We start from the raw sequence: 144,179 nt of genomic DNA, 5'->3' as shown, positions 1-144,179 counted from the left end.
TTAACTTTTACTTTTTTTTTCTTTTCTTAAGTTAGACCTTAATTTGTTGTCTTCCGCCAGTTTAACATTACTCTCAGTAGTTTTGTCTGCCACGGTAGTTTACATACTGTTTATCTTTTCTTCAAGCTTATTAATGAAGTTATTAAAACAAGAGACAACTTCATACCTTGCAGTAGACCCACTGCCCACCTCCCCACAACTTAGTGCAATATGCTGCCATTTCTCATCAGCCAGTGTTTGTGGTCCTTCAACTTCCTTTCAATTTACATGACAGTGCTTACATCTGAAGCAATTTGAATTAATTTTGGGAGACTTAGTAAGACACTGTATTAAATCCTTTATTAAAATCATGCTGTGTATTTTTCATCCAGGATTTTTGCAGTTCTATCAAAAAAGCAATCATATTTCCTTGGCATGACATGCTCCTTATGAACCCAGGCTGCTTATTGCTTATCATGCCATTATGCTTTGAATGTTTAGAGTTGTGTTTTGGCGTTGTGGTTGTTTTGGTTTTTTTCTGTTTATTTTCTTTTTTTCCCTCAGCAATTGTTCTGTTCTTTCTCGTTACAGAACATGCTTGAAATTAAACTCCTTGTTTAATAAACCACACTTCTTCCCTTTATTGATGTTTAAGGCTATATTTGCTATGCTGTATGACTTTTCAGAAATAATTTTGAGGACTTAGCATTTTCAGTGTGTACTCGAGGATGCCTATAACCTGGGCTAACTGACTGGATACAACTGTTTTTCTTACTTATTTGCTATCAACAGCAATTTTTTTGGTTTTGTTGTGCTGATTTTGGCTGGGATAGAGTTAATTTTCTTTCTAGTAGCTGGTGTATTGCTGTGTTTTGGATTTAGTAGGAGAAGAATGTTTTTAACACATTGATGTTTTAATTGTTGCTAAGTAGTGCTTACCGTAAGTCAAGGACTTTTCATTGTCTCATGCTCTGCCAGTGAGGAGCTGCACAAGAAGCTGGGAAGGAGCATGGTCAGGACTGCTGAACCGAACTGCCCAAAGGGATATTCCATACCAAAGAACACCATGCCCCGTGTATAAACTAGGAAAAGTTGCCAGGGAGCCACCAATTGCTGCTTGAGGATGGGCTGGGTGTTGGTCAGTGCGTGGTGAGCAGTTGTCTTGTGCATAACTTGTTTCTCTTGGGTTTTATTCCTCTCGTTTTTATATAATTATTATTACTGTTATTATATTATATATTTTACTTTATTTCAATTATTAAAATGTTCTTATCTCAACCCGCAGGTTTTACCTCTTTCTGATTCTCTTTCCCATCCCACAAGGGAAACTGGGCTGGGAAGTGAGTGAGGGGCTGAATGGTACTTAGTTGCTAGCTGGGGTTAAACTGTGAAACTTGTTTTCTGTCAAACCTGCTTTCAATAGGAACAAATAATAAATACATGTCTGTGGGAATCATGAGTTTTGCCCACCTTTCTCCCACTAAAGTAGCCATACATTTGGAAGATGTTTGTATTTATTTTATATCTTTTAACAATTCCCTTTGGTATCACGTTCTTGGCTTTATCTTGAAAGCCACTGAACATTTCAGCTGTGGTCTAATGAAATGCTAAGAATATATTTACTTTTCATTCCTGAAGTCATCATGCAGCGTTTTTGGGAATATTCATACATTCAGGTTGAGCACAAGTTTTTATGCTTTGCTTTTGCTCATACAAGTTACCTTCTACAGTTAATCCTTTTCCTAAATACTAGCCCAGTCTGTATATTTTGTCTTCACAAGTAAACACAACACTCTGGGGAGAAGATTTACTTAAAACTGCATTAAAAATATCATAAACATTCTCCCTTTCATGTCTTCTTCTCAGTTAAGGACAGATCCAGGGTGTGTTAAAGTTGGTGGCAACATTCTATTCACTGCAGCGAATTTGACTCACACCATTACTTATCAAATATCATTTTTTTTTTTTCATTTGGGGTCTCCTTTTCTGTTTTTTATTTTGTTTTGCGGGGGATTGTTTGTTGGGGTTTGTTTGGGATTTTGTTTGGGTTTTTTTGTTTGTTTGTTTTAGTTTTCTTTCTATTGTATTTCTTTTTCCTCTCTCCCACATCTGTATCCCCTGATAAATTGATAGCTTCTGAAGGATAACAATGAATAGGGAGATCAGCTAACTGCATCTCAGCAGCTGGTAGGTTATTTTTTGTGCATTTTTTTGTTATGACCTTGTGAGGGACATATCTGTTACCCCTTTTAGATTTCAATATTAGCATAATTTCCATATTTGTTTTAAAGACTGAAATCCTTGCCTTCTATAGCACTGTTCCAATTTGCCAGTATCTCTTAATGAGGACACAGTGTAAAGTCACCAGCAGTGTCAGCAGGTCATCGAGAAGAAGAAGCAGACAGGAATGCCAGCTCTTCTGTCTCTGGTCTTATGAATCACAGATGTCCTGGATCACACAGGTCTTCTGAGGGTGTTGGTAAAAGCTGCCTGTGGTGATGTTAAATTAGGCTGTGCTTTTTCTACCTAAATAGCATCAGCACTTATGCCTGTTTAGGTGGAAACCTTCAGTTTGCTGCATGAGCTAGTATATTCTTCCCTTGAAATCATTGGTGAACACCCATTTAAGCAAGGACTATTGTTAACAGAATGTGTCTGTCAAATAAAATATCATTAGGAGGCACTTGTTATCCATGCCCACTAATAAATTCCAGGATGCTGAAAATATCTTGACATTGAGAGTGTGGTCATTTCCTGCAGCAGAAATGTCTTCACTTGAGTGGTAAGTGAATGACTTCTACAGTGGGACACATTTTTGGCTGTTCTTTGCTAATCAGGCCAGCAAAGATACAGGGATGGAGTTAAAGTAAATTGCCTTTTAGCTAGTTTAATTCTAAAGCTTCTAAAAACTGCTTTGAGATTCAGGAATGCTCACAGAAATAGTGCTCTGTACTGTTATCTGCAGCCCTCTTTCCTCCTGAAGGATGTCACAAAGCCATCCTAGATAGTATTTGGCAATCAGCAACTTTCTCAAATCAGGAAAATCTCACTTGCCTTGTTTTAGCTTTTTTTTAATGTGTGTAGTTCATAGCACAAGGACACCAGAAAAAAAAGGTCAAGGATTCAGTTTGATCACTGTAAAGAGCTTTAGAAATGTGTTACTGACCTCCCAAAGAACTTAATTCCGGGGAAGCCTGAAAGCAGAGAAAGCCATATGTCTTCTGGAAGAAAAATATATTACTGGCTGGAAGAGATTATTAAAATTGTTTAAAAAATAATAATTCAAATTCCCAAGTAAAATAATCTCAAATCCCCTTTGAAATATTTATGGTTTGAAAGAAAGCTAATGACAATTATTTTTCTCTGTACTTTTAATTCCAGTCTCAAAGTTAAGATTATTATAGTCTAATGATGAAATTAATGATATCTGTTTTGATAATGCTTTTTTTTTTTTCTTAAGAGCCACCGTGAAACTGTATTTCATTTGCATGCTGGCAAAATGTTAGCTTACTGTATAGTGAAACACATGTGGATTTCATGTGAAATGTGTATGGTATAGCCTGAACCTGGTTGAATTGTACCTTGAATTGTACTGTGGCTTCTGCCACGTCCCTGCCAACATTACAAAGGTAAGGGACAGCAGGAGTGATCTATGCAAAGAATTTAAAAAATTTATTTCATTAATATTTTAAATACAAAAGGGCTGTGCTATTATGTTTGTGAAGATCCTTTCTTCTGTTTTGAGACTGAGCTGCTCTGAAAAGCGCTTGTCGTTCAGCTCAAGTCACTCACTGGAACATTGCTTAAAATGAAGGGCTGCTCTTTCTAACCTCTTGCAAGGAAGGCTTTAGCTGGAGCCAGGAAACAGAGCACAACCCAAGCTGCCAGCTTGTTAGCGTGAGAGTCCCGCCTTCATGGAAGTCTTTGGGTTAATGACTTCAGACAGACAGATGTGAGATTCGTAGGCCATGTGTGGGGGAAGGGGCTTCCTGTCAGAGGGCCCTGGAGTGTTCTTGGTGATGAGAGTAGCTTTATTCCCTGAAAAATACAGCGTGGTGACTGAGCAACTTTGAAGGAAAGCTGGCGAATGGAAGGAAAAATATAAATATTGCAGCTATCTTTTTGCCAGGAAGTAATGCTCAGCAGCTGCTCTAAGTCTGTCCAAGAAAACACCCTGCTTTCTCTATGTTCACTGTATAAATCTTAAGCTAAAATGAGTTCCCAACATCTGAATACAGTATTGTTACCAATGCATCGTTGCTAATGGAAGTGATCCGAATTTCCCATGAACCATCACTGCAGGAGAACTGATTTCTTTGGGGTAGAAGATTTTGTAAGCACCAGATCTGTCATAGCAAATCCATCAAGGTTATCCCCTGTACACTAGCCTTCCTGCTATGCTATCAAAAATAAATAATACCAAATGAAATCTAAACATCTTCATCAAGCACTTATAAATTAGGGGATACCCTGTAGGGCACAAGTCTCTATGTGTGCATTGTACAATAAAATATTTACGTATTATGTGACATCTGTAGAGTACAAGAGTGTATAGTCTTGAATACCATTTGGAATGCAATTGTGCTCATAAAAGAGCAAATAGAAAAGTTCCACAGTATTTTATGGTGTGCTTATAAAATTATAATGGGGATATAAAAATGTAAACTACTGATATCCTGAAATAGATTTCTGTACATAGTGCATAGTCCAATTTAATATTAGTTACATTTTTGTAACATTGTATGTTGTTAATGGACATATGTACAGGTACTGTTCCACACAAACACGTGCTTTGTCATAACCTTACTAAAGTGTGTATGTCACATTTTCTATTTTGCATTGAATGTTAATGTCAAAACCAAGAAAATAGAGGTATATTTTCAGTCTAAATTCATAAGACTGGAAATGGGTAAATGAGAATAGATGTGATGTAGAAGGAATTTTAGTCTGGAGGGCTGTCATAACAGAATTAAGCTACCCAGCTGACTTCATATTCAGTGGTAGATACTTTCAACAGTGGGTGGTGTATGAGCAGAATCACACCATTTTAGAGCTCAGCAAGTATTTCTTAAATATAGCCAAAGTAAAGCCTGGTGAAAGATTTAAAAATAATAAGCGGCAGCTGAAGCAAAAAAAAACCCCAAAACTTGCTGGATGGACATATGTGTCACAATAACCCATCACATTGAGATAATGTACAGCTGCAATGATGTCAGCTGCCCTGTTGAGAGTCCTATGATGGAGTCTTGGAATGATGCAACCGAATAAAATAATAAAAAAGGCTCTGTTAGTATATGCAGTGTGGCAATAGGCTGGAGACTTCTGAGTACACTCTTGAGGTGTGTGACCTCTGCCAAGGACACAGATCTTCTCAGGTCTGGGAATACATACTTCTGATGCATTCATTTAACTGTGTCTTTCAAAAGTTCCCATGGACCAGACTCTGCAGCTACAAGGCCAGGGTAACATATTGTGCATCTTCAGCATAATGGTAAGACTCTGTCCTGTGTTCAGTAATGATTTCACCAAGAGACTTTGTATTTACAGCATGGGAGATGGGAAAGGAAAAGAGCCTTGAAGCACGCCACATTTCAAATTCCTTTACTCTGACATATAATTACCCAGCAGAGCCAGTTACCTCCCATTTTGTAGACAGTTGGAACATGAAGGATGCTCTTATGAAGAAGACCTTGGGAGATACAAGCCCAATAGCTGGCTCTGAGAGAGCTCTTTTAGTGTGCCGTTGAGTAAGTGCTTCAACTGGTCGCTATTTGGTACTTCTTATTTACAAGAGGATCACTCTTTCTGGTCTTCTAATTGTCTTTTATTTCTAGGCCCACGGGTTGCAGCAAGACACCTATAAAGTATCGAACACATGATCTTCCAATGCTATTTGAACCTGCATGCACTTCCAAGCTGCAAATAATGAACAGTGAATAAGAGTGCTGGAGAATATCTTTAGAAACATCAGTCAATTCCTCTGTCTGCTAAAAGGAAATATTACAAATTGGAAATTTTTTTTTATTTAAGAATCTCAGGGAAAACTAAGCAATACTAAACTTCTTTAGGGACAGAACAGGTAATGACAACTATATTTAATGCTTCCCTTAAATTTAATTCCAGAGTTTTCCCATTTTTTTAGAAATTTGTAAAACTGAGTAGGATTATTTGCTGAATTTTTAGACCATTTTCTTTAAAAGTTTCTGGGTAGAGCATTAAGAAAATGATATATTGTTTTGATCACTATGAAACGCTGATACCTATTTCCTTTGGAAGCTCTCAAGCAGAAGCTTGAAATGTATTGCAAAAGGGCAGAGAAAGAAGAGGTTCCCTTTTATTGTTTCTCTGAAATGTTATTTCACTTGAGCTATTTTTTCTCTCTGCAAGTTACAAGCTGTGCCCTTCGTTCTTCATGGTGTAAGGGCAGGACCTTGAGGCACTGTAGGCTCATGACAGGATTGCATTTGGAGTTCTCCCCTCACACACACACAGACACACACAAGGACACATTTGTCTTGGACATCCTGCCTCTGACATATCCTGTCAGAAAATTACTCTGCTAGTAATGATAGCAATTGTTAGTCATCAAAGATAGAGGAGGAGGGAATGCAGGTGAAGTTAGAAGAGGTGATGCTGGTCAGTGCTGCAGTGCTGGTATGTGTGGGCTGTTCTGTGTACCCTGCTGGAACTGCAAAGGCTCCATTAGCAGCTTCCCCCAAAGGACTGACAACTCCTCTAATGCTGTACCTGTTTCCTACAGCAAATACACACTGGAATGGCTTGTAAGTCATGTGAAATACAAGATCTTGCCCCTTCTGAGCAAAATACCTCTCCATCTCAGCCATATATGCTGCTAATGGTCTTTTTCTTGAGTCTCTATGATTGATATTCATGAAGTGAAAGAGAGGGGAGTGGCTTGCCTGTCATCATAAAGGAGAAACAGCAGGACCTTTGGCTGCAGTGAGAAATGTTTAAAAATCTGAATGCTAACATCTCCAACAGCGCTTCCCTGAAACAACATGCTGGATAAAATAATGAGAGCCTTGCTAAAATTTTATGGACTGGCCTGTTAAATGAGTGACCACATTTTCAATCTAATACATTGTTGTTTCTGACTACCACTTTTTGATGTATTTCTATCCACTTGTTCTGAAGTGCCTTTTATATCAGACTGACATGGACTAATAACTTGGTAGATTGTCAGGGCAAGTAGAAAACAATTGAGAAAATTATTGGTGCCTATTAGTACAAGAATGCTATTATGTTATTTATGTATTCACAAAAGAGCCAGAGGGCAAATATATGGTGTCTTCATATAACAATGTTTCAGCTGATGCTATTACTGATTACATTTGAATTCATACTTTTCAGAACACTTGTACTTTTCTACTTATGTGGTCTCTAGGAAATTTCTAAAATTATATTTGGTGATACATCCTGGTACCAACTGTGCAGGGTCTGCAGTAATTTGTTTTCCTAGAGAGTCATTGTCAAGTTAGACAAGCCAGCTCAGAGTGGCAGGACTTTTAGGAATGGTAATGCCATTTCATTAATATGTACCCTACTGCTTTACTTTTAAGGACACTGCTTATCACATACAAATACACATACAAAATTATGAATGCTGCATTTCCTCTGTAAAAATATGTCTATTATATTTCTGCTGTGACATGTTATGTCACTCATGGGTGCTGGTTCATGGTTCTCTGCAACTGAGACAACAAGTTTCTAATTTTTCCTGCTGGTTTCCCCTGCCACATATAATCACAAGAAGTGTAGGAGCAGCTATTTTTTTTCTCTCCTGTTACCAGGATATTGCTATTTCTGACATCTTAATATCTAGACATTATGAGGGAAGACTAGACAAAGCAGTCTTTCTTAAACTACCATGGTGGGATAACACAGTATTATCCTCTTCTCTAGATCTGGAAACTGGAGAAACACCTTTGAAAAAACCTTATCCTCTAGCAATACTGTGAGGTAAGTAACGACTGTCTCCAGCAGATACTTGTGTAGCATGTTTATGAAATTCTCCAGCAAAGATCTCCCAGCTTCTCTGGGAACAGCCTCAGAAAACAGGAGTTTTGCTTTATATTGAGATGTCAAAACAATCTGTTCTGGATTGCTTAAAGGTAATGACCAAGACATGAGAGCAATCCTGAGAGAACAAAATACACCCACAGAAAAGTCTTTCCACCCTGCCTGTGGTTTTTTTCCTGAGGCTACAATAAGTTGAAAAGAGATAACCTCTCTCTTAACAAGCAATCAAGGATGTTTGAAGGCTACTGTAAGATGCTCCTACTTGCTGATCATGCTGTTGAATTTTTCGCTTGACATGTTTTGGCATGATTGAAAAAAGAACCAAGGAAAAGAAATCTGATGTAAAATTGCTAATAACATGTGAAAGGAGGAGCAACATGTTCTTCTCTTTCCCTGGGATCAGAGCAATGCACAAGGGCTTTTTAATTACCACAGCAGCTAAGTCAGAATAAGAGTGAGAGGATTTAGCCTTTTCTGCTGAGATGTGCTTTAAGAGAGAAATGTTTCATGGGATACTTTGTCTGTTCTAAAAAATATACTCACCTCATTGCAAGACCGATGAAGTTTGAGTACCATTAGCAATAACCATCTCTGAAAATCCTCTAAGGATGCTGCTGTTACTGCCATTGAAAACTCAGCAATCCTGCTGTAACAGCATAAAAATTAAACTGATGAGCTGCAACTTAAGTATTTAACAATAAGATATCAAGCGAGCTATTCGAATATGCTGCAGTGCAGCAGTTCATAGCTGTAACTAATGGAGAATGCAACAACAGGTATTTGAGAGATTACTGAGAAGCATGCAGTGTGAATGCTGGGGTGGCTATAATGGATGGCTGAAGAAATGAAGCAGCAAAGGGAGGTAATTATTGAAGGGACAAGAGGTTTTAGTAGCTCTGAAATTGACAGGTAGCAGCGCATTAAATGTCTCATCCAAACCGATTTAAGTTGGTGATACTGTAGCAGTAGCAGACAATTTTTCTATTATATTCTAATGGTTAAAGTTCTTGGCTAGGAGGATGACTTTTCAGACAGCTTTTTTATTCCTTTGTGTAGTCAGAAATGTAGGAGTTTCAGGAACAAAAAAGAAGGATGAAATAGTGGCTCCAGAAATGAGGGCTTAGACACTCATCTCTTGAATAACAAGTTAGTGACTAGTAGTGTCCATGGGGAAATAACAAGCTACCTTCGGTTCCCTGTTTGGAGTCATTAAGACACCTATCTCCTGCCTACCTTGCATCCTAGGGCTAGGACTTTCCTGGGAAGCAAGTGCTTCCCATCTCTGTTCCCCAGGGCATTTCTGCATGTTAGATTACCTGCTCACTGAGGAGTGATCCTAAGCATCCAGGTGAAAACCTGTGCTCTAGAAATCTGCTGGTGATTGAGCAGTAGCTGAGCAGCTTGCTGCCTATCCATCCCTTTGGAGGAGGAAACCCTTCTTGAGCACTATTGGCGACATAAATCTCACTGTGGATGGAAAAGGAAAATTATTTGGGATGGAGTATGAGGTACTTTGACAGCTGCACTCCAAAATGGGGAGCTGTCATCCTGGCAGACCTGAAACCCTGAGAGTGATGGAGGTCTAATGAGCTCCTGGTGTTCTCCTGAAGGTCCATTCAAACGTTCAGGTATTTGTTTATAGCTCAAACTCAGTCCAGTACCCTTTTACTCTAAATAGGCATTTCCCAGAGCCAGAAAAACACATATGCAAAAAAGAAAAAGATTTGGCTGATCGGACATTTGATCTGATGTTTGTTTGTTGTTGATTTTAGGTTTCATTACCTCCAGGGTTTTTTTCCTGGTTTTGTTCAGGTATATAACCATGAGTGAAACCAGAGTCAAGCTGTTAAAATTGAGACAAAAGGATGGTGTTTGGCAATGATATTTAGTTATTAATCAATCTTGTGGAACCCCAAACCTGTCATATGCAGTGATTATTTATCCTATTGCTGTTATTGCTTCAATTGACAGGAGGGAACAAATAGACCCTCATCCCAATATCAAATGAAAAGGATCCAGGCATATGTATTAGATGGCTTTGAGGCTCCTGAAGCTCCTTTTTCTGAGCCAATAAAGACTATGATACAAAAATGAAATGCACAGGAGTTTGTTAAAGTATCTTTATCATGAAACTGAGTGAATTATAGCAATACTTGCAGAAAAATACTCTACCAAGAATGGCACATAAATATCACATTTAAAATCCAAATATTGATCCTGCATCTGTCTTTAAGAATATAACACTTTTTTCTTTTTCTCAGTAATGGCCTTAAAATGTAAGGCTACATGAAAATTATTTGTATATAGGTAATAAATAGTATTAGGTGGTGAACAACATTAGGTTCCAACGCAGAAGTAAGAGATTGCTATTTCTGTAGCCTAAAGAACCTCTCTGTGTAAAAATGAGCACAATTTTCATGTTTTTCTTCAACAACGTGTTCAGTATAGATGCAAACTGAGCTTTAAAGAGGATTTATACTGATGTTTGTAGCTGTTTTTGCAGGTGGAGAATTTGCACAGAAATAAAAAGTCCATTAGCATCTGTAAGTACAATTGCCCAAGAGAGAGAAAGGGCAGAGACAGGACAATGCTATTCAAAATTATGACAATCACTGTAGAACTTGTTCTCTCTTCATGTTCCATGACAACCATCAGTCTGTATGAAAGTGAATCTGTTCTTTATTACAATTCTTTTTCTCCAGTTAGTGTCCAAGTTGGCTGGCTGAGATAAACTGGTGGGTTCTGGCACTCACATTTTGCCTTTGGAAACTGAAGAGAAAATAAAAGGAGATTAATTTTAAAAATATGTAAAATTGTTTTAACATTACAGGGCAAAAATGAGAACAGAAGAAGTCACATTTCAGCCCTGCTAGTTTCAACAGTGTCTCCCTAATTTGAAGTTGCAGTGGTTCTATAAACTTGAGTCACGTTTGATTTTTTGCTTGACCTTTTGTACAAAGAAGCCGGTGTGAGGGAATAGTCAGTTCCCCATGTACATGTTATACTAATGAACACAGTCTTGGGAAGGGAAGGGTGGGGGTTTGCTATGAACGCCGAGAAGTTATTCTCCATTCCTCTGCCTCCCATTCAAAGGGTGTTCAGGGTTTTTCAGAAAGTGTTTAGCTGATACGATCTATCCTATTGTGATTTTCAATTTACAGTGCAAGTGATTGACTGATGTTGCTTGTTAATGTAGTGAATATGTTTCTGCATAGGTTTCTTCTGTGTGGTTTAAACTGTGTTGAAATCACATCGATTTGCGGTGTTAACTGTTATGCAGCATAAATAGGGCCTGCATGGAAATTTGAATTGGGAACTAAATGAACAGATGCAGAGATAATTCCAGTTGTCACTATTAATATTTCTTTTTTTTTTAATGCATCCTTCTCCAATTTTAAATATTAGTTTAAATACTATTTAAATACTATCCATACTACATATGAATAAAACAGGAAACCATTTTTACTCAGATTTTTCTCACCCAGGTACTACAGAGCCCAACAAACTGATGTACCCACAGAGCACAACCACTGGTGCCCACATTCTGACTTGCACAGAAGGCACTTCGTGTCTACCCTGCAAGAAACACCTGTCATTTGCCCAAAGAGCCTGCATGCTACTGATGCTACAGATAAAGACATTATCAGTTTACAAACAGCTTCTCCTTCAGCACTTTGTGACTTTCTAGCTCATTGTTTAAGGGCCCTTAGTGCAGCTTCCCTGTGGGGCCACATCAGCTAAGAGGGCACAAAGCTGGGATGGAAATCTTTTGCCAGACACCAACAAATAGCCAAGATTTGGTAGAAGAATTATATGTGGGTTTACACATTATATTTTGTTTATATAGGCAGAAAAAGAGTTTGGCATTAATGTCACCAAATGTGTGCGGACACATTTACCTGTGAACAGACCTGAATGCTCAGCTAAATATTCCTTTGTCCCTAGATGAGGTAAGGATATGGAAGCAAAGCAAGTGGCTGGAACATGATGTTAGGCTGAAGGTCTTCAGGAAAGACCATTTCTCCTGTTCTTATCATCTCATTTATCTGTTTTTATCATGGAGATAGGACAAAACAATGTATGTTTCACAGACACCACTAACCTATCCAGAGTAGCTGCACTTGCTGCATATTTTTTCTTAGCACACTGATTTTACGGATCCACATCCTAAAATATGTAGGGAATAGCTCCCTCCCCTGCAAAAGATGAGGTATTGCTGCAAGCCATAGAGGACCAATCCTGTTCTTTAAATGTCAAAGGGGTAATCAGCCTGTTTAATTGGATTGCAGTGGTAAATTGCACTTGCTGATGCATTTATACAGTATTTACTATGTTTAGAGCATGTAATTTGTGAATCATATTCAGACATCTAGGTTGTAAATTCATTTGCAAATATAATTAGACTCTTTAAGAAACACAATAGAAACAGCTCATTGAGGAAATATTTCCCAAGAAATAAACAAACAAACTTCTTATACCCTCCTATGGTTGGAGGTCTTATACAGTCTTTCAATAAAAAGAAGATAAAAGAAGCATCTGTTTCATAATCATCACTTAGACAGCATAATAGTGTCAGAATGCAAATACTACAGGAATTGCAGATGCTGGGTCAGTTCTCAAATACTTTGAGGACAGTGTAAGATTAACATATACAGAGAGCAATCTTTTCATTAAAAAAATACCCCAAAGCCCTTAAAACCCCACTTTCCTGCAGGATCAGGGCTTTAGTGTTCATTTCCATGAATTGTAATACGTCACGTGTTTACAAGAAAACACATGAAGTAGTTTAACAGATTATGAATGCTCTGTGAGAGGTCTGTCCTAAGAAGTAAATTAGTGGGTTTACAAAAGATGAAAAGTGGTTTCGATAATATTTTCTGCTTACATTTTCTTAACTGGTATTTAGGAATATCCAAACTGATTGAGACTCCTGGGTACAACAGCAATATAAATGATAAATATAATGTGAACATTGCTTAAAGTTACCCTCTTCCTCTAGTCCTAAGATTAGAAGTATGAAATTACAAGAAACATTAGAATGGATTTTTTTTAAAAAAAAATATCTATAGAAATGAACTTTTATGTTGTTATCCAGCAAATTTATAAAGGTATTTTAGTGCTCAGCCAAAGATGCTGAGGCAGATTCAAACCAGTAAGTGAGAGGAAATATTTCCAGAGGTCTGCCAGTCAGAATACGGCATTCTAGTTCTATCTGTCCCTTAGACCACAAAATATTTCTACATCTTTTTGAGGTCCATCTGATCTTGGACTCCTGCTGATGTTAACAGACAGAGTATTAAGAATCCATTTCTCCTCCTGCATACATTAATTACACCACAAGTAGCCCACAGCTAAATTGAAGTCCTCAGCAGGTGGTCTGTGGTGGCCAAGAAAGAATTTATAAGGTAATCGCCAACCATTTACCTAAAACTGTTCTAGTTCAGTTGTATTCTTCATCCAAGCTTAATCTCTCATATCAGAAGTCTTCCTGGAATTACAAAAGTAAATGAGAAGACTATAATCTTGAGCATACTCTATTAATATCTAGGGAAGTTTTGGCGTCAGCTTCAAATAACACCTGAGTGAAATCCTAAACAGCCAGAAGCCTGTTATAAATGAGCAGGTCCAGCTGTGTGGCATGAAAGCCTGCTCATCCCAGAATCAAAATGGTCCCCTTCTAGGGCAGAGTGAGCAGGAATGAGACACTTGGATTTTAAAACTGAACAAAGAAGTTTATATGTTGACCTTAGTTAGAAACTAATACATTACAATATATTGTCATCTTATGTATTTCGCAGGCCTAGAGTCACAGAACAAGCTATTAGTCTTGCTCTATAGCATCTACTGAAGAGTCCATTGTTTTTTCTCCCACTAATGTGTTTCTTTTGGTTCTGAGAGTATGATTTTCTTTACCTTGAGAAATTCTCACTCTTTCAACTGATAAAACATACACAGTTATGGAGAAGTTGTCAGAAGAAAATTGACTATTGGAAGAAAAATAAGTGATAAAATAACAGGCCCACTAAACCTCTCTCTCATTCCAGCCTCAGTAGGATGGGGAGGGAGAAAATAATACAGATAAAAACCTTGTGGATCAAGATAAAAGCAATTTACTAAAGTGAAAGTGAAGGTAGCACATGTGCAAGCAAAGGAAAGATCAAAAGAAAAATAAAAAGATTTTATTCTCTATTTCCCATCACCAGGCAATGTCCAGCCTCTTCCTGGGAAGCAAGGTTTCAGCACTCATAGTGGTTGCTCTGGAAGGCAAACACTGAAGTAATAAATACTCTCCCTTTCTCCTCCCCTCTTTCAGCTTTTATATCTGAGCAGATGTCATATGGTAAGAAATATCCCTTTGGTCAGTTTGGGTCAGCAGTTCTGATTATGTCCCCTCTCAAGATTTTGCCCACCTCCAGCCTACTGTTGGATCAGAGGAGTGTTGGAGAGAGAACACTGATGTTGTGCCAGCACTGCTCAGCAGTAGCCAGAACACTGGGGTGTTATCAACACCTTTCTAGCTCCCAATACAAAGCACAGCACTATGTGGGATGCTGGAGGGGAAATTACCTCTGTCTCAGCCAGACCCAATACACAGGTTACATGTACATTCTCATTTCATGAGAACTGGCTACTAGGCAGGGTACAGGATACAAAGCACTTAAGGTCTCCACCTGCCACTGCTGACATCTAACATTTGCTTTGCTTCCCAAAGAAGTACAGTCATTACCAAGTTATTCCTGGAATATGAGTAGTAAACCTGGCAAAATGAGTAACATGGGGTTCTCAATGTACTTTCCTTTGTATCCTTTTCCTTTTTTCATTCATGAAATATTTTAAAACCTGCAGTTACTTTTTGGTGTTGTTGGTACTGTTTTGTTGGATTGCACATCATACTCTGGAGTCTAATTTGTCAGTCACAATAAAGGGCATAACCTAACTGAGATTGATAATGCTGCTACAATTTCTTTGAAATGACACACTGGCCCACAGCTGAGGACAGTGCGCAAATATATAAATACACACATCGCTTCCAGTGCTGATCTTTCAAAGCTATCCCTTTAGCAAAGACAAAATAGTGAGGATAGTTATTGATATAAGAAGCCAAACACATGTTATAATACAAAGCAAGGCTTTTAAAATGAGATCGAATAGATGGATGGCCATTTAGTTTATTGACTGTAGAATAAATACATTATAGTGCTGTAAAAAAAAAAAAGACAGTAAAATCTCATTAATAATATTATCTTATTTTGCATTATAAAACCCAGTGGTAAACTATAATGCTGCACCTGACAAGGTGCAGCTGAGGTCACTTTCTTCAGCTTGCAGAAGGCTGAGGGGTGCCTCCTTGCAGTCTGCAACTTCCTCAAGGGCGGCAGTGGAGAGGGAGCTGCTGATCTCCCTCTGGGAACCAGCAATAGGACATGAGGAAATGGAATGAGGAAGTTTAGACTGGATATTAGGAAAGTGTCTCTCATCTGACAAAAGCTGAGGAAGAGTACAAGAAACAGCGCTGATGAATAATGTCCTTTGAAGTGGCTTAGTGTTTTAGGCATATGCTGTGCCAGAGAGTTCATATTTCTAATTAGTCAGGAATAGCCTTGAAGTAGGAACTGCTAAGCAATTAATTGTAGGTGTAGATCCCATCAGGAATTAAGCACAGGAAAGCTTTTGGTGAAATCCTGCTCACACGCCTATTGACTTCAGCAGCATCAGCAGCGCATTGACTGCATCATTTACCAGTTCACCAGCCATTTTGTCCTCGATCTGTTTGTTTTTCCCATCCTTAATGCATCCAGTGTCACTATCACCTCCCATTTCGTGCTAGAAAGGCTGTATGACCAGCAGCTTTTTCAATTCATAAGAGCAAAATATTGAGAGATTCAACTGATGGCCTAAAATCATGGCTAAATTGATTTCGTGTCTCCTGCAGTGAGGTGGTATGGTTGCAGTAGGGTAACACAAACTTTGTCAGCAAGGCAGTCTTCATTGCTTCTGGCCTTTGGACCTGAAAAAAATTAAAACAAAAGCAATAGGATGAACTTAACAATGATGTTACCTCTCATGCATTGCCTAAGAAATAATTCCCTGTGGCACTGCATAGAGTAAGGACCCAGTGCTGGGTATAAAAGGACAGGTGGGTTTGTGTCATGACTGCATTCAACTAAAAGGTGTTGTCTTCTAGTTGCTTTGTTGATGGTAGCATCCAGAAAATCTCTAAATGTTGAAAGGAAAAGTGAAATGTGTTATGGATTTTTCACAGCCTTTACAATAGGAAGAGTTATGTGCAACATTAAGCTTAAATTGATTTTCAGTGTTTGAGCAGTGGCCTGGGCAGTGGATTTAATTAGTGTCTGTAGTTTTTTTAAATAGCAGAATTGAATGTCTGGGTTGCAATATTTCCCATCTTGGTTTAGAATTATGTTTTGTTAAGAAAACTCTTCTTGTGGTTCTGTGACATGAACTTACTGGAGAAATTTAAAATAAAACAAAACTGGCTTTTGTTATTTTAGCTGGGATTGTTTTTCCTGAGTGCTCAGCTTAGAAACAAGCAATGAAAACAGAAGTTGAGCTACAGAAAAATCAGGCTGTCGTAATGCACATCTCATGGGAACCATAAATCTATGGAGGGCTTAAATTTGTCATGATCCTTTGCTAATACATTTGATGTTTTGGGGTCTTTTCCACCAGCTTTGTGCAAAGTAGGCAGAAAACTGGCCTGAGTAATACCTGTGGATCATCAGAAAATGCAAATCCATTATAGTCTAAATCATAACTCCTTTCTCCATCCACTGAAATGAAGGTATTTTGGGACAGAAAAAGTGCTAAGACAGGTTGTGGGAGGGCTGTGGGTCTCTACTTTTCTGTTCACCCAAGAAAACAGTCCCAAAGGAGCTGGCACATGTTAAATAGACCAGTTGAATCAGAGAAGAAAGACATCTGCCTCACCCTGTGTTGCAATCCCTAGCTACTAATTACATTTAGAAAAAAAATTGTGTGGTTATTTACATGTTCATTTCCTTTCAGAGTGAGAAAACACGATACCTTTGTAACTAAATATGTTTGACAGACTTCTCACCTAATTTTTCAGCTTCGGAATACTCCCAGTTCCCATCGAGGTCATGTGCAGCACAGGAGTGATAGCACCTTGCAAATATGTATAGGAAAGACTATTCAGGGGTTGCAATTTCAACAGAAGCAGCGACAGAGCTTTAGCAAAGGGATAACACCAGGGATATCACACATTTTCCTTATATAGTGGTTACATTCTGACTGAGTCATATTTAGGGTGTGGGGTTTTTTTTCTTTCCACAAACCATTATGGAATTATAATAGTAGAAAAGTGTGATTTTAGTCCCTATGCTTTGAGTGATGTTCCTCTAATTTGCAATCTCTTAATTAAGGTCTGACATGGCTCAGCTATTCTTTACTCTTATAGTGGCTGGCCATCTGGGCTTCGCTAATAAATAAGGACTTTAATGGTTGAACTACTTAATAGAGCTTCAGTGAGAGAAGAGGAAAATTAAGGAAATTCTTTCATTATGAAAATATGCTGTGCCATCTAATTGTTCAAAAGCAGATGTCACTCAAATTCAATTAAGCTGTTTAATGACCTGCATGCTTATTACTATCTTGATGGAAGGTTTGACATAGTTAAAGTAAATACAAATGGCTGGTAAGATTTTATTTTCTCATGTTTCTGCTTTTTGCTAATTTACCCTTCAATCTGTGTTTTCTTCTTATGATATATTATAAATTGCACTGTCTGATCTGAAATCAGAGTTTATGAAAATTGTTAACAAACATATTTTTCTTATTTTCACTTACAAATGTGCAGTTTTTGTCTCACAAAGAATGTGTCAAATTATTCAAATGTGAGGCAGTCATGAATGTTGTTGGTTAGATAGACAGCAAAGCTCCCCAAGCAAGATCTTTGCTAGTGACAGATTGGGAGAGATATTAAGGCTGCTTTTTCTCTGTAAACAATGTTTTAGAATATGCCAAGTTTTACAGCATGTTAATGAAATCTATATATAAGTTCCTCCCGGTCCATTAAGAAAAAGACATGCAATATTCATTGATTATTAAAATGTTACTCAGCACTTCAGATTTTATAATGCATTTCCCTCTTCCTTGTTTCCCTCCTCCTCCTCATGACATTTTTAATTAGCTAGTTATTGCTTATTACTTATTACTTACAAAATCAAGAACAGACTATCTTTGTTACAAACTTAAATCCATGTTGCAGACTTCATGGCCACACATGCATTATGAGCTGGCTCACACAGGCAAGTATTAGGAAGTAGGTATGTTTATTTCCCTATCCATGTACTAATAGCATTATTGGAAAAAAGTTACCTACACCATTTCTGTCACTTATTCTCACTCCTTCTTAGTTCTGATAACCCAGTTTTTCATGTGACTCTTTCCACAGCTGCATTTGTGGAATAAGGTAGACTAAGTGGTCACTTTCTAATATTTCTTTTTAAGGAAATTTTGTTTTGGGCCAGGACACTTAAAATTTGTTTGGAGAGCTGCTGTGCATCCAGAGGAGATGATAAACTTTTGGAGAGGGGATGTAGAACACAGCAGGGTACAAATGTAAATCTGGAAGCAGATTTGCTGTCAAGACAATAGCAGCTTGTATGGAGAGAAAGCTGATTCCTTCTAACTAGTAAGTTACTATACTTTAAAAATTTTAAATTCTCAGTTAAGCTCTTTTTATCATGTTTTGATGGTGAAATTCTCAAAGTTCAGAGAGGATTTGCAGAACAGGACAGTAAGGAACAGCTGCCAGCTTTTAATGACTTATGGAAGCAAAACATAATCCAACAAGTTCTATGTGAATAAACTCAAGACTTTCACACGTCTCCAGTGTCTACTGATAAATAGCACCAGGCAGACTGCTATAGTGTTTTCACGTGCCATTTGCAGGACTGTGCCTCTATGCCTTATGCACATCCACCACTCCAACTACTTCGAAAGAAACCCTCCAACTTTGATTGGAGTGGTTTTTTTTGTTTGGTTTTGTTTGATTGGTTTTGTGTTGTTTTCTTTTCCTTAGGGTTTTTTTGTTTGGGTTTTTTTGCTGTTGTTGTTTTTTGTGGTTTTGGTTTTTTTTTTTGTTTTTTTTTTGTTTTGTTTTTGTTTTTTTTTTTTTTTTTTTTTTTTTTGTTTTTTGGGGTTTTTTTGTTGCTGTTTTTTTGTTTGTTTGTTTTTTGGTTTTTGGTTTTTTTTAAATTTTAACAGTGTCGTGTGAGACAGGGGCAAACCACTTGTTCTTTCAGCCAGGACATTAATGTGGGAGTCAGGAAGCACTGGTCCATTCCTGGCTTGATGTAAATTTAAGAAAATACTACTAAGTCATAACATTGTTGAGACTAAGTTTCACTTACCTGCAGTGAGAATGCTGCATGTAGCCCATCCCCCTACTACAGGCTGCAATGAAATATGGTGGTGTACTGGGGTATTGGGGTACTGATAGAGAATATATCTATTACTACTGATCCTGTCTGCTACAACACCTAATTCTCTACGGTCTTCTTAAAAAATAAGCTTATCAACATTCAAAAAGTGCCAATTGGCAATTGTTTTTCTCTACTCCCTACACAAAGTTAGGAAATGTTATTTTTTTACCAGGAAAAATTGGATAAAAGTAATTTTTTCACCAAGAAGAAATTTCTTTTACAACAAAATAAACCCTGAAATTAGGCACAAATGGAAAAGGAGGAATTACTACAGTACAAACTGTCTCTATGCACACTCGTCTATATGTGTTTTGCAACTGTTTAGACACAGCTATTGTAAAGTGATTTAATGTGCTGCTTCTGTTTTAAACCTATCAGTGCTTTCCTTTTGGTCTAGACCAACTGCTGCATTTTTTAATATTCAACCTTTATGAATGAATTTGAGGACCAGCAGGAGAGTATTGATATGTGGTTTGAAAATCGATGGTGTTTTATACCAAGGAGGTGCCAGTTCTTTTGGGATCTCGATAACAAAGGCACAGACACTCAAAGCTGGATAGATGATTTACTAAGGATGGAAATTATAGAGGAGGTGACAGCAATGTGATGTCCCTCTTGAAGCTGGGAAGTGCAGCTGTTGCAGAGCCAGACGAGCTCCTTTTGGGTCATGGCATGCTACATGGTGTTCCAGTTGGGGCTGGGGTTTGCCAGTTTGTTCACTGGAATTCTTAGGTACAGATTCATCCATCACTGACAGCTGTCAGGTTTGGAATCTGGACTCAGCTTTGATGAGTCCCTTGGATAGTGCACTCCAATACACTTATCTCAATAAAGGTATGGTTCCCAGAGATGCATATATTATTTGCAGTGCACAAGATAAGACACTACACATATAATTATGGTTGAATACATACTGAATACATGCAAATTGGTTGTCTGTGAATTTGTTATATATATATCTCTAAGTTATGCTATGGTATGCAAAAGAAAAAAAGCACTTTTAAATACAGTGCCTCTTCTGGGGTCTCTGCTCTATTTGAGCAAGTAGTTTAATTGTGCTTTTCATCAGATGATGTTTTTATTTACTATCTGGTTTAAGGTTCAGACCAAGATTCTTTATCAAAGCTGAATTACCAAAAGCAGAATATACCACAGTCACATTTTTCCTTCTGTCAGTTTCAATTTGAATTGACTTCTAATTCTGATTTGCCTTGTTGCACATGTTCTTGACAGGAGTATTTGGTACAGTTCTATGCTTTCCTGACACATATTAGCCAATGACCTCAATATTTAAAATGAGGTTTGAGTACCTTGGCCAGAGCCACTAAGAAAGGAATTCAGGATGCCCTGCTCCATCACATCAGATCAGCTCCCTCTTTACCCAGACTGAAAAGTAGGCCAAAGATGTTCACATTTTTCCAGGCCTTACAGAAGAGCTAAATGAGCTTTGAAAACTACAGCTATTTTTACAATGCCTTGGTAAGCTTACTGTGAAAAGATACAGTTACATGGTATCATTGCGGAATATCATTCTTGCCAGAAAAAATGATTTGATGTGAGCTGGCCACGGCACTTGGTGAATGACAAATATTGTGATTTTGCCTTTTTTTTTTTCAGAGTATTTAAAGGAAAACCAAACTTTATCAGCTTGGATAAAACCAATTTCCAGTAAGTGGACTGAGAGGAATTTAACTTGTTTAGAAATATAATTGCGAATTACGCAAGTTAATCACAACAGATTGGAATAACATTCAAAAAGTTATTCATTATCAGATCATAAATATATCAAATCATACAGAGCATAGCAGTCAACAGATTGGCATCAGGATTTTCAAAGTACAACATCTGATTTATAGAAGTGCAATGTTACATATTTAAGGTTCATTCCTCAATCTGAACTGTTCTTTCACATATAACTTCTTACCTTTCTCATCCCTTCAAATGAAATTTTTCAAGTTTTTTCTGCTTCTTTTTCCTGCTGAAGGACCCAAGCCACAGCACATTGCTAACAAATGTAGGGGAAAAGCAATTCTTCACTTTCTCCTTACTTTTAAGGCTATTTGGTTTACTCTTGACAAAACAGCAAATGGAAGCTGCTGTTTCCCTTTAAGACAACTGCAGTTTTCTGGGCAGCGAGACCTTATGCACAGCACTACAGGTATGAGGGTACCTCTGCAGAAAGGAAGACCAAAGGGCAGCATCTCTAGATGATCTTTGACATCTCCTTATATTGTGGGCTTATGTCAAACTCAATCACTGCAACAGTTTAATTTTTATTAATAGCATTTCATATCTTTAGCCCAGTAAATGTATTAGGAAAATACATTTCCCCATGATGGAGCATCAAATGAATGTATTACAGAACAGCAGCACTAAAGACTGCTGTCTGGTTCAAGCCCCTTACCCACCCCCATTAAAAACAATAAAGAGCCCTTCTGGTAAATACACACCCTGCCAGTAACTGATCACATTTGTCATTTCAAACTTTGCTTCAGAGGGGCTTTGAGTTGCTTAATGGCTCATTTGTAGACAGAAGAAAGAAATAAAATCTGTAGTTAAATCTGTTCCAGCAGCAGATTTCAGTTTCAGTTTTGCTGCTCTTTTAGCCACAAAATTCAAGTAGCATTTATAAACTGGCATCATCCAGAGAATTCCTTTCAGTGAAGTAACAGCTCCATAAATCAGAGCTACCTGATAGCTGGCTTTTGAAATTACAACTTAATACACACTCAATTCTAAAAGTGCAGCTTGTACGTCACAAAACTGTATTCTTTTAACAGTGTCAGTTCACAGGTGTACACACACACAGTAAAAGGTATAGAACAAATTCGTGCTTAAAGCTTTGTGTTTAATAGAACAGTTAGGAGATTTAAAAAAAATAATTTTTTCCTCTCTGGTACATATTTCCACATCTAGCATATTTCTCCCAAGTTTAGTAGCAAAAATTCAAATTAAAACAAGTATCTACTAAATGTAGATTTATTCCTAGACTCTCAATCTGCTCAGTATATGCAGAGAAATGGTAATAGAACAGCAGTTTTAAGGAGATACCTCTGTAGGCATATATCAGAGTTGCAGCAGAAAACAAGAAGGAAAAACACATTGTAGCAGATTGTTCTGGGGTGAAGTCCATCCATAACTTTACTACAAATATGAATTACAGCCTAATTCTGCTCTATATTTTTCAAGCACTTTGGATCTGGTTATCCTTCATTAGATGTATATTTCCACAAACCATAGTTCTCACTGGGAATTTCATGTATAAGAAATGCTGTGAACAGGAGTGGCAGCAAATTGTCTCATAAAGACTCTCTACTACCTCTTTTTGCCTTTATTACAGTCTGTTCTTTCCTTCTCTCTTAATCTTCTGTTGAACAATTTTTTTTGTTTCCAATTCTTAACATTCACTGTTCAGTACAGTTTGAATAATGCTTATCTGAAGTAAATTCTTATTTGAAATTTTTTTCTCTCCTCTACTGAATAAAATTTTCTGCAGTGCTCCCATTCCACCTGAAGAACTTGAGCATGTATATTTGCTTAATTTTTTCACAATTCCATTTCAGTATTTGGCCTTGCCCCTTACTGCAGTACCCCAGTTCCTGCCAGTTTCACATTTGGTTTTGGCCAAAAAGTGACTTAATGTGCATAAATTTTTGTGATCTAAAACACTGTGGTATTGAAGAGCTAAGCACTCATCCCTGTTAAGACAATAAACTCTCTTCCTTCTGTTGCAAACCTCAGCTTGTAGCCTGTGGGCTCTACTGTTCTTGCAATCCTACTTCCTGCAGAAGCTGATGAGAAAGTTCAATCTTCTGAATAGCAGGTCACCTACCAGGAATGCCTCCTTGTTTCTGCAATCTCTTATTTATTTACATTCTGTCTTTTCAATTGGAGTTTCGAGAGCCTGACACATCCAGGAGCTGACTTTGGAGAGACTTCCAATCTCAAGCTTTTAAAAACCCCCTTAAAATACCGACTTTAAGGAGCCTAATTGCACAGGCACCCCTAAAAACACTATTCCAAATTATTTTTTCCTTTCTTTTCTGAAAATCCTTTTTCTTTTTTTAATTACATTTTATCAATTTCTCTGCACTTACCTGTGTAATTGGAACAGGGTATGGGTTAATGTTCCTTTATTGGTCTTTCAAATTTCTTTATTTTCCCTCCCAGCTTCTCGTTTACAATCAGATATTCTTCCCCCTTGCCTGTGATGAGTTTGCTGTGTGAGATAGACTTCATATTCCATGCATATTTGCCATTTCTAGTAAGAAGCTGACATTTTGATTCAGTTACCCTATATGCTGGGATCTTTGTGGAGGGAGAAAGATGAGAAACGAGGGACATATGCCTGGAGTTTTCACTGGACCTCAGTGTACCAGTATTAACCTGATCTATTCGACCAACTTTTGAGTGTCTTTAGAAACTGAAATCATACACCTGGTCCAGAAACTCACCAAAGGAAATGTGACTTTTTTTTTGTAATTTAGGAGATGGCTAGAAATGGCTAAAAGTCATTGCTGCCTGAGATGCTCAGCTTTCAAAACCGTAGCCTGTCGGTGCTGCAAATCTAGGACACAAGAATCTCAGGATTTCCACCCCTCAGTCAAATATTCACAGGTCTCAGTGCTGACCAGGATAGGGAACTAAGTCTGAGTCCCATCTCAGTGATTTCCATCGCTCCATACAAAGGCTACCAATGAGACACAGATCTTTTTCAATGTCTCTGCATTAATTCTTTTCTATACAGTGATCTTTAGTATTGCCAAATATATAATTTTCAATTGTTAATTAGAAAGAGAATGAAATGTGTACTTTTCAATCCAACAAACTATATAAACATTCATTTAGAGCATTTGGTTAGATGATGGCTACTGATGATAAAGTTTTCACAGTTACGAACTAGTAACTAAAAGTCAAGTACAAGAAAAGTTTAATATTTGGAGATATCTTTATTAAGCTTTTAATACAATACTCAACAGTAAAAAAAATCATGTGATGCATATGCAGAGTTTTCGGGCATGGATCTCAGACAAGGTACATGGTGATATTGATTTTACACTGAAATTCAAAACATATTCTCATTTATTACTTTACAAAGATTTATTTAGAAAAAATGTACAATACCAATATCTTTCAGAGTTAACAAAAATAGAAAAATAAAAATTCCTGTTTTCATACACTATATACAATAAAAGAAAAAAAAGATTGCCTTTAATTTAAACCCGTAGCTTCTGAAATTATCTGGATGTGGCCAGCGTCCAAAGTTTTATAATAACTTGCTGTCACTATTTTTGTTGATACATTTATTCAAATATTCAGGTGAACTTTCATAAGTCAGTAGACTCTTTGGTAAACTGTTTGTTCAAGTCCAAAGTTGTTTTATTTTTCAGAATTTTTAAAGGAGCTATCCACTAACCACTTTTAATATTGGTTCTGCCTATACACCAATCAGTAAGGAACAATCTCCTGGCTCACAACATATAAACCCAATATAATTTTTTAGAGAAAATTATCAGAAATCAGAAAATTATCAGAAAATATTTGATGAAATTTTAAATGACAAATTGCATAATCTACTAAACATCCCTGAAAAAGGAAAAAAAAAAGTCATCTACTATCAAAATAATAATCTACTTACAAGTAGATATTCCATCTTGCTCCTGAACTTCATTAAAAACAGCTGTTTAAATATTAAGTCATTTTGCTCTGATGGAAAGCACCTGATTTGACATTTTTCTCCATGGATTATTAATGTAGAAATCCATGCAGAAAAATGTCCCGAATTTGTTCTATGGACTTCTGAACGCAAAGGAAAACAACCAAGTCACTTTTCTAGTCCTGCAGAATTTTCAATCCATGATAGCACTCGATCAATTCTGTATCTCTAAATTTAGTCATACAATCTGATTACATAAGATGAAAAGGCAGATCTGGTAGTGCAATCTGACAGTACATTTAGCCAGACACATGAGAGTCTTTGAAAACACAGACCCAGCTAATAAGCATGTTACCAACTTTGGTACCCAACAGGATCACCCTAAGTCATTACCATCTACCAAATGTCAATATTCATTTAACAATTTTACACTACCTTACTTTCATGACTTGACTTTAATTTTAGTGATAATCATTACATGGTTATGCTCATAATCCCATCAGAATCTATAGTAACTGGTATAAGTAGCAGTTACCTCAGTATTTTTAAGAGGATGAGTTCTGTCTAAATGTACGCATCAGTGCAAAATCATAGAAGTCTCTGAACACCAACAAACTCCCTGTCAAACTGGTTGAGAACAGTAACATAGGCTTGCACAAAGTAGTCTGAAAGAGTTTACTGAAAAGCTCCTTCTATCTTTGCTGACATTATACAAAAATAACAAGAAGCATAATTCTGACTAGATTTTCTGAGTAAAACTCATCAGTTTACAGTAACCTCAAGACTGCCTTTTTGAAGGATAGATGAGTACTAGATTGCTTCCATCAACCTGAGCCAAGCAGCTTCCAGTGAAAAGCTTAGCACCTCCACTTGCCCTTGCATCACAAACCTGTATGTAAATACATCAAAGCATAATTCACATTCATACACAAACTAAAAATTCGTACACATAGCTTGAATTTCTGAGAAAGGAACAAAGATTTCTTTTAATACAGTCTGTGACCCCAACCACCCCCAAAAATTCCTTACTGGCTTACTTCTCATTAGCAACACATGACTATACAACATCTTCAGCAACTGTAGTGTCAAAAATTTGGTAACAAACTTGATGTTTCATCGCATCTCTGACGTTATAGGACTTGATGAAGCATTCCAGCCATGGCAAGTCACCTACCAACAAAACCCAAATTACTGTTCAATACTCATTTCTAACTTTTATAAGAGACAACTTGAGCAGGATCTTAACTATGATATATAAATGCATACAATAGTTAATAGAAAGAAAAATTAATTACTAATTTTGACATTCCTATTGGTATCTCCAAAGTTTCCAGCAATATCTGAAATGGTGTTCAGTGACAGTCTTTCACGACTTGTCCTCCCTGTCCCAGCAACTCCCAACACACTCGGACCCAGTAGTTGTACCACAGTATGTAATATATATGTAAAGACTTTTCAATAATAAAAATTAATCTCCCTGTGTCTCAGTGAGACAATTTCACTGGTCACAAAGGGAAAATCCTTTACAACCTTTACAACAGGGACACTTTTTATAAGTATGGTAAAGATTGCAGCATGGCTGCAGTGGTCACTGACAGCTGTGTACTGGGAGTACGCTCCGGAGGTCGGAGCTGCACCACATAACCAGCTACCTTGGACATGTGTAGTTTAGGCAGAGCCACTTTTTCTCACAACACAAACACTGCACAAAAAGCTCTGTGAATGGATTTGGATTAAGTATTTGCTCAATTTCCATGGATGTTTCCTGTAGTAAGGGATGGTCTAAATCAACATGTGCAGTGGAAAGCAGAATATCACCCAAAGCACATGCCATACATGAATTTCCTTTCAGCTTTCCCTAACACGCTGCGACATTCAGTATGAGGGTGTTCTAGTTACTTCCATATGATACAAATGACATGTTAGTGCCTGCACAGGCATGGACTGTATTCACACATCACTGCACACTACATGAGAATTTACTGACTCATTACTTTTCTTTCTCAAAGGGAAGTTCCAATATTAAAGAAATGTATCAGAACAAATTAACTGGAAACTCTGCTTACAGACTCCAGCATTTCTCTGTTCTGAGTTTGCCTGTGCATAAGTTGAATTCATAAGACTTCGCATATACAATAGCAGATTGAAGGATCCCCTCCCTTCCCACCCCACCTCCCTTTAAAAATAACGGTAAACTGACCTAATCTTCTTCCTGGAGGACAGAGCATATTCATGGTCATCTGCATCTTTTTCTGAAGAAAACTGTTAGTTAGGATTTCAGAGGCAGGAATTTGGAAAAACTTTTCCTGGAAGAGAACAGATAAGTATGAGGTGTTGAAAGAGGGGTCAGAAATCATTAGCCAGGACCTTGACTGTATGTTCTTTTAGCAGCTTAAAATTAGGTAATACAAGAATAATCTAATTTCAGAAACTGTTCAGATACAGAAAAAATTGAAAAAATTAATAGTCTGTATTTAAGTACAGAGTATTCAGGACTTACAGCCACCCTGACAGCACACATATAGGTGTCTATATATATCTCTGGTGGATATTTCTCATAAATCTCCATAATAGACAATGTTACAGCCAGAGAGGATGTCCAGTCCCCTCAAACAGTCCCTCACTGCAGTGAGTAGAACATATTCAGAGGACCAAAGTCCACTCGAAAACAAGGGCACTGCAACCTGGCTTCATACCAGTAGAGCTCCTCAGTGTGAGTTCCACTTTTGACAGTTTCAGAAACTACAAAGGAAGGCTTATACTGTGGGGAACCTTTCCGAATGGAGACATCAAATAAAGAATGGAACATTAAAACTTAAATAAACATTTTCTGTGTATTATTAAACACATGCAGTAAGTATGACTGACAAACTCCAATTTTATTCTTTCCAAGTTTGTCACCAGATTTTGTATCTCTAAAGGCTCATCATTTTATAAGTTCTCAGAGTGAGCTAGGTTTTGATGGCAATTTGTCGTTTTTGTTAAAAGATACAAATACAGAATAATTTTCCCTTGTATATTTTTGTATGATATGTTTAATGGCACTGATCAGAAGTTAGCAGATAACCGCAGCAGCAAAAACTGACCCAGACAACTGCTTTTTCCTTTCACTCTTCAATTCTTCTCACTACAAAACTTTTTATTTTTTCCTTCACTGACTTTTCCTATAAAGAGAGGAGGAAATAAAGAACTGAGTGTATTCCTACAGAAGTGCAACTGGAAGCTAGTGTACAGCTGCACTTCAAAGCAGCCCAGTTCCTTCTTAGGTGGTGCTAAGGACTGGAGTTTAGGCTTGGGAGGTATTGGCTTGTCTTTGAAGTCCTTTTCAGCAAGAATACGAGCAGCTGGCACTGCGGAGGAAACTGCGTTTTTTTCCTGCAGCTAAACTGTAGTTCTGAGAAGTATTTGATAAGAATGTGAGCCACCCTGAAGTAGAAATTTTTGAATTCTGCATCAAGAAATGGTTTAAAATCTTTCCCCCATCTTCCTTTTGCAGTTTAGTTTCTCAATATAAAAAGGAAAAGGTCAGTAGAAGGAAACAATGACTACCTGAAATGGTGATTGCAGTCTTTGACCTCCTTTGCTGTTAATACTTTGTGTATTTTAAAGAAACATGTTTATGTTTTCCCTGATATTACTTTTACTTACAGTCTTAAAATAACAAGGAAAAGTATTCTCTTCAAAGTCCCATTCAAAGTCATTTAGTATAATGGTGGAACATTAAACAGTATTGCAGTGCAGAAAAAAACCCCACTAAAGTCTTTTTCTGTCCCATTTTGTCACACCCAAATTGTAGTGTGTCCATTCTTCAGTGTCTCAGGTAGGAGGAATGGTCTTAAGTAGCTTCACAGAAAACTGAAGATAGGTTAATTCTAAGATTAATAAAGTAGTTGAATAAACTGCTTCTGAAATAAAAGACAAATATTCGTACAGATGTAGCCGAGTTCTGCCTAGGGAAGGAAGGCCCCTTTACCTCGTAGTCATATGAAACAAAAAAATCAAGCATTACTGAATGGAAAGATTCTACTGAGAGTTTAAAAAAGAGGTAATGAGATTTTAAACTAATCCAGAAGTTACCTGCATAAATCCTGAAACACTCTCATCATTCACACAGCATTCAGGCTGCATAATTTAACATTGCCAATAATAAAGAAACGTAGAAAAGTCTATGGAAATACCAAATAATCTATCAACAAGCTTCCATTTTGTCTTTATGCTTTAACAGTCTACATTCTGTACAGTATTATCAACATTACAGCATTGTTAACTGTCCCCAAAAAAACACTTCAGGTAACATATAATGAATATTTGTGTATGTACATTTGCTCTTTTAAAAACAAATCAAAACCAAACCCACATAATCTGTAGAGTCTACCTTTACCTAGATCTACTTACATAATCAAAAAGGTATGCATTTAGTGCTCCTGTTCCATCAACCAGAGTAAACTTCATAATAAACATACTGGAGAAGTTCAATACCTAAAACTGAAGAAAAAAATAATTTATGTTTCTTGGAGTGAATACGCAAGACAAACTATAACAACTCAAGTTAACAACATCCCTCCTTTATAGGTAACTGACTTTGAATATTCTTATTAAAAGTATAAATTGACAGACCAAAACATAGTGGCTGTGAACAGCAAAATGTCATTTGTATTTTAAGACCACATTGCAATTTGCCTGTAAACACTGTAACAGATGAGCCTATAAAAATGCATAAAGATTTTTAAGTACGTATTCTCATACTAGTAAACAAAAGCTAGTATTTGCTTGGATCTTAGATCCTACCTTTGTAGGATTCTCCTACTCCTGTTTTTTATCCAAGGGAGATTAAAAGAGAGGTGCTCTTAATTCAGTGATAATAAGAATGCATTCCACCTGAGAACTATCTTCTGAGGAAAAAAATTTGTTTCATATGATACTGGAAAAGCTACTAGGTGGTTTTATTCAGAAAAAAACTTTGCTGACAGTTCTGAAAGTATTCCAGCTTAGAGTAAATGATTATAGTCTCTCTCACTGGCAGCAGTAACTGTTATGCTGCAAACATAAAATAACTTAAACATACAGAGTTCCTACAACTCTGTATCAGTCTTTTCTGGGTACACCTATTTAAACTGGTAGTCATTTTATGTTCAACTGATCTGATATACTTGCAGGTTATAATTTAGTCTGAAAACACAAATGATAGAAGAATAATAGATATAAAAATAGTTTAAATGTCAGGAGGCATTAATCAATACTGGTTTCACTTTGAGAATTAAATGTCAATCACTGCCAGTTATATATTACTTTACATTTATATAATAGAATACAATTACAGCAGCTTATTTAACAGAATCACTTTATTGTTCAAATAATTTTTTTCTTTTATAAAATCTTTACCAAACTTACGTACCGCTAGATATTCTGACAATATGTTAGAACATGAATCAATAAACATAAAAACATTCTCTTTCCCTAATGTGTTGTAAAATTTTAAGCTCCACTTCCAGCTTTTTAACATGTTGACTGCATATAGTAACACAAGGAACACACAAAGCACGGAACACACATAAATGTTGTGGTATAGGGCCTTTCATTTGAATATTACTTCTTGCAGACTCTCTGGAATATGCTTTGCCTAAGGCTTACAGAAGATAAAAGTCTAACTTTTACGAGTCATTAACTAAGACTCTCTTTAGTTCAGATCAGAAAAACTGTATCTTTAAAAGGAAAAGCAAGACTAACTTCTAGGACTGCAAGCATATACACAGTTTAACAACCTGCAACCAAAAATTCATGACATCTGTACTACGATAGGTGTTACTACTGATACTTATGGTAAAAGAAATCAGTCAACAATAAAATCCTTTAATTCATACTGCAACAGTTTCAAAGTAAATATGTTATTTCCACTGGTAAAAGGTGAATAAGTTTTACAGCATTATATTCAATGTGACCATAAATTACATGCTTTCTGTAAAAAACTGCAGCCCAGAACTGCAAACAAAACTATTTCAAGTAAACACTTCAGAATCAAGGTATTCAGGACAGTATCATGTCAGCTGACCTTGTGCTATTTCAGTTGGGTCCCATGATGGTCGCTGTTCTGCTGCAATGGAACTCAGATTCTCGATAGGCTTTGGAGCTGAACACTGCTTGCACCTACCATTTAAAATAAGATATTGAGACTAAGCAAACACTTATCTATTTATACTAGAAGCTTTCTGCATAGAAAAAAAAAATTCTGATTTTCTTACACAGTGGGTGCAAAAGTATTTCTGTTGCTGCTTAAAAATATTTTTACCAGACACACCAGCTTTAGTCCACATCAAAACCCTTAATGCTGTTTCTGAAATATCCCTGATAAGAAATAAATCTGGAAAAGACCACCTCCATGAATAGACAGGAGTAAAACTGCACATCAAGGCTGAGAGAGCTGGGGTTGTTCAGCCTGGAAAATAGAAGGCTCCGGGAAAACCCTATTGTGGCCTTTCGATATATGAAGGGGCTTATAATAAAACAGAGAGAGACTTTTAACCAGGCCTATAGGGACAGGACAAGGAGCAACAGTTTTAAACTGAAAGAGGGTAAATTTAGATTGTATAGAAGGAAGAAATACTTTACAATGAGGGTGGTGAGGCACGGGGACAGGTTATCCAGAAACACTGTGGATGCCCCATCCCTGGAATTATTCAAGTCCAGGATAGATGGAGGTGAGAAACCATGTTTAGTAGAAGGTGTCCCTTCCCAGGGGGTGCCTGGATTAGATGATCTTCAAAGGTCCCTTCCAACCCCAACCATTCTATGATTCCAAGATCACTACATTGCTAAACATATATTCATATTCACTACTTCTCGCTTTGCAGAAGCAGGAATGAATCTGAACTTGTAGCACACTCTAAAACCACAACAGGGTTTGAGGAGAAATTTGGCTTTGCCTATGTTGAGAATAGTAACTATGAGTTATAAGAACAATCTATTTTATTACTGGTGTATTTACACCAATAATTATAAATTTTACACGTGTCATAGCAAACGCTGCAAGTGGACGAAAATATTGAAGAACTGTTTCCATTCCCCTCAAAGAATAAAATTATAAACCAACAATTCTTCCAAATAAGCTGCTCTGCTACTATATTACAGTTAGAACTTGAAATAAACATTTATTATCTTTTAGAATTATATGCAAAGCATGTAATAAAAATCAACAGAACTACTCGTGCTTCAGTAATATAAAGTCAAGCTCAGCTAAGTCACTTTTTTCCTTTAAAAAACCCACTCAAACTCCAATAAAGTAACTTAGCTGTGAATTTTGCAAGTGTGTCTATTTATATATATACACCTATGAATATACATGCTCATACACACACATATAAATTCATTCTACTATACAGAATCCTTTTTAGACTTTGCTAAGTATATGCCACTGATTAAAAAAGCACATGAAACATCATTCTGAAATGTCAGCATCCTTGTGAGGTTCCTTCCTAAATCCTATAAATAATCACAGAATATCTTATTTACTTTTACAATCCAGCCATTTGAAGAGAGAACATCATCTGAAGGTGAGTTGTGTGTAGCTGGGAAAATATGGATTACAAAAGTGCAAGGGGAAATACTTTGTATTGGTGAAGATCCTGTCCCAGTAGGAGTACCCACGTACTGCCTTTATTTAAAAAAGCTGAAGACAGCCATATCTGTAAAGGGGAAAACAATATATGACAAAGAGAAATAATAACCTGTATTCATTTTATGGATGGCCCTTATGGGAAGCTTTAGGGTTCACATGAAACATGCAATATTTCTCCACAGAAATTTTTTTACTGCCTACAGACCTGACGCAGTGCCCCACCGCACTGTGCTCTGCTTGAACTTACTAGGACTGCTGAGAGAGAGGACTCAATAGCTTGCATGAAGTAACTGGTATTTCTGAGCTCAGTAACTGCATGCTGCTGGGCACTACTGGGAGAACACACTGCTGCTGGCGCTCATTGAGCAGATCACAGATACCACACCGAGATGTATGTACTGTATTCCACAGCCTCAGAACTGTGGAATTCAGAAACCTGTTAAGTCGTCTCTAAAGTGAATGACATCCACAAATAGGTAAGGCACTTTGTGCTGAGGATCACAAAAAATGACAAATAGTAAGGATAGGCTGTCCAAAATCCCTTACTTCTTCCAAAACCCAAGCTTTCCCAACACTAAGAATGAGAGAGAATGAGATGTACATTGACAGCCTGAGATAATTTTCTGGGTCTCTATTTAAATATTATCTACTATATTGTTAATATATAAAAAAAAACCCCCAGCATACAGTTTTAAAAGCAACATGTGTTTTGACTTTAAGTGAGATGACAAAATGGAAGACCTGGACTAAAAGAGGTAGATTAAGGTACTTTAGGTACTAGGTACTGCACATCATGTTATGTATTTCACACCAAAGGATCTTTGGGTAAGTTATACCTTAAGCACTGCAGATTGAATTACTGAAGAAAATGGTATCTATTACTGCAACTATTGAAACATCAACAAATACTTTTAACCTACCCATAATATTTTACATTCCCTTGTAAAAGAAAAGGAGCTGAAAGATCTAATAATTCCAGATCAACTTCTGTGGATCTCACAGGAATAACACACTTAAACCTTTTTGTAAGCTTCCAGACTTCTTTCAGTGTTCCACCTATTAAATACAGAAAAACATGGTTTCTTAAACTGTAATCACAAATAAATCAAACAACTTGTATTTCTTGGCTGATTAGATACTGATTTCAGGATCTTCAATAATAATTGAGATCCATCACTGAAAACTCAAAAAACAGCCCAATACCTTCTCACTCTTACTCAACAACAGACTCAATAAAGAATCAAAGAATGACATTCATAAAAGCATGTCTTAATATCTTTGTCATAGCTATCACTGTAACCAAGAAGTTGTATTTAGTTAGCATCATTTTCATATATATTTCTCCTATGATTTTACTAGCAATTTTATAAAACAAGGTAGAAAATAGAAGGGGTTTTGTCATTGACCCCTATACAAAGGATCACCTGACTTACATTTGCTTATTCACACCATTACTTGAGCACAATCGAAGACTTTGTTTTAAATCTGAATGGGACTATGTGCAATTATTTATTATTTTTATTATACTAAAAAATTCCTCAATAGTATTCTTGCTAAATTGCTTTGTTTAAAAATCAGTGGGTATTTTGCTTCTCTGAGGAAGTCTGATAAAAACCACAACAAACCAAAAAAACTCACAGTGAGAGAAACTCTATTAATCTGAAACAACACTGACATCCAGAGGCTGACAAAGTTAATTGTAGGTTTGTATTACCAGAAGCCTTTCAAAACTTCTCTATGTCAATACTAAAACAGGTTTGTTTAGAAGACTTGGTGAGTTTTTAAATCAGAACTGAAAAAACAGTAAGTACAACTCAGAAACAAATAAATTCAGGTGTTAATTTTAGCATAACCAACAATAAACATATAGGTTTAGTTTTAAAATAGATAGAAGCATCTTACAAGACCTTCAAAGATTACCCTTTCTTATTTGCACAACAGTGACCTACAGTTCCAGGGAAGTTCTTCTTTTCTTTGAAGATGCCTTTAGGATCACCACTACTTACACAGAATACAACTTGAACATATCTTCACTTTGTACATCCTCAGAGCAGACACTGTGCCATAAGAACTGGTATATTTGCAACCTACCTTACCTTCTATCATAAGCAAGGTGTCTTCAGGCTGTCGAAGCATTTCATCATGCTTTACGAAATGGATAGCTATTTTCCTTTGCTTCGGGTCTTGTGTAGTCCACATTACAGAATCATACCAGGATGTTTGTGTGTAATTCTGGGTTTGGGGGAGTAGTGGCAGAGCGTTGTAAAATAAAGTCAAACACATCTCCATCTGGAACTTCTTGCCTAAAACATTTCCAAGGTGAGTAAGTAAATTCTAACAGTTTCTCCTTAGGCAATCTATCAACAAGGATAACACTACTCCAAATAAATATTAGAATACAGTCATGAGAGTTAAAGTACATACAGGAAAAATATCCTCATTGTTTTATCAGTTTAAACATTTAGAGTTGTATAGTATATAATGACTTTTCATGTTAATAAATACGCTAAATTATGTGCCAACTTACCTAGAAGCAGAGGTAGCCTAGTGGCTTCTTACACACACACACACACACATACATATATGTATCCACGGAAGAGCAAATAATATCAGCTTTATGTGATTTCAGCTGGGCCTTTTAAAAGGGCCACAGAACTGCATACCATTTCATCAGAGTGAAAAGGCCATATAAGCTTATATAATTTCAAGGTTTATGTTCTAGTCTATTTGACTTCGCATATATTGAGGGGGAAAAAGAAGAAAAAGGACAGGAGCAGAACAGCTTCACATAAGTACTGTAAAGGGAAAATCTGCAACTCTGCACCACAGTTTTCTTTCCTGTCCTGCTAGAGTGCACCATTCGTGCATTTCCACTCGTCATTCACAGAGAAGCAATAATGCAGGCCATTCACTTTTTACCAGTATTACTGAATCACACAATGAATAAGATTTGAAAAGACCTCTGAGATCATCAGGTCCCACTGATGACCCAACACCAGCACGTCAACTAGACCATGGCACCAAGTGCTATGTCCAGTCTTTCCTTAAACACATACAGAGACAGTGACTCCACCACCTCCCTGGGCAGCCCATTCCAGTATCTAATTACCCTTTCTGTGAGGAAATTCTTTAATGTCCAGCTTAAACCTCCCCATGTGCAACTTGAGGCCATTTCCTCTCATCCTTTCTCTAGCTGCCTGAGAGAAACCTTCACCTGGCTACAATGTCATTTCAGGTAGCTGTAGAGTGATAAGGTCTCTCCTAAGCCTCCTCTTCTCCAGGCTAAACAATCCCAGCTCCCTTAGCCACTCCTCATACGATCTGTGCTCCAGACAGGCCTGTAGTTCCATGGATCCTCCTTCCAGCCCTTGTTGGGGATGGGCGTCACTTTGTCCAACCTCCAAACATCTGGGACCTTCCCAGTTATCCAGGACTGGTGATAAAACATGGAGAGTGGCTTGGAGGACTGACCAATGACAGGCAAAAAGTCAGCAGTTGGCACACAAATTAAGCAGCACTAGAATGTTTTTCCTAAGCAAAACAGACCCGCTGGCTTCAGGTGGAATATAAACTGTGACAAAAAGGACAATAAAAAAAAGGCAAAATGGGCTATTTCATAAAACTGCAAGAAAGTAGGTGTCAAACTTTAGAGTGGAGCTAAAGAAAAAATGCCATCAACTCCTGCTTCTGCAGATTATTCTGATGATTTCACTTTCAAACGCAAGAGCATCTGCTTCCACCACTGAATAGAACAATTCTTTCCTGTGAAACCAAACTTTGGTATTCTTCTGCAATGACTGCAGAACTGGCAAACAAGAGATCTTCCCTAACCTGACTGACCATAGTGCTCTTCACACGAACTTTTCTTTCTGCCTGTGTTCCTGGATTACTAATTTAAACGTAAAGGCAATGGACCTAACATAGCAGTGTCGTAGTTTGACTCTCCAAAAATCTAATTTTCAAACTCTCCACTATGGAGAGTTCCAACATGGGGAATTACATCAAATTTATTACTAACACAATAAATCTCTATTAATATATATACAAGAACAAAAAAAAAAAAAAAAGAAAAAAAGAAAGAAAAACAATCCTAACTCTCTCTCTTATGGTAAAACATATATAGATCATCTCTCCTTCTCCATAAAAGTCCAGAAGGAAGAAGTCTTTTTCACTTTCAGGGTAGCATGATCTTTCCTCTTCAAAGCAGCAGTTCCAATTTGTCGTAGTTGGAAAAAAATCTCTCTTTCTCTTCATTACAACGCAGGGGTCTCTCTCTCATCCCTCTCAGCCCTTCGGCTCTAACCGAAGGTCTCACCCATGGACTGCCAAAGCAGGGACAAAACTCACCTTACCACAGTCATATCACGGAAGGCAAAGTGTTCTGTCAAAGTCCCTTTCCCCGGGGGGTCAAGTTCCCCTGGGTCAGAATGTTTTAGGGGCTTTCAGTTCAGTTCTTTCCCCAAGTGTTCTAGCAGAGCTCTTCTGCTCTGTCTCGGCTGCAAACGTGGGGGGGGAGGGGGCACTTTCCCTGCATTCTTTGGTTTGACCGTCCTGGTCTAGCTCGCAGGATGCCTCCGAGCTTTCGGCTCCTCTCTCTCTCTCTCTAGCTGCTGTTGCATTTCAGGACTCCCTACAAATTTGGAAGCCCACCCCTCCTTCCAAGGAGGTCTCAGGGTTTTGGGGATGTAATTCAGTCTTACCCCAAAACAGTCTCTGCTGAGCTTTCTCTGCTCTGTTGCCGGCTTTCTCTCTGCAGGACATCTCTGTGTCTCTTAGTCTGGCTCTGTGCCATACTGCTGCTCGCCAGCTATCTTCTTGGCTTTCAGTCACAGCTCTCTATTCAGTGCTGCCTCTGCCATCACTTCAGCATCTTCTGCTGCCCACTCGCAGTGGAGAAACTCCCTCCAGCCTTTGGCCACAGCACCCGGTCCAGTTTTAACACTACACTGGGTCTCCCGTGGTTCCGGCCAGGGGCTGGGGGCCTTGGTCCCCAGCGGGGCTCGCTGGCCCCTCAGCTCTAACACGTGGTGTCTCAAGCCATGGCTGCCTCTCCTTCCAGCTACGTACCCAGTCTTCTTTTTTCGGTCTGTGTAATATGTTAATTTTGCAGGGGCGCTGATTGGCTCAACACCAAGAACACCACCCCCGGGGTTAACTACTTTCCAACTCCAGGGGGAAAGACATTTTCAACCTATGACAGCAGGTCATCAGTCCAGACATACCTGTCCAGACAACTCTTCCAGGTTCTACAGCCTGTCTGAAGATTTCCCTCATAGGCAGGAATGAAATGAGTTGTTTTTGAACTAAGCTACACACAAGGGTTGAAAATTCTATAAAGTAGATACGTGAATAAAACTACATCCGTCTCTATCGGCATTTTGCTATTTACAAAGAGGCTTCCAGCCAAGGTCTAAAATCATTAAAAATACATCGCTCACGAGGATTTTATACCCTAAGCATATATACATCTTACTGGATAAAGTTTTAAAGGATCAAGCTTGCACTGAACTTTGTTCAGCCAGGCCCCTCAGCATACGCTAAAACATGAAACAACTTCTGCCACAGAAGAATATGTAAGAGAGAAGGATCATGTGTCCTTCTTGGGCCTCTTAATCTACTCAATCCAGGCTGAAGTACAGTCCCACTATATTTCACTGATTGCTTCCACCTGATGCACACAATTGAGAAGAGAAGCTAAATTTCTACAAAAGCACTGCAACTAGTTTTATCACAGCAGCAGGATGGTGGTAATAGTAAATATGCTTACTAAATCATCAGAAATCTATGTAGTTAAAAGTCTATCCTAATTCTGTGGCAAAGAGAAGGCAACAATATGTGGAACAGGAGATGATTAAAATGAACAGAAAGAACAAGTAAAGAATATAAAAAAAGACTATATTTATGGAAAGTTTTGATAAGGTTCATAAAGAAAAACAAAATTCTATCAGTTGTACCTGCTTATTACTATACAGATTTGACAAATATATAAACAAGTGACAAAAGTGGCAGACATAGTTATTATAGGTAATTATCTCCTTTTTATACTTGGCAATAAAGTCCATGTCCTTGTATGTTCTGAAGATGCTGAAGTACTTCTGTTAACATTATGAATATCTGATAAGGACCTGCCTGTTAAAGCTGCAGGCATACTTTGCATCCAAAAGCTGTAACAGAAGGACAGTAGGGCCATTTTCTTGTCTCAGTGATGTTTGCATCTGATAAATCTTGATTGTGCAAAAATTTAAAAAAGGTTAGGAGAATGCTAATGTGCCATCATTAAAGAAAGCAATAGTTTACATCAGTAATAATAAAGCTGTTTGTTTGGGACTGATGTTAAGTCAGGTAAAAAAATGATACAGGATTCAGATGATCATGGATAGCACTCCAATGCATACCACTCAACAGTTTAATCAAAAATACAATGACAAACAGCACTAAAGGGGAATACAATGGTCAGTGAAGTCACACAGGTCAGAAAAAAGGACAAAAATAACAAGGTGAATAGTGTGGATGTCCCAGCCCTGCAAGTGTTCAAGGACAGGCTGGATGGGACTCTGAGCAACCCAGTCTAGTGAAAGGTATACCTGCCCATGGCAGGGGTTTGGACCAAGATAATCTTTAAGAGCCCTTGCAATCCAAGCCATTCTATGATTTCTCTGATATTTCTGGATCCAGGAAAGATGCCTTGTCTGGGAGATGCACTTTAGTCAAAGATATTTTACTCATTCACTTGGAGACTATCATACTTCTTTGCATATCCTATTCTAAAACTACAAGTAAGAAATAGGTACTTAAATACAACTTTGGTATGGAAAAACTGCACTGCTGCATTTGAAAAAAAGAAAAGTCATTGTCTTGAGAGCACTCAAAGGATTCGTAAATGGAGCTCATCTGATGATTTAAAATTTTCCTCCCTATTATCAGTGAGCTTCAACTACATTCAGCTCATTTTACACAAAAAGGATGAAAATATGCTGAAAATCTAGGCATCCCAAAACATACAGAACATTTCCTAATTACTTATACTGCGTGAAACACTTACAAGGAGTTGCACTTTGAACAATGAAGTTTAACAGACTGATGGAGCTTCTGGGGTTTATAGGTTCTCAGCTTTGCTCTAATGCGATACTGTTGAGGAGCTGTGCTGTTCATAATGGTTTTCAGTTCTGTGTTATTCAAATCTTGATGATCTGTTAATACTGCAAAACAATACACACACACAAAAAAGCACCATGCATACCTATTAAACACCATAATATTTAGAATACAGGAAATGGCAATTGCAGGTTTGCATTTTTCCTTAATTTCCAACTTTTCTTTCCCTCCCAGTTGTAGCCTCAGTTTTATCAATACAACATGTTACTACAGTCTGTAAGATAAATTAAAACAGGTTGCAGGAGCATGATGTACTTCAGGGTCCAGAAATTCAACATGTAGAAAAACAAATGAAGTAGAATACACAAATATGCTGTTCCTTAAAAAGCCAAATAAAACCAATGTAACACAGATACACTTATACTCTTGGAATAGCTCTTCCTACAATAAGTAAAAGATTATTTCAGCCTTTGAGACAATATCTCAAAACTGTTTTTGTTCTTTAGCAAAATTCAAATTCACCTTAGGTCAAAATGTTACCTACCTGTAACAGGTAACTGCTGACATCTCTGTAAGTGCGATTCAAGATCTAAAATCAAGAAGAATTACCTAATTATTTTCCTTCCTTCTTTTCTTTTTATATTGGACACACAAAAACAGGTAGGTAGATAAGCAGATAGATATACACACAAACCCAAAAGCTGAACAGAGGAAAATGGAAATCCCAATAATGTATGAATAACAAGCAAAAGAAAAAGCAAAGTAAGCAGGAGGCAAACATTACATATCAAGAGTTAATATATTGAGTGGAAGTTAATGTATACATTAAATAGTAATGCTCATCAAATGAACACTTTTCAAAAGCATACTGTGAATGATCTGCTAACATAAACTGTTTTCATCCCCTGCAATCTTTTGGGACAAGAACATAAACATTATTCTAATGGACTGCCTGGTTCCTCCTCTGAACAACCTCTACTGCACACACAGAGTGCAGTAAATAAGAGCAAAATTCTTTCTAAATTTGCAGTTATGGACTGGACATGAAGTATTTATTTATTCTTGACTTTTACATTCTTTTAGAAATATCGAGTCACAGTACATTAATAATGGCTAAGTAACACAGGATTTTAAAAGCTTAGAAGCAAAGATAGAGGCTATGTCCAACCACCTTTAGAGTTTAATTCCCTTTTAGTTATTCTTATCCTGGGCTAAAAATGCCATTCAAAGAATAATATGGGATCTGTAAAACTGTCTGTAAGATGCTACTTTTCCATGGCACTGCACCTTACAGCTCTGCCACTGACACAACTTTCCATCCAATGACTTCAGGGCTCCACAACACACAGCTGCTCAGTAGTGTTTTCAGTGCTTGTCCCTGAAGAATCCTAGAGGAAGGTAGTTATATAACTCTGCTTTGTGATCTAATATAATATGATTAAGAACACCATCTGTGTTTAAGAATTTATTCACTACCTCCTATGAAAGTATCTTTCCATGTAATATGAAAGGCTGGGAGACAGAAAGATAGGGTAATGAAAATTTCCAGTCTAATAATCCAAAATAATTCTCTAAGGCTTTGCATGTGAAATTAACATTACATACTTAGAGAAGCAGTAACTGTGACCTTATCTTGACCATATATATCTGTTAGAAGAAAGACCAATTGCTCTTACCCGTAAAATCGCTAGAAGTGCCATCTAATTCCACTGAAGACATGTTTTCCATATTCTGACTGTCTGCCAGATCCACAGATTCTAAGAATCTAAAAATAAATGATTAAATATTTTATAATCTAGAGAAATCTTTCATATACCTACATACACACACCACACATATATATTAATGGGATTACACAGACACTTATATGACCTATTTATTATCAATACACAGGTATAATGTTCACTCATAAAGGTTCCAGCAGAGATATAAAACTCAGTTGAGCCAGAATTTGCAGGGAATTATATTAATGATGCAGATAAGATACTCCTTTCCAAATCACTTCTGGAACATTAAGCACAATAGAGTGCCAAAAAGAAACATGTACTACTGGAAACAGAATTTCTGATAAAGGAATATGGACTTTGGTGACTTAGCCTTTCCTAAGGAAAAAAAGAGTTTATAACCTTTGGAAGAAGGGGTAGACCACTCAGGAGTACTAAAGGATGTTATGCAGGTAGAAAATTAGAAGGGCCAAAGCCCAACTAGAACTTAATCTGGCTACTGCCATGAAAGACAACAAAATCAGTTTCTACAAATACATCATCAACAAAAGGAAGGCTATGGAAAATCTTCATCCTTTGTTGGATGTGGGGGGAAACAGCGACAAAGAATGAGGAAAAGGCTGAGGTACCTCACGCCTTCTTTGCCACAGTCTTTAATAGTAAGACCAGTTTTTCTCTGAGTACTCAGTCCCCTGAGCTGGAAGATACAGATGGGGAGCAGAATGAAGCACTCATAATCAAAGAGGAAATGATCAGTGATCTACTACACCACTTAGTCATACACAAGTCTGTGGGACTGGATGGGAGCCACCCAAGGGTACTGAGGAAGCTGGTGTAAGTGCTCACCAAGCCACTTTCCATCATTTATCAGCAGTCCTGCTAAGCAAGGAGATCCCTGTTGACCGGAAGTTACCAAATGTGATGACGTTCATCTACAAGAAGGGTCAGACGGGTGATCCAGGGAACTACCGGCCTGTCAGTTTAACCTTGGTACCAGGGAAGGTCATGGAGCAGGTCATATTGAGTGCCATCACGTGGCATGAGCAGGGCATCAGGCATGAGCAGGGCATCAGGCATAACCAGGGCATCAGGCCAGCCAGCATGGGTTTATCAAAGGCAGGTCCTGCTTGACCAATTTGATCTCCTTTCATGGCAAAGTGACCCACTCAGTGGATGAGTGAAGGGCTGTGGATGTAGATTACCTGGACCTTAGTAAAGCCTTTGACACTCACTTCCGTAGCATTCTCCCAGGGAAACTGGCTATTCATGGCTTGGACAGTTACATTAGCCTAGAGTTTTCAAGAATCACCTAGGGAAAAAACCCCAAAACACCCACACATAAAACTTACGTTTTTAGTTCCTTAACATCGGGGTTATTTTCTGGCAAGACTCCTATTCCTCGACCGTAACAGGTGCCACCATGAAGATGAAATTCTATATGCGAGACATCTCCATTATCAGCACTTGCTTGTTTCGCATGAATGCTGTAAATTCTCAGAAAACTTCCAATCTGAAAAAAAAAAACAACTTAGCACAAAGCTAGCTGTTTATGTGGAAAATTCTAGGCTTCTAGGCCTCATAAAGCTTCTTCCCTGTTTGAACTGAATCACATAACAGCTAAACTTGTCAGGGATCTCTGGAGATTGCCTCATTCAACCCCTGCGCCCAGAGCAGAGTCAACTAGAGCAGGCTTCTTAGGGTTGTCTCCAGTTGGGTTTTGAATATTTTCAAATGCAGAGACTGCAAAACCTCTTTGGGTGACCTGTTTATTTTGCTTTATCAGACAACACTACTGACAGCAAAGGGTGACTCAGAACCAGCATAAGCCTTCTTAATAAATCTAATTCTAATAAATTCTAAATCTAATAAATCTAGTTCAGAAGACAGATCAAATGAGTCTATACATTTCTTTTCTGAGGGCTTAATTTCCTTTCTATTTTCAGAACACAGTCCTCTGGGGACTGAAGTCCTGTGATTTGTCCATGTATGGCCACATACAGCAATTGACCTCATGTCCATCATCATGCACAGCTCTTTATCTCTTCAGGTGTACATACAAACACATCTGTTTACTCAGATTTCTTTATCTTTATTGTTACAGATAACATTTTTTTAGCACCAGGAGAAAAGGCAACACATATTAGAAACTGAAACATTTTGGCACTCTTCCTAACTTTGTTAGATCTTCTCCTCAGGCACACGGAGAATATGCTTCTTCTTTTGCTTAAAATTATTTTGTGTTTTCTGAAACAGTTTTGTTAAGTTACACAAATGGACTTAAGCTAACTTATACAAATACCTATTAAAAAATAAAATCATGCAGATCTGAACATTGAACACACCTTTATAACTCTGTTTTTATTTCAAAATATCATACCCATTATCCCCCCCCAAAAACCCCATACATCCAACCAAACAAATCAAATCAAACCCAAGGTTCTAAAGGCAGATAATCTGGAGACTTAACTATACAGTTACTAAAATATTTTTTTTAAATATGTAACCTAAGATCCACTTGATAGCTGGCAAGCTACACACATTCAACAACCTGGATTTATGTTCATTTTAAGTATTTTTTAAATAATCCTATATAAATGATAAATTATTTTAAATTTACTTCAATTAAAATTAATATTACGGCAGTCAAGTCAAACTTTAACCAATGGAAACCTAGATTGGATTGGCCAGGTCTTAGTAAAACATTTACAAATTTATGTATACATGCATAAAAGCAGATGGAGCAGCAACCTGTGCCTACATTCCTCCTCTGTATCAAGGAACAAACTGTGACTACATAATGCTGGTATCAAACTACTTTTAAACAATAATCACACACGAAAAAAGGCAGCATATTTCCAGTTCGGGCAGCAGGGACATAAAAACTGCATTCAGCCTGCACCTATTTTGCTTCTGGCTTGGAGCTCTTACCAGAGTTTTAATTGATCTGCACTGTTAGGGGGCTGCTCATTTTGTTCATTCAAAGCATTACCAGGACAGCTTGTGCATTTAGATGGCAGTTAAGAGGCTTATCCAGAAGTTTGCGGTTTTTTTCCTTTCCAGATACTGATTTCACTTAATTATATTGAACATCCAAAAATACAAGGGGCACTCATATTATAAAAGTAATCGAATGACTGTGACAAATGCCTTGGGAGAAAGTTTGTTTTTTTAAAAAGTTCTTAGCTAAGTTCTGTTATGAAACAACTTTAAGTTAATAAAACAGTGTCAAACTACTTCCTACCCCCAAGGTAATTTGCATATAAACAGGAAAAAGTTCATTATAATTGACAGATTTTTTCTTTTAAAAAGAATATTTTCTCTATGTACAAATATAAAAAATTAAACATGGGAGACAAGAGCTCAAAAGCCAAAAATACAAAGTACTGAGTCTGCCTGCTAAACCTGGTGCTGAAATTCACGCAAAAGTCAACTGAACTACACATTTTAGTGCAGTATTCACTTTGCACAGATTTGTCATCACTATAATCTTTCTACATTGCATTTATTAGATTATTTTCTGAAAATGTTATTATTTTATGTATTTTAAATTACTTATAACCAATAATAAAGAGAAGCATTACATCAGCATTGCCAATAATGAAAAAGTCCTTAGGGTTCTGATATCAAACCAGAGCTGCCTGTGCAAACAGGGTGCCATTTCCATGGATTCCTTCAGGCGGCAGCCTTGCTTACAGTTAAGAGCAGCGAGCAATTGTTATGGATAAAAATGTTACTGTGTTTCTTGTTGTTTACAGAATGCTGCAGACTGAGCACTTTATATATTTGACTGAGAAAAAATTATAATCTACATTAAACAACACGATTTACAGAGCCATCACTAAACATAGTACAAAAACCAGCTTTGACTTTACAGCAGTTCTGTTTAGGAACTACCTATTTCATTTAGAGCAAGTTCATTTAAAATGAATAAAGCAGAATAAAAACATTTTTTGCAGTAGTATAAAATATACTAATACCCTAGTTTTGCAGTCTAATTCAAATATGACTATTAAAAAATACATATTAAAGCTAGAGAGAATTAAAATGCAAGAGTCACATATGCAGTTCCCTATAACCAACCAACTAATAACTCTAGCATAGGAAATTCTCATGATTATTTCTCAAAACTTATAGGGTTGTGTTGACATTCACACTGTATGAATTCGGAACAGCCATTTGTCATGGCAGGTAAATATTCACGTTGGACCAGAAAGGCACCATGACATGAAGGTGTCTTTATCTGCAGGAATCACTTAACAAATTCATCTGTAGTCATTTGTTATACCTATTTTTATGGTTGATTATATTCAATGGGATTTCTTTGTCATCATTGTATCATATCAACAGTCTATTTTACTGAGTAAATGGTGCAAAACTTCTTGAAAATTAGAGGAAGTATATACACAGCATTTGGGCACAGTCCTTTGCAGTCAGAAATACCAACCTAAATCCATTTAAGAGTTTGAAAGACTCAGGGGTGGGATAGAGGTGTCATCTTTTCTTTTTTCCCCTTTTAATATGTAAAAAGACAGAGGTGCGGAGAATACCACCGCAGGTCAAAGGAATGCTACCTTAGTCTCAAAATATGAAGCTAGGTATTACAGCCCTGTAGTAACTCACTGAAGTTTCAGGTTGAAGATGTGACTCTGGCACTAGAAAGTCAGACTTCTTGGTCCATACTACTACCAAAAAAGAGATGACATTTTATATGGTGGGAGAGAAACAGTTGAAATATACAAATTCTACATCTTGAAGATATGTAACACAAAGTAAATGCTATGAAACTACAGACTAGGACTTATATATATGCTCAAGGTTAAGTGTTTTAATTGTACTATCCAGAAAATGCATGGCAACACAAACTTGATGGTTATCAAGCCATAAGAGGAAGCACAGCACCACGCATTCAGTTGAATGACAGAACATAAGGAAATCTCTAACCAGCTGAGGACAGCTGTACAACTATTGTGCATGACTGACCACTGATGCTCACTCACCTCGATGCTATGCAATCTAAGAAAAATGCTTAAGATGGAGAAACCCACATCACAGACCTATTCCCAAATCCTACGGCAGGGTCAGTGAATCCTGAGAACTTCTGAAAAACTGGCATAAGAAAGGCTGAAGAATACAAAAACTGCAATGTATGGTGGAGCAACTGCATTCCAACAGTTAGTTGTAGGCGGGGGTTCCTAGAGTAATGAAAAAAGCCTCATGCACACCAGGTAGCCAGAGGAAGAGGTAATTTTCAAGCAAAGCAGTGATATCATTTTCTTTGCTTTGTTGTAGTTCTTGCTTGTGTCTTTATACCCCAGGAAATAATCTACTTCAGAGATGAGATTTCTGAAAATTCTTTTTGTGTTCTGTCAAAGCACCAAATGCTGAAAAGCCACAATCTTACCCAGTAGGAAAGGGAGGCCAGTAAATACAGGGAACATATGGTATCAACAGCAACATCTTCAATGTTATTAAAGTTCTCCCATTGAAATTGTTAAGTATTATTTGAGTGCCTCGGAAAATGGATAAAATGCTCAAATCTTCAGTGTTCTCTGGACAGACGACCTAAACAAGGAGTTTTTAACAAACCCTCGCAGCAATATCCCTTACTCTGTGTTCCAGCATTTGCCAAAAATTCACTGTAGTACATCACCCACTTTCTCTAGTGTGTAGTGCTTACTCAGAGCTTCCTTGTCTGAACATGCGCCTACAGATACAATTTTAAAATATTTCAGGGTTTTTTTCAACCTGCCCTTCATGTTAACAAGGCTGTGTAAAAGGGATTGTACTTACATAAAATGTCATTTCTGAGCTGCAATTGTCACTGTAAACAGTACACAACAACCTAACAATTCCATAACAATTTACATAAAAAATGGCAATTCTAAGCTACTGGCAAATGCAGAAGACATGGTTGAAAACTAGCATACTTTTACTGTTTCTGCAACCATAAACTGGCAAAACATCTAATCACACTTGGGAAGGTGTACATGGATACACTAAACACTCTCCAGTTCCATACTTCTACATGGATGAATTTTTAAAAAAATCTTTGCATAACAAGACCCTGAACTAAATAAAACATTATACAGATTTCACTTTACTTTCTTATGATATGACATGATTTCCACTAGTATTTAAAACCCCTCCATTTTAGGGACAGTTCCCCCAAAATTTTATTATATTTATTTTATTCTGTGAAATAAAATTAATTCTACATGCTGCAACCTGAAATTAATAAATACTTCTTAAGTTAATTGTTACCATATCAGCCCCTTTTCTTCGATAACTTCACTAAGACAATCCACTAAAAACTGGTGTTCAAAAATGATCTAACTTTAAACTTCTACAGCTTTCATGACTGAAACCACTGCAACTTTGGACATAGCCAGGAGAAAAACAGCCTACATTGCTCAGAAGGACAAAGGAGGTTTTTTAGCAATTTCCTATGAAATTAGAGCTTCTACTACACAGTGCAGTATCCAGCAAAGGTACAAATGCTCTAGAAATAAGAAAGGGCAAACTTATAGGAAGTAAAAATATGAGAGAGCTGATGAAGACATCCCATGTATCACATATTCAACAGGAATTCCCGAACATAAAACGGTGAGAGCAATAAAAGAAGTATTATCAACTACTCAAGAAATTACGTTTTATTAGTATTAAAATATTTTCCCCTTAATTTTCAAAACATAATGCTTCACTGGAACATCAATTATTTATCAACAGATTACACCAGTTAGCAAGAGAAAAATTCTGAAAGAGAACTTGAATGAAATATGTCTGTCAGTTTTGTTATGAGTTCTTACACAAATCCTTACACTTATTTTGCTATCTGTCATTTACTTATGAATGGATGTTAATTTATCAAATTGATTTCATGTCTGCCAATAGCCCCAGCCTAACAAATGTTCATCACTTATCTTTATTTTCTAGTTAATGTTTTCTTAAAAACGATCTTGGGTATAGAGAGCAAGGCATGAAATGAAAGATGTATTCTTTGCTAATTTCCTGTATTCAGAAGCAAGATGGCAGTATTGCTGAAGATCAAATGTTTAATTATGTTGTTTTCTCTATCTAAGCATAATCAACATTACTGATCCACTAAATGAAGATTGCACTGCAAACTGCAGAAGTTTATAGAACAGAAAATCTTCTACTGACATTAGAATTAAGAGTTTTAAATAGGACTACGAGTTTAACCCCACTTTGTATCATTTAAAAATAATTCTAAAGCATAGAATACATTTCTCTGAGTTCATTATTTTCACAGGATTATATATTATATTACAGTGTCTGAAAGAACGGTTTAATTGGAAGAATTTTTTTCATCGTAATTTTTGAGTATGAGGCTGTTTACATATGTTGAAGGAGTTTTGCATTCAAATAAAAGGTACAGTGAAAGATAAAGAGGAACATGAAACTAATTACAGCAGAATTGAATTAATACATTCTCTGAAGTGACTTCTAAGCAGAAAATAGGCCACAAAAAGAGAGACAGAAATACCAAACTGTGCATTACCTTAAGTGTTTTTGCCAGTTGTACATGGTTATCATAGACTAGAATGTCCACCATTAGATTTCTCAGCTGATGAAGAGAACCTTTTCTCCTTCCCACGTCCTTTGCTTCCACAGGTACTCTCCATGTTGGATAGGGACATTTGTGCCATCCCATACCTGCAATGCAAATGAACTACTTCAATGTGCTCGAATACTTTAGATTCGATTTTAGCATACTTTTTTTAATTTTTTTTGTTTGATTAAAAATCAGTAACAATAAGAATCCCAATTGTAGTCGTTAGCCTAAAGTCCTTAAGAATACTTAAATGAGACCTTATGGGTTTTTTTAAATTATTATTCCTTACAGAGCATAAAATAACCTCTATCGAGAATATGATCAAGTGCTAAGACCTAGAATTGTTAATATTTAAAAAAAAAAATCAGGTCTAGCAAAACCTCAACTTTTATCCAGAAGTTACAACCATTAGAATCATCATATGCAGCACTGTCTATACTTAAATATTTTGATCATGGTATAGGGGCTTTTTAACCACTTCAGCTACTGTATGTGAAGACTTGAGTACAACAGTAGTATATTGATTTAATAACTGATGATCTCCTATATCCAGGATACACTACTAGTTATCTAGAGCATTTTAGAAGAACATCAGTACTTTAACATACACTTATTAACAAAGGTTCTAAAATTGTGTGCCTAAAGCTAAACCTTTAATATACTCCTAGTAGGTGAAATATCAGTAGAATGTTTCTGGCTATCAAAGTCATTGTGAAAAAGTAAGTTTACCAACGGCTTTGCACTTTTGGTACCAAAATCTTACTACTTAAATCAAATATCATTCTGTTAACTAGTTCCTGAGTTTCAGAGATATACTCTTCTCATAAACAACAAGAATAAGGTCTGAAATACTGGTACAGTAAAAGGAAAATCTAGAAGCATTTGGATCATTATTCTGAATGCTGTATTTAGAAATACATGCAGATAGGTTTCAACAGAAGCTGATATTCAGAGTTTGTGATACTAAGGCACTTTGTCCCTAAGTTAGGTACTCTGCAGAGGGCAAGAAAAAAAAGACACCAAGATTCAATTTTTAAAGAGTTTCTTACCCTTACGCTTAACTGCTTTGGCTCACCAGGACCCACGGGAAAGATCTAAGGATCAGCAACCTATGTATAAATACACTGTAAAGTAACTCATGGCTGGATACCCATCCAAAATCAAGAGAAAAAAGGGAATTTCGCTGTTGACAGTGAAAATGACCCATAACCATCAAATTAATATTGCCAAGTGTATCAGGGTTCAATTACACTGATACTTTTGGTCTGTGTTTGGCCCAGCCACCTGTAAAAGCTTTGCTCTTTCCCTGACAGTAATGAGAAACAAACACTGTAAATGGGAATTTCGTCCTTGAAAGGGAGAATCTTGTATAAATATATTTAGTTGGTGTTCTGTGATTGGCTAATCGCCTTTCAAGGTGCTTGAAGGAGAGATTGAGGAGGAAGAGGATGAAGTAACCCACCAACTCAATTAAGAAAGACGCCCCAGGTGCAGTACGCAGGTGTACGGAAAGCCATGAGTGAGCAGAAGAGATATTACTTGCATAACAGGGGGTGGGACTGAGCGCCTCTGGCTGGGCAGTGCTGACCACACCTGCCTAGGTTGAGGTCACTCAGTTTAATTGTATAAAGGTAGATAGCTCTTTTTTGGAGGGAGCAAGCTTCACCTCAAGGACGTTGCCTTTTGGCGGGATGCCTGCCAATTTGTGAACTTACTGACTCTCCAAGGATGCAGCTTCTGCTATGGGGTAATTATAGGCATGCTAGGTCAGTAAGATAATTTTATAAGCAACAGCTGGTGACTGGGGAAGTCATTCTGAGGGCTTATTTTTCTCCTCCTTCCTCTCTTTTCGATTGCTCATTTTGTGGCCACTTCTTGGTAATAAATATCAGTTTGTTGAGCTTTCCATGGTGTTATGGTTTTCAGCTTCAGTATGCTACGAACTCTCCCTAATACACCAAGTAAGAGCGTATTCTGAAGGACCAGATAATGAGATGGTATATGCTGCCACAGATTAAAAAAAGCCTATAATCTTCTGATCGTGCACCATGAAATACTTGAAACCACCTTTCAAAGAGAGGTTTCCTATTGCTTGAATTATCAAATCTTTTCCAGAACTGAGCTTGAGAAACAGATTTAGTGCATATCTAGTACGAATTTAGTCACTTTGACAAAATAAAGAACCTTAAATTGGTTGAGTTTTTCATTATTATTTCAGCTGGCTTTACTTGGGACACTTTGGTAGTTTAATTCTACACTGGAGAGACGGATTTGACAAATGGATTGAAATAACCTCTAGGCTCCCTTTTCAGATAAAGGCATGGTGACTTAGTTTTGAAATGTCCTTCACCAGAGGAACTAATGAGGCCAGCACCAGCACCTTTTGGAAGAATTCATAATATAATGTAAGCTTTCTCTACAAGAAAAAAAAAATCTTTGCAGAAGTAGTTGGTTTCTCTTTTTTTCTTGCACAAATATGAAAACAGATCAAGCTCTCTACCTCAGGAGTTTGGCAGCTTTGCTTTACTCAAATTATGGAAACATGAAAACATCCTGTTTCCAAACTGACCTGGTTTCAAAAATAAACACTGGATGAAAACCCAACACCGGTTAAATTAATTCTGGATGAGAAACAACAAATTTTTCTTTTACTAGTCATGAACAACCTGGAGCTAAGTTAATGATAACCTTTGATCACCATGGCTGGCAAAACAGCGAAATGAAAGAAACACAATGATACCTGTTTTTCTCTTCAGCAGAGTATGCTCATTGTATGACTTAATGTACATAATTTAACTGACAGGCAAAAGGGAAGAAAAGAATAACAGTAAAACTCTTATGAAAGGCATAAATGACAGAATAATTTCTGTTGTGAATTCTTTAGTCTCCATCAGTTTGAATAAGAAAATTCTCAGAAAATGGTAATAAATAATCAAGTCAGCGATACCATCTTTATGCCATATCCACATCAGCTGCTGTGCATGTAGCAATTAATTTATCAAGTGTAATTTAAATGTTATGCTATAGATGATGCACAAAATTGATGAAATTCATTTTAGTTGTCTTTGAAGCCATCCCCATTCATATACCTCAGTTTAATGCTTAAAATAATCATGATATTTCATACTATAAACAGCCACTACTATAACTGATGTACTTGGAATAACATGATAAATGTAAATGATTATTATAAAATGCATAACCAAAAGAATACAATAAAATAGTATTTAATGATCACTCCATGAGCTGGCATTGACTTGGTTGTTTTGTTTGATTTTTTTTGTTTAACAAATCAACAAAATAATCAGAGATCTGTCTAAAAGTTTTTAGAAAGGTTTCTATCATGGCCAATATTTGATGTAAGATATGGATTCTGCCATTGTTGAAAAATGGAGGGAATTACCAACAGCATATCAATGTTAATGTAGCATTTTTAAGCTGGTCTGCTGTATTTTAATATGGATGTAAGTATTTAATATTTTATAACGCTAAAAATATATACTGTCAGAGGAATTATGTATCAGAAAAATTCATCTATCATTATTTGACTTCAAACTTTTTACTTTCCTAAGTCTACCCTAAGATTTCCCTAAGTCATTACCTTTACTACACAAAAGTGACAAAATCGACTTTGAATCTTACAACACAGAAAAGTGTGTAGAGAAATATTAATAATTTAAGAAAGCACTTGTCTCTGTCATTGCAAAGGGACCTTCAATGCTGAAGATATACTTATCAATTACAACTTAATTACAGAACACAAAGTTCTGAAATTTTATTGGGTCTCACTTGATATGTCTTTTACAAGGGATAATTAAATGGAAATGTCTGTATCAGTTGCAGAGCATGTTATAGCATACACTTAAGGTTTGTTTCTGTGTAGTGCATGCATTGCTCTGTATTAGAAAAATCTTTGCTGCTTTAATGAAGGAATAATGCCACATGCTATTTCTAAAAACATTGTAACAATAGTTTAACACAGTAGAACAAATAAATAATTTTACGAAGTCATAAAGTGGAAAATAACAGCTTGATCATCACTCACATTTTAACAATCAACTTAAAAAATAAAGCAAAATAAAAGCAGAGGAGTTTCAGAATAACTTCAGACTGATACATCTGGAGTTGAACCCAGGAATATTATGGAGACCTCCCTTTTATTCAGGTAATGTTAAGGATCACCCTTGGATATTACTATCCTGTTGTGTGGCACTTGGCATTTTGTATTTTCAGTGAGCACTGATGCCCAAAGTGCTTACGTATAACTAAGAGAAACTACCTAGAATCCATCGTGACAGATAACCTAATACATTAATTCTTTTTTAGATAGTGCTACTTACTGCACTAATCATACCCAGCTGATCTAGAAAAACAAGCAGTAAATGCTAACTAAAAAACAAGAATGAAGTTTAAAACAAACATTTTTCAAGGTTAAGAAATCTTGCAATATTTATCTACAAATGTGAAATGATGACCCATACAATGCCATCTTACTAAACCTCTCTTAAAAAACAAATCAGGTGAACAACTTCAAAAAGTACTGTGATTTCTGTTTTGTTTTCATAGAAATAAAATGACCCAGGATCACAAATTTGCTTACAGTCAAAACATTTACATACATAACATTATTTCACATAATTTCACAGAACATTCTGCGTTGGAAGGGACCTACAAGAATCATCTTGAATGAATGGCCTGTACAGGGATTGAACCCACAACCTTAGTGTTATTAGCACCATGCTCTAAGTGAGCTAATCTCAGGGTATAAATTAATATGTCTGCCTTATCAAAAAATGTATCACAACATCTGAATACATAAATCCAACAAACTATTAAAAAAAAATAAGTCTACCTTTAGAAGAAAAGAAGATCCATCCACTTTTGCTTTTCCTACCAGCTGGCAAGTGAGATCAAAGAACAGCATTGGCTGAACACTAGACAATTTTGCCGCTGGTCCAGAGACGGAAATATTACTGGCTGCCCAAACACGTAATTCTTCTATTGTTTTATGTTCTTCATCCATGAAAGTGTACACTTTGCTAGAAGTTCGAGGAACTACTGGCGCTCCTACAGTTCCATCAAATGTCAAGGATGCAAATCCCCCACTGGTAATTCCCTGCATTTGTCCATTGTATTGCCTGATCTGTTACAAAATATGAATGAAAAAAAGGTTTGTACCGCATGGAAATAAAAATACATTTCTGCTTTATTGCATAAAGAAGGGACCATTGATCATTTTTGTTTCTGGTGCTATGCGGAGAACAGAGTCAAACAAAAAAACCAAAACAAAAAAATAAAATTAACATTAACATAAGAAAACAAAATAAGTAGGCAGAAAATATAACCTTACACAAAAAATTTTTGAAGAGGTAGATTAATGCCTGTAAATGCACAGCATCATTACAGAGTATTCACACACATCAAAATATCTGTGTGGGGGACACATCAGGATTGCTTTTACAAATGAGGAAACTGAGGCAAAAGAGAAATTCATTTTTACACAGCAGAGCAATGGCAGAGCAAAGTTATGGATTCCTGTTTTCTGCCTCTCACAACAGCCCTGTTCCCCAGTATTACAGAACTGAAACAGAAAATGTCAGTTCTAGGAGGTATTTTTTTTTCATAAAGCAAACAGTGACCAGCTTTCATTCCTTGAATTATGAATACAGCTTTCACAATTACTCAATGTCTACTGCCCTGAACATGGCAGATCCCCTGAATCCTGCTGATTTAGCTGTGTATCTGCTACCATGTAAAACACAATGTGTAAAGTCTGAAGCATTCCCTCAAGGATCTAAACTAGTCTGACTGCTCCCTGCACTTTTTATATATATATATATAAATACATACATATATATATCTCAAAGTACTGTATGACTCATTATTCAGAAATCTCAAACTGTTTTGATCCATCCCTTTTTAATTAATGTTTGCTGACCAAGTAAGTGATAATACTTATGAATATAACATTTGTGAGACAATCTAGTATAGGATTCCCAGTGCTCAATTTTCAAATGGTTGAAAATCCTAGTGATTTGAAAGTGCAGAATGTGAAATGTGTGTCAGAAGTTCTAAACAGCAACATTTTCTAGCAAAAGATCACCAATTACTTTGGCCTATATTCTATAAACACACTGAAATTTAAAAAGCACACAAATCAAGTATTCATTGACCTTGGAAATTCATAAGCAAAGCAATTCAATTTTGGTGACAGGAACTCCTTTAATCTCTGCTACTGTGACATAATGCATAAATGCATTAAAGGTCATCTCTAAGATAAACTTTGATTTACTTAAGCATTCTCCAGACCTGACCAATGGAGCACATCAATTCACAGTGTAGTTTTCCTTCAGTGAAACACTAGAAAGCTTTAATCTTTTAACCTTTATGTTTAAATACTGAAAATACATGAAAAGCCAACAGACCAATCAGGAAAATAAATAGTTTTATAATCAATTTGTGCCTCATTACCCACAACCTGGAAAAAAACATTCCACTGTAAGATGTTATCTAATATAAACACACAGATTTACTTTAGTTGCTGCCACTGGCATTATATTCCACAGCTTCTCTTAACAGGTAACATCCAGTGGGGAGGAAAATTCTTTCATCACTTTTACTCATTCATCCACTATCAAAATACACTTCAAGAGTATTTTTAGTACCTTATTTGACATGTCAAATTTTTTCAAAGTGTTTTAATTTGCAATTTACCTACTCATTTATTTTTTCACTTCTTGTTTTAAATCATCATAAAAATATTTTGACTTCTTTCTTACTAAAAATTCTGTCCTAGTCCTCTGTGAAGACTCCAAACTTTTCAGGAAATCATTTGTCTCCCTGGGTTTCCACTAATATTCCACCATAAGCTACGTTACCTTTTTCCCAAATCCTTTATGTCACGTTTTAAGCATCAAGGAGGTTCTCTTCAAATATACTGTACTTCTGACATCTCCCAGTATGCCCGTTTAGTGAATTTGAAATCAGCCATTATGTACGGAAAGGCAATTAAAAAATAACAAAAGAAATAAAATATATAAGAAAGTAAACCTCAACTGTCATGATGAGAATATTACCAATGATCTTGAAGGAAAATGAAATGTCCTTAGGCATAGGAAGGTAGAGAAGCCACTGAGTGCTCTCAAAGATAAACAGAAGCCAACAATATTATTTAGTGACCAACAGAGGAAACAGAAGAAGTAACTGTAGAATGGGTTACAGAAAAAAGTATTTCATAGCTGGAAAATTACTTATGTCAGACCCATAGAACAGATGGTGGTCAACAGAAATTCTCCAGACTTGTCCTTTAAAAACAAATCATTGCAAAAGTGATGAGGGATCACTGGAGTGTAAAATGAATAAAATCCATGGGAAAATGTTATTCCATTATGGCATTCTTAAGCAGATCTCAGATCAAGTTAAGCAATGATTCTGTACACGTGTTATATTTTCCACAAAAGAGATTTTGAAATTGAATTAAACTTATGGAAAAGAGCCAACCTCGGACTTTTGTATACGACAACAATTCCCCTTCAGTAGATTTTCTGTCATTTCAAGAGGCCTTGGGGATATTTTTTTTTAATTGGTGGGGGGAGTGTGTGTGTGGGAAAAACAGGGAAGTGGGGCAGATGGCTATCACTTTAAAAATTCTTGAGAATTTTAAATACTTTTAATAAATAATGGTTGCTAAATAAAAATATCCTCTAGGACAAAAATGGAGCAGATAAAATGCATTTGGCTTGTTCTAAGTAAACAAGTGAATTCCAATACATATTGAAGGAGTCTTTGCCATAGTTTCTGTAAACTAAAGAACAATAGGTGAAATGTCACCCTAACAAACTGTACAGACAATTAACTCTAATGATTTCTATGGGGTACAACTCTATCAAGAAGCTAATCTTGAAATAGTTATAAATAGATTTACAGCAACCTAAAACACCTGATTTTTTTTTTAACCGAAGCTCGTGTTATTCATCTCACTAAATGGAAAAATGTGATAGTAAATTGTGTATAAAGCTGGAATAATAGCATCTCCAAGGTAGTTTTCTATCAAAACTGTTAGATTGTAGAAGCAAAGGACTATTATAAAACCACTGCAGTCACAGATCATCTCAGAATATCAAAAAACATACACTAAGATAACGTACACGTTTTTATACTAAGAAGGAAGATTTTTTTTTTATGATTGTCACTGATGTTTGTATGACAAAAAGTTTCCTGTCAAAAAAAGCCCACCAAAATGCATTTGGTATATTTTGTTTATTTGCAAATGTTTTCTCATCTTAAGTAAATAGTCTAAACAAGTTTGCATAACACAATATACTGATTACATTTTCTTATATTTTAATAATGTAATCCTGGTGTACTTGTACCTCCAGCTATAAGAACAGAGAGGTAATAATGAAACAGAGAAGTCATTTGAAGTATAAATTAAGCCATTTTGAATATGTTTAAATATGAAAAGAAGAAAACAACTACAAAAACTCTCTGCAGGCACCTTGCAAAAGAAAGTTAACAATGATAGTCACATGGAAATAAAATGAATTTTTATGAAGACATGATAAATACACCTAGATATTAGGACCATAAATTACAGCTTATTCTCTACCATTCCTGAGAATTGCTATCTGCAAAATAAGATTATCAGAAACACCTGCAGCAAGGGAAATACAAATTAAAGAAGAAAATGAGCAAAACATTGTCGATTCCATTTACCTTTTCAATTCAATTCACCTGAACATATAACTATTTTTGGAAAAAAATTGTATGCAAAAAGCATATATACTTAAGCTGGCTGAAATAATTACTATTTTGACAATAACTTTAGAAAACAGATGGCATTGTGATACTGCTTTAGAAATACTCCTCAGAGAAAGTGGCATGGTAAATTTAAGAAAATTCTAGTAAACTAAAAAATTACTATTTTGGAATATTTCCTACATATTTAAAATATGATCAGGTAACTTGACCAAAAGTACTGAGATGAAAATTTCAGAAAACATATGTGCAAATTTTTAATACTTCAAATTACAGAGAAACTATCACTGCCTGCATTCAGTATTTCCTGATGTTATTTATTATAGGAAAAATACTTGGTTTTAATTTAAATTCCATTCAAAGAGTTTCATGCCTTACAGAATTTTTGAAGGGAAGCCAAAAGCAATAGTAATACTGGTATTTCTGAGAAAAATGTTGATTTCTCTGTATTTAAAAGAATCTAATTTACTGTTTAGTAAAAAGAAATTTAATTTCTTCCACTCTTAAGAGCAAGAATTTGGAAACAGGGCTGCAGTACAACAGACAACAATACGTTCTTTGACATCCTTTTTAGCAGAAAGTCTCAAACTTAACTTTGGCCAAGTTTATATATTTGGACCACATTTAGTCAGAAGACACTAAGAGCCTGAGAGCTAAATTCTGCCAAAGTTTAATGTTATATATCTAAGCTTCAGACTTTGATCCTTATCAACCTGACAGCTATGGCCAGAGCTACCCAGGAATAAGAAGTGAGCAAATACTTCCTCTGTGTCTTTCAGTGCCTTTTATATTGTATCAAATAGAAAGAAGGAAAAGAAATCAACTTTCATCGTACAAATTGGATTAAACTAAAGGAGTGAATACACAAAGACAAGGAAAACTGCTAGCAAAGTACAGAAGTAAGATTGCTCCTGGAAATACCAGCAGACTGGCTCAAAGATCAAAGTAGGTAACATAGTGGAACGAATGCTATGTTAAGTATTATGAGGTTTAGGAGAGTGATGGACAAGAAGAGAGACAAAACAGAAATAGAAAGGATAACAAAAAAGGGAGTGTGATACTTCTACATTGTTATGAAGCCACACTCCATATATTTGATATTCAGATTCCCACTTCTCTGTGGACAGGCAAACAGCTTAGAAACTCTAGCAAAACATAAGTCTTAGACTTTTCAACCTGTTGACCTGTGGAAGGAATAAGCATCTATATCATGGCTATGAAATCCTTTTGCTCAAAGAGGCAATGCATTTATATTGCAGATCAAATGAGTTTGAATCAGATGAATATAACTGATAGCATGCAAGGAACTTGTTTTTCCTGCTGTTTCTCTAAATATCTAGGATGCTGCACTGGGCATGGTGGTATTCAGTCAAAGGTTGGACTTGATCTTGGAGGTAATTTCCAACCTTCTCTGATTCTGATTCTCTGATTCTACAATCTGGTCACAAAAATAAAACAAGAAGATTATAATCCATAATTATTCCAAAGTTAGTAGATGACACAGTTACTGATGTCTGTGTAAACTCAGCTCAGATCATGGTGCATTTACATTATGATATCACATTCCATTACCCTATTTTTCTACAGGACATTTTCCTATGCAGTGCATGACTTGAGAAGTGCAGCAGTCATGACACAGTGCTGTGTAACAGGTGGACAACTTTAAGACTCTACTTCTTGTTACAGCAACTGGAGCCTATGTACAGAAGAAGTTAAGGCACAAAAATAGGAGAAGACAATAGTATCAAAAAGCTAGAGGATTAAGGCTTTGTAATTGGTACAGAGATTGCATTATGCCAAGTAAAGTTTATAATGAGAGGGCACTCCCTTGGTCTTCATTCTCCAAGTGTTTCATATGAGTCACACAGCTCTGCAATGCTGTGTATTCAGGAAAAAGAACCACCAGAACACATCCTGGACAGTGACTGTATTAAAGAACTAGATTACCCTGAACAAAATGAACACATAAATAAGAATGCACTTCATTTTTCTCCAATTCTCAAACATTAAAATGGAAATGAAATACCAATTCACTTCAATGCCAATTCACTTCACTGGAAGTGCCTCTTCTCTCTCTTTAACAGCGTAGCCATTACGTATTAATTCTAAGATATTAAGAGTGTCCACAGTGAACCACATCAAAAAAGTTCCAGGAAAAAGTCCACCTCAGGAAACTCCTCTTTTGCCATGAATGTAGAAGGATATAAGACAAACAGATCTCAGGCCTGGCTTTTAAACTGGTGGTTTAGGGGTTTGTCCCCCCACCCTAGCAATCTCTGAAGAGCACTGACTGTGGTTGAAGGTCCAAGTACAGTACTGCAAATCATTAAATTTTATAATTCATGAGAAATCATAATAAGATGAAATGCATAAAAATGTACTTCAAGAAATATTAACAGTAATGCAATCAAAACTAGGTAATTTTTCAGTTCTGTTACTAACACACTTAAAATTTTCCTTCTCCACAACAAATACTGAGCAAATAAAGTTGTTCTCTATGCAGAGTGACCCAAAAGAATCCTCTCCATTAAATTCTTATTAGGTCTGTCCACTGGACCTTGGTAACACCTCTACAAGTTAGTAGCTGAGAGTGTAACTGGGAGCAGCAATTTTTAAAACGTGTTCGCTATCAACGTCAACTTCTTGGAAGTCTCTCAAAAGCATATCTGGGACAGGCAAAATGTAAACCACATGCTGTAAGGACTATGTATATCTACCTGTCCTCATTGCTAAGCACAGCTCTGACAGACTATGGCCACTGCTACTCTTGAGAATAGAAGGTAATTAAGGTCTGAAGACAAAAGCAGAGGAGAGTGAACGAGGAAGTGTAATTAGAACTCCAGTCAGAGTTGATTTTTTTTTTTTTAAATTGAGAACTGCTGCACAGCAATCACACCTATTATGCTGGTTGTGGGTGAAAGAGAGGAAGAGGTCCTCTCCATCCCAGTTTATTCCCAGCAGTTGGCACCAGCCTTTTGTGTCAGATTTCTACCTGCACAGATTAGATATGAAAACTTCCAAAGTACCTGTTTGTTAGCCTGTTTGTCAGGGGTAGTCAAAACATTCCCATTCACAATTTAGTGACTCTAGATCATTCTAACTTAGAAAGTAATTAAACCAGCTGTCAGCTTGGATTGTGAGCAGCTGGATGTCAGTTAGGACTGGAAACAACTTACAACAGCTCAACTGTGATGAGAAAAAAAGTGTATATGGGGAAGGAATTAATAGACTCTAACTTTAAATACTGGAACATATCTTGGAGAATGGTGAAGTACCAATTGACAAGGATTCTAGAATGATCTCCTCAAAAAACTGATGCCAAATCAAGAGAATGGTGAGGTTCCTAACACATGCTATATCAGTAGGTTTCCTAAATAAGTTTGTGTTAAAAATAAATATTGGAACTGAGACAATATTATGTTTGCATAAAAGAGAGTGCATAGATAACTTCCCTGACAGTGGTCTTGTTTGTTTTTTTAATGTGTACTTCCCATACCTCAAAAAAATCCAATATTAACCTACCATACCCATGCAACTTTTCAATTCTTTTATTTTGACCAGACTCCTTTCTACTTTCTCCTTTTTCACTTAAGTATTATAAAGTATGTACTTTGTTTTCAGAAGCAATAAACAAGTTTTTATCTCCACTGAATTTCAGAAATGAGTGTATATGTGTAACTCTCACCATGATGGATTCAGAGAAAATATTAAAATTTAGCATAAGACTTTCCCATCTGAAGTTAAATTAATGAACTTCTAAGACTAACAACACATCTCAAGTAGTGATTAACAACAAAGGCTTCAAAATCTAAATACAGTCACATTCTGCTCTAATTATACATACAGATAACCTTAAGGAAGCTTTATACTAACCCAGAATAGGCTAGCTAACTTATCTCTCGATTGTAAATATTTGTGATATAAATGAATAACAGAAGACTGTTTCTGAATCTTAACAAGTTCTTTCTTAATAATCTTAGTGGTACAAAACTCAAACACTGGATAAATCTTACCACCGTTTACATTTTTTGTCATGGGGTTTTCTTCTTTGTTCTCCTGCTACAGCATATCAAAATGTACATACTTAGTACTACAGATCTTTATCCCTTTTATCATCCTTTCGTAAAATCTTAAACTTCCTAGATATCTCAAGAGTGTTCAAATATGCAAACTATTTTTTTCCACTGGCCTCTTTCATGACACTTATTCACTTCTGCTACAATTATTTTACATTAAAAGAAAGTATATAGTTATGTATGGTTTTGTTGCAAATTAATATGCAACATGGTAAAACATGTTTTTGGTCCTGTTCTGCACCTCTGTAAGTACGGTCCAGCATTACAAGACTTCTATTCAGTCCCTGTAGTAGTGTGGTTCCTCTTCCTTATACAATTGCAGTAGGCGTAAGAAAAACATCCAGCAGAAGCAGTATCAAAGCTAATAAAAACTCTGTTTCCTGCATGACCTTTGATATAGATGAATAGGGTGTAAGTCAGGAAAACAGAGAAGCAGCAGCTCGAGCATTCTGCACATTAACAACACCAGACAGATTCCTTTTACCAGAGTAACTCTACAGCTGACCTAAATTGCTCCACAACAGAAGCCTTAAATAAACTCCTTAATCCTATTAGTTTGAAGAATAAATTGTGCACATTTATGTCAGTTAAATTCTGTTCATCTAGAAGTATCATCACATGACTTCTGTCAAGTAGTTTAATAAATGTTGTTGAAAAAAATAATAGTTTACTTTCAGTTTTGGTCCATACCATAACCACAGCTGTTTTATCAATCAACTGCTTTATCCAATATCTCCAAGTGTTAATTTCAGTACATGTAAAATTAAATTATTCCTATGGTCCTGTCTGCAGAAAAACAAGTACATAAACCCTCAACATTGTAGTACATACCTTTATTCTATGAAATCGAGCAATATCTCCAACTTTGTAAATTTTTGGTAGGCAATCTGGATTTCCATTAAAAAGAGTGCATGTTAACTTCACATTTGATGGGTCCACAAGTGTTACAACTGAGCAATAATCTGTAAAATGAAAAAATGTCTGAATCAGTAACAGGCATTATGAAATTACTAACACACAAATATTAAATTTGGGATGAGCACCCATATGGCCAATTTTTTGTCTGCTATGATCTGTGTAACTCTTCCAAAGGTAATTTTTTTACAGTATCGTAACAACTGAAGTGTGGCCCATCTTGCCAATAATTAGCCCAAAAAACTGAAAATGAAATTTGTGATTAAGCACAGGTCTGTGAGCCAGGAATACACAAAACTTTTTCTTCTGTCTACAACAGGCATGCTTTTCTTTCAAGTTTCAATTACTTTCTCCATAAAATGAGGAGCATACATACAATCTTATGAAATTCTTTTCTAAGATTTATTTTTGCACTGCCTTCTGAAGAAGTAATGAGTTCTACAAGTTCTAAAAGCAAATTAAAACATAAATTACATATCTTTCACTTCAACAAAATATGCAGGAGATATATATATATACTGCAAGAATACAGTCACACAGCAGTAGTTAGAAAATAGAGCAAAAATCTGAAATATGCCCTTTTGAAGTTAAACTTCATAGAACTGCACTTCTGTTAATGGCTTTAAAAGTAAAATCAAAAAAAGATACAAATATGACAGTGCAAACCAGCCCAGAATAGAGCAGTATTTGCAGATGACATAAATGAAATCCGTATTTTCCATTTCAGCTTATAAAAGCAGAGTCAAAGCACACTTGCTGTTTCACAACATAGTAGCTGGTTCACTTGCCTGAAGAATGCTATGTACTGACCCCAATCTCCTGCATCACCCATTGTCCCTCCAAGAGACACAGTAACCTGCAACCACAGCAAGGGGAGTAGAGACTAGGAGGGGGGAGCAGTGTCTGGAGTGAAACTGAGCCTGGGAGAGGTGGAGGAAAGGTGTTTTCCCTAAGTGTTCAAATGTTTCTCTTTGTTTCTCAATTTCTGAATAAGTTATTAAATGTTTATGTTAACTGGCAATGAACTAAATTCCTCAAGTCAAATCTGTTTTGCCCTGACAGACACCTTTTCATCTCTCAAAAATAAAAATCCAAAGAGAAAAGCAAAAAAATCCAAATGATCGAAACCCCCACCTTCCTTTAGCTATAATTCTATGAGGCCGTCAGTGATAACAGTAAACCAGAGTTTACATATCTGGGAACTGAACGAAGGTGTCACAGTTCTAAAACAAAGTCAATAAAAGCTCCATCATGCATTTTTAAAAGATGTAGACATGTAAGTTGTTGCTAGACTGCTTTGAAAGAGAATGCTATCAGTCCACTAAAACGGACAGATTTGCCTTATATATAAAAGGTACAGGAAGGCAGTCAAAAGACAACAATTGTCATATGTAAACTCTGTGAACAGATTTCCCGAATATGAAGACAGATACGTTAGACTGGATTAAAATACCTGCTTGCATGTACACTGCTCATGCCTTCAAGAGAAATATTCTTCCATTTCCAGCACATACACCCTTAAATATTACAATCATTAAACTTAAAAGTATAAATTCCCTAATGATTTGAGTGAATCAAGTGCTGAAAGAAATCCAGTGAAGGCTTACCAGAAATAAAACTACTTTTCCTACAGATATAAAAACCTCCAATATTTCTACAGAACTACTACTCTTCTTCTTCCCCAAGATTTTTACACGGACTCAATAATGATAAATTACCATCTATTGCACTCAGAAGTTGCTAAGCATCACTCTTTTGCACACTCTAGCCAAAGGCAGAAGGTCCAGTGCCACACAGAGCCTATTTTGACATTCTGTACTAGGAATGTCATAAATAAAGTCCAGTCACAGACTGACAAAACTGCCAGTATTTACTACTGTAATCCAAAGACGGATTATTGTATTTCTTTGGGTATGAATTCTAGAGGTTAACTTAACAGGTCAGCTGCAAATACAAGCAAAATGAGCAATTAAAAAGAAAAATCTATGTTTCATAGAATTACAACCCTTTGAGGATACAGGGTAACATGCTACAGTTAGACTCCAGCATTGGAATCAAGAGTGAAGTAACAAAAATACTCCGCATTAAAATGGTGGTTACTCTCTGATGCTGTGATTATAGAACCTAGTCAGCTTCACACATGTGCAACTGCCTATTTAATAGCAGAAGTTAACACACTGCCTCAATTTTCTGCACAATTAGCACACTTATATAAGACTGATCATCCTAGTCAAAGCAGTATAAAATATTACACATGCTTTATGTATCTAGAAACATCATCTACATAACACAGATTCTCTGTCTGTGACTTTAGTCTTCCATTCCTAATCATCACCTCAAAACATCACTTCTACAGTAAACCTAATTACAGTAGAGGTATTTGAGAACAAAGCATAAAGACTGATTTTCTTTTAATGAAATCTTCATCCAGCAAGTCCTTTTTGAAGGTTAAAAATAAAAATCCACCTGTCTTTTCTTCTCCAGCTAAAACGTGAAAATTATTTTGTTTTCCACAGCATCATTATAGTTCAGTGACTGAATTCATTTTTCTGAAAAAAAACGATTCAAACTCTAAACAGAACTGTTGAATTTAAATAATGTCCTGGTGTTAAACAAAGCCATATAGTAAATGTCAATGGTCCAACTTTTGATTTTTCTCAAAACACTTTCCAACAAAGCAAAATCCCTTTGTTACCAAGTTAATAAATAAATAAATAAATAATGGAACTTTAAATATTGGAGTCAACTTTCCTTTACTAGAGAAATTTACTCCACTGATTAACTTTTCTTTAAAAAGAAAATTTTACCACTGACACATTTTACTTGTAATAATCTGTCTTAAAAATATGACACAACAAATGCACAGTTCAGTAAATTTATATACTATAAAAGAAAGCTTTTTACTTTCATACTAGATTGAGTCAGTAAAAGCACCAGATTTCAGCTGACACTACAGAGAACTCCAAACTGAAACCCTATTTTTTTAATATACTTAATTGTTATGAAGTGATATTCTCACTCAGGCTTATCATCATGTGAGGAACCACCAGCTATGGACAACTATCTGTAAGGATGCTACTTGTAGCACCCCAGAGTTGGTTTTTATGAAAACAAGGAGAGATAAGCAATGTTTAGTTTAAATGAAAGTACAGTGATGCATCTGTTTTACATGCTTTTTATATCCTTTCAGACCAGTCCTTACTGTTCTTTAAGAAAATAACTGCTTTAACTTGTTAATTAGTTTTTTATTTAATCTCATAAAAAACCCACAACTATTTGCTGATCAGTAGAAAGTTACACTATCTGCATGGAGAATGTTGATTTGACAAGCCTTTAGGTTCTGATTTTAAATAGTTCGAAATGCAGATGTTTTGTTGCCCTTGAAAAGCTAAAGTTTCCATTGAAAAGCTAAAGTTTCCTCCACTACCATGACAGTTCAGGGTCATTCTTCAGGTTATAGCTTTCCTTTCATAAATGCACTGAGTGTTACATCAGTCATCAGCATGCTCAGAAAGTCAGCATCTCTCCACAGTGTACAGATACATACAAACCAACAAACATATAAAAATCCCAAACCCCACAGCTTCACATAAAAATTTATTTTTTGGTCATTCTAAGAAAACCAGAATTGCTTTCCATATTAGTAGTTACTTATGTTGTAGGACTAACAAGTTGTTTAGTACTTACTGATTAAACATTTATTTTAGTTTTACTGAGGACTTCAGCAGTTCCTAACAAATATGTTTGTATTTATTTTTAAGAGGGAAAGCATTGATTACATTACAAATCCCCTTCTGGGCAATGACATATGTATTCTTGAATAATATTTAAGTGGAAAACCCACTGTCCTGAACTTGTTAACTTCCACTGCAGAGAGATAAAAAGGTTTTTTGGCAATGTCATTGGCAATTAGGGACTCTAAAGATTGCCTTCTGTTTCTTATATTTCAATACAGACAAAAAAGACAGAAATTTTTGTAGCAAATTCCCTCTTCATAACTAAATGAAACATTAATAATGTTTTCAAGAATTACTGAGGCCATTCAATACACAAATATCTGTACTAACACCAAGCAGTTGAACCGGCTAATTTACCCTACACATTCATCAAGACAAGAAGTAATATAAATATACGCACACTCCTATGCGTATGTATATTTATTTATATACAAATATATACTGCAGAAGCCCAAAACTAAACCTCTAAAGAACCAAACTGAAGATGCTTAACTAGAGCTTGTTACTTCTAACATGGTGATACCCTTTAGAAATACAAAAATTCAGTAACTACCAGAAACATCTGGCTTAACATCTGATAAGCATCTGTTTTAATGTCATCATTTGTAAATTGTAGATCTAAGTAACTTGAGATTGTCTTGAGATTTCTATTAACTATTTATTCAACTGTTTAATTATTTTCTCATTTCCTTTAATTTTTTTAATCTTTTATATTATATAATAAAACCCAGTGGTTATTTAAAAAAGAAATGCATACAAATCACTGTGAATAGAAGGGAACAGAACATTAACCTCTAGGGGTCGAGAAATGAAATCACTAACTTTACCTCTGCAACAGTTTTTATTCCATTCTGCAAAATTTAAATAAATGCTCAACATTTTGATTTGGAAAAAACCAAAATGGAATGTAATACTTTGAAGGAAAAACTACTGTAGATTTTGGGTTGCATTCTAAAGTTGGTTTGCTATTACTTACTAAAAGCTATTTTAATTGAAGTGGACCAACTGGTATAGTTCAGTAAATTCTTTCAGCTACATAGTTTTAAACAAATTCTAGCCTAAAAATGTTGGTGAACTTGGCACAAGATCAAATAAAAACCTGAAAATAAAAAAAGTAGGGCTTCAAAATACACTTAAGAATCTGATTTATGGTTCTTAAGCTGCATTTTGAGCATGTAGATTGCTGACCTGGAAGCGTTCAAGCTTTTTAGAAGTGTGTTTTCTGAAAATGCTACCCTTTATTGATTTTGATTCTAAGAAATATTTCATAAAAATAAAATAGCTACAATCCAAATGCATGTCTAGGTAGGATAAAATGAGATTTTAATTCAACATGTGACATATGAATATACTGCATGTATCTAAGAGAATAAGCTACATAGAGGTTTCCCCATGAAAATAGGACATTACTTCTATGACTTAGTGTTAACCAGCAGCAAGGATTATTCTTGCTATACTTCTTCCTTGCATTATGGAAAACACTAACAAATATCTACATGAAACAAAGAGTTGGGGAAGCAGTAATGTCATATTGTAATGTCCTAAAACTTTCATGGTCAAGTACATAATCTCTTTAATTGGACACTACAAAGACAGAAGCTCTTTTTCTCCTATATGGACTGTTTTTACGGTAAATCTCAAGGTTAAATACTTGAGATGTCCTTAGGATTAAGGAAGAGGAGAGAGGAGAAAATCACCTTTGTTAAAAATTTAAAGTATCTTAAGACTCTTAAACTGTTGGAGAAAAAAAGTTAGAATATAGTTTTGAACACTCGCAACAGATCTAGCAGACAAAATCCCATCTGTCTGTTGTACCAAGCAGGACTGGAAGTACTTCCTCAGACAGTTTTCAGAACACAAAGTTCTGTTTTAAAAGTCCATTTTAAACTACATGTCTTGAGCTGAAGCACGCTTAGTTAAAACAACTTTCTCTGGAATAAACGATTTATGCTCATACTGAAAATTCATTTCTTCATCAGTGTTTTAATATTCATCTAATGCAAAATTGTTAATAGAAATGATGAATATTTAATTATAGATTATATAAACTAATGAAGCTAAACTAGGTACCGCTAGGTACCACTCCAGTGGTACCCACTTTGTGAGAACACGGTGCAAAGCTTCAGTCTTAATATATGTAAGAAGGAGTAGTTAAATAAATAATCATTTTCCCTGTTAAGTTTCTACTACTTATGAAATGGAAGTGAGTAACTTTAACTCACTCACAAAAATCTGTCCTAGCTGTTTCAGAGACATGCTGTCTGGAAAGTCAGTGCATTTAACTTCATTGTTTTTACATATCTGGAAAAAATGGCTGTCCTACTGACTTCCAGCAACCAGTGCTCGTCTTCAGGATATTCAAAGTCCTCAGTTCTCTGAAGTCTTGCTAAAGTAGGCAGACAAATGACAAATCTCAACCATGTGATCCTTTAAGAACTGCCCTTCCATGATTTACTCAGAAAGTATAAATAGTACTTTCTATATTTGATTAATTCCCTTACTCTTTTTGATGTCAGCAATGTGAAAAAAGGAAATAAAACCTCTAAAAGATTTTGTAGGGTTTGTTTTGCCTGTTTATTTGCTTTTAAGTCTGAGTCTTAAACCTACAATATTTTTCAAGGGGAAAGAGCCTCCATTCATCACTGCTAATATCCTTGATTATTACAGATAAACCGCTTACCAGACACCATCACAAAATTAAGATTTTGAGAAGCTTGATACAGTGACAGACAGATGCTGTTTGGCAGCCTGTGCAAAACAGATCTATCAACCTTAAATACCAGATGACTGCTCTGTACAGATCAAGATTATACTTGCACCTTTACAATGAAGTATTTTACAGATTAATGGCACATCAAGCAGGAAGGAGTATCAGTGGTAAGATCTCACACACAAATAAAATATTTTGTTAATTTTTAAATTTGGTCCTTCTGTTTGAAAAAGCATAAAGACTGTGTTATAATTGTATTTATATTAATATTTAAATATTAACTGCAGCTAAAACATTTGCTATATTCACAGCCAACACGCACAGACTTTAATTTAGTATCTTATGAATATTTGCATTTCTATTTAGATGTCAGAACAAATTTTGTGCTTTCTAAGTCTAAATGCTTAGAGAAGGTACTTTCACTTACCAGTATTTCTCATTTACATCTAGGAATATCTGTTGTGTTGTAACTTTCTTAATGTAAAACAATTGGAATTTGTACTTCTCTGCTTTTACTGGGCTACAGTATTATCAAACACCAACTATTTTCTGAACTGTGACATCTGTCTTTTCCATACCTTTCTCTAACATCTATCATTTGCTTTTTTTCTATATAAACCAATCAAAATAATATTTCATCTTAAAAAATGCAATTTATAACTTTAATGTTTTCAATGACTATGTAGAATACGATAATAGTTGAACAGTCTCACAAGGAAAAAACCAAACACACACTATATTTGCTATAAAAACAGATGGACCATTACTGGCTCAGTTCCCAACTTAATGACTACATCTATTTTTAAATGTTAACATTTAAATTTGATTATCCCATATTCTTCAGACTTGGGGTTTTTTATGTTTCAGAGTTATTTCGTGGAACATTACTGCCTTCTCAACATTGTGTAAGAATGTGGAGCAGAAAGGTTTCCTAGGAGCAAGCCATGCCAACTGCTATAAGAAACAGTAATTGGAATACATTTCCACAACTAACTGTATGGGAAGCACAGCACTGCTGTCCTACAGAGAGCAGGGCACCAGGCCCTAGTGCTGTCCATACATTGGTTCTTCTGTTGACACAGTCAACACCATGCAAAAATGCTGATGAGTTCCCCAAAGTTATTCAGTTAATCTAATATATTCTTGAAAAATCCTATACTGCTCTGCATAACTTAAAAATGGCTGCTGACTGCCTTCACTGCAGCTGAGACTTGCTGAACAATGGCCCAGGGACCAGCACATGCACATCCTGGTCTTTTCTGTGAACAAGTGCTGGACCAAACTGCACCTACAAGTACAGTAAAGCCACACTTCACCTACAAGTGGAAGCAAGTACTTCCTGTCAATAAGGTCTTTCATACCAGTAGATCTTTTTAACTAGAAGAATATTATATGCCCCAAAAGGAAGTAATTAAGCATGCCCACAGCGCAGAGTATACTAGCAGAGTTCAGCTGAACATACTGAAGCTGGCAGACACAAATCTGTACAGACTCCCCAGATGTTCCTCCCGCTCAAACACTAAATTAATTCCAAATAAGGCTGAAGATTGCTTGGTCTTCAAAAAGTGAAGCCATTAGTTGAACCTTAGCTGGGACTGGAACTTTTTTCAGCTGTGCCACCATGTTTGTGCAGCTTTTAGCTGTTTTAAGCTACCTAACTGCAAGCAAACCTCCACTGCAGGTGGAGCAAGCATTGTGCTCTCTCTGCCTTGAGCACATCACCTTCAGTCTGTTGCTGGCAGGTTTTGAGCAAGATCAAACAGATCTGTTCGCAAAAGGCTTTGCAGACAAACCACTGACTCTTGGTTCTCAATTCTAAAATTTCTGTATTTAGAAACTAAATTCACGGCTAGTGACATTATTTAAGACCTGTATCTGTAATTAAGATCATAAAAATCAAAAACCACCATCATAATCTGGTTTTTTGTTTGTTTTATTAGAATTACATTTAGAAGGGGGAAAAAAACCAACTTCAAAATGCACAGTAACTTTAAAATAAGCAGAAAATATTTTGATTAATTCTGAATTAAGTACGAAATTCTACTGCTTATCCAAATTCAGCAGTGATGTCACCTAGTTGTGTACTTACTGAGTACCTAGTAAAAGGGCACAATCTTCTAGCAAAACTAGCACAATAAGTAATGAGTTCACCTGATAGGAAAAAAATATTCAGTTATTCCACAACTTTACAAGTAACGAATATACTGCTATATTTGTAGCACATCATAACACTTCTTGTCAAAACCTCAAGGAAAAATTGCACACAGCTACACAAGAATCCGTTCCCACAAGGACAGGTGCAGGGCTTTTGTAATTTTTTTTTTTTTTTGTACAGGTCCTTTTCCCTGTTTTGCTCTGATAGTACTAGCTTAATACTTTCTTCATTTGCTATCTCCACCACTCTGCCTAAACTGACTCAGATATCCCTTAACTATTTGTCGTTCTGTTTCATTGATATTAGTTGAGAACCATGGTCAAAAGATTATGTGGATTTGTTGTTCTGGTTGTATTTTAATGAACATAGTAAGAGATTTAAAATCTCTTGAATATAGTACATACCAGTGCCTTTGCTAACATATGGAGGCTTGAAGAATTTCACAACGCCATATAAATTCACTATAGTTCCATCTTTAAGTTGATTCAGGGGAGTATACACATATTTTGGAGCAATAGACTGGAAAAGTGCGAGAAAATGAGGAAACAGAAGAAAAATTATTCAAACATTCACACAGAATTTTGTATTTTAACATCATTCATCCTCAGACATGTCTTAAAAAAAATTACCTTTTCTTTATATTTATTCACTTTAGATTCAGAAAACACATAAGACATTTAATTTCTTTTTGTGATTGCACCTTCCTTACAGTCAATCAACCAGTTAGTTCAAGTAAGTTTCAATATATGAACCAGGTGAGTAAAAGTCATTATAATAAAGAACAATAAAAGACAATTTTTTACTGATCCATTTTAACATGTCCATTGAAAAGGCTTTTTAAAGCACATACATAAATAATTTTGTATTTCTTATTGGCAGTGTCATCACCCAGAATAATTGTCTTGGGCTGGGAGAGGGTTTATCTCTCACAGCCACGGTGCATATCTTCCAATTAAAATAGAACAACTGTTGGAGAATTAAAGACATTAAGGACTAGTTTCTACTGTTTAAGGACTATTCTCCTCCGTCTTAAGGTTGTAATACATGCTGGTTAGACTCTTTTAAAGCATGTAAGTTCTGTCAAAGTGATTGATAACTATGGTTTCCAATTACTATACTGAGAGAAAAAAATGCAACTCTAGTCTGATTTTAAATCAAAGGAAGATCCTTATTTCCTTTTTTAAAAGCACACGCATACAGTCTTATTTAGAACAATAATTACCAACATGCAGTCTGTTTGGAGATCGAGATGGGAACTCGAGTATAGAAAATGTACTACTTTTTCATATTTTATTTTGTGTTCCAGGTATATTATTTGCAAAATTAAAAGCAAAACAAGTGACTGCAGGGATAAGAGCATCGAAGTAAATTAAACAGGAACAAAAATGAATTCCACACATTCTTATTTACACAGTTAGTCTCATGTGATTTAAAAACATCCCAAATATAAACTCACCACAAATGCAGTTTCTGAAGCAGTAGCTGTTCTTGGTTTAGGGTAAATCTGATTACAAAATTGAAGGCACTGCAAATATAACAACATTTGATAACTCTAAAGCAAATATAACACTATAAGCAAATACAAAACAGCCCTACAGACAATTTTGCCATATGAATCACCTCTGAATCTAGTAAAATTTTATCCACAGAAGAAAAAAATATTTACTGCTGTTACAGCAGTAGACAAAAGGTACTTCAAAATAATACATACATTGTATGAGTTGAATATAAGTTAGGTCACATTAGCAGAATAGCATTTGCAAGTTGTAGGCCACAAATTTAAAACTGTACTTGCTTAACATAGAATGTAAATGGGTTTAAGTTTTGTACATGTCAGTGCTTAGAGCAATCTCTCTCAGTGACTTGTTATTCTCCTTTCGGGGAAAATAAAATAAAAAAAAAAAGGCAAAGCAAATTCATCAGAATGGGATAAATTCTATTTAAAGGTAGTTTCTAAGTTTTTCGAGCCATACTTATAAGCCAGATTTATGGTCAGTGTAAGGTCTTTTAAAGAACTAATCCTGGTGACTTGACAAACCCACTCACTCTGAGAAACACAGGGCTCAGCTACCATCCCGACACTACACCACAACCTGTCTGCTGGACACAGGGTCCCACGTCTCAGCTGTGCATTGCCCCAGCAGTGCAGACTCCTGCTAGGGAGGTTTTGCTCTCCACCCTCAGCTGCATTCCTGAAGCTAATATTACTTTCATTTTTTTTGTTTTAAACAGGTGAGGGAAAAATCACAGCTGAGAAAGTGAAGCACACAAAAAGTCTGATCTTTGGTATTAATGTTAAGCATCCAACAAATGTGTCAGTAAATTAAGTGCCACAAGCTCCATTCTGTGGTCAATGATGAGACAGACATCTCCTCAGCACAACCCAGGCATTCAGTGAGTGGCTCATAGTCCCTGGGATTAGACTGTATGTCCTGGGGTCTTGCTCAATCGAATGCCTCCTGTATTTCCTACAATTTAGGTACTTTTAGTCTAGATACACATGTTCAGATTCAGGTCACAGTTTTGCTATTTATTATCTTCAATGAAATATACTCTTTTTACCTATGTTTCATCACTGTCAACAGATAATTTCATGAAACAGTCTGCACTACCATTTTAAATCATTTAGTTTCTAACTGAGCTGTGTGCCAAGCTTTAATTTTCTATAGAGGTAAATTCTGAAATAAAAATGCCTTTCTGAAATACAAAAAAAAAAAAATTTTTCTTAAAATTTAATTAGACAACAACTATACAGATAAAAATGAACATCAATAATGTGAGAATAGTACAAAAGAATGAATCTTTTACTCAGGAAAAAAGGGTGAAATTCTCTTTTAAAAATTTAGAATTTAGGAATTCATGTATTTCAAAGGCAACAATTAATGATGTGAGTCAAAGCAGTACAAACCCATAGTCCTGAGAAAACTAAAAATTACAGACCTGAAACCACTCTTGCACCCTCTACCTTGTCTGCATTACTGAAATGTGTTATGCCCAACAGCGATTTAAGCAGCTCTAGGGATTCTACCTAAAGCCAACTAAAGCCAAATTTCTGCACTCAACAAGTAGCTGAGTGGGAAATAATTTGGTTAGTGTTGTTATAAAACTGCATGCACACACGCACGCACACGCACACACATGCACAAATGTTTCTTGACTGTTTACTGATGAACAAGGTAAAACGATCTGTAGCACTTTAGTTTCTAATAGATTTCATGTTTTCTCTACTATAGAGTAAAATGTTCATGTTAGTATTTTGGGGAGGGGGGGTAAAAGAAAAAAAATTGGGTACCAACGTACGTAAATGGCTGATCCGTCTTCTTCAGACACCTCCAGGTGACAACCATGTCTACCATCCTCTCTCGCTGTAGGCGATTTTATCACCTTAAATCCTGCAACTATGAAGGTGTCCTATGGGGACAGGATAATATACAGAAAATTACACACACTGTATCACATGCTCTATTTTAAATGTATGTGATGTGAAATTTCACCCTAAAGTCTCAAAACACTGAAGAAACAAAAATACCAAACAAATTGTAAAAACTAATTTGGTTCTTCTACCCATGGAATTTATATTTCCAACCAATGCCAGCAAGTTTTTTTCTTTTCAAATTCTGCTAAAATTTTTGCAGATGCTACTGTGACTGAGTGCTATTTCTGACAAGGCCTAGAGGGGAAGATTCACACTGAATAAAGCAAAAGAATCATTTCTCTTTGAATACACTGAAGACTGACTCCTTTCTGTTTAAGCTTAACTAAGGTAGAAAAGAAATCACACATTGAATCAGCAGTGACAAAACCCTCTTTTCTTGTAGCTTCTTTCTCACTGAGTTACAGTTGCACTTTGAAAAAACTCTCCTTGTAAATATTTTCTGTTTTGTTTGGACCAACATCTTCCAGTTTCTTCTTTAAGGGTCAAATAGGTGGGTCAATCAATAGGTAGGTTTCTGGTAGCAAAAGAGACATTATAAACTTCTCTGGCATAACTTCTGAGATTCTGGCACATCAAGCAATTATAACTGCACTTTCACTTTAGTATAAAGTTCACTTCAGTATAAAGTTCCTCAGACACCACAAAGCGAACAAGAAAAGGAGGATTTAAAAGGCACATGATTCAAATCCCAGCAGCAACTCACGTTTTTAGCAGCAGCCTCACCAAATAAAAAAGAAAAAGCAGGAGAAGACAGAAAATACATAAAACACATTTAGGAAATCAGATGTGATTAAAAAAAGGTATCTGATACAATGTAAAATTCCTTTATAGTCAGCTTCCTTGCTATAAGAACCGTACAGCAGGTCTGTACCAGTGTGATCCACTCTGATAAACATATTAGACTTGGATTCTATTTCTATTCAAGCTTCTACCAAAAGCACTTCCATAAACTTTTACTGAATTACTTTTGTTCATGTGTTTATTTGATTACAACAAATAAAAGTGCTTTTTGATTAAAGTTGACAGTTTTAGCCAAATACTGTCCTATGACGGTTCTTTTTTTGCTATTTCAGCAATCTGATAATGCTACTCTAAATGATTTAAGATCCAAAACCTTAATGTTTCATGTAAGAAAAAGAAAGGCTGCTAGATCAAGTGACAGTGATATATTTAGTTATTAAAACATAGGGGAAAAAATGTTTGCAGAAAATGTAAGCTTAATCAGACAGTTTAATACACAATGACACTAGGTAGGGCATGGTGATTTTTAGGTAGTATCATAAATGGGAATACAATGTATATTTTGTATAAAAAGTACTAGGAAGTCACCTAGAAGTAAGCTACACTCAGAGCTAAGTTAAAATGTGTCAAAACAATTCCAGAACTCAGTATACCTTGAATCTCTGAAGACACCACCCTACTAACATATATGAAAGTTTTTTCATTCTTTCCAGATACAAAAACACACAAACGCAAGCTTCAGGAAACTCTTTTGTATGTGTCTTTCCTTTCACTGTTGCTGATGCTACCCAGTATGTTCCTTCAACAGCAAAATCAGCCTTCAGCTAAAAAGCTATGCCTTGCTATTATTCCCACTTCAGCATTTTATTAGATTGCAGGCTGCACATGATTCTAGGACTTGGCTGCTGAGTCAGGAGTGAAGTTCTGTACAGTTGACTTGACTTGTCCTGTTCTCCTGTGTCAGAAGGAACTTCAGAATTACATAGACTCAGCCTGTATACAGGCTGATAATAAATGGAAACTTTTTTGTGAATTAATCACTACTGATTACTTTCATGTAATACACATGCCACATGTATCATGACATAAAAAACCCCCAAAACCTTTCAAAGGATTGTGCAATTTCCATGAGGAAAAAAAGACAGCACAAACCTCAAAATCCAGTTATACTAGGAGAAAGAACAGGTATATTCTCAGATTTGTTACAAATTCACAGTCAATTTTAACAGGTTGTGACTTACAGTTTCTAAACATGTAAAAAATTTTCGTAATATTGCATAGTGCTTTGAAATTTAATGCTGTATTAGTTTACAATATCAATTAGTTTGCATTTCATCTTTAGCTAAGAGGTTCTCATAATTGGCTTAGGAATCAAAGGTATTTACATAAATTGGTGGATTTTCAACAGAAGAGTATTACATTACATATATAGGTAAACTATCAGATTCAACCAACATCTTTAAACAGCAAAAAGAAATCCTACTTCCCTCATTCAAAAAGCATGAAATACAGGAAGGACAATATTTTCCCTGATGGTTATTCTGTTACAGAATGAGAAGACTCTCAGGAGACAACATGGTTATTCACATTCTTGCAAATAGCCTGCTCCTCCCGCTAGGCTACTTACCTTAAGTTGTTACAGTATGCCAAGAACAATATGAAAATTACAAAACACTAAAATTTGAAATTGCAAGCAAATAACAGAAAGTACTGGACTTCTCTAAAGTAACTCTTTAACAGTTAAAAATTGGTGGTGTTTTAAAATTAAATCTAGTCCATAATTGCTGAACTGCAACTCTGCTAGTTTCAGAAATCATTGTTTCCTCATGTTCAGGTTCTTCCAAATTTAAAAGACCATTTGAGACATGTGGAAAGCACCATGAAGGTTCAGTTCACTGTGGAAGAACAAACTCTGGTTTTAGTGCACTCTGGCTACCTAAGAGGTGTTGCCTGTGGGTTGTGGTTTCCTACTTAGCTCTTTAGCACTGATCTTTTTATCTTCTAACTGCTGCTTAGTGCCTTGTTCAAGATTTGTATTTTTAATCGCGACAAAACTGATTTGTTCTTTGAATGTAAAAAGACTCTGCAGCTTGTATATTTAGTAAATTAGTTCAGGAACCTCCCTTCCTGGCTTCACTGTCAAAATTCCGTGGAACTGAGAAATCTGTATAGACTGCAATTTGTCCAGAGAAGTTGTGGATGCCCCACCATTGGAAGTGTTCAAAATTAGGTTGGCTGGGGCTTTGAAGCAATCCAGCGTAGTGAAAGATGTCCCTGCCCATGGCAGGGGGGGTTGCAACCGGATGATCTTTAAAGCTGCCTTCCAGCCCAAACTCTCTATGATTTAGTGTGAAGTCCTTTATCCTGGAGCTAATCAAACCAAGCTTTATTCCTGACAAAGCACAATACCAGCACCCAGCCAATGAAGAAAACTGTGTGCGTAGTTTTGAATTTATTTCTTTTTTCTAAAAAAAGAATGCTTCAGTGTAATTGTCTTTTAAATCAATTAAATTCTAAAATCTATCTTATCAAATGGTAAAACATTCAAAATATGAATATAAATGGATGACTTCCCTATTACCTGTATTCATGATCCTTTACTTGTTAGGTAAACGGCATGGACAAAAAGACTTGCTTTATTTTAATATTACTGTTAGAAAGAATTTTCATAAGCAAATTTTTTTTCCTAGTTCATATTTATAGATTTCAAGGGACTAAACAGACTATTTCTACTTTTAGTGACAGACAGACAATGACAAGATGTCAACCTACAGCTGTGAAAAACAATTCCTAAAACAATAATATGGGTTTTTTTGGTTATTGTTACCCCATGATGTATCATTTTCGCACAATCCTCTGCCATTTTTCCATATATTAAAATATTGATGCTGTTGATCCGGGAACACAAGTCATCCAAACCTAGAGTGAAAAAAACAGAAGTGATTCCAATCACCATACCTTCTCCAAAACAAAACAGCAATGGGAAACAAGTTAATCTACAGAGTCTAACACTTTTTCATTTCAATTAATCTACAAAAGAAAATCTTTTCAAATAGTTATAAAGCTGCTTTTATGTGATAACTACTGCTCAGAATAGTTTTCATAAGAGGACCATTTAAAATGTGCACATGTTGTACACTAGTGCACATTACATACAAATGACGAAGATTTCCACTTGGGATTGAGCGTATATTGTTAGAGACGAAATACTACATTTGATTTTTCACATTAAAACAGACCCTATCGTAGAACTTATAAACTGAAGATATTCCAGGATGTTAACATATCAATTAATAGCCTTCCAGAAGGACTGAAGCAGGAATTACGTTGGTACTTTAAAAGAGTTTTCTACCTTTCACTGTTTCAGAAACAACCGTAATGATTTAGATGTGCAAACTTATGTTTCCAGGTTGTGGAGTACGTGCAGAAACTCCTCCCCCCTCCTGAACAGTCACATGAAATTAGCAACATTCAGGGAGGTTTAGCAACCCTCAGAGAACCATGAAGCCAGTAGGGACTCGGGTCCCATCAGCTTCATTCACCTCTGCCTAACACAGGTCACAAGCAGTATCACCAGGCAGGATCTGCAGCCCCAGGCAGACCTGAGCCTGATGCTCAGTCACAGGAATCAGGAGACTCAGAGGGAGCAACTGATGATTTTCTAACCACTGTAAGGAATAAGCTGAGTATGAAAAGGCAGGAAATGCGAAGTTCCTTGAATCCAACAGACACCTGAGAAATGACACTCTCCACCTTCCTGGCTGGAGGGGGCATCAGCTTTAGACTTAAAAGGAACATATTATTTTTACTATATTTATAACATGATGAACAACTTAGATCTTTCGAGGTGCTAGTATATCTACTGATATTCAAATACTTGAGTAATCAGGTGAAATTCAATTTTTTTACCTGCTTATATTAAAACAGAATGAAACACAACTATTTTGCTGCTAATCAACACACTGACCTATATTAAACATTCACTTACATAGTATATGTTATGTATATTGCGTGCTAACTATTACGTGTGCAATTTTCTCAGTCCTTCTTTATGATAAGCAGTTTGAAAATAGACAACTAAAGCTGCATATATAGCTAATACATTTCCAGGACAGTGTTTTAAAAGATTATGCAACAAGAAGTCTACTAAAATATAAAGACTGCATTGTTTCCATTAATTTACTTGGCCGAGTTTAAGATAAGCTTTTTTGTAGGAAAAAACCACTGTCAGAGAACATTTTAAATACAACATTTTACTGAACACAAGAGCAGGTGCTACTGACGTAATACCATAAATTTAAAATGTATACTTAAATGTAGTACCTTGAAGAACAATCTTGATAAAGTCTGTCCCATCTCCGAGTTTTGTTAATGGGTAGGAAAGAACAACTATTCCCTAAAAAGCAAAAATAAAATAAAATATTGTGGACTAAGAATAAATCAAATCAAGATAAAATATGCAGCAGTGAGTTTTTACTGTAGAGGCATTTATACAACATGCTAACTGAGGAGGAAATCAAATCAAATTCTACAACATTTTACTATCAGTTTTATAAAGAAATACTAAGACTCCACAAAACCTCAACATTATTTTGCAGATGCTGATTTTTAAAATAATTTGACACTTAAGGCTCCTTACAAAACTCATCAGTCTTTTTTGTGAAAAGCAGGAGCTAACCTGTTAAAAACAGAAAGGTTTGTCACTTGGTTTCAAAATTACAACTTTGTTTAAAATTTCAACTAATATTGAATTGTTCTTGCTGAGATTCTCTTGAACTGTACTCGGGTAAATAAAAGACTAGAAATTTTTTTTCATCTAATAATGTCCTTGCAATGAAACAGTCACCTCAGGAATGCTTGACGTTTATATATTGGTTTTTTCTTACTAGAAAATTTCAATCCATACCAGCATGCTATTTACAAACAGAATACACTGATGAGATAGTGAGTGCTTTCTGACTATTTCTGCTTTTTATTTTTCCTTTTACATCCCAGTATATTCCAAAGAGTTTTCAAATTCTGGACCACATTCTTTGCTATAATAGTCTGGCCTCAGCACTTTCCTTTGTATCCCAAACACCTATGCTTTAGTTATCTTCCTCAGCAGACATACTACTTACCCACTGCTTTCTCCACATGCCCAAAACACTTGGGCTCCAAAATTCAACAAAAACTATCTTTGCAAAACTTGCTCAAATTGACTCTTCCCCCACAAATCCTGCACTGCTTATTGAGTTCATAAGCAAACTTCTTTCAAAACCCTCCACATTCCATATGCTACTAGACTCACTCTCAAACTGCCTATGTGCAATTCCTCTGGTGATTCTGTCTCCTTCCTTGTCAGGCCTCACCCCTCAGTCTGCTTCCATAGCTGATTTGGTAGCTGATTTTCAGCTTTGTCACAGCAAAATCCAGAGGATGATGAACGAATGAGAGAAGGCATCACGTTTAGTTAACAGACATGATGTTTGAGGATGTACGAACACTGCTTGTGCTGTTGTTCCACAAATTTAAAATCTGCATTTCTCAGAGGGATGTCAGGAAGAAAAAGTTTCAGAAGAATGACAGGACTGAGGGACACAAGTCAGACAGAAGCATCTCAAATGTTTTTTGTTGCTTTTTTCCCAGAATACCCTTCATAAAAATCCTCATCTGCCCTTCCTCCTTTGTCAAAGCAGGATCTGACCCCTATTTTGGCAGTCTAGAGTGAGTGTGCTGTGCCACCACTAAGACAACCTAACATCAGTGTATTCTAAGGCTTACTTCAAGCTCAGACTGCAGAAGTGGATTTTCCTACATATTTAATGCTGCATTAGCACCAGTTTTATCAGCTCTCCGGCTGCACTGTTTTTATGCCAAGCTGGTTTAGTCACCTACTAATCCATGTCAGCAGCAGCATGTTCTCTTAACATAAGGCAGAAGTCTGAGAAAGACATCCTACACACTTTTCCTTTCAGCAATCAGCTATAGCACTGCATATATGCTTTAAATCATAGTCTGCTAATAATTGTTCTGCTTTCCTAATGGAAACATTTATTTTGGCAGAAACATTTTCTAATTTATAATCCCTTTTTGTCTCCTTCACCATTTCCTTCTGAATAAGAATCCATGTTCTTCCATGTCAGGGTTGCTTGCAGACATAGCTCTTCAAAGCAGGAAACCCTATATATCCTTCAGGTGAACAGGGACAGGAAACTACACCCTGAGGAATAACCCCGTTTGCTAGCAGCATTGGTTATTGATGTTTCCTTTCGTTCCTTTACAAGACCTAAGGGAGGCTGGATCATTCTGAACCAAATCACCTCCTATCACACTCAACTGCTGCCTGCTTCCAAAGGGGGTAGTTTTGTTCCTTTGCTATACCTAAGTGCAGTACTCCTGGCATCTCTTCAACACCACAATGATCCAGTGCAGAGTGAGAGCAGCAAACTATCCTCTCTCACTCCATTGATACGGATAGTCTTCTTCAGTTTATGTCTCATGAACAGACTCAAACACAAGGTCAGAAAAGCATTAGAGCTGGAACTGGGAATATAGAGCCGGGAAAATAAAAATGTTTTTTTGGATACAGAAAAACATTAAACCATTTCAGCTTAATTTTTAAAATGTTTGTGCCATTTTTTAAGGATTCAAGACACGCAAGGTTTTCTACAGTTATCTTCCTTTAATTTCTTTTCCCTTGTTTTCTGGTAACAGACTGAAAGCAAGCCTCAGTTAATGCTATTTACTGACACTTAAGCATCAGGGATGACTAAAAAGAGCCACAGGAAAAAAAAAAGTTAAACAGGATAAAAAAGAACACCCTAAAGAATTGACACTGCATTTTACAGAGAATACGTGTTTTAGGTAAGAAAAAAATATTTCTTCTTTTCACTAGTATAGCAGCATTGTACTTCCAATCTGAAATACATTTGAGGTTATTGCAAAATGTAACTGAACACCTGGTAGTGATAAAAAACCCAATTGCATCTTGATGGTGGTAGTTGCTACAAATTCTTCTTCTCATAAAACTGCATTGCTCCATACAAAGGGAGAACTGCTTTAAAAATTATTACTCCGAAATCTGATATTTAACAGGATGGAGGTGCTTATTAATATTTTTTTTTAAAAAAGTACCACTTGACCTCCCACAACCCATCCATTTTCAGCACAGCATTCTGCATATTATTGTGGTTTTAAATGGGTCCACAGTTTATAAACTATGAAAAGAAAACCTCTTATAAAATTTCACTTTGATAATGTAACAGAAAGGGGCAGGACTGTGAAACAATGAAGGCATTAGCAACAGGCAAAGAAGTTCAACAAGGTCATAATTCTCCATTTCTTTAAGGTATGCAACAGATGTACACAAAGACACAGGGCTGCAGAATCTTTCCAGCTGAGTTGGAATATGGAGGTGCCTTGTAAATATAACAGGAGCTATTTCAAAGTAGTACGAAATTTTTTTACTAGTCAGTTACCTGAATATATTTGTTGGTATGATCACTGCCTTCTTGCAAGTGTTTCAAATCCTCCTTTTGCAAATGCCTTGGTAGTGGAGTCTCAGATTGTTCTTTCATGATCTTCAGCAACTGAACAGGCATAGCTGCTTTATCTTAATAAAAAATTATAAAGAGTCCTGAAGATACTCATCTTGTTCAAATCAAAAATTACTAGAGACTGCAGTTTACTCAGAAGGGGAATATTTATCTATTTCACAACAGGAAAGTTTAATTATGTAAGACTAAGAATTTTCAGAGGGATTGGTCTTGTCTCTTAGTATCATAAATGGCAAGAAGAAAGAAAGTAACACTTCCTTGGCAATAGACAGTCATACAAATTACTTGATTTTTCACGCATTCCAAAACACCATAAGTGGCAAGAAAATATTGCTTTACATATAAATGAAAAGGGCAATGTAAACAATGTTAATACTTCATGTACAGAAATGCAGATAAAAACCAAGAAGAGACTTCTCCTTCCTCAGCATAAGGTCATGGATAAAAAGTCTCTATATTCAATTGCTTCCCTATAAGAAAATTTGACTGCATGAAAATAAAATGTCTATCAACTTATAATGAAAAAAATAAAAACTTATGTACAGATTTAAAAATTTTCATCAATTTTCTAGTAATGAAAATAAAGAATATAAGATAGGTATCTACAGTTGCTAAACATGGAACACACTGGGAAAAAGCTAGAAAATGTGCAACTGTGTCGACTACTGCTTACTCACTGTGCTGAAAGTCAATGAAGTAAATTTTTGGTGATAGTGTTATAATGCTGAGAATGAGGGATAGGAAGAATAGTCTATTACAGTGAAGTTACACATATGAGAAATAGAAAGAAGTGATCTAGCAATAAGTAGCTATTGCTATATTTTCTAATTACATGGTCATCTCATTCTTCTTGGGTTATCTTTGTTTTTTTGGTGTACAATTTTTATTTCAAGTGGGTATCTACATAAAAGCCACAGCATTATCAATCTTCTGTTTTAAGTACATTTTAATAAACTAAGAAAAAATGCTATCTGTTTTCTAAAACTCAGCTGGCAGTATCATAGCCACAGTCCTAATTTCAGACAGAGTTTTAGCAATGACAGTTTTATATGACGGTGAAGAACAGGAAAAAAAAGTATTTCCTGTACTTTCAAATGGACATAAAACCTGGGTATTCTACTCAATAAAAGCTAAAACTACATTTCAAATTCAGTTCAAAAGTGCTTTTTCAGCACTAGGCAGACTGAATTCTTACAAAATATTCAGTTATAATGAAATGGAATTGGGAAACCATTGCAAAATAGAAAGATCATAAGTTAGAAATATGAGTCCATTCATATAGCTGCTGATGGTAACATTATAGATATTCTTAAAAAAATACCTTATTCTTCAGAAAAAAACAAAAATCCACTTCTCATTCCAGTATCTAAAGATATGAGACTTCACTATTTACTTGACTATTTCTCTAGTTGTGAATGATCTTCCTTTCTTCTCCATTTTCCAGGAAATTCCCCTTCTAACAGATATTAACAAGAAGTCACAGTCACTAAATGAGCATTCCATGAAATAAAATACTTTGGCTCAAGGATCTCTCAGTCAAAATGACTATACATAGGATGACTGGCTTTTGTTTTTTCCTAGCTTCCAATTTACATGAGGAGGAAAGAGTGGCAGAGATGAATGGACCACAACCCCCATTCTCTGTCCCCTGTGTTTCTCAGGGGAAGGAGGTAGAGTAGTTGGGAGTGGAGCTAAGCCCAGAAGATGGGAGAGGTGGGGGAAAGGTGGTTTTAGATTTTTTCTTATTTCTCATTATCCTATCCTGATTTGATCAACAATAAGTTAAACTAGTTTGTTTGAGTCTCTTTCGCCCATAGTTGTAATTGGTGAGTGATCTCCCTGTCTCATCCCACAAAATTTAGTTGTATTTTCTCTCCCCTGTCCTCCTGAGGCTTTGGTGGGCACCAGGCTTACAGCCAGTGTCAACCTAGGACAGCACAAAGCTGGGAGCTACAACACCAGACAGGTTTCAATTTGTACTTGAGCTGAAGGAGAGGTCACAGCCTGCTACAGAGGGGCAGATGCTGTTCTGTCTCTGTTGATTGCTTTAACTAGTGAGGTATTAGGAGTTACAATTTCTGTGAAATGTCGCTGAGGCTAAAAATGATGCCTTTATCTGTATGTTTTCAAACATGAATCAGGAGAGCATTGTCATTAGCTTACTAGGATTCCAAGCCTCTGGTGAAAAGAGCAACTAGAAGATTTACACAGCTTTTCAGTTCAAAGTATTTACTTCACACTTTATTCCAGCAGGCTGAGAAGCTGATCTATTCCACCTAGAAAAAATCAACATCAAAGTTAATCAGCAATATTGATCTTCATCCAGCAACAGTATAATGAGCTAGGGAGATATACAACATAACAGATTAACACTTTTTTTTTTTTTTCCTATTTCTCTCTGTTACGGTATTTGAGTAATTAAATAGACTTTTCTGTTTGTTTTTTTTTCTTCCCCATAAAGATATCTAACAACACAGAGCATTTTGTTATAATTCAAACATCACTGTTAAAACAAAGCAAAGAAACCAACTGAGGTTCAGTAACTCATCTCTCTGATGACTACCCTCAATTCTGTAGTTCCTATCCCTTCATTTAAAAACAGCCTTTGCCACTTATTTCAATGGGACAAATATTCCACATGTGCCTTCAAAATTACAAAGGAGAATTTCTAAAAAGAAGCCATATGTAGGATGATGTAGTGGGACCTGCCCATATTATTTACTTACTGTACACTCCTACAATTTATTTATGTAACAAATATTCAGGTACAAAACAAATGTGGGGGTTTTTTTCCCAGATATTAAACTTCTGTAGATATAAAACTAAGGCCATGTGTTTTAACTGGTAACTGTTGAGGCTCACAGATTCTTGTTCTCTGGAATTAAAAAACTAAGACATGAGTACGCAGCTCTAAGAGCCATAGAAGTAAATTTTCAAAAATCAACTGATAGGCACTGGCTTCCCAAATCTACATGAAGATATTGTTAGTGCTGTTCTTGGGGTTCACAACTCTCCTGAAGAGTAAAAAAGTGAAATTAAGTCTGTCAAGTATCTTTCTTGTTCTCAAAAGACTGACTTTAACACTGACAAGAATCATTCCAATCTGAGTCTGCTGCACAAAAGCCTGTAAGTGGTGTAAACAGAGCTATTCATAAGGATGGGTAGTTAAAAAAACCAAACAATACCAACAGAGACTGCAAGAACAGTAGACAGCATCATGGACACTCCTAAAAGAGGAAGGACACACAGCACATGCACACAGTGAAGAAGGAAGACTGTGAATTACAAATATCTTTTGCCTTCCAGTAATTAAAGTGATAAAATATAGAGAGGGAGCAACCAAATAGCTTAATGATTTTAACAAACAAAGAATTGTATGAAAGGATGTACACTGTATGAGAAACCAGAAAGGATATACAGACTGTATAGTGTATATAGGATGTAACCTCCCAGTCAACAGCCCAAATGACAATATGATATATCTCACTTGCTTAAGTGAAACATAACACTGAGGATGGCTATGGGTTTAACTCTTATGCGCTGCTCTGCCTGTCCCTGACATTCTACCTACAAATTTTCTAGACCTTAAATTTCAGACAGTGGAACAATCTACCTCAATACAATAACTGTCTGTATTGCTTACAGAATAGTAGCATGTATTTCAAAAGCAGAAAACTCAAACCACAGTACATCAGAAAACAATTGCTAAGTAGAAATGGCTTTGAACAAGGATTAACCTTCAACAGAAAGAAGCAGTCATTTTATTTTTATTTTTTTTCTGGAATGAGGACATTATTCCATCAAAATATTGCAGTCAAAGAATCCCTCTTTCTCTAGGTCCAGGAGCAAGAGAAAAATTCCTATATTTCTGACTCCATCCTTCTCATTTGCAGCTTGAGAGTACACACACCCACAGACTTGAATTAGGCACTTAGGTATTGTTTGGGTTGCACGCACAGAAACTTGAAAAGCTTTCAGGTTCACAATCTTTTCATCAGTTCCCACAGAAAGAAAAAAAAAAAAACCACCAGCATTTCCTTTTAGGTCCAGCACAGCCCAGATACATGCTCTGAGAGCCTGGTAACTTCAGTGCTTAAAACTCAAGCATAAACACAAAGATCTATGCACTTATAGAATCAGACAATGGCTTTTAAAGACTGCAATTTTCGAGCCTTGCACTGCAAAACAGAATGGTAGGAAGAACTTGACCATTTAAGTCTTTATGTGTAAGCCTTCTTTTTCCTCTAGGCTTTTTTAACTTTCACTTTAATTAAAAAAAATCTTAAATTATGTTTGGAAAAACATCAGAATCTAAACTCTCAAAATTTGTTATACCACCCTTCAGTGCACACTAAAAATCATTAATAAACCAAAAGCTACAGTTGCAAGTGAAGTTAACACCACACAGCCACAAACACTACAGAACTGTTGACATCAACACCAGTGCAGCATAACTGAAAGACAGGAACAAAAGAAAACTAAGCTACATGGAAAAAGCTAATATGTTCTTATCATCAAGACGATTCATCACTGTTTCACTCCTTCCTCCATGATTCTCTATGCAACATGAAATAGCCAAATTTTGTATGGCAATTAACATAGTAAAGCAGTACAAAGTTTCTAAAACAATTCAGTACAAAAACCTGTAGGTAGTAAGCTCAGTATACAAAGACATTGTCATAAAAGGACAATGTTAAACTAAAGGTACCAACATGCCTTATAATTGTCTAAAGCAAACAGAACATTCTAGCAGTGAAAAACACTTTATTAGCCATGACAGATGGATCAAGCTGACCTCCTGTCAGAACCAGGAATCGTTCCAAGTACATTCTGAATAGAGAAGCTGCAGAATTTTTTTGAGCAAGGAGAATCACTACGATTCAGTGAAGATTAACTGAACTAACAGATTATAACAAATAGGAAGAGAAGTCATTTCACTAGTTATGGAATGATGTCCCATCATAGATTTCATATATTTGAAGACATATGTCTTCCAAGTCCAGTTCTTTAAAACACTGTAATTCTGCTGTTTTCTTCAGTAAAATTCATCAAGACACACTTAAAAGAAAAAAAAAAGAGTCCCTATTAGCATCCTAAATTATAAATAAGATGCAAGATAAGCTTTACCACTTTTAGTTCATACTGCAAAAAATCAAATATAAATATCATAGACAACACAATTCCACTGTAAAAAACTGCAAGCACTTAATGCTGCAAAAAACAAAACTGAAAAATAAGCATATTAATATTCTCTACCTTGACTCCAGAATTAATCTATTTGAGGAAGAAGTCAACGTTAGTTCTGTTCTTCTCTTATGGTATATCATCATAATACATCAATCTAATCCACAGAATAGCAAGTAATTAACATCTCTCTGCCTGGATTACTCAGATCCACCTAGCATTTAAGCCTTTGTTGGAGACAAAGATATACACCACTGAGTCCTGACTCTAGTTCTCACTACAAGAAACAGACTGTTCCTCTGTAGTCTCCTCTAGAGCACTACTTTTACTCAAGAACTAATGAGAAATTAGCTTTGGAGCACAAAAGCAAAGAAAACACAAGAAGTGAGAGGTAAATTGAAAAGTTTAGGCCCCTCTCTGCAAATAAGAAATACTTCAGTTATACACAAAAATGACATAAAGAGGATTAATGCCTTTTTGGGAAAAGGACACTGTAGTAGTCAAAGGCATGAGGAGATTCCTCATCTGTCAAAGCACATGCTACTTGTAGAGGACACATAAACTCATTTTCCAAATTTAAGAATAAACCACATGATTGTGTGGACTTCTGGAGGAAACCTCACCACAGTTTTGTGAAGAATGAAGGAACAGCCACGAGCATCAGCATCTCATTGATGCAGTCAGTCACAATGGTCGATATCTGAAGCCCCTGTAAATACAAATACAAGTCAGTGCAATACCCAAACTAACTGTACAAAAGTCAAAAAAATTACAATGTAGGTAATGTGTCATTTTAAAAGCACACACGTGTGGACAGTCATACACTCTTACTATAGTTTATGCAAAATTTTCCCATAAAAATGAATATTTACACCTTGAACAGAGTTGACAACACAGAACTACCTTAAACTCAACCTGCAGTCAACAAAAGAAATCTTTTGTCAGACAGCAGTCTTAGTGAAATCAAGAGGGCCCTAAATGAACAAAATGTGCAACCTGAATTTCCGTAAGAGTCTCATCTTGTAACTTATGATTTCCTTGAGAATTATCATGAGGAGAAAATAAGAACTGTCAGCTAACTAAAATCGGAGAAACCAAGTTAGCAGTATGACATCTGATTTCCTTAGCTGCAAGGCTTCAGCTTGCTCTTGCTGCAAAACCCCAGGCACTTATTCGGGAAATAAGTCCTAGCCTATTCTTACTATTCATAACACAGCTGGCACTAGAGTACTTTCACTAGAGTACAACTAGAATTCTCCAAAAAAAAAAACACCCAAAAAACAAATCACCAAAACAAACAAATAAACCAAAAAACCAACCCACAACCCCCAAACCAAAGCAAACAGACCAAAAAAAAATCAAACCAAAATCGTCTTTAGTTCAGATTAAAATTTACTAATCCGACATTATGCAAAAGAGGTCATAATCAAACGTTACCTGAGGAAAGTGGATTCTTACACAGTCATTATCTCAACAGTATTTCAAGCTCTAGAAAGCAGTAACCCACTGGAAAATAGAGAGACCTCGGGCCGCCTGGACTACACTGCGGATCCTCTCGGGATATGAGCTAACTGCTTCAGAGAGTCAAACGGTCAGCTGCAAGAAGCCGAGATCTTTAAAACCAAGACCTCAGACGTATTAGCACAGACGTATTAACAACAGAAACTCCTTTTCAGTGCACTCGGTGCCCGAGAAGAAACTCCCAGCCCGCAGCGATCCGTCCCTCCGGCCCGCCCGAGCGCCCGGCCCGGCCCACGCGCCACTTCCGCCCGCCCGCACGCAGCCCGCAAACCGCGCGTGCTCGGGCGGCGCGCGCATGCGCGCAGGCGGCATCTGTCTCCCTCCCCCTCCGCCCCGCGCGCCCACGCACGCGCACCAGGGACCGTGACAGGGGCAGGGACGGGGCAGGAACGGGAATAGGGACAGGGACAGGGACTGGGGCAGGAACGGGAATAGGGACAGGGACTGGGGCAAGAACGGGGCCAAGGACAGGAACAGGTAGAGGGGCGGGGAGAGGGACAGGAGCGGGAGCGGGAAAGGCGGGGGTATAACTGGGCTGTCGCTGAGCCCCTGGCGGGGAGCGCGGGCCGTCCCGGCGGTGCAGAGCCGCTGGCAGGATCGGTGCCGGCCCCGCGGGTGGCTCCTCACGGCTTTTCCCCTGCTCTCCTCGAGCTGCCGACGAGCTGGTGAAGGCCCCGGAAGCCTCCGTGGAACGGGGTGCTCGGTGCCGGCAGGGACCGGACCCATACGGAGTGTGCCGCGGACCGGGGGATGCCGAGGCCGGGTTCGGGCGCAATTAAGAGCTGTCACGTGCAGAATGTTAAAAAAGAGGGGGAAAAAACACCCTGCTGCTTGCTGGCGTCTGCTGTTTAAAGGGTGGGAGGCATCAGACCAGGCTTTGGAAACTAGTATTCGTCATTGACAGCGGCACGGGGACCCTGAGGCTTGCTGATGTTTGGATGCTGCAAGTTGAGACATGCCAAGATCCCATTTGCAGTGCTTGCCAATTCAAAGTTAGAGCATTTGTGGCTCAGCATCGCAACAGCTAGACTTCCTTTAGAGACTTCGACTCTCTCTAGTACTTCAGAGATACGTCTAATACCAGTCTGTGCTCACTCTCTCATCTCTGCAGTCCTGGATATCTGGGACAGCTCTCCTTTTCTTGTTTCTTATCTGTTAGTGACTTTAAAAAAGTCCCACTGGAAATAATTTTCTTCTTTCTCTACCTTTGTTTTCTTCAGAACCCTTTCTCTGTTTTGGAACTGTTTTAGTTATGTCTCTGGAGTGTTTTACAGTTACACTTGGAATTCAAATTCAATTAAAAAAATGGAACTTGGATCCATCCATGTTCAGGAAGCCTCTGGAGGGGTATCTATGTTTGATACTCATTTTTACTTTTGACTTTTGACTTTTACTTTTCTGGAACAGGCTTCTTTTCTTTGATCATCACTGTTCTCAATAAATTCTAATCCTGTACCTTCCATTGGGTATTAATGTAGCATGCTTGATTATAAGCAAAAATACTATTAAGACCTTGTTATACAGGCATGATAAAAATAGCCCACAGTTAGAGCTCAGATGAAGCTGGGATTTGAAGCACACCTGGTTACGTGGAGGAGTAATGATTTGGACATCTGAAGAGCCAGCTGCAGCAGAAAATATAGGCTGAGAAGTTTGGCATCACTTGCCCACGTCCTTTGTTTCCATCAAAAGGTTTTGAGAAATCAACCTTATTTTTAGCCTGTTAAGTTCTGCCAAGCGAGCATTTCTGGTGGAATGTTGTCTGTCCTCTCTTACAATGTCTATTTTTAAATTTATATTTTAAAAACAACAGTTTTGATCATAAAAATTTATCAGCAAAAAAAGTTGAAAAAGTGGTGAAGGATGCATTCAGAAATTAAACATTTTTAGAGCCTCTTGTCATTAGGTAAAAAACTTGGATAATTTGAAAGAGTGCAAGGTGATGGAATTATGCTTTAACCCACTGATACATTTCTCTTTTTTCTTTTGTTTCTTGGTTTCATATCTGTAAAAGAACTGTTTAGCAATTAAAATTATGGTGAAGTGAAATCATGGAAAGCTTATACATTATAGGTGAATTAAATTAAAATAATTTGGAAACGTCAAGTAGCACTCCAGAGTAATTTAAATGGTTACTTGATCTTCTCATCTTACTTCTCTCATCTTTTGTTGCTTTTGTTTCCAGTTACTTTTCCTAAATTTACTATTAAATTATTTTATAAAGTAATACTAAACCTAGAGGAATTGGAATTTTTTTATGTCCTGTCCTATATATAATCAAAAGAGAAAAATTAAGAAGAAGATGTAGAAAAGCAGAATTTTGATGAAAGAAGATCACAGTTTTATGTGTCAACAAAACAGTAATTGAGTCTGTCAGAAATTTTGCCTGAAAGCTGTTTTTCTTTAATTTTTAATTAAAGAAATGTTTTATAATGGTAGTCATCTTCTTCAGTTACTCATTTTTCTTCAAGAAAATTTCCAGGTTTTGCTGGGAGAATATTACAGTCAATATGAGGAATTAGATTAATTACTTTATATCAGGAGGTGATTTTTAATGTTCCAGTAAGTGTGTGCTGTATATTTTCATAGTACTTTCAGTAATCTTGAAATGTGCTGCAATTTATACATATCATAGTAGAAAATAGTACCTCTGCAGAGAAAACAAAAAAAAAATCCCCAAAATCAGAATTCTGATCTTAACATTGATTTGTTTTGTGGCTTTCCATAAATCATGTTTAAAGCTTACATTACAAAATGAAAGTCTGTAAATAAATAACATGACAGCCTTATTTCTTGAACTTCTGTTTTGTAGTGGGAACTTGTAAGGAGGTCCACATGTAACAGTTACCCACACTCATAAGCAGTTTAGGAATTCTCGAAAGCCCCAAATATAACAGAAATTTGGATCCCATGGAGAATGGTAACAAATTTCCAATCACTCAAGCAAGACCAAAACTTCCCCCAGTGCAACAAAAATATATGTAACATAACACATTGAATCAAAGCTTTCAGAAATAGAAGCCTTGTAAATTAAATCAATACCTAGGCACAGGAGCTTGTGAAAACTGTACTCTTAATGAGGCAGGAAACGATAGGGGTTTTGGAAACTAGTCTCAAGCCCATGTTTTTTTTTAAAAAAAAAAGTACTGGGCAAGATTTTCAAGTATGTTTTGAAAAGCACACATTGTAGGAACAGTCAAGTCCTTCAGCAATATTGAAAATTCTGTCTATTCAACCTTATTTTCCTCTGATATCTTACTGAATAGTAGCAAAGGAATTGTCCTATAGGATTCATTAGCAGCTGCCTTTGTATAATATTTTCCAAGTCCAGCATGAGACGTTTCACAGGCTGCTGATACAATGTGAAATGTGAAGTATATACTCAGATTCTACATAATGCAGCTCCCAAAAGGATCAACTTTCGTTTCATTTGAGAGCTGTTGTAAGACTATTTCCAAATACCTCCACAGCTAAAGGTAGCTGTTTTCTACTCCTTTAACTTTGCTTTGGTTGATAGCACTTGATTTTTTAGTAAATTTTATGCATACAAGCCAAATTCAGGCAGAGATCCTTTGCAGTACATCTGAAATTATGAGTTGATAGGCTGATAGAAGTCAAAAATCCTGATTTATTAAAATTACTGACAATATTACAGTATAAATGTTTAACACTTTCTAGATGATTTCCAGGAATGCATTTTGACTTATTCCATCTTTATAAGCATAGTTCACATGCAATGACTCAATAAGAAATCATATGATTCTAGCATGCTTCTCCCTACAAAGTACTCTGCTTAAAGGATTTTCCTTGTGTAAAGGACAGTTGGATCCCTAAGTTTTTATTGTAACTGCTGGCAAACCTGAAATACAGAGGCTAGAATTGGAGTACTTTGAAATAAATACATATGAAGGACTAAAGTAAGTATTTGTTATTTGTTTTATATTAGTGTTCTATGTGATTGAAACTCACTTACATGGACATAGCTTATGTGGATGTAAAAATAATTGGAGCATATATTTAATAAGTATTTAATGGGTATGTTATGATAGGGAGCAAAATTTGCAGAGGAGGATAAATCTTTTATTAGACAAAATTGTATAGATTATAGATTGTACAAGTTATATGATAGCAGTGGAACACTTTCACAGATTATTGCTGATATTTCAGTAGCTCAATCACAGAGCAGGTTCATGACTGGCTCCCTGATCAGAAGAAGCCACCTTTAAATAACTCACTAATGAGGTAGTGGGTGAAGAAAGACTCATTTTGTGCAGGAGACAATTTTCTCCTATATGTAGGGGATAAGAAAAAGAAGTGGGAGAGGATCCAGGGAAAAGCAAGAAACTGAATGCAGGTAAGGGAATGAAGAAAGTCTCTACCATTGTGATTCTGGAGACATCTCTGCTTGTTCCACTTCTGTGGTTCAGCAACTCTCAAATACATGTTAAGATCTCCAGGTTTTCCTGTAAAAGAAGGTGATATATGATACAAGGAGTTTCTCATAAAGAATTTGTTCTTGTGCCTACTGGCCACTTCAAAACTTACTGGGGTTTTGAGCATTATTAAGATAGATATTAGTAGAATATATGGACTTATTGCAGTTAGTGTAAATTTTGGAAGCTGACCCAAAGCTGTTTGAAGTCAGTGTTAGTGTTTCCATTGGTTTCAGGAGTTTCATATTTATTGAATCATCACAGATACTGCAGATTAGATTTTTGTTTGCAGCTATTAAATATGCTTCTTTGTTTAGAATGGCACGTTTTTCTTTTCAAAATGTAATACGCTCATTAAGTATGTTTGCTATGTGGTTGTGTTCTTAGCTAATATTCTCAGCAATAGGATTTTATCTTCTAATGAGGCAGCTACCCAAAAGTCATCTGTAGAACTGAATAATGATGGAAATTTATTATCTCTTTGCATAGTAGTTTTTTCTGTATTGTAAGTGAAATACTAAGTGAAATAGCTTTAAGAATGTTGAAATACTGTTCTTTATTCTATAGCCTCAGCTACCTGACTATCTATAGAACTTTGTGATTCCTTCACTGATGCTTATAAGCTTACACTGGCTAAGAAGGCTACTGCAAAAAATAAATCTGATTTATTTAATTTCCCAAAGTGTTGATGTGTTAGTGTGACTCATATCCTGGGAGCATGATAATGAAAAGAAACCTCTACACATCAGAAGCATGGGATCTTTTCTTTTGTTGCAAACACAGGAATAAAATCAGGAATGTATTAAGATATTTCTGTGAGAAAAGTACAATGTTCATAACTACTAGGTAATTAGAAATAAAGTGAGATGTTTAATCTTTTAAGTGCTTGTACTTAATGTCGGAGCATTTGTTTGTATATCTATTAATTTTGTGTGAATTTTGGTTAAGTGTGCTTCAGTTGTAGGCAACAGTGGAGAGGAATCCAGGCATATATTTTCAAGAAAGTCATTAAAAGAACTTATTAAAGGGTGCGATTGTGTAAGCACAGATAAACGGAATTATTTCTGTAAGAGTGTGTTATTTGTAAAATAGTAAAGTGTTTCTTGTTCTGTTATTTTCATTAAATAAAGTAATTACTTTTTTATGATATATACTAAACCCTGAGATTTTTTTCTGTAGGAAATAGAATTCTTTAAACAGAATTCTTCAAGAACCAGTTTATTTGGAAAATTCAAGTTCTTCCATTTCAGGGATGAAAGTCTAACTGTGGTTATTATCGCAGACATCACCGTCCTCCCTGTGGAAATTGGTAGATGCCATCATGGCATCATTTAGTGGAATGAAAGTCCAATGTCCAAAGTACATTTAGTGTTTGACAATGTAAGGGTGACCAAAAACCCCATCTTCACCCCACTAAGTTTGCAGTCAAAATACACTGAGACAATTAGAACTGAAATTACTTTATAATGTAGTGAGATACTTACTTTCAAACCCAAAAAATACATCAAGAAACAGAAAGATGACTTGGGAAGGATGTTACTGGGAAGCCTATTCCTATTAAGTGATTTAGCTTTCATTAGTGTGATGATGGTACCAGTTTTCTAGAAATCATTGCCTTCTCCAGCCTGGAGAAAACTGTTCTACATAAAATTAATTATAATTTATTAAAATATGGACTTTTGGGGATATATAAATTACCCCAAAAGCACAAAGAGCATTTGTTCTCTTTCCTGAAAAATCTTTAGCTCTTAGGGCTCAATTATGATAATTCTGTCTTCATTGACTATAGTCGGATTATTCAAATTTTTTCTGCTTTTTCACATTTAATACTCTATTCCATTTTGCACTGATGTATTTTTTAATTATATATTCTGGCTTTCAGTAAGATAAAAGGAAAATTAAGTTAAAATCAAAATTAAATAAAGAGGGGAAAGACCTGTGGCTTAAACAGAATGACTTTATCTAGGCACACCAGTCATGTTCACCTCCTGTCCTGAAACTGAATGTTTTCTAAGAGATCCTTAATTCAGGTTTTAATTCAAAGGGCCTTAAGTGCTTTTCAGTACCCTGAAGATAAAGTATTGGGTATCCAGTGCTCTTAACCTTTTTAGCTTCAGAGTTCTATGAAAAACTGAACAGAAGTTGCTCTACTGTGAATAACAGACCACCTTATTTAAAAACATTTATAACTTTGAAGAGGTTTGTCATCAGTTTTTCCAACATTTTCCTCTATTTTCTTGGGCTAGATGATTGCTTCTCCATTACAAAGAAACAGAAACAGCATTTTCCAAAACATAGTAAACATAACATTTTTTTTACATTTGGAATCAGCCAAAATAATCAAACTGAGGCAAAATATACCATGTTTTTTGACCATGACTAACATGGAAAAGTGTCCCTCAGCAACTGAGCAAGGAGGAAGCACAGGAAAAACTTCTGACCTCTGTGATAGTATCTAACAGTTTAGTGATGATTCTGCACTCATCTTTTCTTCTAGTTTTTGCTTATGTCATGGTTTAGGATGGTACTTCCCACTTCAGTGCCCCCTCCAAAACTCTCCAAACCACATGCCACTCTCTGTCTCTCCCCCTGTGGTAGTGTGCAGAGGAGAATTCAAGGCACAAGAGGCGAAGATCATGGGTTGAGGTAAGAACAATTTACTGGAAAGAGCAATGAAATAAGGAAACGAATGGTAACAGCAACAATACTAATGACAGAGGGTACAAGAAAAGAACTATTCATATGGAAAAGAACCCCTGATAATAGATAGCTGTGGACCGCTCCCTCCACTATGTTTTCTCTACCAGGAGGAATCCCTTCTCCTCACTCCTGGCAATGACATGAGGTGTTGTACAATAACCTTTGTGTCCAGGCCATGCCCCCTCCTGGCTACTACAAAAATTATCCCTGTCCTGACTGGAACCAGGACATCATAACTCAAGAGTGCTCGTGATTTCATCTGTTGCAGGCCACATTTTTTTGAGTGCAGTTGTGTTGTGCTTGATGTTTTACATTCTTGTAGACTTCAATGGGAGTTAAAGCCATGTGGAATTTTGCAGAAATAAGGATTTTTCAGCTGTGTCAAGACCTTATTTAACAGACTGATGAGTTCTTGAGAGATACTACATGAGCTCAATTTCACAGAAGTGTTAGGGCAGATATTCAGGCCCTGCAGAATTATGAGAATATGCTGGTGTGTTCTTACAACTTTGGCAGTGGTCTTGTTGCCATGGTCTCTAAAATATAGCACACCTCCCGTATGATAATACTGTCTTAAAAGTTGAAAAAAAACATAGGTCAGTTGGAGGGGTTGTGAAGGATGTCAGTGCGAATGATGAAAGGCTTAAGAAACATGGCCACCAAAGATGGATGAGGTTATTCTAATGTGGAGTCATGTGTGTATAAACAGTAGAAACAAAGAAGAAATAATTTCTTTTCTATGTGTCCATAGCAGAAGTAATAAGCTTAAATTCTGAAATGAATGATTCTTATTTGACAATGGGACAGACTTTCTGGCACAAAAAAAAAAAGTTGAGATGTGGAATAATTTTTCTGAAATCTGCATTACTGAATGGATTTTTTTGGACCAGGTTAATAAAATGTTTAGTTTAGCTAGCTAATTTGTCTCAGAGTAAATGGATGGATGGATAAGATATCTTCTGAAGGTCATTTCAGCTCTGTTTTCTATAGTTCTTTAAGATTTGGCTTGAAATCCTTACTTACTTTAAATTTATTCATTTCTTAAAGCTGTATTATTCTCAGTTAGACAGCATTGTTCTCAACTGTTTATGTGAACTCAAAGTAATCACCAGTCTAGGATGAAAATCTATTTATGCACAGACTGTGAAATAAATATTTACAATTTGTTGCTTTTTTGTGACTCAGTATATATTCATTGGATGTGGTTAATTTGAGCTTAAAAGCTATAATTTAGTTTTATTTTAAACAATCTTACTTGATTGTTTATTGTTGCATTTTCATGCTGCATTCATTCTTTGTTCCTTTTTGTATATTGACAATACTGTTCAGTTTTGTGGTTTGTGTGTTTTAATGTTATTGGTTTGATTGTCACCTTTTAGATAACATAAAAATCTAAGAAGTGCTAATGATTTCAAAAATTTTAAAATTTATTTGATAATTTGATTAGTAGCAAAAAGGAATAAATGTTGTAAACAGTGTTTTCTGATATATCATAATTACAATTGCATTCAACTGAATTGACTAAAACTAGGTGCTCAACCAAGCATCTAATTATTTTGAAAAATTGCACTTGGATGCTGCATTTGCACTGAATAAAGACAAATTCCTGATACTGATTTCTGCATGTTTAAGAAAGCAATCAAGTGTGAAGGAGCATAATAGCACACCAAATTTGGAGCTCGCAGCTTTTGCTAATAGAAATAGGCTTTTCTTAAGTGAGATGGTCAATTTATTTGCATATGTTTATTAATGTTATTATTTGTAATGGTAGAGAGAAGGTCCAAGTTGATATTTTTAAAGAAAGCAGGACATTTTTCCAAGAAGACACATTAGGAAGAGTCATGTAGATCACATTTGTCTCAACCTTGGTGAATATGAGTATTTCTTTGCTAGTTTCATGTGAATCTTTTGTGTGATTCTGCTCACAGAACATTGCAATTGATCAAACACTACATATCTGAATGTGTGTTCTCAAATGTGAAGCTGTCTCTGAAGCATCTACAACAGTGAGGATAGCAGTTTTAGCTTCTCTGTGGTTTAGACAGGTGAATTTTTCTAAACAAGGTTCATTTCTTTTTAAGAATAGGGACTACTGATGAGGTCAGCAACACTATGGAAAAGATAGTTACCAAAAAAGTCGGTGGGGGGTTGACTCTGAGTTGTAGCCAAGCACCCACCCAGCTGCCTCTCACTCTCCTCACCCTCACCATGACAGAGGAACCAACAGAACAGAAGCAAGATAGCTCATGTGCCGAGATAAAGACAAGGAGGTCACTTACCAATTGCTGTGGCAGGCAGCACAGACTCAAAATGGGGAAATTATTTATTGTAAATTAATATAAATATGTAATTACTCTTTCAGGTATTAAGAAACAAAAAGCAAATCAAGGAAAAAACATTAAACATTTAGAGAAAACAAACACTCCTTTTCCCAAGCTTGATTTCACATCAGACACCTCACTTCCCACCTTGTTATGGCCACAGGTGGTGCTCAGTGCCTTCAATGAGGCGAGGAATGGCAATGGCGGAGGGGGGGTGGTGTTTGCAGTCAGGATATAGTGGCTCCTTTTGGTGCTTTTTCTTTGCTCTTTTCCTCTGCTTTGGTTCACAGGCTCTGTACCTTCGGGAATATATTCTCTGCCATAGAATACCTCTTCTGTATATTCTGCTCTGACTTCAGTGTTTCTGCTGTTTCCTTTAGATTCCCTCCTCCTATTTCTGTTCCCTCATTCTCTCCACATTCCCTCCTCTTCTTTCAGTTGTTTCTGTCCTTTCTCAAAAACATTTTCCCAGAGGCACCACCACATTCAGTGGTAGCTTCATCTTTGGGTCCAGAGCCATCTGGAACTGACTGTGTCCAGTGCAAGACAATCACTGGCCTTCTTGACAGGCCACCCCTACAACTGCCCACTACAAAAACCTTGTCACACCAACACAGAAACTTTAATCCACATTGCTTTTTCAAACAGAAAACCCATATCCAATCATCGCTCTGAGAACTGCATAGAATCATCAGAAATCTGAAGTTCTGCATGTTCTCATCAGCTTTCATCATTCCTTTCTTCTCAGCCTGCCTCATGGCTTTTAATTTAAACAAATAAAATATAAAATGTGTATTTTTTAGCTATTAGTCTCACTTATGGGATATTCAGCAGATATTGCTGGTCATTGACTAAGACAACATCATTTGTATTGATATCCAACTCTAAATTTCTCTCAGTGTGGGCAAATTTTATTCTTATTTATTAGTTTTCTTACTCTAGTATGCAGGAAATTTATCAGAAACTAACACCACGTTGTCCCAAGGAGAAAACCGGCCACTTACAGTGAGTGCTTTCAACTAGCAGAAGGCAAGAGAAGGCCAGCAAAGTAATAAGGTCAGCCTGATGAGAGGTTGTTTTAGCACAGCAGCAAATTAAGCTTTGCCGAGGTCAGCAGTTCAATTTCTCAGTGAATTGTGCCCATTTTCCTGTTGGTCTGACAGAAGCCAGTCTCCACCTGTGAGAAAAAGTCAAGGGGGAGAAAAAAGTCAAAAGGCATGAACTGTGGTGGACAAGGTTTAAAAAAATGATCATCATGAGCAATGTACATTATTACCTTAATTGGAGAAATATTCAATAACCATTTAAGAGGATTCAAATATCCCACAGCTAGTGTATTTTGCTAAATGATAATAGAAATCACAAACAGAGATTTAAATAAAAAAGCAAAAAAAGGTTGAAATAGTGATTGAAGATAATTACTTTGTACACTTCTTAAAGTCTGAAAATGCCATCACTGCTTATTAACTCTGCCTTTTTTCTCATCCATCGTTCTTTGTGAAACAGCAGTTTCATGAAATACTTTGGATTAGAAGAAGAAAACAAGACAAGGGTTTTTGTATGCTGTGGGTCAGAGCCTCTGGCCTCTTTGGAGAGGACTTTCTACAGAATTTTCTAAGGGCAGTGTAGTTTGGCTCACAGGTGAAAAGATTCAGAGATGACAATCATGAAGTCTATAGGCAAGATAACAGCAAGACATTGATTAATAGTCTGTTTACTATCATAATCTTACTCTAAACTTAATAACCACTGAAATGTAGAGTGACTTCCCATATGACGTTCTTGCAAAACAACGTATGACACACTACCGAGAATATTAAAAATCTTCCTTTCTTATACTGATGTCAGGAAATCAGATTGTTCTGGAAACTTTTATCAGGTGGTACTGATAAAATGAAATTTTTACCAGTACTACCTCAAATGATAATGTATGAGAGAGCACAGCTTCCACTAATATCAACAGGTGTTTCATGTAGTCATTTGAGGATTGATGTGGACTCTATGTAGAGTGACATTTCAGAGATTAATGGATATTTATGGTAAGTCATGAACAATCCTTATATGAATTATTTAGCTGTCAGAGGCATGTCTACATAGAAAATCAGAGAAAGGTGATATGAAGAACTGAAATGGAAAACAAGATAGAAAAGGAGCAGGACAAGAAAAAAGAAGGCTATAAAACCCATAAAAGATACAATTGACATTTTACTATCTGACCAGACATCTATAACTTACTGTAAATCTATACAATCTCTCTTAGGGAATAAACTAAGATAATTAAGAACTCTGAAATAAAATAGACTAAAATTAACTCTTAAATTTATTGATAACTAAGGAGGAATATCCCTACGGTAGACTTTTAAATTTTATAAGTCTCTAATGAAAGCCAAAAGATGTCAGTGACTCTTGTGAAACATCATGTGGGGTCATGATTATGACATAATGCCTTTCCTTTAAATCAATGCAGTAATAGTTATACTTTTTTTTTTTAATACTACTGAAAATTGTTCAGAATTTTTCACAAAGAGGAGAAACATCCTCAGAAACTAAGAATCGGTAACTGCCACTGTCTTCTAACTGTAAGAATAGGAAAGCAGTCTGGAAAAAGAAAAATTTGTCTAAGAGAATAGGAAACATACTCATCTGTTGCCTGTTCCAGGTGGAAAATAAAAATTAACTACACTTATTGTCTGCTCAAAGAGGTGGTGTCCTATGCCTCTTTATGTCTCTACAATACAAAATTGAAGTTTTCCGAAAATGGAGCCTCTCTCTGAAAACTTTCCATGTTGCACATATTTTTCCTTTCCTAAACAAATTGAATTTTGTGCAAAAACTTTATATGAGATCTTGGAGTCTCACAGGGGATGTCTGGGCATGACTCATCTTTTCAGTGAGATTCTCTCTGTTATTCTGATGGTCCCCCTCTGAGGTCACACTTTTGGAGTTGGTTTGGTTTGCCTTCCCACCTGTGGGATGGTTGGTTTTCCCTCTGGAATCATTTGTCCCCCCTCTGATATCTGTATAATTTGCTTGATACAGTTACCATATATCTATATAATCTTTTACTAGTATGTGAACATGAATGTTATATTGCTGATAAGCGTGCTTTGCTAATGATATTTCTAGTAATGTGTAACAGTATACACCTGGTTTGTTGTTTCCGTTATTAGTCATTGCTACCATATTGATATTGCTATACATTTAATTGTTGCTATACGGCTGCATTATTGCTTGTTACCATTTGTGGTTGGTGCCATACCACTGGTTGATACTGTATTACTGATTGCTGAAAATTTGTAATAGCTTGAGATTTATTATTTATTTATTCTTTATTTTTTTTTCTTCAATAATCATAGGTATACTGACTAGTGGGGATTTTTGTGGTACTTGTGGTGATCTGTAAGAAACTGGAGAAATTTAGATGATAAAGGTTCAATGTTTTTGTCTATTACAGAATGCTAAGAACTCACGGTCCCAATCCCTACACACCCACAGACTATGTAATCCTTTGTCATGGTTTAGGAATGGTATTCCCCAGTTTAGTGTTCCAACTGAAATACCCCAAACCATGCACTGCTTCCTCACTCCCCCTTCCCCTCCCCTTCCCCCTGTGGTGGGCTGGACAGGAGAACTGGAGGCACAAAAGGTAAAGACCACGGGCTGAGATAAAAGCAATTTACCACAAACAGCAATGCAATAAGAAAATGAACAGTAACAGCAACAATATTAACAACAGAGTGTACAAAAAGGCAAACAATTCACATTTGAGTACTCACCATGCAGAGCCCGAAAATACCTGACCACCACTATGCTACCTGACCAGACAGGGACTCTTTCCCCCCGCCCCTGGCAATGACATGAGGTGGTATAGAAAAACCTCTGTGTCCTGGCTATGTCCCCTTCTAGCTACTGCAAAAATTAACCCTGTCCTGGCTGGTTGTGACAGATGATTGGCTTGGAGGATTAGGGGAGAGCTGTTTATCTCAACTTTAGTAAAGCTACTGGTCATTTCTTAAAGCAGCTTGTCTCTGAGAACAAAATTGTTAAGTACAGGTGATATAAGTGGATAGTGAAGTAGATTAAAGGCTGGCTGAAGAGTTGGTCTCAAAGGGTTGTGGTCATCAGGGCAAAGTTGCTAGTTGGTGACATAGCAGTGGATACATTTTCACCCAATCCATTTTTGTTAATGTCCTGGACAAGGGGACAGAGTGCACCCTCAGTGAGTTTGAATATGATGCAAAACTGGGAGGAGCAGCTGATAGCTGTGCTATCTACTCTTCAGAGAGACCTCAACAAGCTAGAGAAGCGGACTGAGAAAAACCCAGGAGATGAGCCATTTTAGAGTGAATTCATGAAAGGAGCTTCACCTGTGGTCTCTGAAGGAACCCATGAAAGAACCTGTCTCTCCCCATTGGCTGAGAAAGGAAGAACCTGCGTTGTTTAGACTATTGTGCCTGAATACTAAGTGAATGTGCACCTTTTTAAGCAGCCAGTTTGTAGAGCCTTAGCACATAAAATCAATATGACAGAAAGGATATTTTCTATCATCTGACAACTGGTTTTTGAAAAGTGGAATAAGAGCTGAAATGACAGTGGAATACAGAGCTGAAATGACATGAATTTCCTCACCGTTGTCACTGTTTCAGTCCTGAGTAACACTACCTGGTGCTTGTCCAACCAATGTCCTGACAGCTTGTCAAAAGACTCCTTGGAAATAGTTTTCACATGATTTACTGCATCAAACAAGCTGTCGTTATGTTCCAGTTCAGACTTGACAAATTTGTCAGTTTCTGCAATCTTTTCACAATTCACAAAGTCAACATTGCAGTGAAGCAACAAATTCTGAGAGACCTGCAAGGAAACCCCTGGTGATTGCTTCAAGTGTGACTAATTTAGAAACAGTGTAAGATATTTTTAAATCTCGGCAAAAGAACGGATCTTGTAAGGTAGCAGGAGAGCTTCATTAAAAATTATTTAACAACATCTGAGAATTTGCTGTGCAGCAAAGATTTATGTTCAAACATTCTCACTGGTCTAGGAAAACTCAGTGCTTCCCTTGAGAAAGTATTTGGTTCAGACTCATAATCTCTTAGCGCATGAGTTATAAAAATGATGAGGATAGAACCTTTAAGCAGTTGGGTGAGCAAAAAAAACCCACTTGTTTTGCTGGCTGGATAAACAACTTAAGTCCTGCATTTGTCAAATATTGTCATCTTTGTGAAGTTGTGTTAGCAAAGAAGTTTTCCACTTAATATTTTTTGCTATTTTTAATTTCCCTATTGCAGAGAAGAACAGGGTATTAAGCTGTTACAATATGTGTGGCAGTTAACCAAGAAAAAATAGGTATTAACATTTTTCTCTCCTTCTTCCTTTTCACACAATATTTGTATTATTTTAGTGAAACTGATTTTTGCCATGTTTTAACAGATGACACGAGTTAAGAGAAGCAAAACTATCTAAATTACTAGGGTGTCCTAGTTTCAGCTGAGGTGGAGGTAATTTCTTCTCATAGCTGTTAAAGTGCCGTGTTTTCGATTTGGAATGAGAATGATGTTGATAACACACTGATGTTTTGGTTTTTTTGCTAATTCATGTTTATCCTAAGTCAAGGACATTTTTTGGTGGTCTTTTGTTTGTTTGTTTGTTTTTTGTTTTGTTTGGTGTCTCTTGCTCTACCAGTGAGGAGGTACGTAAAAGAAAAGCAACTGGGAAGAGGCATAGCTGGGACAGGTGACTCAAACTGGACGAAGGGATGTTCTGCACCACTGAACAGCATGCCCAGTATATAAACTGGTGGAGTTATGCAGAAGTGGGACTGATCTGGGTTTGAGAGTGGGGTCTGGCATCCATCAGTGGGTGGTGAGCAATTGTATTATATCACTTATTTGTTTGCTGGGGGTTTTTTTCCCTTTTATTATAATTATTATTATTATTTACTATTATTATATTTTACTTTGTTTTCAATTATTATACTGTTCTTATCTCAACCTACAGTTTTACTTTTGATTCTCCTCCCTATTCCATCACGCTGAGGGAGAGAGAAGGAGGTTGAGCAAGTGGCTGCATTTTCCAGTTGGGCTTAAACCATAACACAGGGAAAAAGAGGGTGAAGAGGAAAAATGAAAATACAAATATAAACCAATTGTGAATGTACGGAGTTCAAAACTGGAATTAAGATTTATTCACATCACTTTGGTACTTTATCAAATGATACAGCCTATTCACAGGAGCATATGATGTACAATGTTGAGGGATGGAATTCTTTTACTGTTTTCTGTACTGATTTTATCTCTTCCATGAAGTGGAGCGATCGGTTCAGCTTTTTGAAAACTGCATTGGCTTTTTCTGAATAACAACGGCAGGCTCTGAACAAAGACAAAGCAGATTTGTTGTTTAGCAGAGCAACATATATGGCAATGCTTCAGAGGACAAGAAGTGGTCTTTCAGTGCTGGCCAAAGCAGCAGGACTCAGTTGCTGACAGGACCACAAGCTTGAGATTCCTTGAATGTGCAGGCAGAGATATGTAATTGATATTCACAAAATCACAGAAGTCCTTGGAGGATTTATGGCACAAACAGGACTAGAAATGTGACTTACAATCTTTTATACAATTGCTTCTGCCTCATAGTCTCAGCACTAAATGGAGTGCTTGGCCTTGCTGTGCAGTTATACATCAAAGAGCCCAGGGTAATAACAAAACTTCTGTTCTTGTGACAGGCATGCAAACATTACTTGAGATTGTTTTTTTCTACTACATCTGACATTTTCTCTGTCAGAGGAGAGAAATACCAAACTTGACAAATCGAACCACTCTTGCTCCAAATGCTTTTCTGGAAATCAGTGTGTTTCACCTACCAGGTTTCTAAATTCCCCAGACCTGATGTTCTGATCTCCAGATGAAAATTGCTTCAAAATATGAGGATGCTTTTTTACCTTTTGGGGTCTATGATATTTGTTCCAGCCTGCAATTTGTGAAGCAGTTTGTTCACAAAATCTTCAACAATTTCTTGTGTCTTGAGAAAGTGTTCACTCTTTTAATCAATTGGGAACAGCTACAGGAGATTATCATGGCTGGGTTTGACCCATTGTTCTCCTTTCTATTTTCTGCTACCAGGCGGTGTTTGGTAGTCTCCTGCAGTAAGTTTCTTCTGCCTGAGGTCATGATTTGGGCACTCAAAAAGTACCTTTTAGAGGCTGGGTATAATAGAACATCAGCTGCAAGTAGCCAGGCAGCTGCATAGTTCAAGGCAGTTTGGATTTGGTTGGAGCTGCATGGAAGCACTTTTATTTGTGTAGTCCAGCTGGGCTACATGCATGCATATTTTTGCTAACTTTACACCAACAGAATTTACCTGGACAGGAGAAATTCCCCATTGCTGTATGTTATCGTAGATTCTTCTTGTTGCAGAACCTGCTAATAGCTACTGGTCATCAGCTCCACATTCTCCAGCCTTTTCCATGTAAGGTGCTGTTTTACTGAATGCTGAACCAACTTGAGAGTACTCTGTGATCTAGCATGGTGAATTAGAGGATTTTCTTGAAGAATGTCCATAAAAAATGGCCAGAGTGTATGTGACAAAAAAAAAAAAATGCCAGAGTATATGTGACAAAAGGAACATGTGAACGTCTTGTGCTTTGCCTCTGTGCTGTGCTCTGTTGGTTTGGTGCAGTGAAAATGCAGCAGGTTCCCTTGCCAGGGGACTATCCAGCTGTAACTTGGAACAGAAGAGCCATGTGAGATCAATAGTGAATAAGTAAACATAGCATTAGATTAACCCCATGTAAGGACATGATGTAAAATTGAATCAGTATGAATAAACATATTGTTTGAGACTGTAATGTATACAGGAAGCCACAGGAGCTGTTGTCACATTATATGGCTGTTACAGCATTTATTTTATGTATATTTATTTTATGTATATGTAAAATTTTATATATTTCATGCAATCCTGATAGTTGACACAAACGTCTATCTCTTTATGCAATGTATAGTGATGTTTCTGAGTGTTGGAACACAACTGCCTGTGCTAGAAAGCTTTTATCTTTTCAGCTGGTCTTTTTGACAGGATTTCTTGATGTGCCACAAGTAACCTGAAGAAGTCCTGGGCATGATACTGGAGTTGGAAAGTTCTAGTGAGGACTGCCAATAGATAGTTTGCGTGCAGCTACCTAATTTCCCAGAAAAGTAGTAACTAGTGGTTACTAGTGTAGAAACACTTTTCTGTACCACCTGGTTTCAAGATCCAGCAATATTCTCAGTAAATTTAATTTATTAGTATAATTCCCAGGTGTCTCATCTTTCTTTTCTCCTAATTTTTATCTTGATCTCCATAAAACTCCCTCTAATCTCTTACAACCCAGAGTTAGTGAGACTGCATTCAGAAAAGGGAGTTGGGTCTTTCCTACTTGGGAAACTTGTTGAAGGGTCAATTAAGGAAATAACTTAAAGTTGCTTTTATTGCTTCAAGTTACCACAAGTGTTATATCTCAAACTTTTCTCTGCAACTACCTAGGTCAAGGATTTTAATATTTTTGCCCCTCATGCATCACCAGAATCCATACACTGAAGTTTTGGAAAAAAATAGTCGATAGACTTTCCTGCCAATGCAATATGCAATGAAATATCATAAAACGCAAGAAATAAAAAGAAATAAAATGCAAGCATAAAATTAACTGCAGAAGCACTTAAAAGCATGCAATAATTAATATAGAACATTATTTTAGACTCTCTAATGCCATAGATACATGAATTTAATATTACTGACATAATTAACTCTTGTGAAATCAGTAAGACATCTCACAATGTCTGATATAAAGGACAAACATTGGTAATTGCAACAGCATCACAAACAGGGAAAAGAAAACCTTTTTTTTTCAAGTTCTGTAATACAATGAAGCAGATTTAGTAAAAAATTCAGAAATTTTCATGACCACAAAATAAAAGAATACAAACCCAAGAGTCAGACCTCTTAAAAGAAAGTAGCGATTTTGTCTTCTCTCTTCTAGTGAAAGTTCATATAAGAAAGGAAAAACTATCCCCTCAGAATTTTACCTCAGGTGTTTAAAATGTAATTTATGGATTCTCATGCAGTAAACTTGTGATTTCACTCAAGGGAAACAGGAATTTTTTAAGGACAAGAAGTAAGTTATTAGAAGCCCTTCTGGCTAGCCTAATATTTTCTTCTTTTTTTTTAACTATAACAGATTTACTGATGGAAAAGTGATTGCAGGTGTTCAAAGAGATATGGATTCAGCTCACATCATCCAAAGTTAAAGCTGGCAATTGAAATAGATGTATCTATCATTTCTCCATGGGTTGTTTGCTTTTTAAAAATTCTGTATAACCATATTAAATAATAGTCAGACACTAGGCTAAGACCAATGAGTCTGTTCTGGTGAACAATGGTCAAAGGCAGATTTCTGTTTCTGTGATCCTGATAAGTGAAAAGCTAGTTTCTTATTGTTCTTATAAATAAGAGTAGCTTGAGGTTATTCAAATTTACACCTAAATACATCACTTAAATACGGAGAGTTCTCCTGGGTCTTGAAACCATCTGGCACAGAAGAGCCTTAGTGTCAGTACCAAGGCTGCTCTAGTGACCTTCTTTCACTATTGGTAGTACTGTTGTAGCCACAATAGGACAAAGATAAATGAAATATAGGATAAATAGAAGCTGGCAATAGTCAGATAGTTGAAAAAACTAGCAGAGCTGGAATAAAGAGGATTCTCTTAAATGTTTGCCCATTATTGGACAAATATTAGCATGTCTCTGCCACAGACTGGAGAAAAGTTGGGGAAAGGGATAGAGAATGATGCAAAACTGATAAGCAGAAAAATCTTACTGTTCTTGAATTTCTGTCAGGTGGAGATTCCCTCTCCCACAATTATTTACAACACTTCAGTGCTGCATGAATGTCAAGTGAATCTGTTGATTTTGATCAGACTATTTATTCGACTTGTTTAATAACTAGCTTTGAAAGAGGCTTACTGCTATTTCTGAGGAAACTGCAATGACCTGATCATTCATCCCTTCCCCAAGAATGAGACTTTGTTATCAGTTGCGTAATGGTTTTTCTGCACGTAAGACAGTTACTCCCCTATTCATGTCAGTTCAGTCAGAACTGATTATCAGTTATTAATGTGTAAGTACATCTTGTTTGAGACATGTACCTAGAAAGATACCATTGTAGACAAAGCAACCTAGAAGGCCTGGAGACCTTGGAGAAGCTCCAAAGAAGGCATGTGACCCGAGGATGGTGATGATGATGAAGAAAGCTGTCTTGAGACATCCAATTCAATTCTGGGAAAGTGAGCTGGAGGGCGGACCTGAGGGAGGTTCTACGGGGCGGATAATTTTTGGGTTGGATATATCCATTAGGTATGATAATTAATTAGAGCTATAAAACTGTAGAAGCCCAATGCTGTATTGTACACTATTGTACACTTTTATATAGAGTGTGCCTTAAAGTGCTTTAATTAAAGACCGCTCTCTACTTTACCTATATTAATATTGTCCAGAAAGTTCTTTTCTTCCATTTTAGGTAACAGAATTCATCAAATTTTGTTGATAAAATAAATAACATGATACTGCCAGTCATAAAACTAGCTATTTATTTTAAAAATATGTGAGGAATGTTTGTTTGTAAGAGGTACTAGTATTGACAATTTCACATCCTTACTACAGGCTATTCAAAAAAAAAATAGCTTGCAGTAGGCTTTGAAAAAACAGTTGGCAAAACCACCAATTACTTCAAACACCAAACTAAGTAATTTACTAGTTACATTATAGAACAGAAAGCAAGGGGCTAGAATCAGAAAGCAGGACTTTAATCTATACTTCTAGGGTTTTATTAATTTTAAATTTAACTAACACTAATCATGGGTGAAACAGGCAAGATGGGCAGTGCTGTTGCATCAGGAAGGACATGTGAAATATATGGTTTGTGTACTGTCTACTTTCCCAGGAACCAGCTGGCACCATAATCCAAGCAATATTTTTTAGAACCCCAGGATCAATACTGAAAATGGGAGAGGTAATAAGCAGCTTTAATTCTTCCTATAAAGTCAGAACACCATCCACCAAATAATAAATAGGCTCAACCATTGCTCTGTTTTCTGGAAAGCTCCTCACCCACAAGGACCTATTTTATTATTTCTTTGTTTTTATGGGTCTGTATACACTCATTTACTTTTCCTTCATGGTCAGTTACCCAAGGTAATTCTAAGTCTAATGAGACTGGGATGTTTTGCTACAGAAGTTCGAGGATAGCTTAGAGACCTGGCTGAGAGCATTTTCCTCTTGCTCACAGTGAAAACCTCTTCTGCTGAGGCTCCTGAGTCTGCTTAAGAAATATATCTAGTGCCCTAAAAAACCTCACTTGGGACCCCCACCCACCCACTCTCTCTGTGACCAGGAGTCTCATTTCAGCTCAAGCCTGGGCCCCTAGCCTTCACATCACCTGCCTCTCTCCAGCCCTGTCCACTGCTTTTCTTCAGCTGCTGATTAGATTTCCTGGACTGATATTAGACATGAGTCATTACGTCAGCTTTGCTTGATGGTGGGACCACTGTGGTGGGCACCCCTGCTGCGCTCACCCTGCTCTGTGGGTCTGTTCCCTGCGGGTGGGGACACGGTGATGCCTGTGCTGTGCACAACCTCAGCTGTGGTTTGCCCTCCCCGTGGAGCAGCCTGACTTACTGCTCAGCAACCACTTTGGCAAGGGATGCGCCTTAGCCTTGGGGACCTTTGTCAGTTCAGAGGCTGTTGCAGTTTTGCTAAGCTAAATTCGACAGGTTGTGTGGCCTACAGCACCATGGAAGGTCTGCTCATACCACTAGAACATCTGGATTCACAGTACATGGTTCAGCCACACCATGAGGATTGAGGGATCTGGATGAGAACACATCCCTAATCTCACTTCTGCTATTTCATTTTCAGATGAAAACCCTACTGAATTCTGTCCCAATGGTCTATTATTTCTGTGATTTATATTACAAAATTATTCATCTCTGCTTTTTTTTTGCCTGGGGTAGAGTTAATTATTAGAATTAATACAAACCACAGCCCCATACTAGTTTGTATTTGTGCTGAAAACAATGTTGATAATATGGAGATGCTTTTTTATTTTCTTGCTATTGCTGAGCCGTGCTTAACACTGTCAAGAGCCTTTCTGCTTCTTATATGGCCCCACTGGCAAGGAGGCTGGGGGTGCACAAGAAGGTGTGAGGGGACACAGCTGTGACAGCTGTCCCCAACTGACCTAAAAGATATTCCATACCATATGGCATCATGCTGAGTATATAAAGCAGGGGGAGGAAGAAGGAAAGGGTTAGTATTTTGAGTGATGCATATATCTTCCCAGTCACCATTAAGTATGATGGACCCCTGCTTTCCTGGGAATGGCTGAATATTCCTTGTTTTGTTCTGCTGGTGCCTGTGACTTTTGCTTTCCCTATTAAACTGCCTTTATGTCAACTCATGGGTTTTTCGCTTTTCTGATTCTCTTCCTCATCCTGCTTGAAGAAGAACCTTAATTTGTATGAGGTAAGTATAAGAGGGAATGTATATGTGTATTCTTTAAACACACTTTCTATGTGCAGCAAGTTCTGTAGCATGACAAACAAAAAAGTTTGCGCAGCATAAAATCTAAGCATAGAATCAGCCTTCAACAGACCTATTTTTAGAAGATAAAACCAAGCAGACAAATCTAATGGAAAGAGCAAGCAGACCTTAAGAGGGGTGATATATTACATTTTTTGTTGAAAGGTGAGAACAATATGTAAATTTTTATCCTTTTTGCTTTGATTGTATATTTTAAATTTTAGCCCTTTTAATTTAAATACTTCACATTACTTCCATCTCAGTATCATTCCTGTTTGCTGTTGGCTTAGTGTTCTCCTTTGAGACATTAACTGATAAGTTCTAAAGTGAATCAATGATCCTAACCAGGCTGTGTGGGAGAATGATTATTCATAAATAATAATGATATTTTGGGAGAAGTAGTTCTCCTCAGATTAGGGCCTGAAAATGTTGCATGGTTCTAATGGTGTTCAATTTATTGCTTTGTTTCTTAATTACCTCTGAAAAAAATAGACAAATCTTTCTTGTTGTCAGGAAGCTCTCTCATCATGAGCATATTGCACATACGGGCCCACTTCACACAAAGCACGCAAATACAAAATTAGCATTTTAAACTCCATTCTTTAACCATTTTATTATAATCTCTGCCTATTAGACTGTAAAACATTGCAACTCCTGTTTGGAAACGTAGTAGTAACATGTAGGAAGAAAATATGTTAAAGCTTCCATCATCTGGCATACAAAGTCTAGCTAAAGCGTCAAATATTATTTAAACATATTTTTTTATGACTTCATTTGATTTTTATTGCAGTAGTTTAGAGCATTACCAATAATGCTGTCAGTCATTTTTATGTGAGCAAATGACATAGGTTTGTGGGTTTTTTCCCTTTATTTTGTTCCTGTGTGTTTATTTTGTTTTCTGTAGGTTTCAAAAATCAGTCTGAAATTCTCAGTCCAAATTTTCAGAGGAATCGTATTAAAAGACGGCTGTGATAAATTATTGGATTTTTTTTCCTGAAATCGAAACTCTGAACCCCTATAGCATTGACTTAAAGCATCTAAAAAGATCAAATCACTTCAGTCCATTCCTTTCTTCTTGGTTGTTGGGAAAGAAAGAATAAGCAAAACAGATGGACAAGTATTTCATAGTCTGAGAGGACAGAAATGGTGTTTGAACAAGGAGAAGGTCTTTTTGGAGGTACATAAAAGTCTTAACAGTGAGAGCAGTAAAATTCAGGAACAGGTAGCACAGGGATCCTGCATAATCTCAACCTCAGAAATCCTTGAGCAACTTGCTCCAACCTTAGAAGTTAAGGGGAGCAGCACGAGTGGGCTGCTCTGCAAAAGTTGTCTGATCATGCAGGGATGGGGTTAGGAAAGACAAGGCTGACCTGATATTGAATCCCCGCTGGTAAGGGGATTGAAAAATTTAGTTCAATTTAAAACTTGAATTACTGATTGACTACTGAGAAGCAAAGACAGACATTTAAACACTTAAAGAAAATTCCTTTCTCCTCTCAACAGTATTTTACGTATTTAAAGACTGCAAGTCTATCTGCTATTTCTTTTTCTTTAGTAATTTTGAATCTAAACCATCCAATGTCCTTCACACTTTTGCATGTGTGGGATGTTTCTAGATATTCTCGTTATTCTCATCTCGTCTCTTTTTCTAGTCTGCATCTTTTTGAGAGTGCAGTGCTCAAACATGATCACATTATGACTGAATTATTTTCATGACTGAACAAACTGGAAGGCTTAATTCACATATTTTAGAAGTTAACTTCTCTTTACTTGAAAAAGAGATAAGAGATCGTTAGTGAAGAAGCAGAAGCTTTTAAAAATATATTCATACTAATGGAATTGCAGGAAATCAGTTTTGTTTATGTGTAAGGGATGTAGCAGGTCACTGACTATTTCCCTTGGATTTTTGGGGGTTTCATTCTTCTCCCTGTCCCTGTCTTCCAGTTGTCAGAGGTCTGGATACCCTGAGAAAAAATCATTGACTATTCAATACTGAGGCAAAGAAGGTATGGAGTACCTCAGCCTTTTCCTTGTCCTTTGTCTGTATGTTTTCCCCCACATCCAATAGAGGATGGAGATTCCCCCTAGCCCTTCTTTAGCTACTTTTGTATTTATAGAAACATTTTTGTTGTCTTTTATAGCAGTAGCCAGATTAAGTTCTAGCAGGGCTTTGGCCCTTCTTTTTTTCTCCCTACATAACCTCTTGACATTCTTGTAGTCCTTTTCAAAAAAGCACAGAATATGCTGTGTTGGGACCCACGAGGACCATCCTGGCCCTGCATAGGACCATCCCCAAGAGTCACACCATGTGCCTGAGAATATCATATCTTGAACTCTGTCAGGCTTGGTGCTGTGACCACTTCCCTGGAGAACCTGTTCCAGTACCCAACCACCCTCTGGGTGAAGAACCTATTTCTAATATCCAACCTAAACCTCCCTGACACAACTTCAGGCCACTTCCTTGGCTCCTGTCACTGGTCACCACAGAGAAGAGATCAGTGTCTACCCCTCCTCCTCTCTTCACAAGGAAGTTGTAGACTGCACTGAGGTCTCCCCTCAGTCTCATTTTCTCCAGGCTGAACAGACCAATGTATCTCAGCTGCTCCTCATACATCTTCCCCTCAAGGCCCTTCACCATCTTTGTTACCCTCCTTTGGTCACTCTCTAATAGCTTAATATCTTTCTTACATTGTGATGCCCAAAACTGCACACAATGTTCAAAGTGAGGCCACACCAGTGCAGAGTAGAGTGGGACAATCCCCCTCAAAGCTGGCAATGCTTGCCTGATGCCCCCCAAGACACGGTTGGCCCTCCTGGTTGCCAGGGCACTACTGACTCATATTCAACTTGCCATCAACGAGGACCCCCCAGGGTCCCTTTCCATGGCACTGCTTTCCAGCACCTCATTCCAGAGCCTGTACAATCCAGGGTTGCCCCATTCCAGGTACAGGAGGTAGCACTTCCCCTTGTTGAACTCCATATGGTTGATGATTGCCCATCCTCTAAGTTGTCGAGGTCTCTCTGCAGGGCCTCCCTGCCTTCCCGGAATTCAACAACTCCTCCCAGTTTTGTGTCATCTGCAAACTTGCTTAGTATCCCTTGGACTGCATCCAAGTCATCTGTGAAGATGTTGAAGGGCACAGGGCCTAAGAGGGAGCCCTGCAGAACTCCACTAGTAACAGGTCTCCAGTCTGTTACCCCATTCACTATCATCCTCTGTGCTCTACCCGTGAGCTGATTGCTCACCCATCCCATGATGTGTTTATCCAGCCAGGTGCTGAATATTTTGTCCAGAAGGATCCTATGAGAAACTGTATCAAAAGTTTTACTGAAATACAAAAAGATTACATCAACTGGCTTCCCCTGATCAACTTGGTTACAGGTTACCTTGTCACAGAAGGAAATCAGGCTGGATAAGCAGGACTTTCCTCTCATGAAGCCGTGCTGGCTGTGACCAATAAACCTTCTTGAAAATTGGGACAATATTCACCAGCTTCCAATCAGCTGGGACCTCTCTGGATTCCCAAGACTGCTCAAAAATCACTGAGGGAGGTTTTGCAATGACATCAGCCAGCTCTTTGAGGATCCTTGGATGAATCCCATGAGCCCCCATAGATTTGTAGGAATCCAGCTGGAGCAGCAGATTCCATACAGCTTCAGTGTGAACTGGCAATTGATCATTCTTGCAGTCATGGTCCTCCAGCTCAGGGCACTGAGATCCCCTTGGTTTGTCATCGATGTTGAAGACAGAGACAAAGAAAGCATTAAACACCTCTGCCTTGTCTCTGTCCCTGTTTGTGCAGTGACCATCCTCATCCTGTAAGAGGCCGATGACATTTCTATACTGCCATTAATATATTTGAAAAAACTCTTTTTATTGTCCCTCACATTTCTGACCAGCTTCAACTCCAGTTGAGCTTTGGCCACACGAATTTTCTCCCTACAGCAGCAAGCAGAATCTCTAAATTCTTCCCACGTCCCTTGACCTTGCGTCCCCTGGGCACACATCTTCCTTTTTTGCCTGATCCCTGCTCAGCCAAGCCAGCCTTCTGCCTCCAACATATGGGAATTACCTGCTCCTGTGTCCTTAGGAGGTGATGTTTGAAAAGTGGCCAGTACTGACGGACCCCAGCATCTGCAAAAGCATTTTCCCAGGGGACCTTACTTACTAATTCCCTGAGCAGACCAAAGTCTGCTTTCCTCATGTCCGGAGTTGAGGTTTTGCTGGCACTTTTCCTCCTGTCAACAGAGATTTTAAACTCAATCACTTTGTGGTTGCTGTGGCCAAGATGGCCACCAATCTCCACTTGGCTCACAAGGTCAACTCTGTTGACAAGCAGCGAATCAAGGAGGACATCTTTCTGAGTTGTCTCTTTTAGGACCTGTCCCATGAAGTTGTTGTCCAGGTTTTTAGGAATCTGGTCTGGGTTGTACCAGCTGTGTGGTGCTCCCAGTTTATGTCTGGGAAGTTGAAGTCCCCCATAAGGACAAGGACAGTTGACTTGGAAGTGTCCCTTAGTTCCTCAAAGAATAATTCATCAGCGTCATCATCCTGGTTGGGAGGTCTATAGCAGACTCCCACCGTGATATCCACATTATTTGTTTGCCCCTTGATTCTTAGCTAGGGTCTCAGTTGAATCATTGCCAGCTGTGAGCTCCACACATTCTAACCCTTCTATTAGATACAGTTCCGCCCCTCCGCTTCTTCAGCCCTGCCTATCCCTCCTGAAGATCCTGTAGCTGCCCAACAGGGCACTCCAGTCACAGGTCTCATCTCACCAGGTTTCATTTATGCCAATGATGCCTGCTGTTTCTTCCACAGCTTATAAGCTCTCCTTTTTCCCAAGTTCCAGCCAAAGCTCTTGGTTCAGTCGAGGCAGTCTTGTTTCCCACCACTTCATCTTTGGGCACATGGGGACAGCCTGATCCCGTGCCTTTAAGATTTCCTTCTTAAAGCACATCCAACCTTCCTAGACTCCTTTCTGCTTCAAGACTGCCTCCCAAGGGGACTCTCTCAATTAGTATCCTAAACAGGACAAAACTTACCCTCTGAAGGTCCAAGATGTCAGTTCTGCAGACTTTCCTCATTTCTGCAAGAATTAAAAACTCTCTCATTTCATGAGAGCTGTGCCCAGCATGGCCTCTGACCATCACATCCCCACCAGTACTTCTGTGTTTGCAAACAATAGGAAAGTGGGTGGCTGGTTGGCTCACTTACCTGCTGAGTCAGGAAGTTATCTTCCACACTGTCCAGGAATCTCCTAAACTGTTTCCTCTGTATCTGTGCACATGCTACTCATTGTTCATTTCATTCATTGCATTTGAAATTAGAATTCATTGCATTCTTTTTAGATATTTTATGATGTAGATACTAATAACAGGCATCCTATTGCTGTCAAAAGGAAACATGAGAATTATTAATCTGATTTAAGATACCTTCTCTAACATGAATCATACCACCATCTGGAATTGACTTTTTTTACCATTAATCATATAGGATCTAAATTACTAGTTTACATATAGACGGTGCAGGTGCATCCCATCTCCTATGCTTCGACTATATCCAGCACACCAGTAATTAAAAATAATACTTGTTCATAAAGTTTAAGGTAACCACTAAGTTTTCTTTCCCTAAAGGCAGTATTATTTGACTTACAGGCCATTTAGTAGTCATGCTGCAATGCTGTTACTAGTTGCTGTTTGTTTTGAATAGCTTATGTAGACTACTGTTATTGAAACTGTTGGAGACCTTTTTCTCACATCTACAATTCAAAAGATTTTTATGTATACTGATTACTACTTCCTATTGACACCTTAATATATTTCACATATCCAAAAAGACCTAGGTCAAATTCTCTTTACATCCATACACTTCATAATATTGTTCAGTCCTAAGATTTCTCCATAACATAAATGAAACAGTGTTCTGCTTTAAATACTTTTCACCTGGTGTTAGAAATGTCTGGATAATTAGTGAAACGCCTTTGAGCTTAGATTAGTTATTTCATTCTTCTGTATTAGAATAAAAGGTATATTTTGAAATGATAGAAAACCTTCTGTTCAAATTTCTGACTCTATCATTGCAATTACAAAATGAAGAGGTTTTGATGGATAGGGTACATCCTTGCCATAGCAGTTGCTGATTTGCCAGCCTGCTACCTTTCTCAATAGGTTTGTCAACACTTATCATACCAAGTCTATTAACTAACTCTAAATAGCACAGCGTCAAAGGGGTTAATATTCTGTCTTGTATTCCATAAACAACATGTACCTTACCATCTAGTACAACTGAAAAGCATAGAAATGGAACTATAACACATTAGCTGTCAATAAAATATTGTCACCTTATAGCTACTACATACTCTTTGTAGGAGCCCAAGTCTTCAAAAAATCACTCCGTGTGGAGGTTTTCTTTTCCAACATAAAATAATTTCTATCTTTTTAATTTAATTCTCTTCACTAACTAATGTATTTCATCATTTAACTCAGAAATTGGATGCCTTAGGGCTTGACTTTATCATGCACTAATAAAATGAAGAGAAGCAGACCTTTAAAGATAATTGCCAAAATAGAGTCTGTCAGCAAGGATTAGACTCAGCTGTGGCAGTGGCTTGAAAAGGTTATTTTGCTTTAGAATACATTAAATATTTATTAGCTTCACCTGAGGTAAACATGCAGTTGTTTACATGCCTGCAAATTTGTATAGACACACTTGTAAATGAATTTAGAAAGGAGCACCACGTTCATAAATGTATACCTTTCTTATCTATGGTTTGAAAAATAAATAATCAAAGTGTTCCATTAGCAATAGGTCAGGGGTAGGAAGGTAGGATATTTCAAGAGCAGGACCCATTTCCTTAATCTGTCTAATAAAATGTGCTACTATTCATTTGATTTGTTTTGTATTCTTTCTGTCTCAAACTCTTCCTTTCCACAAGCTATGAAGAGGCTTAGGGGAGAAGTTATACATGAAAGTGTAATGTATCCTGACTTTCTTCATGCTTACCAGTAAGAAAAGATGACCTAAACCCATAACAAATGTCTCTGCTGCAATCAGAAGAGGTTTATGAAACTGAAGGTCTCAACAAACTGTTTTTCAAATCTTGCTGACTCCTGATAGCATTCAGATGGTTTTCTTTGACACCTAGGGTAGTTTTTGGTGAAACATGGATGTGTTGCTGGACCATGAAACAAAGTAATGAAGAAAGCTTATTTCCCAGAACTTGTCACTTAATTTGGTGTCAACATTTTGAGCTTCAGAGTTTCTCAGGTCTGTGAACTTCTGTGACTGAACTTCAATGACTCCTTATGCACAGGAACAGTTCAGCTTCTGGGAAAACAGTGCCTAACTCACAGCCAGAGTCCCCATATTAACCAGTGGTCAGAGATCCTCAGAGCACAGCAAATGCACAAAAAAGCGAATGAGAAAGAACTGAATGCTCCAATGCAGTATAAGAAATACTGGTTCCAGCCTGTGTTCTTAGGTTTATTTTATTTTTCTGCACAATGTAAATGAATTGCCATAGGAATTGAGACAGCAACAATATTTAAAGTTAATTCTAGACCTTGGAACAAATTTCTTTATATGATTTTCCAGTGCTTGACACAGTTTTATCTGCTCAATCACTTTTCCCTGGAACATTATTTACTTAATATTTCCTCAGTACCTTTATTTCTACCTCTTTAATAATAGATATCTTTCAGAAACTATGTTTTATTATTCTTGTCTGCTTGCTGCTTGTAAAATATTTTTTTATGTCCTATGGCAGTAATTTGGATTCTTCTATTTTGTTGCTAGCAACAGTGTACAAGCTTTCAGAGCTTTTTAGTGCCCTCACCAAATTTTCCAAGTATATTAGATTTCAGTCTATCAGTGATTTTGTTCCTAGCACCTTTTTTCCTATAAATCTTACCATTTTTCTGCTCTTGCAGTCCTATTTTCCGTGTCTTTGATTGCCTGATTTTCCTTTCCCTTTGTAGTGAAATAATGCATGGACACCCCATGATTTTTTTACAACTTTCTTCATCAATTTAGTAATTGAATGTTTGTCTTGTCTGTGTATTTTCTCAGCTAGTCACATAGATTTCAACAGTTGAGAGAATTAATCCTTAAATTCTCCCTATGCTAAGACATCCCCAGCTTTCCCCATGACTGAACCACCTTTTCATTTTCATTATCCTGTCCTCACTTCTCTAGAAAAAAAACTTTGGCCTGCACTTCTCTAAGCCTTTTTTGCAGATCTGTGTAAACCTCCACACGCTCTTTCTGGGGGATCCTGGCAGTCATTCACTACAGTGTAAAGGACAGTCAGGACACCTGTTGTGGTTGCCTTTCTCTTCAGCTCCTTCATCTGCAATGCATATCCTTGGCCATGGTGAGCAACAAGTAGTTTTAGAATTTTACAGTGATAGACTGAAAACTTATTTCTAAATGTGAAGTGTCACTCACGTAAATATGCTTCTACCAAGTGTCAGTGTTCTTCCTTATCTCCTCTCCAGATTTCTTTCTGTCTACAGATTGCTGACACTAAATCCTTTGGTTCTTGTTCTTATTCACTGATTTTTTAAACTTTTTTATTCTTCACTTTTTTGTGTAGATTAGTATAACTGTCACTTAGGATTGACAAGCTGACCATCAGCTGTGGTGAAACACAAGAAGTTTCTTACATGTTTTCAGCTTTCAAGTCATGGTCTCCCCCTGCAAAGTTCCAAAGCTTCAAGCTGAAGCAAGTTATTAATACTGTCAGCTGTGACCAAACAAATCACAAGGAAATGAAAAAGATTTTTTTTTGTCCCCAAGGAACAAAACCCAGGTTCTTTTTCTTACTGGCAGACATTTGATTTAAGCTTTAATATCTTCAAGGAATGTACAAATTAATATGAATAAATGAATAATTAGAAATATTAATAATATTTTACATCTAGATCTGTGTTTGTGTCTTATAAGATATTATAAGATATTTGTTGGATAAAAAATATCTGAAAGGTAGATAAAGCTTACAAGAATTTCTTGAAATCATACAGAAAAATTATTTTTTAATATATTTCAGTGTTTTAACATTAAGGCACAAAATTAAAATGTCTCCGTTTCCCACAGGTTAAAGTTTTACCTTTCCTTTAGATCCTGTTACAATGATTTCTCTATTATAATTAATTATTATATTATCATTAAATTACAATATATGAGATATAATAATTATTATATTGGTATTATTTTATGAATATTAAATTCACTGGCACCTGCATCACATGGGTACAAATAAACAATTAACCTTATGGAAAATACTAGTGTCACAACACTATAAGTGTACTCTCCTCTGCTAAAGCAGTAAAAAATGGTGGCATTTTTCTAATTGCAGGGTGTTTTAGCCATTAAAAGGATTTTCCAAGTGGGCTTAGCCTCCTCTGACCACAGTAGAGAAGGACTTCCACAGGGGTGTCCTTCTGTTCGTATTTCATAACACATAGGTATGCTGCATCCATTGAGATCATATTAAGACTTCTTATTGCTCAGCAGGCATAAGTTGATATCACTTTGTTCATGTCAGTTGTATGCCTTTTTAAACTGTTGTGAATATGACCTATGACAGGATTTTTAGTCAAACTCTGTAGGATTTTAGTTTGTTAAAGTGATTTACCCTATGCAATCAAAATTTGAGCAAATTAATATTTTTGAAAGTATACTTTGAGGAAAACCTATTAATATAAGCATTCACACTGTGCTCATCTGTGTGGCATGATGCTCCTTGCATAATGAGCAGGAAATAAAAAGGAAAGATCTTATCACATAAGCTTTTTCAAGCTTCAGCAGCATGCATTCACACTCTTATCTGTCTTTATGCCATCTAGTTTTCTCTCACTATTGCAAGTCAACAGAAAAACATTTGCTGTGTGTGATTTTTCTATGAAAGGGAAGAATAGATGAAATATAGTGTATGCCCATATTGCAGTATAGAGTGTTGTTCCCCTTTGACGTGTCTCAGACAAACTAAATGGAAATTGCACTTTTGTAGCTCAGGGCAGATATAATTTTAGAAGATATGATGCACCTCTTGACAGCACAAGGCTTGAAATATGCATGAGCATTCTTCTGAGAGTCTTCAGTCTTCTGAAATTAACATAGTAAGTATTTTAGTAGGTACATCAGGTTAAAAGAGTAAGAAAAGATATTCGGCCCTTGGTGTAGTCTCTGACTGCAGTAAGCCTTTTACACATAGTGTGCAAGTATACAGAGAAGGGGACAATAATGCTTTAATCAGTGTTTTTTTGCAGGTCCAAAATATAAAAGAACACCCTTTTTTCACCAAGTCTCACCCCAAGAATGTGAAAGCCTCAGTTCTTGGCCTCTCTTTTCTCATTGTTGTTATATCCATGAATCTCTCTTGCACTAAAAACAGACATGTGATCTTAAATGTTTGCTGTAGCTACTCTAAATACTGTATAGGTTAGGCACAGGAAGTGATACTAATGTACATTACCCAGGGTTAACAAGGAAACATAACAGAAAAAGATAGTATTCATATCCCGTATCATCATCTTCGTAGAGCTGTGTGCACTGGTGGGTTTGTGCCAATTACCTGACCAACATTTCACATTTTTTTAGCTAAAAAACAGGTTTGTGATGTGGCTGTCATGTACAAGAATGTTCTGTATCTGCTGCCTTCCTTTTCAGCAGCAAATCTCATAGTGACAGTGCAAATGATTTGACAGAGGGACTGGCATAAAAAGAGAATCATAATCTCTCTGGGATGGTTTTGGAAAACACTGAGATAATTTAAAAAAAATCTTTTGGCTTACGAATCACATATTTAATCTCCTGGTTCAAATGTAAATATGTCTCAGTGTTATTCCCACTTAAGAGGATATTCTATATAAGACTGGATTAGAGAAAATGAAAGAAGCTTGTTTTGTGTTTGGCAATAAGAAAAAGTACCTTGAACTACCATCACACACTGCTTGCATGCAAAAATGCATCCCATTTGAAAAAGATATCTCTGAATTTTTCTAATTGCTAGAAATTACTGTATGTGACTTGAAGGATTTAGTGGCAGAATATTTTTTTTTTAATAGAAAGTGAATAGATTTTTATTTTCCTTTGTACTTCTACAAATGCTGAAGTGAACTAAAGAGGAAATTAAGAGTTTTATCTGTTCTGGCTTATATTTCTGGATGCAAGTTATAGTCTTTGTCCATAAGGAAAAGGAGATACAAGAAGGTAGTTAAGGGCCATCTTTAGCAACAAAATTATGTCACCTGTCATCCTTCAAGAGTCCAGATCTTGATTAGTATGATTCCTCACTTTATAGGTTACATTTTAAGAATCCAGAGCAGTAATTTTCCTAAATTGGCTATAGCCACAAAGCAATGGCTAATGTTGATGGAGGACTATGCACTTTCCAAAGTGGATGACAACATGAAAGTACCTGGCTTGATATTTCCTTGACAACTAGTGAAAATTTTACTTAAAACCAAGTTATTTGTTGATAACACAGATATCTGCATATGAATTTTGTGGATAACCATTTTTTGTTAGCCTGGAATATGGTATGAATGTGACTTAATTGACACTCTAATAGGATATGTCGCACCTAACTTTAGTTACATGGAAATTACTTGTTCAGCCTAAGGTGTAGATGGCTTTTTAGTTAGTGGTGTTATTTTCAGAGTATGGGTCATTATAGCCAGAAATAGATTTCTAACACAGAATGGGATTAGTTCTCTCTGGGTGTGGTCACTTCTCTCCACAGGGAAGAGAAAAATGACAAGCCCAAAACAGACATATAGTTAAGTGAAATAAATCCTACCTTTTAATGAACAAAACACACATTTGGTTAAACTAAATGACAGGATGAAATTTTAACTTAATGAACTCACCTTTCAAAATTACTTTCAATATATATTGCCCTAAGATTAAAGAGTCCTGAAAGAGTGGCAATGCTTTGAAACAGATGAAAATCAAGACATCTTGGCTAATGACACACCACTTTGTTTCAAGTCTCTTGATCCTTTCTTTCCATTGTATTCGGAAGGAGATAAGAAAGGAAGACTGAAGGATCCCATGTTCTCTCCCTGATTCCTGAGCCTACTCTGTAGCAGACCTTGCACAGCACACTTTAACCTTGGGCCTGAAATGATCTGTGCAAGTTGATAATAGACCTTAAGAGGTTGTTAACCAGACAGAATTTGCATCAGCATTGTAGTCTTTCAACAGCTTTCCATATAAAACAGGTAGCCTGCAGAAAAATTAAGTAATAAATGGATATATAGTCATATTTCTGCATGATGCTGAGAAAATAGATGGAATAGAACAGAGAATATGGTCTTTATACTCACACCTATTGCAATTTCTCTTAAACTGAAACACTTCAAAATGCATTTATAACACACTTGCTCCTGTACAGATTCTTTTATTCAAAATAACAACGTGAAATAGGAATGGCTGATCACACTCGATATACCATAGAACATTAGGAGTTGTTATATCATTCAGATAATAAGAGATTTCTTTTTTTTTCCTGTTAAAAATGTTATATTCAGTAATGGAGTTACCTCTTCCCCTAATGAAAATTTGACCTTGTCAGATAGAATAAAGGCTAAAGCAAAGAGATTGCAACAAGGCATTTACCCCCTGTTAGCAGCTTAAGTCCAAAGAGTACTCAGTGACCCCTGGCTTGTTGTTTTAATTCTTTGTCCCCCCAAGAAACACTGTAAGCAATTTTTATCTTGTCCTCCAAGGATGTATTTTGAATTTATGATTAAATAAAAATAAAATTGATTAAAAAAATTAAATAACTCAGCATTTAAACAACTCTTTCTTAAAAAATTTACTAAACTTAGATTTGTCAGTCAGGCTTTACTGATTGCACTACAGGTCATGAAGCTGCAGGATTGCTCCCATTCTGTCTGGGTTTTCTTTTGTTTTAAGGAGTACTTTTGTGTGTGGATTTTTTTTTCCTCAGTAGACCATACTTTACAGACTCTTCTGTCTCTGCCTGAACTGTCAAAATCCAGGCACTATGTACTAATTGCTGTGATTATGACATTAAAAATCAAATTTCTGACTCCTCTGCGGCAGTGGGGCTAGCTCAGCAATCTCTAGTGGATGAAGGATACATAAAAGTTTTGAATAAAGTGACATATTTATTCCATAAGTGTCATACTCTTTCCTCATAATTAAATCTCTGGGGTATTCCTTTGTAAAAAATAGACTTTACTTACAGTTAATTTTTATGCATTTTTGGAAACAAAAAGTGACATTGGTTAATTTCCTTTGACCGGCAGATGAGGAGCTTTGAAAGTTAAATGTGGTGTTAATACAACCTGTTCCCTCCCATTCTTGTTCTTTTAAATAGAATTTCTTGATCCCCATTACAACACTGCCCCACAGGGATGTTGATGTTTGTACATAATAATGAGGTACAAGCAGTACTGGAAATAAATCTTGGCATGGAAAGAAAACAGGCTATAAATGAAAAAGAAAAAACTCTACTAGAAATGCAAGATAATATAGTGGACTGATTTTACTGCTGTTTGAAACCAATGTATTTAAACAGAGTGTTAGGCTGAATAATTAAGAATTATGGGAGAGAAAATGTAGAGAAACAAATGTATATTTTTAGCCTATTAATGAGATTTGTGCTAAAGAGAGAACTTCCACATTTACTTCTTTATATTTGAAATGGTTCCAAAAAATGAATGAACAGAGGGAAGAACTTCAAGAGAGATCAGAGCTAAAAGCAGTGTTGCTGGAACTGATCTGTCTCTGGCCTGTGACTTTCTTCCTTTGACCCACTTTCTTTTATACAACTATACAATAATTTTGTTCCTCCTTCAGATTTCACACTAAGACTGGGAATGTAAAATCAGACTGAAGTCTGTGAAATAATGAGAGAAACATTTGAAAGCCTTCAACATAAGAGCATAACAGGGGAGAGCTCAGGCTGGCTTCTTGTAGGACTCTTGTGGATTTCAACAGTCACTGTAGCTGGCCTAACATGGCTGAAAATAAGAGTGTTTTCTGAAACATTTTCAGAAATATTAATTATATATCTACTGAAGGGAGATCCTCTGCTCAATGATTACATTGCATCTTGATGCATGTTGGAATTCTGTGGCAATGCACTTTTTGATTTCAAAGTCAATAGAGTTACTTTGAGGGTTCCTCCTGGGTAGCAGAGCAACATTTGACCCCTAACTATCATTCTTCTTCTGGCTGTCAGATCTCCCAGCAGCACACCGCACAAGTTGCAAATGGAATCTGGCTAATAAAAGTCCTAGCAAGTTTATCAGTGAATGGCAGTGTGGAAATGTGTTTCCTCTGTCTTGTTTCGTATTCCAGTAGGAGAAAAAAAAAAAAGGGAAAAAAGACACATTCTGTTTGCATTTCTGAAATGACAGGCATGGAATGGAACTGTGTAGGTAGTTATGATTTTGTTCTTTTCTTGTAGTTATTAGAACTGAAATATATATCTGTCTGTATATATATATATATTATATATATTGCATACTGAGGAGAGTCAGAAAGGACTTAGAGAAAGGTCACAGTAATTCAATTCCAGTCTGTGAAATTTAAGAAAAAAACCAGAAGTGAACAAACATATACATACATACACCCTGCTGAATGTACTCCTCTTCTGCATAGCTCTATTTGCTTGCTCTGTATGATCTGCATTTTTCTCCTTCCCCAAACAAATCCACCCCTGACAGAACACACAGAGAGGAATATACTGAAAGATAATCAGCTTAATCTTTTATTCTGTTTGCACAAATCTGCATGATTTCAGTGTTAGCTGTGTTAACCCCTTGCTGACTGATGATACAAAAAGAAACAGAAAAAAGTAAGGAAATGTGGTGAAGAGGTGGGACAGGTTTTGTGAATATACCTCTGGCACTATATGAATATATATAGGTATATATACCAATATATAGCCACTGACATGTGGACACTGGGCTCCCTATCGCTGGATCAAGGCCCAGCATACGACCACTTATCTAAACCTCTTTTGGAAAAGAAACCGCATTTGGTGTCTAATGAACTACATGGGTTTACTGAAGTGATTTTGCCAAATGAAAGCATTCCTTTGTGCTCAGTATTCTGATTTATCTTGTAAAATGAGTTCAGTAAAGGACTTCTATCCATCAGTTATAAAATAGCATATTGTATGTTGTATACCAGCCAGACCAAAATACTGGAACATGGATTTGATGTCAGAGCAATAGCAAAATGAAGGGTTAGGAAGGGGAGGAGGATTTCTGAAGTAAAAGGGATTACACTTTTGCAGAATAAAGTGTAACTTCAATCACAATCATGTTTGCAAATGGAATCTATTGTGATACAAAGATAATAGTCCTCAGAAACATGTCCAGTTCTCTCTTACTGTCACTGTTAATTTTACATTTCTGGCTTGCTCATTTTTGTGGATAATTTTTTTCTTCAAACTAGTTTAGATGACTAAGGTGTGCTGTAGTCCTGACAATGATGACATCAGAGAAACCTAGTCAACCATAATTGTTAAGGGTTTATTTTACAGTTTTCCTACACTTACTGCATCTTTTTTTCTACTAGAAACAAAACAAATAAATAGCAGAACAAGTAATTTTTTCTCAGTGAAGCTGTTTTCCTCGGAACAAAATAATTTAATAGAGGTGGAGCTTTTGTAAAAAGTGATTTCTTTAGTCCACCTGTCCGATGATACATTCCGGTTTACAAGATTCATATTAATGTTTTTAAGAGAACTTATTTGAGAGACTGATGTTTCCAGCTCAGCAGAATTCAGTACTTCATTTCTGAGTCTTATGTGTCCTGTCTTGTTTCTAGCAAAATGGAAGGGTTATCTGAAAACCAATACTGACTGGGTAAGGAAGATACTGAGACACAAAAGCTAATTAAAATATGAACTACCATTCCAGAAGAGCAAAAGTTCTATAGAATACACTGCAAAAGGGAGAAAAAAGTTAGTATCAGGACAAGAAAGTAATAATCACACGTCTTGTCAGGGCACCTGGGGCTGGGGTTGTGGCTTGCTGCCCCACTAGTTTGCCCTATTCCTGGCTGGAGGTAGACAGAGCAGGACCCCACAAGCAGAGCCCATCCTACTGCCAAACGGACCTTGGCTGGCATGTCCTGCCTTTCCCACCCTGGGGACAGCAAGTGAGAATACAGCCAAACATCTTAAACTTCTGTAGATTCAATATTCAATACGAGGTTTTTAACAAAAGCTTCTGTATCCTTATGATGCACCAGAATGACATGAAGGAACTTGATGTACCACTGGGTATGTTTCTTGACAAACTGCAGGCACCTCTGGATGTGAAGGGTTGGAGTTAGAAAATATAATGAGATCCAACAAGAATAATCCAGTCCAAGGATAAAAACAGGAGAAATAAAATTTTATAGTTTAGAAAGGAGAAGGGTCAAGAGGAACACCTATCAGTTTGTCAAGAGTCAGATTACAGTGGCTCTAAGTGCTTCCACAATCCATATGTAGACTTCGTACAGAATACATGTCTTCTATTAAAGACCTATTTTGATCTTGGTAACAGACTGGTGTTAGGAGGAACTGAATTTGTGCTCTAAGGGTGACTGAATGCTTTGTAAAAAGATAATGGTTCTGGAATGCTTGGATATTTTTGGATTTAGCCAAATATATTTTACTGCTATGGTTGAATTTACTGATCTAGAAGTTTTTAAAAAAAACAAACAACAAAACAAACAAACAAAAAACCCAAAACCCAAACAAGCATAATGATAATGCCTTTCTTTTTCAGTTCTATTCAGAGAAAATGTACTACATGACTTTTAAATTGAAGATGTTATTAGAAGCACCATATTATGATTTTTGGAAAGTCTGAAGGGTTTTTTTTTTTAAATCAATGATCTAGGAGAGCTTTTAAGGCAGTAATTAGGTATCACAAATACATGGAGATACAACTAAGTAGGATTTATTCACCTGACGCAGAAAGACAGCCAAATTCAGACTGCCATGCAGCAGCAAAGAACAGACAGAAGAGTGACATGCAATTTCTCTCTGAATTAATATCAAATAGCAACAGGAGGGACTAGACATTGTGAGACTGAAATCAGACTACTATGAAATGAATAATAGTAGATTATTCAAACATAGATGTCTATGTGTGAAATATTTAGGTAGACAGACTGTAAGCACCAGTAGATTGCAGCTAACTGCAAATCAACAAACCCCCTTTCCTATTCTGGTTCAAATACATTGCCCTTCCCTCTTCCAGTTCCTTTTTTATCCCATGTTCTTGTTTTTTTTTAATTTTTTGAATAAATAATATTCATGAATACAAGCAGTATTTCTCCAATATTCAACCTTCTGGAATTCTGTCATTTAATGATGATCCTGATTAACTTGTGACATTTTAAAGAATCACCATATAATGTGTCAAGTATGCAAAATCAAACAATAAAACTAGCAGAAGAGTTCAGAGCAGAGGTTGCTTAAAAACGACTCCTGAAACCAAGAAACACAATTTGCATCCTGCAAGGGAATTTTAGATGAATGAAAGATCAGTGCAAGATTTGGTGCATCAGTGACTGGAAGCATTTTAAATGAAGAGAACTTTGGCAATGACTGGATGAAAATGTTCAACATGATAAGGCTGAGATATTGATGAATTGTGGAAGGACAGGGAACACCAGAAACACTTGGAAGGGAAGGCTGTGTGCTATCTGTCAGTGTACCTGAAAATGAGAAGTCTATTTATAGAAAATACTTTAAGTGTAGAACTTAGTCTTTTTTTTTTATTATTATTTTTTTCATGTATTATAATAATCGAAAATTTCAAGCCAGATTCCGACACTGGGCAGGCTGGTGACAGTAGAAACCTCCCTGTGCATTACAGAATGGAAAGAGGTGCTACAAGAAGGACGCTGTCTGTACTTATAGGAAAAATCTCGCCTAAAACTTGTTAGGATATTTCATACTGTTTGGGAGGCCTACCTAGGAAAGGATCAATATGCCCTTGTTCAGTACATCTATCTTTAAGCAGTCTCTGCTTCTCCGGGCTAGAACTGTTGCATGAAGGGCATGGGAGCTTGCTTCTCCCAAAATGTATTTGCAGTTCGTGTGGTGAGTAGGTTGTTATCATGTCTTCTCTGGGGAAAACTGCTTTGTCTTGCTTTTATAGCGGTACAGACCACGTTTTGGTCAAGAGTTTGATCCCTGTCTTTGACTGTGCCTCTTTGACTGCCACCTGAGATTAGCTCTGTTGGTTAGAACATGGTGATAATAAGGCAAAGGTTGTGAGTTTGATTCCTATATGGACCATTCAGTTGGACTAGATGATCTTTGTTGGTACCTTCCAACACAGAATATTCTGTGATTCTGTGATAGTTTTATGCAAAGGAAAAAACTAAACCACTGGTACAGATAATAAAGGAGTCTTACAAGAAGCTGACATCATCAAAGGTACAGTTAAGTAAAATGACAAGTGCTTTTGCTACCTCTGTTCCATTTGCTTTATCATCCTTGTACTCAAAGGGGTTTATCTGAGAAATGGTTGCTTGTATTGAGTTCATTTATTAGGGGGATATTAGTGTAAAATAGCCTTCTCAAAAATGCAGTCATAATCTAAGGAGGAAAAAATGAAAGTACTGAACCAAGGTAAGCTCTATGAAGCTGGCAGATCTAAGGTTCTCTTAACTGGTGAAAGTAGTAAGAACTTTAAATAAAGTTAGCATGGGCTAACATACAAAAGATGATAACAGCCCTTTCTTTGATTAATAATAGTCATGATGCATTTTTTTTCCTCATCAAACACTGAAGAAGCCTGTGCCACTTTTAATGGATTATTATAGTTGAAAGTTTGGTGGTGAACAAAAGGGTAAATCTTGTATGGTTCCCTAAATTTAAAGATGATGCAACACTGAAGTATATAAGAACTTTGTCTTCAGCTCTTCAATGAAATATGTAGGTTGCAACAGTTTCACTGCAGGAATAGCAACTACAGTTATATTTTCTTTTTCTTTAATGAAATCTTTTCCCAATAAATTCAATCACTAACCTGGCTTAGCTCAAACATTTACCATGTAGCATGTTATACTTACTGTAAATTTGGTTTTTTCTTGTGTCCAAGGGAGATGCAAAATGTGTTAAAAATTTAGATAAGTTCATTTTAATTTCACCTGCAGAGAAATCATCTGGACGTTCTCTATTGGCACAGACTAATGATAGCTGGGCTTCTGATGTCTCCTCTGTCCTGCTCAGCTCTGTTCAGAGCACAGAAATGTGTGTGTTCTGATAGCAGCCAGTAGACTGCTGGAGCTTGATATGGCTTTCTCTCTTTTCTACCATGGCCATCACAGTAACTAACCAGAAATAATGCACACAGAGGTGCCCAGAGAAAAATAGTTTCAATACACTGTACACACAGTTTTCCCTTTTCTGACCTGCATTGTGATGGAATTTCTGGTAAAATGTAAACTATGAATTAAATCAGTGCCTGAGGTTTTGCAAACACAGCAACACTATATAAGACAAAAAACATGCAGATCAGTACTAGTCTCCTTATCTGACTGTAGTTCCTCAATAATCAAAATATAAAGTAGAATTTTGCATGTAGACAGAGTGAGTAGATGGAAATCAGTCCTGTTCTATGCTGCATAGCTTTGCTAATACAACAGTGGCAAAAGTCAACTCTACACTGCTAGCCAAAGTTAACAGAGCATGTTTACCAAATTAACTCATATTCTAGTACTGTATATTACTCATCACACTCAAAAAGGAGACCATTCGCTACTAGTCTTTCAGTAGACTGATCTGTAAAAAAAGTATCTGGAGGCTTCCTTTTGGTAGTTACAACGCGTGGCAACAAGGTCAACCCTAAGTTCCTAGACTGTTGTTAGAGAAAAAAATTCAGCATCTCACAGTGTTTCTGAGTCTATTATGTGGGAGCTTAGAAAATAGAACAGGGCCCCCACAGCGCACTTCCCTTGGAAACCCAAGTAATGATCCCCTATAGCTGGGCTCAGTAGTTTACTGTGGGTGACTGTGATTATTCTCCTCTTTTGATCTTTTTTAATTTTTATTCTCTTAACTTTCTGCACTTCCTGAGTGATGAGTTGGATGTACATGGCCCAAAACCCGCCTTTAGTCCCCTGCAGAAAGAGAGGAGTAGCTGTCTATGGCTAAAAATAGATTAGATTACCATAAATAAAGGAGAAAATGCTTGTTGGGCTTGCGTGGCCAGGTTTCTGGTAGTGAGGGTGTTACAAGGGTGACTTCCATGAGAAGTTGTCAGAAGATTCCCCCATGACCTGCAGAGCCAATGCAGCCAGCTCTGGGACAGACCTGCTGCTGGCCAAGGCCAAGTCAATCAAGAATGATAGTAATGCCTCTGTGATAACATATTTAAGAAGGGAAAAAAAGTTGTTGGGCAGATGAAATTCCAGCTAGGGAAGAGTGGAGATGAGAACATTGTGTAACAACAATGAAGGACATAAAGGTCGGTGGAGGAGGGGGACAAGGTACTGGAGCTGATGTTCCCCTACAACCTGTGGCTCAGACCATGGTAAGGCAGCTCGTGCCACCTTCAGCCCATGGAGGTGCACAGGAGTTCAGAGATCACCTGCAACCCATGGAGGAGACTCATGCTGGAGCAGGTGTATGCCCAGAGGAGTCTGTGACACTGTGGGAGGCCCATCTTGGAGAAGGGTCCTGGCAGAGGCCTACCATCTGCAGAGAGAGGAGCCCCACATTGAAGCAGGTTTTTCTGGTAGGACTTGTGGCCCCTGTGGGGGACCCATGCTGGGCAGCCTGTGTCTGAAGGACTGCACCCCATGGAAAAAATGACCCATATTTCAGCAGTTTGAGAATGACTGTTGTCCATGGTGAGTGATCTCTCCCAGTCCTTATTTCAACTCATGAACCCTTTGTTATATTTTGTCTCCTCTGTCCAGTTGCATAGGGGAGTGAGAGAGAGGTTTTTATGAGTACCTGGCATCCAGTCAGGGTCAACTCACTACAGTGGTTTTAGGGGTAGCCTTATTAGTAATAGCAAAGAAGGGTCATCATCATCATCATCATCATCATCATCATCATGGCTAGGCTTCATGAATGAAGATTTGGGAAAGGCTCTATCCACATTTGTTACAAGCACACTGGTGGCTAATAAGGCCAATACGAGATAGACATGCCCAATTGCAAAAGGCACAGCAGAAAGACTCCTTAGGTGGTGTATTCTGCAAGACACGGTTCTTTCTGTGTTGTCTTTTCTCCTCGAGAGTGATCCTGTGTGTGTTCTCAAAGGAAATAGGCAGCATTATAGATGGTGTGTCTCCAGACCTCCCGATTGGAGGCCAGAGTAGACCAGTTATGATGATCAATATGGCCAAGGCTGAGATGTTGTTTCAGGGAGTCCTTATATCTTCTCTTCGGGGCTCCTCTCATGCGGCAGCCAGTGGCAAGTTCACCATAAAGCTTCCATCAACGCTGTCTCCAGACAATCCTAAACATCCACTGGTCAGATTATGTGACCAATACATCTGTTCTAGAACAAGCAGCAGTCACAAGTATTGAGGCCATGTTGCTGAGAACACAGCTGCGCTGGGCAGGGCATGTTTCAAGAATGAAGGACAACCGCCTCCCTAAGGACCAGCAAAGAAGGATAAACGGAAGACATCCATACTTAAGAGAAGCTTGGGACCCCTGTAGTTATACTTCACTTTTCATGCAAAACTCTGGTCTCAACACCAAGAACTACTGATGTATTTGCGTCTTGGGCCATGATCCCTCAGCTCTGAGATGAGGGTAACAACATACATTCCTACTGGGTGAAGTTTGGATTTTGAAAGCAGCCCCTTCTGTCCCAATGGTCTTGAAATCTCCACGACAGCAGAAGCCAGTAAGTGGACAGCACTGCCATCTTTCCCTGCACCTCTTGTGTACAAACACTGATAGGTAGTTGTGCTGTTATAAATAGTAATATCTTTTCTCCTTGAAATTAGTGTTCAAAGCACTATAAAGATCTGTCAAGGCTGTGTAAGACAGTGGTAGGTCTGTCTTCTACTGAGAAATAAAGTTACTCCTTTCAGTAAAATGCCAGCACTTTGTTTTCTGACTGTAACGCTAACAGTTATTTATTTATGTATTGTATTCTGATTTCTTTGAGGGATGTGCCATTGTCAGAAATAGAACAAATCTGTGGGCTGGCCCTGAGTTCCTGCTAGCCTGAGAGCAAAAGCTGATGTTATACCTGTCCATGCTTGTTGATAAGGTGCAATTTATCTTCTTCAGTTTAGTTTCTTTATTTTCTGGCATGAAATTCCTTTGTGTGGATGTTTTTCTTTGTCTCCTTGCCAAATCTGTGGCTACTTACAATTACACATTTACTGGCAAACTAATATTTTCTCTTGGCATCAGCCTTATGTTTATTTTGTTCATATATGCAACACTTTATTGCAGAATCTATTTCTAGATTCTGTGTATTCTGTGTATTTCTAATCTGTTAATCTTCAGTATATAGCTCTTCTCTCAAAGAGATATAAAAGAGAATGGAAAGATAAAATGAGCTAAATTATACTATACAAGTATGTTTAATATGCATAATGAGTTAATCCTTTATAAGTCTTTTCTGTTTAATAAAAATGATAACCCTTTCCCCTGACCCCCCTTTCTGTCTGATCTTCATTAGTCTTTTTTCAAACAGTTCAAATCTCTTAGGAATGCAAAGAAAGGAACATAAGCAATGTAGTCTTGGATATTCTTTTATATTTATTTTTCTCCCTAATTTTCTTATTTTTCTTATTTTCTAGATTCTAGTGTTTTCTTTGCAGGTCCTAGGTGGGAAGTTACATTAAGGATACTATTATTTCATCTCCTTCAATATATAATACACTGTGAAATAAGTCCCTGAAGCTTCTATGATTAATTTGTCTTTATTATGCTGCTTCAGTAATAAAAATTAAATAAATAATATGGAAAAGAGACGCAGAATTTCAGTAGGTGGCTCAGTTACATTGTTTCTGAAGGATGCGGGAGAGTATGTGTGATTCCAGACACGCATAGAGGTGTTGCTCTTTAATGACTATGCAGCACAGCTGTTTATTTCTCCTTTTTGGTGGGGTGATATTCTTGGAAAAGGTTTTATGTATTGTATGATATTTTCTGAGAGGCTTTGATCTACTGCATAGATTATTGTCTTTACAGTTTTTCTATTATTCTTGCCATTTTCTTGTCCCCTTCCGTCTTTGCTCCTGAACGTTGAGAGCTCTAAACATGCTCTTGGCAGCACCTCAAAAAGGCAGGTGGGATATGATAATAGAAAACTTCAGAGTAGTGCAAGACATCACCAAATCAGTCTCTCTAGAATTTCATACTGACTTACTAAGAAATACACAAATTAGAAGTTCTCTATTGCTGAAGGAAGCCATAGTACTGGTGTTCTGCAAAATATGATTGTTTCCTAAACTTCATTTTTTAATCCTTCATGCAACAGTTTTTCCCATCTGAAGGAGACAATCACATATCTGCTTTTAAGAGTCTAAATAGCCAGAATGACACCTAAGTGGCACAGAAGAATCTAGGAAGGCATCTTATGTGTGAAACTTTAAAAAACATTCCTGTTTGATGATTTAGCCTGTTTGTAAAGAATTCATTCTAAATGGCTACAGCAGGCTTCTGAAAATACCTGTAGAGTAAGAGTGAGGGACTGTATGTCAGTCCCATGTGTATTATTTTTAATTTATATTTGCTTGTGATCGTACCTGAGGGATATATAATCCAAGCTGCTTAATACTTATGTGTGTTGGGCTGATGGTTCCTAGGTTCTGGACGGAGCACAGCACTGGAAAAAAAACTTTGACTTCAGAAGATTGTCTTGGGAGAGGTCCCTTCTATCCAGGCCCAGCATCAGCTCTACCCTGCTACCTTAACAGCTCTATATAGAAGAATCAGTAGTGATAAAGGAATAAACAACTATATTATGGGAAAAAAAGGAGAATAGATATTACCACAAGTCATTTTCAAATTTAGAAGCAAGATGATTTAGAACCAATATGAGATGTCAAGACACAGCACAATATTTTATGAAATAATTTGCATGAAAAAATGATGTATTAAATAAGGTGAGAGCTTGCTCTGAAAATATTTATATATAGATAAAGACACATCTAATAAAATGTGATTTATGAAAAAAGTTAGCATCATTATCTCTTTCTTTTTTATGTTGCAGTAACCTCATTTTCCCTGAAATTTCCTAGGTTCCTCTTGCATTTGGCATTTTTTAGGTATGCCATAAAATGTCCTCTTTACTGATTTTAAGCCATGTGAATACTTAAACTCTCCCACTTTTCTGGCTTTATTTACAACTAAATGATTAGAATTTCATGGAAGATATATTTTTTTTTATCTATTATATGAATTACAATTAATATAAAGCAGACCCCTCCAGAATCAGGTGGCTCCATAGTAAGTAGTAGACACCATTCAAGCTGTATTACAAGAGAGAATACCTCTGTCCAGGACAGTGTAAACAGACTGGAAGACAGTCTGGAGCACAGCAGACAGAGATCCAACAGAAGGGCAGTTTCAAGTAAAGAATGAGGGCCAGATGTCAGAGGATCTGCCAGGTATTCTAGTTACCAAGTCAGGCTGAACCCTCTGAATTTTCTTTAGAGAGGCAAGTGATGTTGTCACATTTTTCAAGGGTGTGAAAATGAAATAGGGAAAATTAAATACATGCCTGTGATCACCCAAGAGAGAAAAGACTGGAATCTAGTTTTCCTGACCATGATCTTTCTTACATGCTGTGTGTACCCTGGGCCTAAGTTTTTATTAGAACAATATGTCTTTTCTTCATTACACCAGTTATTTTCCAGATGATTGCATTAGTTCACTGAAATTCAGTTTTCAGACCTTCATAACCTCCTGAAACCAAACAAATTCTTTTGAAAGAGAAGACATCCAACATCTGACAGACATGCCATAACAAAATATCCCTTTTCTTTAAACACACTTCCTTCGACTGAAAGATTTTAAGTACATATAAGAATGAGTGTATTTTTCTCTCCATCTTTGATGTACACAGGCATAATCAAGTCATTTTTCTCAAATTCATTTTCATGAAGCTTACTGGTGGGTGAAAAGAGAAGAAAATTCCCAGTGCAAAGTGAGAAGAACAGATAACAAGCTATTAAAGAATGTGCAATGGGTAATTTGCAACTTTAATAGCATTTGTAGCTTTTTCTTCCATGGTGTAGACACAATATGCCTGGGAAGGAACTTGAACTGAGTCCCTAATGAGGATAACTGATCAGAATAAATGGGGACTTCTGAAGGCAGCCACAATCCAAAAGCAAATTGAGGTCAGAATTTCATCGCTTCTGATTTATCCAGTGTTTCCAGTAAGATCCAGGATGATGACAGCTTCTTGAGTCTTCAGAGAGCTTGTCATCAATATTATACATGTTATCAGGAAAGCCGTGCACAGAGAATGATACTGACAAGGATGCACTTTGATTATTGCTAAATCAAAAGTCTGTATTTTTAGGCAATCAGGTATGATCAGTCCCTTCAGGTTTAAGTATTAACATGTCACATCTTACATGCGCTTTCCTGAGCTCAAACCACGAGCAGATGACCTCCACAGAAGGAGCATGGGGGCTTCAGATCTTGCAGTACTTTAGATGGACTTGTCACAAACCATGTCAAAGGAAAATACTTCTCAGCAGTAGCAATGAGTGCACTTTTTCCTAATTTGAATGTAGTTTTAGCAAGAATACTTTAAATAACCCTCAATACCAGCATGTGGGTATGCCAATATAGTCATACAGAAATTAGAAACGGTGAGATATTTTATCTGCAGCACTGACTGAAAAATTTTACTGCTTGGATTTTTGAAAACCTTCATCTGAATTTGTTTTCCTTATGACCAGTTTATCTGCAATGAAGTAATATGTCTAAATATGATTTTGGAGGTGTCACTGGGAAGTAGCTGATTTTTAAAAGTAAATCTACTAAGTACAACTTCAAAGATGAATTAATAAAAAGGTACCAAAAATATAGGGAAGAAAACCTGTTTTTCTAATATTATTTCAGTGTGAATATTCAATAACTATTTCACTGAAACACGTTTTTCATACTATTTGTCAGAATGTGCAATTAATTACTAATTATGAAATTATTATAAAATAAAAGAGTATTCTTATTTCTTTGCTTGTTTTTGCATTTCCTACAAGAGAAAATATCCCAGATATTCAATTTCAAACGTTAAAATATTTAACCTTTCTTTTAGAAATTGTTACAGGGGCTCAGTGCTTCAGAGATATCTGAAGACTGATTCCACAGTCAGATCTCTCTCCATTTTCATGTGATTATTCTCACACAGAGATGATAAAAAAAATGGAGTTGGTTCTTTAGTTACCATTCCTGTTATTCTTTATGTGAAGACTTTTTACTATAGCAAACTTTCAACCAGTTAATGCAATGAAGTTTTACTATTCTATTTATAAATACACTAAAGAGGGGCAATTAATCTCCTAAGTTGCTTTTTCCTCTGATCTGTGATGCTGCAACACCAAGCAGATGTGCCATCATTGGCACAATATGGGAGAAGAGCCTGGAGATTCAGCTTAGATTTCCTCCAACACACCCCCTTAAAAAAACAAAAGCAGAACAAGTGAGGCTAAACCCCTTGGTAATAAAATCAATGATGACACGAGTGCTAAAAATGATAAAGTGCAGGATGCCATCTTCCTCTTTTGGCATTGACTACCTATTTAAATATCGAGCTACTGGGAAGGCAGGCAGACAAAATGTGAAAGAATGCCTCTCATGTTTATTCAGCTCATTCTGAAGAGCTGAAATAAATTTTCAGTGCTTATTTTGCTTATACATTTACTTCCCTTCAGGATTGTTCTAATATGTCACCCTTTTATTTTAATTCGGTAATCAGTAAGTTTCCTGACAAAGTGTTAGATATCAAGGTTAATAAGTAACAAATTACTCTAAAATCAAAATGTCACAAAGTCTCTATGGAATGCAGCTGCAGACATTGGCTATTCAGAATCAATTTTTCATTAAATTCTGCAAATGATTTTAAGCCTTTCTTCTTCTTCATCTATGACATATCTGTTCTTTATCAACTACCAGAAGATGGAGCTCTTTTAATAAACCATGATGCCAGTATTTGAAAAAATACAGAAAAAATTACACAGAAAAGATTTTAGAAAAGCATTAAGAGTGATTTGCATTTGTTTCTAACTAAGGCTTAGTTAAGCACATTTTAAAGCAGGTAAAAATTGTATTCTGCTGCTGTAAATCAGAAAATCACCTTAATATTTTAACTATATTTTTTGTTAGTTTTAATTTATATTTTAAACTCTCTTCTTCTTCCATCTTCTGAATTTTCCAAACATTCCTGAGTAGGTCCGAAGCTGCTCTTCAGCTAAGACATATGGAGTTGCAAGAGTACAAAGTATGTAAAAAATTGACTTCAAGTTCCTGGTTTCAGTGGTGTAAGGCTGGAGTGGAAGGCAGTGTACCTGGGCTCTGCAGAGCTTCATGGCTGTCAGACCAAACATCTTTCACTGACACCTCTGACAACTGCTAAGCAGGTGGGCTTCATTTCTGCTGACATAAGCCACCTCAGATAGTCAACAGTGGAAATCCAGATAAATGTGTCTGTGAAGGTATCCGTTTGTGTCTCCTGCTGTATTGATCGTGGAGGAAAGACAGAGAATGAGGTTAGACCAGATATCTAACTTTAAGACAAGTAAAGTTAGCTAGAATGAATCCAGAAATCTTATTAACAGACTTTGTGAAGAAAGATCGAATGTCTATGCACAGAATTGATTAAGACTTCTTTAGTATAAGCTGTAATTCACACTTTAGCATAAGCTGCAACCACAACAGTGTGAACATAAAGCTGAAATTTTAGGGAGGCAGAAAGAATAACTTGGAAAGAATATTGAAAAAAAGTTATTATTTTGTATCCAATGCCATATCTTAACTTTCCACTTAAAATTGAAATAACCTTTCCATAATTGTCAACCCTGAGTGGAGGAATCATAAAATATAGATTGTATTACTCTGTAAAATTCTTCCTACTGTTTTTAGGAGTTAACAATACTATACTAAAGAATTCTCACATTGATACAGCTCTTGAAATTCAGCTTGGTATGACAGGGTGGTCTTTTTCATCTATTTTAAGAAAACTGCTTTTGTCTGTATGGAAATTAATCAGTTTGTGTGATCAGTGTATCAATAGCTCTCACTGAATTTGCCAATCAGCCTGGGTTGCATTGAAAGTCACTTTAACCTGAACTGCAAAATTGAAAAATATGTTTGTTTTCATCACTCTTCTCCTGATGCAGAGAAATGTTTGCTTTTAATGGAGATTAATGATATAATAAATGATTTACATTCTATCCTGCTGTCAGTCACAATACAGAGAGTCCACTCTGTGGGTTATTCACTTTGCAAAGCCTTTGCAGTAGTAGACAATAACAGTTTTGTCTTACAACCTCTATTATGCTTCTCTGGATGTACTTAAAAGCTTGCACAGCTGTACTGTACATTAGGGGTAAAGGCTGGAGATTCACTTGGCACCTTTGCTCCCTCTCAAGCCATTGAACAGAGAAAAGTATCTTCTAACATTAAGAATTGGACACATTCACAGAGGAAGTTACAACATGGAGTGAAGAGTTTAACCACTCTCTGCTCCGTATCGATTTTTTAGGAGCTTATGCGCAGCAATTCAAGCCAAAAGTTCTGAAAGCCCTCCTGAAACCCGTATATTCTTCCCAAGTGCACACTCTATCGTACACCATGAACCTGTGTTGTGATTATGGGTTTCAGTTTTGCTTTGATTAGTACTGTTTTCTCATATTGTGAAAAGAAAGTCCACACTTGCGTTCCAAATTTTTAAATTTATTTAGAAAGGAGTTTTTTTACAGTCAGCTCCCAAAAATCCATTACCTTTGGATCTTTCTGCAGGTTTCTCCTACTAGCAATGAAAAGATCACATGTACCACAAAGGACGATGCTTACTTAACAGGAAATGGCCCTAATGGACACATGCCAGAGGATTCAGCAGGAATGCAAGAGCTATCCATCCATAAATGATGGTGCATAATGATGACAGAGAGAGTGCGTATATTATTATTTGAGGCTTTTATTACTTATGCCTGTTGTATTTGTGCTGACAAATCCTCTCGCAGTGCCTTGAACAATATCATATCAATCCTGCACAGTGTAGCACCTTACTTCTTATTGCCCAAACTAGAAATATCTTACAGAATGATTAACAGGTAGAGGGATTTTTGATGGGTGTTGCAGTATTGAGCCTTGCTGTAGCTCTCCCACTCCATGAAGGTTGTAATTACCTCTTATAAAAATAAAACCCACCCTTGCATTCACTGTAAGTACTAGATTTCACTAGCTTTTTCTTAATTTTCTTTTCTTATTTGAAGAAGTGGTAATGCAATTGAAGGCTAGACAAATCCAGAGTGAATTTAAAAGCAGCTTTTGATACTGAACTTGCAAATGGTACTTTTGAATTGAAACTGATGTTTTTTCATCAATTAAATCTTATTTTAGAACTAGTTTTTCTTTCTTGCTAGTTATACAAAAGATCATATGTAAGATAAAATAACAAATTTAGCAGCAAGACTAGGAGAAGAAAAGAGAAACAACACACTGTATTTCTAAGGTCTTCTTTACATTTGTCAGTTGTACAATTGTGGCCATAGTGGCAAAAGTGTTTCATCAGCTAAGTGTGCACCGAACTCACTGAAAAGGCAACAAGAGGAGGAATTCTTTTACAGGAATGTTTTTCTCCTGATATAGCTGTTCACAAAGCAGGACTCGTGCCACTTTCTGTCATGTAATTATTTCCATTTTTAAGCAAAATTTTATCCTCAACCAAAGTAGTTACAACAGTAGCAAGTCTGCAGGTTAATTAGGACTACTATGTTTTCTGTTACAGCATTGTCCAGTGTGACTTTTAAAATTATCAGTGAAATTTTTCAGGAGGGAAGTATTTAAATTGATGGTGATCTTTAAGACTTTGTTGAAAATATAACCAAAACCAAAATGGATATTATTGTTGTAGAGTATGGTGGATTTCATGACCAAGGTAGTTACAGAAAAAAACATTTATTTTGATATTAAGGAAGAAAGTCTGTTAGAATGTGAAATTTCTGTTAAATGTTTAACTTTGACACACTCTGGAAGGCAACTCTGTCTTTGCAGAGCTCCTTTTACTCTTTTGGAGGAAGGCTTCAAAGTAAGAAAACTAGTGGAACAGCTAGTTATTCCACAAAACTAGTACCTAGCTAGATAGGTATATGGGTGATAAACAAGATAACTAATACTTTTGTTTAGTACATCTTGGACAATAATAAAATGAACGGAGGCAGATAGCAGCCCTTTGGGGAAGGGATTGCACACCAAGTCATTCATCCTTTTGCTGTAGTCAAGGACTTTATAATTTATATGTCTTCTTCTGACTTGTAGAAGAGATATGCACTGTGTTTCTTTGCACTTTGCAATAGCTTATGAAAGACAAGAACTAGGCTGCTGTAAGCCTAGAAAAGTAACCTAAAAAGGCTCTAAATTTTTGGGAGTTAGCTTACATTTTCACTACAAGATCATAAGATCATTCCAGGTGCACTCCAGGCTGTTTGACATTTCATTTAATTATACTCACATTTGACATCCCCTAATCTGGTATCCTAAGCATACAGTATAATTATTTAATATTAAAAAAAAAAATCACCAAAGATTTGAGAAGTCAGAACTGGATTGATTTTTGAGGCTTATTTGTCACTATGAGCAGAGATTAGAGTTCAAAGAAGAATGACTCATCATGTCTGTGCTCATTGCAGTGTGACTGACAGTTTGCAACTACAGACAGACATACCTCTATTCCTCTGGGAAGTTGACAGAAAAAGGCCATTTTATTCAGCCAAACTAGGGCTGTACTTCAGAAAAGGTTGCATCCATTTTTTCAGTATTGGTGGGTTCTAATACAGTCTGTACACTCAAATCAACACTTTACCCCATGTAAGAGCATTTTGCACTGACGTCTGTCCTCAGTGTACCCTTTTCTTAAACTTTGGGCCTGATACAGAGCCTACGTAGGGCAACACAAAGAATCCTACTGACTTTAGTGTAATTTGGATCTGATAAAAAGGTGCATTCCTAGATTTGTGCAACAAAATGGCTTTTTTGGTCCTTAGTAGCAGATCTATAGATGGATATTGACACTACTCATTTAACCCTACTTTTCAAAGAACTTCTCTTTGAATTAGCCAATTTACAGTAATCCACGTCTAACAGATCTCAGATTCAACTTACATTGTGAAGTGCCTTTAGATTTAGTTACTTAACTTTCAAGTGGAAAACTGCATCAATCTAGAATAGAATTATTAAAAAAATGTTCTGGTTTGTGTCAGTAAAGGCCATTATCTTCCTGCAGAAGATGGAAACATATTGCCTTTATCTTGTTTTCTGCCATTTTGTCACATGATTATAGCCAAACAGACGTTGTATTTATTTGGTTGTATTAAGTTGTGAACTACTATGGAAAAAAGCAAAATGAAAGAGAAAAAAAGGCCCAAAATAAACCAATACTTTTCTATTTCGAAGACTGTGGGTCTGTCTCATTTAGACAAAATTTTACTGGATGTATCATGGACTTTAGCTGGTTACCTTGAGATCATATTTGGGCACAAGTAACATGACTCTTCCTTTTCAGTTCAGCACACATTTTTTTTTTCAGTGTTTCACATTACTGGGATCTCAGCTAATGAAGATCCTTATATCTGCCAAAAAGAAGCTGAATATTCCAGCAGATTTAAGTATTTCAGGAGATAATCCTGATTTTTACAGTGTAATTCTACCTTGATTAATTGGATTGATTTTTTGTGGAAGGCATGCTGGGGACTAACTACAGAACTGCAACAAGCCTACCATATTCTAATACACTGAGTGGAGGATATTCCTTCTTTTTGGAGGATATACAATAAAAGGGTAGTGAGGCATTCAAGGAGACAGAATTACTTCGAAAACCTGAGTTTCATACAGCTGCAATCCACAGAAGAAAATGGTACTTGACTACTGTGCCTAATGCAGAATTTTTAGAACACCAGGGCATATATAATTTAGCAGTGACAGCAGTAATGGCAGGAGAAAGAAATTTACTTCAAAGGAAGAAGGAGCAGAGGGAGGGAAATGCTTTAAA

General features: G+C 36.7%; 1 protein-coding gene and 1 long non-coding RNA gene across 2 annotated transcripts; both read right to left on the bottom strand.

Annotated features, from left to right (window-relative positions):
• Positions 1-10,760: 10,760 nt before the first annotated feature.
• On the bottom strand, positions 10,761-17,593 carry LOC116786973. The gene is made up of 3 exons (XR_004357124.1): positions 17,099-17,593; positions 15,987-16,027; positions 10,761-10,788 (listed from the first exon to the last, which is right to left on the bottom strand). It is a non-coding gene; the product is annotated as an uncharacterized LOC116786973 (long non-coding RNA).
• Positions 17,594-24,416: 6,823 nt separating this feature from the next.
• On the bottom strand, positions 24,417-90,164 carry POT1 (protection of telomeres 1). Its single transcript, XM_032688152.1, is given in 25 exon segments — positions 24,417-26,313; positions 27,344-27,449; positions 29,539-29,602; positions 29,604-29,628; positions 31,193-31,287; positions 33,676-33,811; positions 34,852-34,975; positions 34,977-35,058; positions 39,798-39,954; positions 40,395-40,439; positions 41,527-41,615; positions 42,924-43,084; positions 49,094-49,236; positions 49,239-49,248; positions 54,000-54,290; positions 62,812-62,942; positions 71,902-72,016; positions 72,954-73,022; positions 74,798-74,908; positions 78,502-78,593; positions 79,998-80,070; positions 83,135-83,268; positions 85,376-85,488; positions 89,020-89,105; positions 89,834-90,164. Coding segments are annotated over 22 exon segments (2,355 nt in total). The 5' UTR covers positions 83,258-83,268; positions 85,376-85,488; positions 89,020-89,105; positions 89,834-90,164; the 3' UTR covers positions 24,417-26,200.
• Positions 90,165-144,179: the final 54,015 nt, after the last annotated feature.

The sequence above is a fragment of the Chiroxiphia lanceolata genome, chromosome 5, assembly GCF_009829145.1.
Source record: "Chiroxiphia lanceolata isolate bChiLan1 chromosome 5, bChiLan1.pri, whole genome shotgun sequence".
Lineage (NCBI taxonomy): Eukaryota > Metazoa > Chordata > Aves > Passeriformes > Pipridae > Chiroxiphia > Chiroxiphia lanceolata.
The sequence above is the reverse complement of the archived record's forward strand: the minus strand, read 5'-3'. Positions and strand labels throughout refer to the sequence as shown.